This window comes from Trachemys scripta, chromosome 1 (genome assembly GCF_013100865.1).
Source record: "Trachemys scripta elegans isolate TJP31775 chromosome 1, CAS_Tse_1.0, whole genome shotgun sequence".
NCBI lineage: Eukaryota > Metazoa > Chordata > Testudines > Emydidae > Trachemys > Trachemys scripta.
Genome location: NC_048298.1, coordinates 163844284 through 163972595, shown reverse-complemented (window position 1 = coordinate 163972595; position 128312 = coordinate 163844284). Strand labels below are relative to the sequence as shown.

Genomic DNA, 128312 nt, shown 5'->3' with positions numbered 1-128312 from the left:
GCCGGGGCTCTGCGCTCCCCGGCGGCCAGAGCGCCGGGGGGAGGGCGGCGAGCCCTGCCAGGGCTCCGCTCTCCCCGGCAGCCAGAGTGCCAGGGGGAGGGCAGCGAGCCCGCCGTGGCTCCGCTCTCCCCGGCGGTGAGCCCACTGCAGCTCTGCTCTCCCCGGCGGCCGGAGTCGGAGCGCCATGCCACCCCCCTCCAGGTGCCACCTCAAGCACAAGCTTGGTGGGCTGGTGCCTGGAGCCGGCCCTGCTCCAAACTGCCTCTTATTCCTCTTGGAAAACTTGGGGAGGGGCGTGGGGGAGGAGGAAGAAGGGGTTAAACTTCCTCTCTGCTCTGAGAAAGATATTGCTTTTTGAAATGTCAGGATACATGCAGAGAACAACGTCTGATTTGTAATTAATAAGAACAAAGTATTATTGTTAATAAATGTGTGATCCTTGTATAGAAGTACAAAGCATTGGTGATAAATGGTTGAGACCTTTGGTGTGATATCCCAGATAAAATAAGCACAAAGGCTGGGATTTTCATTAGACACTAAGGGACTAGGGGCTCAAATCCCACTGAAATTCACTGGCACCTGAACACCTAACTCCTTTAGCCTCTTGAAAATCCAAGGCAAAGAGGTTCTTTGAGTCCCATAGCTCAGAAATGATTTTCCCTCTTCCACGCCACTCCCCCCCCCCAATGTGGACTATATATTGTCCCCTAGCAACAGCCAAACATGCTCCATTTGAAGTGGAAACAACATTGAGAATTGGAGGGGAGGTGTGCAAAACTAGCATTCCAACAGAAAACAAGTCTCATCTTTTTTAGCACACTGGACAGGCTACTGCATCTCCGTACTGATGGCTATCCAGTGCTAGCATCTTTGAATGGTATCTCACCCCAAGTGAAGAGTCTGCACGGGGTATGCCAAAAGGTCCCAGATTTACGGCCCAATCCTACTCTAAATCCTTGATAAAAATGCTGACTTCAGTAAAAGCAGGATCAGGCCCTTCTGCTGGATTGGATGCAGGTAAAATGGCAACCTGGGGTTTTGTCAAGAAACCTTGAACTTCAAGGAGTCAAATAAATGAAATGTTTAGCTAGATCTTTAGTAAAACTACACATCTGATTAGTGCTACCTTTACCCTGCAGTATGTATTCAGTGAGAAAACCACTGAATAATCTACTGCTTGCAGCTAATATGTTATAGTTAGAAAATGCAAATAACTGACACCTGCTACAGGGCAAGAGTGATGAAAACAAGTCTGGCATGTAACTTAAAAAAAAAAAAAGAGTTAAGCTAATGACTAAGACTTAATGTTCCCTGACAACATTTTTTGGGAGACATTTTTATTTTTCCAATTTAGAGATGAGCTTGAACCAAAAGCCTGTACCTGAATATCCAAGAACTCTGAATCCAAAATGAGATCTGGATCTGAATTTTGCAAATAACCCTCATTTTTACAATGGGCTGAACCAAAACCTTAGATCATCTGAACATGCCTGTACTTTGAAGGCTTTGAAATCCGGGTGTAAATCCCATTTCTACTTTAATTCATAATAGTCTAAACCTTTACCCTCTGAAATTAATTGCCTGAGCAGTAGTGTAATCTTTTACTACTTCTACTCTTGAAAAACCCCTCATCAGACTTTGGTGGTGCGTGGTTTTGCTGGAGAAAAAGGGGTACATTAAACACTTTGCAAATATTTTCAAATGGAGCTAATTTAAATCTGGTAATCACAAAAGATACTCAGTTCAATTAAACTTTTCATCAAACAGTCTAATGGGCAATGAGACGTGGTACTACTTTGAAAACATGAGGATTTTTCTTTTCAAGATAATGGAAGTCGAAGAAACAGACAAAAGTCAAAATTTCAAATCACAGTATTTTTAATTACCTATTAATTGTGTTCAGACTCTGCAGAAACTTTCTTCTTTGCCTTCAGAGTAAATGTGGCAGTTTTCAAGCCAAGATACTGAGGGGCTAAAGTGGTGCTTGGTTGTAAACTTACCCCTAGGAAGAGGTTAATGCAAAGGTCTATGAGAGCCACCAGATGGCGCTTCATCCCTATACTAGATTACAGAAACATGGGATGTTCAAGGTCACACAGAGAGAAAAGAAATTTCATGATCTCTTCTCCTATACCACATCTGGAAATGCTGTGACGCCACCTTGTGTGAAGCATATAAAGCAGAGTCAGGCAAACCTATTTAAATCAAGGAGAATCTTTGCCTAAATCATGAAAAACCTCAAACATTTTTTCACGTTTAAAAAATCCAGGCTTTTTTTTTTATTATTATTATTATTTTTTTGCTGATGCCTTTGTGCTTGCTGGGTTAGGCTGGGAATGGAAATAGGAGTGCTGAAAATCTCCAGGAGAAGGTCTGACCAACAATAGGAAGCAGAGTATAGCTCAGAAGGGTGAGCTTGTTCTCATGAGATTTCCACCCTATGTTTGTAGATCCAATAGACTCAAAGCATACAGATGGTCCCCAACCACAAAATCTGGATTTGGATACAACTTTTCTAAAGTTTAGAGCTGGCTTTTGGTTCAGCTCATGATGGAAAATGGGAACAGAAATGAAGTTTGGATCAAGATTTGACTTTCCCCAAAGTCCAAGAAAGACAAATCTGAGGTTTTGGTTTGGGCCCATCAGCACTTTACAAACATTATCTAAGCCTTACAATTTCCCTGTGGGACAGATCAGTATATACTATCCCCACCTTATCATTGGGAAAACAGAAACAGAGGGTATGTCTATACTACCCGCCGGATCGGCGGGTAGTGTTCGATGTATCAGGGATTGATTTATCGTGTCTCGTCTAGATGCGATAAATCGATCCCCGAATCGACGCCTGTACTCCACCTCGGCAGGAGAAGTAAGTGGAGTCGACGGGAGAGCCGCGGCGGTTGACTCGCCGCCATGAGGACGGCCAGGTAAGTTGAACTAAGATACTTCGACTTCAATTACGTGAATAGCGTAGCTGAAGTTGCGTATCTTAGTTTGACCCCCACTCCCCCGTGTAGCCCAGGCCAGAGAGATGATGTGACTTGTCCAAGGTCCCACAGCAAATGTATGGCAAAACTGTGAACTGAACACAGTTCTCTTGACTCCGGATCTAATCCATGGATAATGCTGCCTCTCAGTGGATATGCATCCACACATGAGCTGCTTGTCAAATCAAGTTCTGAACATTCTGTGGTTTCTGACCATTAATTTAAAACATGCAGCGGGGGATTAATACAATTGGTTATGAGAAAGAACAAATGAATCCAGACTGTTAGGGAGAAGGGAGGGTGCAAGAGACTCAAACAAGCAAAATAAAAGCATTTACACCGGGGCTGTCAAGCGATTAAAAAATGTAATCGCAATTAATCACGCGATTAAAAAAATTAATTGCGATTAATTGCACTGTTAAACAATAATAGAATACCATTTATTTAAATATTTTGTGATGTTTTCTACATTTTCAATATATTGATTTCAGTTACAACACAGAACACAAAGTGTACGGTGCTCACTTTTTATTTATTTTTGATTACAAGTATTTGCACTGCAAAAAAACAAAAGAAATAGTATTTTTCAATTCCCCGAATACAAGAACTGTAGTGCAATCTCTTTATCATGAAAGTTGAACTTACAAAAGTAGAATTATGTAAAAAACAACAACAAAAATGCATTAAAAAATAAAATAATGTAAAATTTTAACAGCTGCAAGTCCACTCAGTACTACTTCTTGTTCAGCCAATCGCTCAGACAAACAAGTTTGGTTACTTTTTGCAGGAGATAATGCTGCCCTCTGGAATGGTGACCAAAGCATGAAGGGGCATATGAGTGTTTAGCATATCTGGCACATAAATACCTTGCAACACCAACTACAAAAGTGCCAGGCAAATGCCAGTTCTCACTTTCTGGTGACATTGTAAATAAGAAGAGGGCAGCATTATCTCCTGTAAATGTAAACAAACTTGTTTGTCTTAGCAATTGGCTGAACAAGAAGTAGGACTGAGTGGACTTGTAGGCTCTAAGTTTTACATTTTGTTTTTTGAGTGCAGTTATGTAACAAAAAAAATCTACATTTGTAAGTTGCACTTTCACGACAAAGAGATTGCACTACAGTACTTGTATGAGGTGAATTGAAAAATACTGTTTCTTTTGTTTATCATTTTTACAGTGCAAATATTTGTAATCAAAAATAATATACACTTTGATTTCAATTACAACACAGAATACAATATATTTGAAAATGTAGAAAAACATCCAAAATATTTAATAATTTCAATTGATATTCTATTGTTTAACAGTACAATTAAAACTGTGATTAATCACCATACTTTTTTAATCGCAGTTAATTTTTTTTAACTAATCGCATGAGTTAACTGCGATTAATCGATAGCCCTAATTTGCACCCATAAAAGCAGTGCAAAAGAAGTCTGCAGGCCTACAGAAAATGAGCACATATGCCCTATGGGTAGACTAAAACAAAGTTACTTTGATTCTTGAGAGAAAGGGAACAAATTACTTACCTACAGGATAATCAGGGCAGATTGGCATTAGCTTTTCCTGCTTTAAAATTTTGACAAATGGATAACGTTGGATGAGAAGGGTGTATGAGAAAAAAACACCAGGTATTAAAAAAATAATAAACGTTCTGTTATTTTTCCCCATTATCCTTGGCATTATTATTTTTTTTTCTTTTGAAAATAACCTCAGTGTGCAGAGAAGAGCACAGGAGCAGTATCAAAAGCTGAGTGCAGTTAAACAGAACAACTCGCTCCTGGCATACTGGGAGAAAAAAGGATTGCCATGTACATGAGCAATGCATAACCCGTGAATACAACAACAAGGGGATTATGTACCATGACTGGATTTTCAAAAGGGCTTATGGGAATCAATGGCAGTTGGGCACGCAGGCTGCAATCCACAAAAGTACTTAGGCACCAAAGGCCTATTTTTAGGGATCACTGTGATCCACAGAACAGCAGCCTGGCTGCTGCCTAAGCCTGTAGGTGCCTAATCTTACTTGGTGCCTAATTTTTTTCCCTCTGGGGGTGTACACTGCAGCATCACTCCAGGCACCTATCTCCTGCCTCAGCATGTGCACTACTGCCTTGTGGTAGGCACCCAGACGCCATCTCCCGCCTAAGCCCCAGAGCGATTAACAAGCTGGGAAAGATGTTAAATAGGCATTCAACTGTGTAAGTCACAAGGGGGCAGATCCAGTAGGCAGCCGCTAAGTATGCCCTACTGGATTGACCCCTTCAGGCTAGTCCACACAAAACAGCCAGGGGAGGGCCTCACCCAGGGTGAGGAAGAGCCTGGTTCAAGTCCCTCCCTCTTCCTGAGGGGGAGAAGGGGTTTGAACAGGCCTCAGTCAATCCTGAGGTGAATGCTCCAATCACTAGACTGTAGACTATTCTAATAGGAGCTTCCTCAGCCTCTCTTATTGAGGTTGTTCCCTGTTCATTAAGCAAGAGAATACATAAATATTAACTGAGCCAAAAGTTAGAATAACTCTATAATCCTAGTGGTTAGGGTGCTGAGCTGAGAGGTGGCTGATCCCTATTCAAATCCCTTCTCCCCGTCAGGAGGAGGGGGGCCTTGAACTGGGTCTCTCCCACAGTGTGCGTGAGTATGTGAGGCTAAAGGTTATAAGGGAGCTCCTCCTCCTCCTTCTTTCTTTCCATCCCTAGCCATTTTGTTTCAAGCCCTGCATACACCTTAGGTGGCCAAATGTCTATCTTCTCCCCGTTGGTGGGTTTTTAGCAGACATGAGCATCACACTGCAGCCTGGACTTAGGTGCCTATCTTCAGGAGAAGGGTTGGGGCTTAGCACACACCTCTCTCATTGGCATCTCCATTAGCTAGCTTAGGGGGCTCCCCTCCTAGCAGGCTGGCTTTGTGGATTGCATTCACTGCACAGGGAACCTAGGTTCCTAACTCAGGCTTTATAGATCCTAGCATTGTTGCTGTGATTTTCTAGGAAACTAAAAGTTAGGCATCACGACACTCAGCACTGTCCATTTGTGAATCTCACCCTAACATCCCTTTAAAGCCCCAGCCCATATTCTGCATTCACTGTTACACTATAGTGGCTTGTTTGAAGTGTGAGTCCCTCCTAAGCACAATGCAGTTGTACAGGTGTAACTGAGGGCCCAATTTGAAGCCCGTTGGGCTATACAGGTGTGAGGGAGGAGATAATTTGGAGCTGATTGGATTGCACAGGTGTGACTAAGTGTATAAATGGGAGATAATGCACTAGCTTGACTGTTATTAAGGGCCTGATTTGGTCTGCAGGATCTTTATGATGGGGAAGGGGAGTGATGGTTGACTTTCAGAATGCATGAAGCGTTTGCAGATGTGGTAGATAGGGGGAAACAAATTTTTACTTATGAAGTGGGCAGATTTGACCTAAAATTGTTGAGAGACAATAAACATGAAGTCCCCTGCAGAGTTGCTTTTGTAGACCAGTACTGTACTTTTAAAAGGAACCTGTTAATTTAAAGTTCATCCTTTTAAACCCATTACCTTCTCTGTTACTAATAACATCTTAGACTCTAGTTGCTTTCCATAGCATATGTCATTGGGTTTCTTTTTAATATATCTCTGCCTGGGTGATGAAAATCTATGAAGTGAATTTCCTTTTTTGTGTTTAGTTATTTTCACTTCAAGGTTCTTAGTGCAACAAGACGGGTTGCAAATGGTGCTGGGGAATGCTTATGTTTCAAAACTATGTTCTGCATGGATTTTTAAAATATTAATGGAAAGTTTCCTATTTTGGTTGTTTTTTTAACTGTTTTGGGGCCAAATCTAAGCTGACAGTGTTCCCTTATGTGAAAGATTGAAGGTTTAACTAAGGATAGCAAAGAAAAGAGGGGAGTGGGAAGAGAGAAGACAGGAACCAAAGAAGAGCTTGAACAAAAAGCTAGAACAGTAGAGGAGTGATGTAGGTGAATGCCTCTCAACCTGTCAAGGCCCCAAAATGGGCCACTAAGCATAGCAAAGGCCTATAATGAGGGTCACACAAAATTATTTATGCAGGAAACTTGAAAGGATGTGGGATTGATTCATTTAGTGTCAGCAACACTTTCTATCACCTCAACTTCATGATCCTTTATTTCTGATGCCAGTAATTTTAAATAATAAAGGGGAAAGAATATAAGATGTGTGTGGAATGTAGGGAACTTTGAGCTGTCCTCCAGAATGAGGAACATTTGAGAGAAAGTGGTGCATGAGACTTACGGGCTCAGATCTTCCCCCCCCATTCTATTGTTTACTACAAGGTAAAAGAATCAGAACAGTGGTAAGGGGCCCTAAAAACCGTATATCCAGCTGAGAGAAGATTCTCCTGGCCCAGCCACTGCAGAAGTCAGCCATAAGTCTGTCCTTCAAAGCCCCATTCAGATGTCCTGGCCTACCAGGAGTGGGGATTCAGCACTGCAGAGATTCTGGGTCATGCTGTAGCCTGCTGGGATTGTTACCCAGGGTTTTCAGAACCCAAAGCAGTGGTAACTTAACTGTTTCACTCCAGGTGGTGTCAGGAATAAATCAATGGGAATGCAGCAATTCCGGGTGATGAAAGATTAACACAAGTAAGTGAGTTAAAACTACAATTTATTAGATTCAAGCACACACAGACATAAGTAATAGGTTTAAAACATCCCATATAATTACCTAGAATCTGAGATGATATTGAATAATTTACAGCAGGTTCATGATGGCCAGTTGCTTCCCCGCCGGGGAGTATGGTATCAGGAAAAAGTTTCTCAGGATAGCTTCAGAGAACTCCTCCAAAGTACACGCTATTACCTAGTCTTTTGTAACTAACGTTTATGAAACACATAGCTCATGGTGACCCCTACCGGGTCATCACTTCTCCTAACTTCAATAAACTACTTGGCAACAAACATTCCTAACAATCTTAGTCATAAATAAGCTTCTATATCAAAGGCACCCAAAACTCAAGGTTTCAATCCACCTATTTTCTTTCAGTCTCAATTTGTTGACTCTTTTCTCCCCTCCTCCTATTCTGATTAGCAGAAACAGCAGGCATGCAGCTAGCATTTGACCTTGCCTCCCAAAGCCCTGCTTGTTCAAATTAACCCTTAACTATGTGGTGTTCTATTTTATTAATTCATGGTGGCTGAATGTACATAATATGGTTGCAATTAGTTTAATTGAATTCTGGAGTTCATACACCTCTCAAATCTGGAGCAACAGGATGGCTGCTGTAATTTCCACAGACCCCCGGCTGTCTAAATTATGCCAGGGGCCTCTCTGACCCCGTGGAATAATCCAGAATTGGGAGGATTCAAAAGTGGCTTAAAATCACTTTAGCCCCCCACGTCCTCCTAAGCTATGAGTTCTGTGCTGCACCTCTTAGAGGCACAGAGCAGAATTTCTTGAAATCTTGTAGGCATTCCCAGGGGTAAAAGGAATATTCATCCAGGTGGTTGTTTCTCAGGAAGATAATCTTCATGCTATGTGTTTGGTTTTCCCCTTCATGAATTTTCAGCGTAACATATGTAGGGAAAATACACTTTATTGGTAGATTTAAAAATAGTATAACAAAATTGATAATATTTTGTTTTAAAATATCAATGGTCACCACTTGTCAGTTGGTTTGATTTTGATAGCCCAGAAACTATGCTGTGTCTCCTTGGAGAAAAAAGGTTTTAGAGTTCAAAGGGGTGCTAGAAAAATAATCACCACTGAGTTTGACACATAAAAAATTAATTTGTCTAGGACCAGCTGGAACTGCAGGAGCAAGCTAGAAAGGGAGAATTCCAGCTGCAGGGAAACTTCACCCAGCAAAACTCTCCAGCAGGATATCAAATATCGTACAAACTTTCATTGTCTGGTCACATACCCAGTGGGGAAAGCATGTGTGTGTTTGTAGCTAACTCCCCTAAACCTTAGTGACCAAAGGGCTTTTGCTCAACGTTCTTGAAAAAGGTCCCCTCAGAAGGGATGAGTTAAGTCCCGATCCCCATTGCAGTGACTGTAAACTTTTTGTGCTCCCGCCATCCCTCTATCATTCTATCTGTGACTTAGCAATCTGCTGATATCACCAGCTTCCCCCAGAAAGATCTTGAAACCAATTTTACTATTTCTTTTAGTAACAGGCTGGGTTAAATTTTCTTGTGGTGCTGGGTTTGACTTACTACTGATCAAGGGCTTGATCCTGTGAGCTACTGAGAGTACCCCAGACTCCAACTGACAAAAGTAGAAATTTTGAGCATGGAAGGCCAAATGGATGGGACAAAGTGCCAAATACTTTCAGCCTAATACTGAGTGACATCAACACCAATTGAAATCAGTGGGAATTGAGAGTGCTCAGCTCTAGCATGATTGGGCTCTTATTAGGGAAAATATTTGAAGAGGGGTAGAAAATAATAAAAGGAAGGGTCACACTACCCTCTCCATTGACTCAAGTAGTCCAGGACAAGCATTAATGGGCTAGTTCTTAAGTTCTAATACACCTCCATTAAGGAAAGAACCCCAGCCCATTGTGGTGTCTGGGAAACTCATAAAGCTGATGCAGCTTTTGAAAATGGAACAACTCAGCTCAACGTTGCTATTACCTGTCCTACAAGTTCAAGCAATGGGAAATTCCACTAGTTTAAATGTAACTGACTGTTGGTCTTGTGGTAGTGCCCTTGTCCAGCATGGGGCAGAAGTTGGATCCAGTCTCTATTTCTTCATTGCTTTAGGGGTGGGAATCAAGATTTTCTCAAATCTACAATATATTTGTTGGAAAAGGAAAGTGAAATGTAAACAAAATAGGCCTCTACAAAGCACCACCAGGGCTACGTGTGAACATTAAGTGGGGGCTGTGGACATATCCCATGCCAGCAAGTGTCCCCAGAGGCATTTGGCTGATTCACAGCCAGAATTCCTTGAGTCACTGGGAAAGCACAGGTCAGAGTGAGAGCTCTGATACCTTTTAAAAGGATGCGCCATGGTTCTGCTGACTGATACAGAAGGGGGAGTGAAGCTGTGGCACTGGATTGTCTGGCCCTTGCACTAAGGGCCATGATTGGCTTCTACACAGATGATCAAGGGACAGGAGGTTTATTTTAAAGTGCCAGTCCCTCTCCCTCAGTTACAATGTCAGCATAGGACCTGCCACAATCATAGATTATTAGGGTTGGAAGGGACCTCAGGAGATCATCTAGTCCAACCCCCTGCTCAAAGCAGGATCAATCCCCAACTAAATCCCCAGATGGCCCCTTCAAGGATTGAACTCACAACCCTGGGTTTAGCAGGCCAACGCTCAAACCACTGAGCTATCCCTCCCCCCATCTTTCAGGAGACACTTGCAACTGTTTCCCAAAGTTTGTAGATATTCAAATGCTTGATCTGTTAATTTTCAATTTCAGTTGTCTGGGAGGTTACTCATAAATCATCCCTGGACAGGTTTACAAAGTATTGCAGAGAAATGCTGATGATCACTGAGAAGTCATTTTCATTGCTAGCTAAAGTATATTTTCTCATTCCATTCCGTCAATCTCCCTCAGCAGCCCAGACCACATCTCTGTCAGAACGAGTGGATTGACTGCCTACAGTTGATCCAGCTGCTGCTCTAAAAGTTTAAACATTTTAAAAGTATTCTTTTATTGTGACTCTTATCTTAGCTAGTCAACATAGTGATGCTTCTGTAGAGGGGCCTCTGAGCTTAATTGGGAGTGTTCCAGTCAGGAAGGCCCTGAGTGGTGCAAGCCAGCCTTGGAGACTACAACTTCCATTGGGAAAAAAGAGAGAGACTTCCATTTCCAGGGGATGCAGAGGGAGCATGCGCTGGGCTCTATTTTGGTGAGGAGCTGGGCTGCTGGTCAGGGGAGCTGAGATTGCTTTGTGGAGCTCTGTCCAAACCAGGAGCTGCTGGCTCTTTGATCAAGCAGGGAGGCTCACAGAGGCAACTGCTGGGCTTCATAGCAACAGTCCAGTGCCCAGAACTGACTGAGGTTGTCCTTGAGTGAAGGCAGTATGAGTAACCACCACCTTTGTTGTTTGGGAAAGTGCTTGCAGGGGAAGGGGGATAGCAAAGAGACCTTAAGGGGTTTCCCTGAGTCTGAGAAGATATGAAGTGGTCGTATTGTCTAACCAGGATCTGGGGTTACTGACCTCTGGCTATAACAACTCCAATCTTCAGAGGGGTTGTGCAGCTTGAAATGATCCCAAGTTAGAATTGCTCTCCCCATGTTGCCGTAGCTGGACTGGTTTACTGGACCAACAGAGTGCTGTCCTCAGCTTCAACAGCAAGCACGCCCACGCAAGCATCTAGAACTCTGAAATTCAGAGGAGTGCACACTCAGGGGGTGGGGAAATGGTGGCAGTGTAAATGTAAATTGGTGAAGTTTCATTTACTGCTGTAAACTGCAGTTAACTGATTTATTGAAGTGCCCCCTGCTGATTTAAAGTGGTTGTGGCATTTTCATTCTCAGTGTGTTACATCACGTGTTTCTAAATTGTTGAGTAAAGGTTTGTTAACTCTAATCTAAGTGCATATTGGGTGTATATTATTTAAAATTGGTACTTTTGAGTTAGACTTTTTGCATAGATTAGCTCAGGGTTACTCCTGGAAGCTCCCAAGGCACACCTTTGAGTATGTACAGGGCCCCAGCCAGGTGGAGGCATCTCCAAGATTAATTTCCTTTACAAGTAAAAGGACTGCAGCAGAGGGGTGGATAGAGGATTCCCATCTGTCCAATATCACCACTGGGATACTCAAGATCTCCTTTACTGTTGACATCATCAGGCACCTGGGCACACAGGTGACTGTTGCCTGCTCCCAAATAATCTAGAAAGGAAGAGGGGGTACATTTCATGTTGTGATTATAAAATATCCGTGTCCTTGATGTGACTCAGATATCGACATCCTGCAGGGAAAGGATCTTAATTTTATGCTAGCTATAAAATTGATCAATAGAGAATTTAGAATTTTAGATCCTTGTCACTCCCAGATTAAGTGGAATACTTAGGTTGGTTTATTTTACAGTGCTGGTCACTCTGCAGATGTTCTGACAGATTAAGTGGATAAACACTTGCCATTTTTCCTCATCTGAACCAATGACAAGTGAATCTTCCCAGCACTGTATCAGCCCATGGGCTAGAATAGCACTGCTGATGCTGCTTTTCAGAGTTTATGGGACAATGGATCCTTGTAGCTATAGAAACCACAGTTCCCTTTCCCCCATCCATCCTATGAACTGTTCTATTTGGAGCTGGTGCAGAGATCCCCCTCCCTACTGGAGAAATAATCCAGTCTACAGCTTGTCTCAGTCACCAAGTGTATAGAACTTCATTTGCATACAGAAAATATTAAACAGCCAGGCGGGGTGTGTATGTGTGATTATAGATTAAGAGTGGAACAGCGTGGACTGTGCAGTGTCCTAATGTGGCTTTGGGGAGCGTGGTCCTTTTTTGAGACTGGAATGTTGTGTGTGTCACCCAGGAAAAAAATGTGCCTGGACTCTAGTCCTGGTGCATTTCCAGGTATAATTATCCTGATCAGAAACATCAACACTTTTTTTTTTTTTTTACTTTCAACTCTTTCCCAGTCATTAAAGTTTGAGTGTAATGTAAGACATGTGGAGAGTCAGACAGAGAGGATATAAGTATGTTACCAGGATATCCTAAATCAGGGGTAGGCAACCTATGGCACGCGTGCCGAAGGCGGCACGCAAGCTGATTTTCAGTGGCACTCACACTGCCCGTATCCTGGCCACCGGGTCCTGGCCACCAACTCTGCATTTTAATTTAATTTAAAATGAAGCTTCTTAAACATTTTAAAAACCTTATTGACTTTACATACAACAATAGTTTAGTTATATATTATAGACTTATAGAAAGAGACCTTCTAAAAATGTTAAAATGTATTACCGGCACATGAAACCTTAAATTAGAGTGAATAGATGAAGACTCGGCACACCACTTCTGAAAGGTTGCCGACCCCTGTCCTAAATCTAAGAAATGGTCTACAAATCTGCATTTATCCCATTCACAACTGTGACTTCATCCTCATTAACTAAATGGCAACCTTATACAGCCAGTATTCAAATGTCCTAAAGCATCAGCCTCAGATGAGTAAAAGGGAACCAAATACATGGTGAGAGGTGTGTTATTTTTAATATATAGGTTAGATTCCTGAGGGTTTGATCAAATGAACCAGTGACTGATTTAAGGAGGAGGCACAACTCTATTACAATTTCCAGAATGCTTTGGGAAATACAGATTTCCAAGACAACTTTAAATCCCTCTCTTTCCTCCCTCATGCTATGGTACTGGCTGACAGAGCTCTTTCAGATCTCCACATATAATGGTGTCTGGGGTTGTTGGATGCCACGTAGAAAGGACACAATGGGATGAGTTCCTTCAACCTCCTTAGCTCTTCTTTGGGAGGCTCTGGTGCTGGGACTTTCCAGGATCACACACTAATGAGGAGCAGAGTATAAATTTTTTCTGTCTGTCTAACAATAACACAGAACAAACCCAGAAGGATGGTGTGTGCTCACAAGGTGATCTCTCTCTCTCTCTCTTGGATTTACAAAGATACACTCACTAGAGTGGTGACGGAGAATGGGAATGGATCCTTCCTCTAACACAAGGATTCTCAACCTTTTTCTTTCTGAGCCCCCCCAACATGCCCTAAAAACTCCACAGCCCTGCCTGTGCCACAACTTTTTCTGCATATCCAGTAGATTAAAAGCCAGGGCCAGCATTAGGGGGTAGCAAGCAGGGCAACTGCCTGGGGCTCCATGCCACAGGGGGCCTCGCGAAGCTAAGTTACTCGGGCTTCGGCTTCAGCCCAGGGTGGTAGAGCTTGGGCTTCAGCCCCGGGCCCCAGTTAGTCTAATGCAGGCCCTCCTCTCTGGTTTACTTTGGTGGCCCCCCAGAGGGCCCCGGACTCCTGGTTGTGAACCACTGCTCTAACACATGGTCCGTAATCCCCATCTCCCACTATGACTTCAAGTGACATCAGATTCTTGGGGATTGTCCCCCACCATTCTGAAGCAAAAATAGGGTACTGAGTAATTCCAGGTATATGGCAAGGAAAGTGCCAAGTTCAATGCAAATCCAGAGAAGTTTGTAACAGTCATGGAGCACTGCAGCTATGTTAATAAATAGGGACAGAGAATCATACTGCTGCAAGGTCCAATCCTGCACTAGTGCCCAAAATAGCATTGTTAGAGCACTTAGCAACAGATTTAAGACCAGATACTTTACTAATTTTTGGAATGGAAAGAAAGGCTGTATGTCACAGGGGAATGCTGGCTATCCCACTGATATAAGGTGCCCATTAATTTCTAGCCCTGGCAGGTGGAAGTTAAAACCATGTTCTGATCACCATCTTACTTTTTTCCCCCTCCACATGAATTCCAACATGATTTTAGCAGCTAAAAATTAAATTAGAGTGAGAAATGACTATATTATACTCTTTGAAAGCAGAAATGTCATGCTTCCAGATGGTGTGAAGCACGCATTTCTAAATTCAGCTGTTCCTGAGACATCAGCCACTAAAATCACGTCAAGATGGAAGTGGGCGACCTGGAAGTAACTGGAATGAGGTGATTTTTAAGTGTGTGTTTCAGCCAAGATATTATTTTTGTTGTTGTTTCTCTATCGGATGTCCTGGATTGGTAACCAGAAAGGGATAATGCTGATCCTTGCAGAAGGAAGAGCCATGGCTTCTCTCTCACACCAAGATTTTCTCCTTCTTGTTTCTTTAGAACAAAAAGCCCACTGTTCAGAGCAGTGTGATGACACCACAAGCAGAACAGTGACAAGGTCGAGCTGTGTTTGTCATATGATCAAACAGATTACCCATCTGAAGCTTTATATGGTCATATCTCAGCCTCAAGGAAATGCACACATATCGAGACAAACAACAGTGAGAAGAACCATGTTATGTTCTCATTACAATAAAATCTACTTAGATCCACTTTTAAAACAGTACATAAAATCTCACTCGCAGTTCCCATCACTGAATGAACAGGACTAAAAATATCAAACAGACCAACCCACGCTTGTTTCTCTCCCTGCTCAGCCCTTAGCATAGTGACACGCTCAGCGGTTTTTTGTTAGAGATTTTCTTTCAGAACTTTCAGGGGATGGGGCCTTGCCATCTTGAGGAAACCTGCAGTTCTTAGAATGAGGCCTCCTCCCAGCATGGAAAAGATGGGACATGGAGACTCCTCGGTGTGATGAGTGTGAGAGGCAGTCCCCAGCTCCTAAGGCGCTGAGTGCGAGAGGCGTGAAGACAACTTCCTTCCAAGTCTAGGCCATGGGAAACAGTGAGAGCAAGCAGTATGGAGAAAGGTCTATCCTAATGTGGGATGAAGCATTCTGGGGTGAGAGGCAAGAAGCCAGCCTCTCTTACAGTTTGGGACCCTTGGGACACAGAATATGGTGACAGCTGCCTTGCAATGTGGAACAGAGTTCCAAAGAGAGCCCTATCATAGATTTTCCTGAAGGACTCTCCCACAGCAAGTGGGATGTGAGCTATTCGTTGGAGTCTGCCTCTACAGATGGCCTTCACTCCCATGGTGAAACAGACAGTTGAAAGAGAATGTCCATGGCTGGTGGCTGCAAAGGTTCATTGGGACTTGTTTGCTCAGGGCTCTGTATCTCAGCCTCACGGCCACCTCTTGGTACCCAGCCCATCAACACGACTCTTCTGTGACAACATCAAACCACAAGGGACATCCTGGTTGGGAAATCATTCTGAGGGAGAGAGAAGAAGAAATGTAAACATAAAATCACATGTGGAACCAGGAGAAAGAGGCAGCTTGGGCAGGGGCCGGGGCACTGGGCCTGCACAACAGAATGAATGGCATTAGCTTCACCAGAGTGTGCTGAATGCACCTGCTGCCAAGGGGGCAGCCTCCACCTCCACACTAAGCTGCAGGGCCCCCCGTTCTCTCACACACACACTAACTAAGCTCAGAGGGTATTGATCACACTACCCAAGTTGAGGGATGTATCCCACTAAGGGGACATGAAGGGACATTCAACACCCTGACCTACCAAGGCCTTTGAACAGATTCAGTGACCCCCACAAACCAAACTGGAGCAGGAATTTGCTCCTCCCCACTAACCAGTCTGAGGAGCAGCGCATTTGGCACATGCATGCACACACAGACACAGAGCAGTTCATCTCCACACAGACACACCTTTCCAAAACCATTCCTCTGAGAGCTGTTACACAAGCATTCGCCACTAAATACATCCCAGCCCACACAATGGATACCCCACTCCTCATCTAGCATGGTTGCCATGGATATGGCCCGCAATTCCTCTAAGACCCAGATAATGTCTCATCCCTACCATGTTTCCCCTGACCCTGATAACCTCCCCTCCCCATCGCTCCATCCTGATCCTCCTATGCCCCTAACCTTCCCTCTTCACCTACTCCATCTAATCCGCCTAGGCCCAAATATAACCTCCCCTCCCCAGTCACTCCACCCTGAATGCTCTATCCCAGATAACCTCCCCTTCCTGCCCCACCCACTCCAGGACTAAGAGGCAAGTTGGCTAAATGCGAAGATCACAACCCCTGCCTCTCCCCAACATGATCAGATCACAACCCCTGCCTCTCCCCATCATGATCCCCTAAAATTCCCCCTAGCTGCCTCACCCTCAGGATCTCCTAAATCTACATGTACCATCTCTGGCAAGGTCCCTCACACTCTATCCCTTGCCTGGGATTCCTCCACCAAGACCCTAAACTCCATCTCTTGTCTGGTGATCCCCCAGACCCTAGATAGCATCCCCTGCCTGGTGTTCCCCGCTCATCCCATTTGGATCAGGAGCGCCAGACACGGCCTCACTGTTTTCTTGGGCTCCTTTTTCCTCTTCTTGTCCGAGGCGTTGAGGTAAGCCTGCTCCCTGGTCCTGTACGAAGGGCCCCGGCTCAGCTCCCTCTCGCTGTATGGAGGCAGGGTGTCTTCTCCTTCCTCTTGCTTTGGCGGCTGTTGCTGCTGCTGCTGCTGCCCTGCTTTGTAGGTGGACGGCGGTGACCAGGCGTAATACGTTCCCCCTCGCTGGCTGGGCTGCGAGCTCAGCTTCGAGGGTGTCTCACTCCGTTCGCCACTCTCCTCATAGCTCCGGGACTTCCTCTCTAGAACGCTGCTGAGGTAGGAGTGGTCATACTTCTGACTCCCTCCAGGCGTCCGGCTCACCAGCCTGGGCAGGTGCTTCTCATCATGGGCCCGTCTCCTGGGTGGGCTGTATGACCAGCCCCGATCCGAGTCTGTCAGCGGCTCGCGGTTTCCCCTGCGCTTTCCATAGTACTCCTCCGAGGAACTGTCCTGGTGCTGTGCCACCCCGCCGCGTCCCCCTCGTGACTCCGACCTCTCAAAACGCCTGGGCTCCTGGCCAACATCTGTCCGGCGGGTGCGCTGGCTGTAGGACTCTGCGAAGGCCGCCAGCTCGTCCATGGAGACGGCCGGCACACCCACAGAGAAGTTCTTCCTTGACAGCATTTCCGACTTCGATCTCTGCTGGCTGCAGGAGAGAGGAGGGCAGAATTGTGAGATGCAGTGTGTGCCCCCCATCGGAGCTGGGAGGAGGAAGCAAGAGCTACTCCCTAGCACTGAAGCCTGTTGGCACACATATGCCCTGATGGGGAAACTAAGAATCAGCCTGCCATAGTGCAGTCACCAGCAAGCTTTGAGTGAACAATGTACATTGTACCAACAGACCATCTGGGGAAGGGAACACTTTAAGGGACTGAGCTGGACTTCCTACAGGCTGCTCCACCAGAGACACTAGGGTGAGATTCCCAGGCGATGAATGTGTGCATTAGTGTGCTCTAAGGAGTGGAGTGCCATTCCCTTGGGCCAGCACTGCAGACTGCATGGCACAGAGAGACTGGGGTGTGGTTCCTGCTAGAGTGCACTGTATCTCTTAATGCATCAGAGAGACTGGGGTGCCATTCCCAGGAGTCCCACTGAACACAGGGGAGGGGTGTGGGTTTCTTGGCCTTATAAATGACTATCAAATATTTCACATTATCAGACATGGAATAGGAGAGGCTCTGGCTTTGCCTGAGTGGATGGGCTAAGGAGAGCTGTGGGAATCAGATCAATTCTATTTTTGTCCAAGACAGGCCCCATTTCCATCTTCCCCCATTCTGCATCCCCTCTGCTCTGCCAGCCGGGAACAGATCAGCAGGAAAGTGAGGACAGCTGTGATGTATAAGACCTTTCTTCCTTCACCATTCCCTGGCCAGGTACAGCTGTCTCCTGAGCACTGCGCTCACCTGTGCTTAAAGTTGTCCCTCTCCTCCCTGTAATCAGAAACTGCCTGTGTCCTTGATGCACCACCTCCGCTGATCACCCCTGCCCAGTACTCCGCATCACCATCCAGGTCCCCCGCAGGAGGGAGGGGTTTCCTTCGCACCTGCCGGTAAGGCTGACGGAAGTTCGAGTCCTCGTGCAGGGAGCTGAGTTCAGAGATGGTGTTGTTATCTGCCAGGACACAGGGGAGAGAAACAGATACTGCAGAGGAGATGTGTGTGTGTGTGTGAGAAGGGACAGTGAGACCATGGTGGGACTAGTTCTGATACATTCAGACAGAAGCCAAGTCCCCCTCTATTAAAAATAATCAGAAACAGAATCCAAACCCCTTCTCAGAATGCTGGCCTTGGGCCCTTCTTACCCCAGGAGGGTGAATTTTAGATCTCAACTCTCAACAGATTTGGAGAATGCCTCTGGTGTGCAACCCTGTCCAATTTCAGCCTTATATGGGTGTTCTGTTTTGTATAAGTGTGGCATAACACATAGGCACACACGTACCTCCTCTGGTTTCAGACTGGCTGGCCGTGGGTTTGGCCTGACTAGCCAAGCTAAAACAAGATCAACCCCCTCAAAAAATGATCTGCACGCTCCCTGCCATCTCTCGTCTGCTGAATCGCTGTCAATCACTACCCCGTCAAGCACAATGACATCTGGATTCCAGACGCTGTAATCTGGAGAGAGTCTTTTTATAGTAGATCTGGTGGGTGTAAATGGCAATGCGTTCCGTGATGACTGTTTTAGAACTACATGTAATTTGTTAGTTTCTCCTAATCAGTACAGAGCTGTGATTAATGCCATTCCCTAAACCTTTATCGTCATTGATTGAGGGAGCTCGTACATCTGTGACTGCCAGGATCTAAAGCCATCTTTATACAGACACCTACTCGGACCTATTGGATGCACAGGCTAATGATAATGGGCACAAGTTTTTTTGGAAAATGACCTGTATCCACCACATATGAATGTCAAGACTCCTCATATCATTGGGTTGGATGAGTCAGTTACTAGGCTACCTCAGGCATTTGATCTCTCTTGTCTTCTTCACCAGCAACATTTTTAGGTCTGTTCGTCTACTTTGAAGTGTGCTGGCAGAAGGCATCAGCGATGTGAACCCTGGCTTGGTGGGTAGAGCCCAGCAAAACAATGAAAGGCCTGGCCCTTCAGATGAGGAAGGGGCCAGAGAACCCACAGATTATGGGGTACAAGGAATGAAAAAACAGGGATGGGTGTGCAGGTTTTAGGGTCAAAATGAGGAATCCGCATGGGCCCATGGAGAAGAGAACCCTGCACAGCCCTCACCACTTCGAGAAGGTGTCCTAGAAGTCAGTGGAGGCCACTCAGAGGAACTCTGCCTTGATGTTTGCCAGCCCCACAGACTGATATCCTCTATATATGTCAACCAGCCCCTTGACCCCCAGTCAGTGTACTGCCATGCCATGATACCTCTTCCACACTGCCTGTGTGAACTCTATCCCGCACCCCCTAGACTGTAAATACCAATCTACAATGTGCCTCTGACCCATCCCATATTGCCCAGTGTCACAAACCTTCCTCCACTGTAACTGCCCACACATTGACAGCTAGAATCCCTGACATCTCTTCTCCTGGTAAATGCAAGAAACAACCGTACTGTTTCAGATCCACCATTTCACTGAGGTGGCCAATACAAACTACCTCTCCATCCCCCAAAGCATATTGGGGCTGTTATACCAATAACATAACATATACCTTAAGAGACTTATTACAGACCCACATTTCCTCCTAAAACTATACAGACACCACACTGTCTCATACACCCACAGTTATATCATAGCTATATGACAGAGAAGGCAGGAATGTGGGCCTAGATTTTCAAACATGGGTGTCAAAAGTTAGGGTCCTAACTCCTTATTTACGTTTTTACATAAACAGGGCTGATTTTTAAAAGTGTTGAACATCGAACGGCTCCTACTGACTTAAGTGAGAGCTGCTAGATTAGCCACACCTTTGAAAATCATGCCACAGATTTTGGTGCCTATTTATGTTCTGAGCCTAACTCTAGGCATCATACATTCTTGAAAAGCTAGGCCAGGGGGTCTAAGTTCAATTTGTTTGTGGAACCTTCACTATGAATTTCCAGACTATTAATCATAGAATCATAGGACTGGAATAGACCTCGAGAGGTCATCTAGTCAAGGCCCCTCTGGGAAGGGTCATACAATGCCTGTTTCTCACATCGCTCTCGCATCCTCCTGGCTGGGTCAAACTGTGCCAGTTCTTTCTCGACGTAGTACAACACCTTCATGGAGTCCCTCTCCTTGTCGGCCTGGATCCTGTACCCCTTGCGCACTGCTGGGAGAAGAAAACATTCGGAGAACAGCACTTTCAAACCAAGCAGTGGCTTTTGGTGTACACAACTTCTGTAGCTAGTTGAGCCCACATCATCAGGCAGGTGGCCTACAATTCCCAAAGCCTGTGGATTGGTCATTTTGTCTTTGCTTCGGGTGAAATTCAAGAGCAACATGATATGAGGTTGAACAATTATGTTGTTTATAAAGTTTGCAGTAATAGCAAAATGGGTTTGGATGAGACCACTACATACAACAAAATATGCTGATGTAGTGTCATTGTGACAGGGTGAATCTACCCCACCCAGGGACTGGCAAAGGGTAAAGTAACACCCTTGTTGACCTCAGGAGAACACCCCCCCATTTCAAACCCTCAGGAAAGGATTTGTCAGGGCAGCAATGGGGTGAGTGGAGGCATGGCAGAGTGGAGTTCTGCTATGCCTGGCTCTCTACTAGCAGAAGGACCAGTGGCATAAGCTCCTGAACAGCACTATCTTGCACTGAAGCCAGGTGGCTGAGAATCAGGGAGCTGCAACTGGCCCGCTGCACTCTCCCACTCCCCCACTCAACCTGAGCTCTGCTCGGACGTGGTGAAGAGTATATTCCATGGGGTATCAGAAGTTCCAGGGAATACAGAGGGAAGCCCATTAAGTGTCTTCAGATTTAAGACCTTTAAGTGCCTTAAAAGTAAATAATAAAATTCTGACGTTTATACTGAAGGTACTGGTGAGCCAATGGCAGAATCTTAAAAGAGATCCCATCTGTTCTATTAGGTACCTGCAAAACTGCAGTCTGCTCATACCGTATTTTATACAAAATGTAGGGCTCAGTCATAACTAGTAAGTTACCTCACCTGCAAGGGGAGTGTTATACCCCTTCATGGCATATGGCATACTTCCCCACCTGTGTGCCTGGACAGCTCCATGCTTTTGCTTCCTCCCTGCTTGCTATATGTGCCTGGAGCCACAGGGACTTTAATTATGAGGGGCTCTTGCATAGGGTATATTGTGTGGAAGGCTCTTTGTGCATTTCCTCTCCCTACCCTCTAGCCCACAAAAGGGCCTATGCCAATGTGGCCCATACTCTGCAAACAGAGAATTACAGCACGTAGATCTTTGAAGAAACTAAAGCATTTACCAGAGATGGTTAAGCAAAGGTCCCAGTCTCATGCTATTCCAGAACTGGTCTGGTTGCAAAATGTGACTAACAATCTAACACCCAAACTCACCCCACTAGGAGAAAGGGGCTCAGGGAAACAAGCAAAGAAATCCAGCTGGGAACTCTTAAATCATCTAGAACTTGAAACCAACCAATCCATTTTGTTTGGATTTAATATGCTTGCTCATATTTGTGCATGCACCAGACATTGCTTGCACACTTATCTGATACTGTGGTTTTCAATAACGTTGGTTGGTGTTTTGTGGTGGAAGATTCTCGATTTATTCCACATCCTGATACAGTAGTGACTAACATATAGATTCCATGTTACGTTGCATGGTGTGCACTGGTTGGACTATAAGGGCTTGTCTACACAGGACATTACTGCGCAGCAAGCCAGGTTGTGAATCTACAGCGCACAAGCTTGCCATGCAGTAACCTGCCACATGGATATGGCTACAGCACACGAAAGTCCTGCAGTGCAGCGTAGCATACTGCTACTTGAAGATTTTCACTGCACTGTAGCCATGTCCACGTGGTGAGTTACTATGTGGCAGGCTGGTGCACTGCAGATTTATACCCTGGCTTGCTGCTCAGTAACTTGCTGTGTAGACAAGTCCTGAGTCACCTTCTGTCCTAAACTGCTGTGCAGTGCTGCTATGCTCCACTCCAAAGATGGCTGCATTTCAGCTATGGGTAAATCAATTCCTGTAATTAGTTTGTGAAGTACTTTGGTGTGAAAGGGCTTTATTGTATGTTGTTACTGTACATTTGTAAGGTAAATAACCCTATTAAACTATGACCTTGTATATGTGTACTCAGTAAAAACAATTAGATGCGTAAGATATAGTGTGGTGCTATTAGAATAGTGTCGGCAGTTTGTCTACCTTAAAAAAATCACTCTTAAATAGCTCAGCTGATGGAAGTCTAGAATTTTGTTCTTCCATTGTGCTTTGTTATTGTTAAAATTATGTGCATATAAGCCCTGCAAATGTGCAGATCACACAGAGCTACTATCCCTACCCTACAAAGCTTATTACATTATATCTCTATATGTGAATTTTGTGCCAGTGAAAGGTGCTGGATTGACAAATCTGGAAACTAAATTCTTCCACTGCACTGACAGAGCAAGTACAGCAGTGTGCACTTCCTGCTCTGCCTTGCCAGTGTGCCTGAACTCTAGCCTGGACGCTGCCAACAAAAGTGCCAATTATGGATATTTTTTCTGACATATCTACTTGGTAGTGCTGGAACTAGGGTTGTTGGGGATGCTGCTGCACCCCTGGCTTGCAGTAGTAATACCAAATACATGGTTTCCATCATCAGCAACCCCATTATACGCAAAAAGAACAGGAGTACTTGTGGCACCTTAGAGACTAACAAATTTAAGCTTATGCTCTAATAAATTTGTTAGTCTCTAAGGTGCCACAAGTACTCCTGTTCTTTTTGCGGATACAGACTAATACGGCTGCTACTCTGAAACCCCATTATAAAAATTGTTTCAGCACCCCGGTATCTACTAGGAATTGGATTAACCCCCATCACGCTGGCAGGCCAGATGCCACCCCTTGCCCAGGCTACAGGCATTAGCTCAGAATTGACAACCTCGTAACTGGAGACCTGACCAGGTCACCTGTATGTTAGTTTTGCTCAAAATAGGTATTAGTCTTATAGGAAGATATTTAGTGTTTAGACTCTATGAAATGCTTATATGTTGCTCCGTGCATTAATCTAATTGATAATAGCTATATCCCATGTTATAAGGTGATATTTACATGTTTGCTCTGTAACTGTAGAAGTGTTTGCTCTGAAACTTCAAGCCCCCAGAGTCAGGAGAGAAACATTACCAAGTGTGAAATACTAGTTTGCCACAGGAGGTGTTATCACCTGCTCAACAGAAGAAGGCCCATAGACACCAGACAAACCATTGTGGGACATCAGAGGACAAAATATTTTGTTGATTGCCCTCCACCCGCTCCTACCCCACCCATGAAGAGGAGATGTGCACTTTGACTCTGGGGGAAGGGAATAAAAATCACTGACAGGAAGAAATTGCACCTGCTGGCTGTTTGAACTCTGAAGGGCCAGAGATTCTAAGCTGCAGCCAGATATCCCCAGGGGTTGCCCCTTGGATCTGCCCTGAAAGACACTTCAGGCAGGCCCAGATCACTACAATTCTGTCACTCTTAGGATTTATATGGTAACTCATTGGTGTGTATATGTTTGCTTGCTTTAACCTGTAAATAACTCTCTTATTCCTTTGTTCTAGTTAATAAACCTTTTGATAGTTTATTAGAGGATTGACTACAGACGTTGTCTTTGGTGTAGGATCTAGAGTACCAATTGATCTGGTGTATGTGACTGGTCTCATGGGACTGGAAGCAACCTAAATGTGGTGTGACTTTTGGTGTAAGTGACCACTTATCACTAAGTCCAGTTTGTCTGAGTGGCAAGACAGACTGGAGAGTCTAAGGGGATTGTCTGTGACTCAATGGTGTAAGACTGTTAGAACAGCGTTTCCCAAACTTTTTTGGCCACGGAACACTTTTTAGCCTATTACGGAACACTTATAATATTATTTTGTAGTCGTTTGGTTTTCAAATAAAAAATTTGTTATTTGTGCTCAAATATATTTTATTTTATAAAACAAAGCAAAAATACAAATTTAAAATAACTCGAACTAACAATTTCTAATTGGAAAGCGCGTATAAAGTAGTACAAAAATCAAGTGCAAGAGTCAAAATTAAAAACAGTGTTCTACTTAAAAAAATTGTTTTTATATATACACAAACACCAAACAAATTAGATTTTTACTAGGAAAATCTATTTTATAAACAGAAATACAAATTTGGATTTAATGGGATTGGTGTTTCTGCGTTTTTCTATCACAAATTCGCTTAATATTAGGAATAATGCTGGAAAGTTGAATCCCCATGTTAGGTGCAGCATCAAGTCTATTCCTATATTTGGTTTTTGTTGCAGTATAATATGAAAATCCCATCTCACACAAATAAGTTGTAGCAAAAGGAAGGAGCACTCAAACTGCACGTTTAGCCACATTAGGGTACTCTTCTATTAGGCTGCTCCAAAAATTATTCAGCGGAAGATCCTTAAACTTTTGTTTCAAATCAGAGTCAGAATTTAAATCAATTAGCCTTTCATAATCGTGCGCAGTAAAGCCGACTGGTTTGGCTGTAATTACAAACGGATTTTGAACCCAAGCATTATCGTTAGTAGTTGTATGAAAATATTCTAATAAAGAGGCCTGCAAGTCATGTAAGTGCTGGAAAATGGTGCTGGAAAATTCTTCATGGACTGTAGAATTTATTTGTCAAAAATTCATGTACTGTAGGGAAGCAGTCGAAGTTATTCTGTTCAACAGAAGATGCCCAGAATTCCAGTTTCTTTTTTAACGACAAAATTTTATCCATTGTAGTAAAAATGGTCATATTCTTTCCTTGCAGCGAGATTAATTTCATTTAATTTTGCAAAAATATCTGCAAGATACGCAAGTCTCATTAGCCACGAGGAATTTGTCAGACAGTCATTAAATTTTCATCCTGAATTATCTGAAGTGAAGAATACCAGTAGTTCACTACAAAGCTCAAAAAGCCTCACAAGCACTTTTCCTCTGGATAGCCACCTCACTTCCGTATGTAAAAGAAGCATTTTGTGCTGACTACCCATTTCCTCGCACAAAATTTTAAATAACCTGGATTGAAGTGGTTGAGATTTGACAAAATTGATACTTTGTACTGCTTCATCGAGCACAATTTTCAGATATGCTGGTATTTTTTTAACTGCAAGTCCTTGTCTGTGTAGAACACAATGGCTCTCAGTGCTTTCTGGTGCCACACTTATGATTCGCGTTACAGCTCCCTTCATCTTCCCGATTATTGCCCGAGCACCGTCAGTACATACATCAATACATTTTCCCCAACTAATTTCATGCTTTCTGATAAAATTGTTGATGCAGTTGAATATTTCTTCTCCAGTCATGTTGCTTTGCAGAGATTCACATAAGAGCAGGTCCTCTTCAATAATATTATTAAATCTATATCGGACAAATACTAATAGCACAGCAAGACCTGAAATGTCAGTGGACTCATCTAGCTCCAATGAATACTCATGGCAAATTTTCAGTCGGCAAACTAGCTCTTTTTCTATGTTATCAGCAAGATCTTTAATACGGTGTGCCACAGTATTATTTGACAACTGTACAGCATCAATTTTTTTACCAGACTGCTCGCTCAATATGCACATTACAATATCTTTCGTGCAAGGCTTGATAAGAGTTTCTCCAATAGTGTGAGCTTCTCCGGCAAGCGCTATATGGTAACTTACTCGATAAGATGCCTCTATTGCACCTTCGTTGTCTGTTTTAGCAATTTTAATCATTGAAAGTTTACAATTTCCAAGTGAGTCACGCTGCGTCTCGAAAAAACTTGTATCTTTGTCTTTGTATTCAGCATGCTTGGTTTCCAAATGCCTACGAAGTTTAGCAGGAGCCAATGAACTGTTTGCTAGTATTTTGTTGCACACAACGCACTGCGCATGAGGAACATCTTTATTTCCCACACAAGTAAAACCGAAAGACAAATAATTTTCATCATACTTTCGTTTCGGTCTTTTAACACCTGCTTCTTCTTGTTTTCTGATATACTTTGGTGGAAATTCTTTCACCTTGGATAACTCACTAGTACTAACAGATTTTTCGGCAACAAAAGACTGTGATTGTTCATCCTCACTTTGAAGTGTCACAATATTTTGCTCGTTTATTTCGGCCACAGTTGGAGTACCAGAAGAACTTGCTTTTCATTTCAAAGTTCCTTCTTTTAGCCACAGATCTATTGTGATTAGGTTTAATAACAATATTTAGAAATACTGATTTTTGTCAAATTTTGTTTGTCACAAATATTTGTACTGTTTCGAGCGAAGCTAGTTTAGTTGTGCTTATCGCACACACGGTAAAGACCCACAGGTTTGAACGTGTTGCGTGAATATGTTATATTCAACATGGCGTAAAGAGAATGGTGTGTGCATACCACTGCAGTTGGCACAGCCTTGAGCGGAAGGGGTACGACGTCACTAACTGAAACGTTCCCCAAAGGGGTAAACGTCAACATGCTTGTGTGCCGCGTTCAATTTACGCCATGATATTCAATACGAGATCTATCAATAACCGGAAAAAGAGTTTTATGTTAAATTATAGTCATTCAAAAAGAGTTGTAAACTACGCTTCAAATATGCCAAATTTAAAATTTAAAAAAAATTTAAAGACCCTTTTTTTTTAATTATGATTCTTTTACGGAACACCTATTCACATCCTGTGGAACATCAGTGTTCCGCGGAACACAGTTTGGGAAACGCTGTGTTAGAGTGATCCAGAAGTTCACATTTGTTATTGGTTTGGTGAAATCTAATTGTAGCACTTACCACCAGTTTGGGATGTCTGCCCTCACGGAACCACTCACAGCTGTGAGCCATTCCAGACAGCGTGACACCCCCACACCGCGTTTTACATAGGCCACTGAACAACCATCAAGTGGAAATGACTTTGAGTCCATAGCGACCTTTGTGAAATTTGAACTGGTGATTTACAGGCTCCATCTCACATTCCAGTCCCTTGAGCCATTATTCATTTTGAGGTTGTGCCAGATATCTATTTGGGTTACATCTACAGCTCCTGGAACCGATAGAAAATTAGTTAGGCTTAATAAACTTCATGCTTGGCTTGCTATTGCTGCTGTGTATCAAAAGGAAAACTAATTTCCTGGTTAATTCTGGAAGCATCTAGGAACTAATACTGGCATTATAACTGTTAAGATGATTGTGGGAAGTGCATGGAAAATATTTTCTATTACAGGTGAAGCCTAGTGTCTGTGGTTTGACTCATCAGATCTTATTACAACAATGCAAAATGCTCCACTTACTGAAACTTTTTATTATGCCTCTGTATGGTGCCAAAATACTAGTACTTCACACTTGTTCTCTTCATCTGAAGATTGCCATGCCCTTTTTAACAGTGGAGTAAATATTTTTATTCCTGTTTTACAGATAGGGAAACTAAGGCACAGAGAAGTTTAAGTAACTTGTCCAAGATCACATGCCAAATCAGTGGAAACAGAGCCCTTCCTAATCATTAGACTGTACTCCATCCTCATGAACTGCTAATGTGTTCTTACGTGTTAACTGTGTCCCTTGGGGCACTGCTTTTTGAACCTTCTAAAAGACAATGTCCACACTGGCAACAGAACCATGCTAGCTACAAGTTTAGACTGTGTTCATAAAGAGCTTGCAGTGTTTCCCTCACCAGAATGGAGGATTGCTTTTTCTGAGCACTGTTTGCAAATGACATGACTGCCCATCGTCCCTCCCGCCATCCCAAACACCTCCCGCTCCACAAGGTCTGTAATACAAAAAAATCCTTGACCTCATTGGTCAGGAAAACCATGCCAGAGCCTCACTAGTAACAACTCAGTTTAAAATGGACACATTGCCTTAAAAATTACAACTACAAACGGAACAGCCGAAAGTCTATTTCTTGTTGACTTGCCTGTCAAGCCTTGAGTTTAGGGCTACCCTACTCAGAATGGCAAACTGGGGATCCTGACTTTGGTTCTATTCCTGGCTCTGTCACTGGCTCACTGTGTGATACTGGGTAAGTCACTGAATCTCTCTAGGCCTCAGCTTTCTCATCTATAAAATGGGGATAATCATATCAACTCACCTTGCAGGGATCTCATGATTAATGTTTTCTAAACATCTAGGCTGTTTGGGACAGGGACCGTCTTTTTGTCCTGAGTTTGTACATCACCTAGCACAATGGTGTCCTGGACTATGACTGGGGCTATGGTAATATAAATAAGAAAGCTTTTTAAGATCCTCAACTGTCTTTTTATTATTTTATAAGTGCAAAGTCTATATAAAGTGGGGTCTTGGCAAGTAAAGAGCCTTTCCATTCAGCTTTAAATTGTACCTGAGTCATAAATTTTAATTTACACTTGTATTGTGCTAATGAGCTGGGATCTCAAGCAGCATATCCCTAATTCTTTTGAAGAGCCTGGAACAAGGCCTGAAACCAGGTGCTCTGACACAGTGACGTGCAGTGAAATTTTTGAAAGCACGCATTGACTTTCTGGGGGGAGGCTATGCTCCCTAACTATTCAACAATCCCCTGATGTGCCCAAGTCCACAGCCTACGTCCAGTGCTGCATTCTATGTGAAGTGACATTTTACAAAAAAATAATATTAAGCACTGGGCTGGAGTCCAACATGTTCTGAAGATGATTTTTTCATTGGATATGTTTCTGCTTTGGGTCAATGGCTGATTTATTTCCTATTTCTGAACACTCTGTTCCAGATCTTTCTTTCGAAGATGAAAGTTTGTTCCACCAGCTCATTAGTTCACCCATTCTGATTTCAGTGGAAGAGCGAAGAAATATACAGATTGTTGAAGCTGAACATAAGAATGGGTCTGACCTATGGTCCATATCGTTCAGTCACAGCTTCTGGCTGTCAGAGATTTAGGGACACCTAGAGGATGGGGTTGTGTCCCTGACCATCTTGGCTAATAGCCGTTGATGGACCTATCCTCCATGAACCTATCTAATTATTTTTTGAACCCAGTTATACCTTTGGCCTTCACAACATCCCCTGGCAACAAGTTCCACACATTCACTGTGCGTTGCATGAAGAAGCACTTCCTTATGTTTGTTTTAAATGCACTGCCTATTAATTTCATTGGATGTCTCCTCGTTCTTATATTATGTGAAGGGGTCAATAGTACTTTTGTATTCACTTTCTCTACACCATTCATGATTGTATAGATTTCTGTCATAGCGCTCCCACCCCCACCCCCTTGGTTGTCTCTTTTTTTAAGCTGAACAGTCACAGTCTTTTAAATCTCTCTTCATATGGCAGCTGTTCCATACTCCTAATCATTTTTGTTGCCCTTCTTTGCATCTTTTCCAGTTCTAATGTATCTTTTTCAAAATGGAGTGACCCGAACTGCACACTGTATTCAGTGTGGCTGTAACATGGATTTATATAGTGGCAATATGATATTTTCTGTCTTATTATCTATCCCTTTCCTAATGGTTCCTAACATCCTGTTAGCTTTTTCGCTGCCGCTGCACATTAAACAGATGTTTTCAGAGAACTACCCACAATGACTCTAAGATCTCTTTCTTGAGTGGTAACAGTTAATTTGTATAGTTAGGATTATATTTTCCAATGTGCATTATATTGCATTTATCAACATTGAATTTCATCTGCCATTTTCTTGCCAAGTCATCCAATTTTGTGAAATTCCCTTTGTAACTCTTTGAGTCAACTTTGGACTTAACTAGCTTGAGTAATTTTGTATCATCTGCAAACTATGTAACCTGTTTACCCCTTTTTCCAGACCATTTATGAATATGTTTAATAGCACTGGTCCCAGTATTGATCATTGCAGGACCTTGCTATCTACCTTTCTCCACTGTGAAAATTTACCATTTATTCCTACTGTTTGCTTCCTATCTTTTAACCAGTTACTGATCCATGAGAGAACCTTCCCTCTTATCCCATGACTGATTATTTTGTTTAAGAACTTTTGGTGAGGGACCTTGTCACAGGCTTGTCTTCCTTGAGTGCTCCTTTAGCACCTTGATCATCGAGTGGCCCCACGACTGTTTGGCAGGCTTCCTCCTTCTGATGAATTTTTTGGTAGTTCAAAAAAAAAAAGCGAATATGCTGATAAGGGAGGTGGAAGATTATTTCAAAAGTCTGATTCCCTGCTTAAGTTATCTAATTGCCTTCTCAATGGTGTCATATCAATGTGGTGCTGTGATAAAATTCAACTTTTGATAATTAATGATTACATTCCTCCTCCCCAAATTCTCTGTGCAGTTTCATATGGCAATAGTGCTCTTCCCCACTTCTCACCCTAAATTGTTCTGTAATGTGGCTGTGTCCTGTTAAGTAAATGTTGTGTTCCTCCCCAGGGGTGGCTGTTTCTCAGTGGTGGCTGAAGTAGGCTGGGTAGACACATCACACAGATATTGTAAACTTGCTACCAGTCCACTCCCAGATCTAATTTCAAAGTTAAGTTCCACATCTTTAAAGCCCACAATGGTCTATGGCTTGGCTAAGTCAGAATGCCTGTCACTGTGCTCTCTTCCATGTCATTCTAGGAAGCTGTGGCTGACAGAGCCCAGGTTCTGATGTGTTGGGGCAAGGGACAGGTTCTGTATGTGTCTGTGTCCATCCAGGGGGAGGGACCCTAGCCACAGAACTCCCTACCACAGAAGATCATAATTACTCTCATTTTACAGATAGTGAAGCTGAGGTACAAAGTGACTTGCTTAAAATAATTAAAACTCATGATTAAAATTCAGGCTCTCAGTCCTGTGCTTAGCTCACACCATTCTCTCCATGGAGCTAACCCTCCTTCTCCCGCCCCACTCCCTTTGAGGATTCTGCTGACTCAGAATGCTCTGACAAGCTGACAGGAGAGACTGGGTGCAGATTACCATTTTGGCTTCCTCCACTGGAGTCACTTGGTGCTAGGGGAGGGGGATGCGACTTCTCCATCAGCACAACAGGAGATGGCACGCCAGCTCCCGGAACAGTGGGGATGTAGTAAGGACCTGGGATGGAGGTGACAGCAGATGGGTATCCAGCTTTTGCAGCCTTGCCCGCTTCATACACTGAAAAGAGAGCAATAATTAGCAACCAAGTGCCAGCCCTTCTCCTCCAAGGTGCTCCAAAACAGCACTCCTGCTGCTGCTCCTGCTTCGGATTTTGGTGACTGCCCAGCAGGAGACGTCTGGTGTGTTATGAATGGAACTCAAGAGCCAGTGGATTTCTCTGAGCTTAAAAGGAGTTCCAAAAATGGTAAGGGGCAGCTTATTCTCTGCTGAAGGCCCTCAAAAGCCTGGTTAGTCAAGGGCATTCAGCACATAAATCTAGGCTCCACTCAATTTCTTGTTTGGGTTTGTAGCAGTTCATCCTGAAAACCAGAATGGGACTCTCAAGAGGCAAGCTTACTCCAAAGGCTCATGAACCTCAGCAAACCTGGCCTGAGGTTTGGGTTTGCAATGGAACCTGGCCTTGTTGCAGGTGTTTTGCATGACTCTAGTAGGCAGCTGCTTTGCAACATGGGAAAGACACATACCAGAATGCTCTCTGCTCTGCAGCCACAGCACTTTCTATCAAACATACCTGACAGGACTGCAGCTTCGGGATGGGGAATGTGACACTAGAGGAGCAGGCACAGTTGCCAGCACCTCGCTGGCAGGAGACTTCTGGGAATTACATTCTTAATTAACTCAGAGCATTTGGCATTAAACTATAGGTTGGGTGCTTCATTCTTAGTAACAGGCAATCTTTAGTCAAGTGGGGCACTCAGGTTGGGGAAGGGTATGAGCAGATTTCCCTCACACGTAGCAAAAGGGATGTGGGAGGAAACTTCGCACTTTGGTCCCTGCTTCGCACTTTGGTCCCAAATCACTCACATGCCCGTGGACAGCAGCAGGAATCTGGACAGCAGGGACAGCGGACGTAGCAGCAGCAGCTATGTGGGCAGCACTGGCACCAGCAGATCCCAACCAGGAGAAAAAACAGGAAAGCCCCCAGGATCACCAGGCCCACAAACACCCACTCTGGAAACCAAATGAGAACAAATGGTCAAAGGACACAACACCTGTGAAAGACAATGGCAAGGACTCCAGCCGGAGGGGTAGGGAGAGAACAGGCATGAGGGCTAATAGAAGGAGCAGGATCTCTCCTGGTGAAAAGTAAGGAGACAATAGGTCCCTCCTACACTCTACATTGCAATCAGAGATGTGATTGCAACATGTGTAGATATACTCAAGTTGGTTGTCATCTAGCTAGCTCGAAGAACAGCAGCAGTGAAGCTGTGGCAGCACGGCTGTACAAGCCCAACCAGGACCCTGGGTACGTACTCGAGTGGCTAGCCCGTGCTACCACAGCTTCACTACTGCTGTTATTCAAGCTAGCTAGATCAAAGCTAGCTTGGGTACGTCTACATGTCCTGCAGTCACATCTCGGAGACAGAGGGTGAGAGGCATGGAGACAGGCTCCCTCTCACTGTGCTGGACAGAGGAGGTGCTGGGGGGTGAACAGTATGGAGGCACTAGCCCTACTCTGTTCTTGTGGGACAGAATCAATCCCCTTTGGAGGGTTAGAGGCAGAGCTAGACAAATATCATAAAACATGTTACACAAACATTTGTTTTCCCCAGCTGCGTTTGTGCCCTGTTTGTGCATGCTCTACCCCAGCATTCTAGTTTTAATTACACAAATGGTGGCAGAAAACACACCATAAATAGCCTGGTAAATGAACCAAACAAGGCTCTGCCTGCCCCTTCACTACTAGGCCCACACACACAATTATTATTGTGAATGTACTTGGAGAATATTACATTCAGTGCTGCATCCAGCCAGGAAATCTGACAGCAGCCACATTTTTCTACCATCGATGCCTCAGGAGAGCTTCATGTGGCCCAGAAAGTAAAAGGCTAAAAATGTGCTAACATTCCCTAATCTCCCTTATCCATCCCTCTCTAAGAAACTTAAAGGCACAGTGGGCTTTTTCAAGTCTTCATCCTTTTTAAAGGAATGACATTCATCCAGTCAAGGAAAAGAAACAATATTACATGACACAGGCAACCAATCGCAGCTCAGCAATACAGCTCAAATTTAACATCTCTAACAGCAGTTGCCCTCAGTGTTTCACAATCAATCCATAAAGAAAAAAAAAAGCCTGTGGGGAAAATACTCACCAAATCAATGTGAGAAGACTGGGATCTGCCTGCAGACATTCCAGGAGCAGGAAAAGAGGCTAATATTTTATTTAGGTTGCAACTCAGCCCTAGCAAGTGGGTGTCTGGAGTCAGTGCTCCTGTCACAGGGGCCTTGGAGTTATAGGGAGGTCTTTGCTGCGTACCAAGTTAGGGTCTTGCTTAAGTAATAAGTATAAGGAAATAGCAAAAGATGCTGCTGGATCCATTACAGACACAAATCAAGGCGTTTTTCCAGTGAAAAGTGTGATTCCATAATCCTTTTCCTGATACAGCCATTGTTATTTCCTCACACATCAGTTCTGAATATGATCAAATTCATATAAACATTAAGGTTACTGTGGTTACCATGTCTGAGTTGCTTAGTGTCCTCACAATCAGGAAACCTCTCCATAAGTTGTGTGTGTGTTTCTCCACTGCCTTCCAGCTGTTTTTGTCACTTAAACCTGTGCAAAGCAGGTATAAAAAGCTACCTGATGAATATGCTTGCATTTTACATCCACTTTGCACAGGTGTAAATGGTGACAAAAGGTGCAAGGAATTGGAGAATCAAGCCTTGTTGAGTATATTTGTTGAAAAGACTCCTTCTACTACACTGAATCCTCTGCTGGCTCTAATGTTATGGCTAACATTAGGGGTCTTTACCCTCCTTTCCATGTGTGTGTCTGGGACAGATTATTCCCCCTTCATGTGTACTTAGAGCTGCTCTTATGTACGAAAGTGGGTATGAGAAATCTATTTTGTGGGGAGAGACACACTTTGGTTTAGTGCCCTCAGGCTACAGTCATTTCACACATACCCAGAGCCGAATGCTTTCTCATCTCTTCCCTCTGAAAGACCATCTGATGTAGAATCTTGGACTACTAGAACCTCTATGGGGTTGGGAAATGCTTAAAAGTGGGATCCCATTAGTTTGGATAGTAAGGGATTTGTGCAGTCCAGAAAATCCTCAGGCCCCACCCCAACTATCTGGCTGTAGCTAGATCCCCCGATAATGTAGCGTTGCTGCACAGAACAGCTCCCACAGCCAGGTTTGGCTTAGTATCCCTCCTTTAGCAGGGGTGCCACATATGTGCAACCTTCGGTGGCTGATTTTCATAACAGTATCCCATAATATAAAGTTAGGCCTTTGAAGAATACTTCTTGAGGGCATACAGGGGTGCATCCACACAGTACTTTGTAGACATACAAGGGTGCCAAGATATTACAGTATGGTTAAAACGGAGTTGCCACAATCATGGTAGTGTGTGAGCACACAGGCATACAGCTTGATATAAAACCTCCTGTAAATAGATTTTTCCATTCTAGTGCTGGGCCTGTCTCTCTCCGCTATTTCAGTCTTTTGCATCCCTCTGTTACAGCCCCTCCCTATCCCCAGCATGAGGTTTAATATTTCTCAGTGCAATATGCACTTCCAACAAGCGACAGTTTATCACAGAATACAGGAGACGCACACAAGTAAGAAGGAAATTAATGTGCAGTGCAGCGGAGGGATGGACAAACAAGGTGAGAGAGAGAGTGGGTCAATAAAGGGTTAAATGACTGAATACCTGGCATAATCTCCGCAGCAAAACTGGGCAAGAGATCAGCAAGCAGCCCTGTCCTGCCTAGAAAAGACAGAAGGAGGAGAACAGGGAGAGAGGTTACTGCAGGAAAAACATACTCCCCAGCCCCTGCCTAAGCTTTCAGCCCCCTTCCTCAACATGGGATCGACCGACATATGCTCTGTGAAGTGAACTATATGGTTCAGGGATTCCGTCACCTCCATAGTAATTGGCCCTGCTCAATGCATGGTGGCTGTCTATATATCTGTCTGGCCTTGATTTAACCAACTGGGCTCGGGGGGAGGGAGAAAGTCAGGAATGGAGCCCCTCCAATCTAGGCAGAGGCTTGCAAGAAGGGGGTCCGTGCAGCATGATTACAAGGTGAGGCCTGCAGGGTATTGTTCTACACGCACGCACACTACACGCAGGCATGCACACTCACACTCACACACACTCATCTGGGGGCTTGAGTGATTCAATTTTTAAAGAATCATTTGACTGGCATAAAAAAGAGAGAGCGTGCAAAAGACTGCAGCTGTCTGGATTAGAAAAGTGTTGACCCCAATGACCCCTACAAGTAAGCCACATACATACAGCACATGTACGTGTGATGTTTTTCCATATGGGACACTGCAGCTGCACAGACAGGTTCACAACAGATGCCATAATGACTATAGGGGGTGGGGGTATGACGGGATGTCGCTATAACCGGAAGATGCTTTGAGATATGGAGCCGATATCCAAGTGAAGCAAACCAACCAGAAAAGGATTACTGTAAAACCTCACTGCACCTCTTGCTTTTTCCATTTGAATTTACAGTGAATGAGACAAACAAAATCCAAGCCCTAAGGGCAACTTGGTACCTATTTGTTTTGGAACTGCATGTATGAAATGTTGCTAATGCACAGCATATGTCCTGAATGTAGGTAAAGTATACTATAGGCATATATATATATATGCCAGAACATATACAGAATGCCCCTGAGTGCATCTGTGCTGTGTGTATTTTTATATAGCAACAACAGTTTGCTAGGTTATTTACAGATATGCAGGAAGGAGAAGAGCTCACAATCTGAACAGACACACATGGGGGATGGAAAGTAAGGCAGGCAACCAAGTGTAAGTCAGTGAAAGGTGGTATAAAGTCACCTTTAATACCCCTGCCCCCGGGTTTTGCACTGAGCAGAGCTCAAACACAGTGATTAACTGGACCCAAAATCTTTGGTTTCTAGTAGAGTTACCATACGTCCGGATTTTCCTGGACATGTCCGGCTTTTTGGGCTCCAAATCCCCGTCCGGGGGGAAATCCCAAAAAGCCGGACATGTCTGGGAAAATCGGGACATGCGGGGCCGGCAGCGCCGGGGGCGCTGAGCGTCGCGGGCCGGCGGGGCCGTGCGGGCCGGGGGTGCTCGGCCGGGGGCCGGGCCCGGGGCCGGCACCCCAGGGCCCGAGCCGACCCAGGCTGGAGATGCCGGGGGTGGGTGGGTGGGGGGGAGCCAGACTGGGCCGCGCCTCCTCCCCCCACACCCTCCTTACCTGCTTCAGGCTTCCCGCGAATCAAATGTTCGCGGGAAGCAGGGGAGGGGGCAGAGTTGGGACGGGGACTTTGGGGAAGGGGCGGAGTTGGGTGGGGGCGTGGGCGGGGCTGGTGGCGGGGCCCCGTGGAGTGTCCTCCTTTTGGAGGCTCAAAATATGGTAACCCTAGTTTCTAGTCTCTCCCTGAAGCATGTTAAAATCAACCAGAATCTCACTCTCCACTTTCTCATTGCTTCAGCAGAGTGTCTAGAGAGATCAAAATCTACATAAATGGTTGCTGAAGCCACAAGTAACATTCTAAATTCAGGCAGTGCTTTGCAACCTGTTGCAACTCATCAAAGCTGTTCTGGTACTCACTGTAAAACCATCAGACCCAATGAGCTGTCAGAGACTTAGCGGAAGATGTAAAACTGATCCTTCAGATGAAGTGTTCTTTATTTATTACTTTAAAATAGGGTTCTATCCATCAGTTTATGGCAACATTTTCATCAGTGTTTCCAAAGAATTTCATGGAATCCAGGTAGTCCATTCCCTGGAAGTACTAAATGTCCAGACTACTCTCAGCCAGCATACACATATATCTGTGTCATGTACACAAGACATAGGCCATGCATCGTATGTGTCAGATGCCTGCCAGGTAACTCTTGCATATCACAGGCATGCTCTACACATACATACCGGATGCATGGCTCCCATCACAAGAATGCTATACTCATACTTGCTCCACATGCACATCAAATATATGCCTTATTTACACACAAGAATCACATGCATGCAAAATGTATTTGCAGGTACAAACACACATTAACATTGCACGGCTGCAGAAAGTGTGTCTGCCTCCTGTTTGTTTACTCTGCATGCAGGCAGACTGTGTCCCTTGCAGAGACATCAGAGGTTTGAGGATGGTAAAATATGAAGAGATAAGAGGGCGATACACCAGTTGGGAGCAGGCACTGGCCTGGGTAACCCCATCTCCCAATGTAGTGCCTCTCATTTCAAGCCCACCCTAAAACCTGAGCTCCCTGCAGTAGTGCTGGGTTTTATAGATAGGTGCTTCATGGTTCCAAGAATGTCCTGGTAAAACCACAGCTGTAAGATGTGATATGTGGGGGGAGGCAAATGTCAGAAACCATGGTGCTGTTGGAAATCCTAAATTGTTGTGAGGACAAGCAGGACAACCATTCCATGCAATCTGTACAACAGTTTACTCAGTTAGGCCCCTTCAATAAGCACAATGTGATGTGTCTGGATTTAGGAGGAGAGTGGATCTCTTCACCATGCCAGAAGGGCAAATAAAGCTGGAATCTTGAGAATTCAGCAAAATTCCCACCTTCGCATCAGCAGATTCTGCATTGTCTCTGCACTCAAGGCTTTCTCCCCACTCCTCCCTGTCCGTGTAAGGGATTCAGTCTGTGAAGGAATTCACAAAGCCCTCTCAGGAGAGGCCAATTCAGTAAAACCCAGGGCAGAGGCCACATCTGAACCTAAACATGTTGACGTGAAGAGCCCAGCCAGCTACCAGAAAACAATACACTGAGTGACTGTGCCTCATCTAGCTTTCAGCACTTTGATTCTTTCCCCGGGCTGAGTTAATTCACTGATAACCCGTCCCCTCCGTGCCATGTAACTTCCCCCCTTCACAGACCCTCCCCCTGCTCCTCATTTTTAATAAGGACTGTTAAGTAGGCTAGGCTGCAGAGAAACACTTCAGCTGACCCAGCCGCTCTTGTTCATACCAGCGGTTACCACAGCAACGGCTGGGGGAGGTAGCACACAGGCTTGTCATGAATGCTCGCTAATTGAAGGCCGACTTTCCTCCCACAGTGATGAGCAACAAGTGAAGCAAAAATATACAGCAAGAGGGAGAGATTAGATGGCTCAAGGGGGAAGGGAGTGAGGTATAAGATTCTTTCACCTCTAGGTTTAGCTTGATTCAGGCCCAGAATGGTACTGACAAAAAGTGTCGTGCATGAAATGGAATGGGGGGCATCAGCCTAGTTCCTAGGGAACAGGCCCCCTAGCAGGCCACCCCAATTGGGATTAGCTGCCTGCCACTCCCCCCATGCTCTGAAGTCTCAATAGAAAAGCCAAGGACTGAATAGGCCACAGAGCTGTACTCCCTCCTGCCCCACTAGACTAGGTGATCAGTCTGGCCCAGGTCAATGAGGAGAAAGCTCACTGTCCCTGTCCTGTCCCGTGAATAAACGCCAGCGCTCCATATCACTCTAGCTCCTTCCTTTGGCACCAAACTCATTTTTTTAAAAGTAAGCTTGGAAGAGGGAGAGTGTGGGCTAGAAAAGAGCTGTCAAGGAGAAACAGTTTATTCAAATACCCTGATAAGAGGTCATCCTATTTTGTTGCCTATTTATTATTGCTTGGCCTGTCTCGGAAAGCGGACTGTGGACATTTTGATAAATGGATTGAAATGGCTGTCTAGTTTCAATGTCTCTTCTGTAAATGCCTCTATATCCACAAGGACTGTAACTTCTTATGCTAACACCCCTCAGTGAATCCCAGCAGACACCTCTATGTCTAGATGGCCCAATTTTCCAGGATTGTCCCGGATGGTTTTATTCAAAATAGGAGTTTGTCCTTGTGTCAATAAAAATCTGGGACGTGTTGGCACTGTCTCTATTCCTGCCGCACTGCTGATTATGCTTTCCACACAAGCAACTCCAGCAGCTGCCTCTCAGTTGTTCCCCTAACATGCACCTGCTGCCTCTCAGGCACAAGCGGAAGTTATGGCCACTCAACTGCAGCTGAGAGGCACAAAGACTAGAGTGGCAGCACAAGCACAGCAAGGCCCATCACCAAGTGGGAGGAGGATCTTTAGCCCTATAGACAGGCTCTGATGTAGAAGGTCTGGGGAGGGAGAGGAAAATTGGAAATGGGGATAAACCAAAAGAAAGCAGAGCAGACCTGGAAGATGGAGAAATAAAAGGGAAGGAAAGAGGAGTCTTAAAACCAGAGCGAGGAGGGAGAGAGAAAACAAAAGAACCTAACTTAATATGCAGGGTAGACGATACACCCAGAAGGAAAGGAGCAAAAAGTTAGGTCTGACTTGGAGCCAGAGGAGACAAATAGCTGAATGGAATGGGGTCTATAGAGAAGAGGGTAAAAAAAAAATGGAGTTGGAAAAAATAATGAGGGAACACAGGGGTAAGTACACTGAAGAGCAGGAGGAGTCAGCGATGGAAGTGAGTGGCAATATGTTCCCTTTGGGGGGACTGATGCTCTGGTCCCCCCCAGCAGTGGAGGGCAGTAGGGGCCCAGACAGCTATTTCCTTCCCAATAGTGGATGAACATGCTATTGTCGTCAACCTGTGTTACACTCAAGGGGCCCTGGCACTTGGAGACTGACCCAGTAGGAGCATCAGGAAGCAGAGTGGAGAAAGCGTGGCTCTCATAAATTGGAGGCTCTTCCAAGGCTGCTGCTGGGAGATTTATTGGGAGAGTGTGGCCTTGTAATGAGTTCCTCCTTGCTCCCTCTGCGAGCAGTAAACTTTTCTTTTTTCCCGTCCCTCTTTTCTCTGTTTGTCAGTCGGAGGGAGAAACAGAGGCAGCCGTTCTTGGAGATCAAAGCTTTAGCAGGCAACAAAGACCTCCAAGGAGGCTGTTGTCATGGAAACCTTAGTAGCTGAGGCCTTTTAATCGTGCCATTCTCCTTTGTTAGCAGCGTGTGGCTGGGGCTGGCAAATAAGAAGGAAGGGGGGGGGGAATCCTTGGCAACAAGTAGCATTTCTAAATGGCATGAAATAAGTAACTGGGAGGTGAAGGGGGTGTTGGACAAGATCTCAAGAGAGAGGTATGGGTGCACAGCAGAAGGATCTATGGAAAAGCTACATCACACAGGAGTTTAGCAGGAGAGGACACCCTTGGTGCCCTCCTGGCACCACAGCACTCACAGATGCGAGTACAAACTGGTCTTGTTTGTCTTGTCCTTTGTAAAATAATTTCTCCTTGCTCCTGCCCACTTTATGGTTCTCTGGCCCAGGCAGAGCTGTGGGTAAGAAAGTCTTGGTTATAAAGCTGTTTGTGGGCCTTCCTGGGCTGAATTCTGGGCCTCTAGCCCCCTGTGTATGCCAGTGACACTAATACATCTGCCAACTACTGTGGATAAGTAGGCTGGGATGTTATTGGCAGCTCTTCAATGGAATAAAATGAAATGCTACAGCTGTCATCCTGTCAGGGCAATTTCCCGCCATGAACTCTCCCATCTCTGGATTATAGAAGCTGATGTGGGCTCAATCTCTCTTGGGGCAGAGGAGACTAAAGCTGGCACTGCTTATATCAAGTAAAATAAGTTACCTTATTGACTGAGAACATAGCACAAAGGTCCAGCCACACACACACAGCAGCATGCACTGATTTATATAACAAATACATTAGACAGGTAGGTAGCTATTATTACAATGTATGTAAGTATACAAGTAAGTATATATATCTACAACTATGCCTCTCTGCGTGTATTAGGCTAGGAAGAATTTGATTTTTATGCTTTATGAATTTTGACAGGTAACGTAAATTAACAAATTTTCATTTATCAACTTTAAATGTTTGCTTACTAACATGGGATTAAGAAAACCTCAGATGCTAATTGTTTAATTTAAAAAGTAATGATTGGAGAAGTCTAGGCTTCTAGGAGATTCATTAATAAAATACTATCTGATAATTGTGTAATTCATGTTGTGTTAATTGACCCGCCAAATGGAACAGAGAATAAAAGATGTCAACGGTTGTCTAGCAAAGCAGTGTGGTCCATTAGCTAGCGCACCAGACTGGTAGTTAGGATTCCTGGGCTCTACTCCTGTCTCTTCCAGAAATTCACTGTATGTCTGAGAGCTAGTCAACTTAACTTAATCTTTGCCTAAATTTCCCCAGCTGTAAAATGGGGATCATATTTAATAACCTGGATAAAGAGCTTTGAGGTCCTCAGATGAAAAGGGCTATAAATAATAATTTTATTACAAGTGTAGTACATTCTGTATGTTTAATAGAGACAGTGAGCTTGAGTTACAGAAGTCACTTAGCCTAGCTAAAGGGTCCTGATCTCCAAGGAAAGAACATCAATTAAGCTAGCATCACCAAAACCCCAAGATGTCATTGCGAGGCACTATATTAGCCCTGACACTGCAGTTTGTACAGTGCCTAGATCATTGGGACTCTGATCTCTGGTTGGGGATTCTAGGCGCTATCATAATACAAATATTTAATAATAATTTGTATTAATACTCTTTGAATAGCATCCTGTCCTTATTCTAGAGTGGGTTCACTTGCTCCCAATCTCATTCTTGCCCCTATAGCAAAACACTTTTTCCCCACTGATCCCCTAAGATGGGGTAGATAAAGGCCCTGATTCAGCAGTCCATGCCCATAAGTGCTTTGCTGAACTTTAGGCACATACTTAAATCCCACTGGCTTTGCTGAACAGGGGATGGATTTAAGCACATGCTTAAATGCTTTGCTGAATTGGGATCAAAGTGAGAACAGCTAGTGGAATTCTACAGTGCAACGAGAAACTACCCTTATCTTTGATATGGAAGTGTGATCCAGGGACACTAAAAGTCCCAGCCGGGCTGCTCAGATCAAGATGGAAGATTGCTGATGCAACCTGCAGTCTCCATGGGCTGTATGTCCATATAAAGACATGCGCAGCTGCAATCTACTCCATTTTATTCAAATGATAGTACAGGTCTGTCTCATTTTACGCTGGGGTTACGTTCCGCAGTCAGCGCCTAAAGCAAAACTCGTGTAAAGTCAAAATTACATTGAGTGTAATGGCGGGTGGAATTGCCCGCACTACAGAAACAGTATTTAAATTGTTATTTTTCTCTTTTGTTGTTGTTGTTGTTTTTGCCAACCGTTAAAGCAAATCACACATGTTAAATGCGCCTAAGATGTGACAGACCTGTAGAAGCAGCTCCTGAGCTCCTGAGGTTGCTAATGAAGCCCTTGGTTGGGCAAAGTTTGGGACCCTCTGCCCTTAACTATGTAAATAACACTGTATTTTTGCTCCCTCCCAAATCTTCCACATGTTGTTATTGATGTCAAATTATCTTGCCAAGCAGCATCCTCCCTTTAACCTGCATAATTCCTATGCTTCTGAGGTTCAAATCTGAAAAATGTTTCCTATTTCCTCTTAAGCACTCATTGGTCTCCTCTCTTATTCTGCCCTCCCCAATTTCCATTTTCATCGATTGATATGATAAAGAGGTAGAACTCCTGCTCCCCTCACAACCTCCAACCAACATTTTAAAAGATGCAGTGACCCCCAAAATAAGCAATGTACACTGTATTTTAAAAGGACATGTCAATAGGGAGTTGACACTGTGCATGATGGGAAACTCAAACTCTCTCAGACATCATCCCTTTACTGTTTCAGCTGCTCCCAATAGGGAGTCAGCTTTTCATCTGATAAGCAAACAGCAAACAAAAATGTCTCATTGAGCATCCCCTAGGATTGCAGAAGTTCTCAAACCTACATTTATATTCAATCTGTCCTTGCAATTCACTAATATCCAGAAGAGAAGTGGGATGGAATCAGAATATCCCAGGAAGTTCCAGAATATTAAAAAATGATATTTCTTTATTGCTGGCTGCCTATCTCCTGCATCAAAGGGCACTGTCTTGCTTTCAGTCATCACCACATTGAGAGAGAGAGAGAGAGAGAGAGAGAGAGGCAGGAAAAAGAATAAGAAGTGTCGGAAGGACAAGGAGACAGGGAGAAGGGAAGGTAATTGGGATGTCACTGATACTCATAACTAATGGGCTTGATCATTCTGTCTGATGACCAACACCCAGGAGAGGAAGCGAATGTAAGCTGCTCCAACCAGCCTATGAAGCAGAGCAAAGTACACCCAGAACAAGACTGCTCTCATGCTCTTGGAGAACCCATTGAAGTGCACTCTCCTGATGTGCAAGAGCCGCAAACAGTCAAAGTGCAACGACAGAAAACGAGCTGCCCGAGCTGCAGGTTCCCTCCCAGTAAAAGCACAAAGGACTAGGGCAGTGTGATGGGATGTATCAACTCCGCACTGGTGAGCTGAGGGTTAAGCAGCTAGTCTGGACACAGGAAGTCAGGCCCCCTGGCCTTTTGTGGGCATGCTCCCAGTGACAGGAGCATTCAAAAGGGAGCAGCTCAGCCCAGTCTGGGCTGACCAAGGAGGAGAGCAGTTGGATGCAGTAGCATTCTGCCAAAAAGCTGCCAGGACTGGGCCTCCTAGCCAAGCCACGGAAGCCCATTGACCGCAGGAACTGAGGACAACGACTTGCTGCCAACAGGGGAAGGAGCCCCAGAGATGAACCTGGGAGAAAGCCACTGACGGAGGTTCAGGAAACAGTGGTAGGAAATGACCCAGGGAGCACATAATAATACCAGACCCTAGGCCATATATATGGCCTATGGCTTTGAAAGACACTGGGTCAGAACCCAGTGGACTAGGGTGGGCCAAGGTTCCGCTACCCGCCCTTGGGAATTATAGCCACTAGGCAGAGGAGCTCTTGACTCTCACTGTGGGACACTACTGCCAGCCTGGGGCACACAGGCATCCCCCGACAGCCAGTACAGCAGGACAAGGCTCTCTTCTCCATATAATCTTTTATACACCGGTCCCAAGATTTGAAACAACATCCATTTATTTAGGCTTCTCCTGTCTCCATGGTAGCACATTGCTTCACCATGGTATCTGAGAAGCAGTGCAACCAAGTGGATAGACCACTGGACTTGGGCTCAGGAGACTGGTTTTTATTCTAGACTCTGCCACAGTCCTGCTGTGTGACCTTGGGCAAGTCACTTCCCTTCTCTGTGCCTCAGTTTCCTCATTTGTAAAATGGGACTAATGATACTGACCTTCTTGTCAAAGTGCTTTGAGAGCTACTGATGAAAAGTGCTATATCAGAGCTAGATATTCTTAATTATATTATTATTATTTATTATGATACTGAGATTTGGTGGCCAGCTAGGTGCCTTTGGGGTGTGAGGATGAGGCACAGTTAAATAGCCCATTACCCCGTAGCAATATCCGTGTTGGCATCACATAATAAGACCCGTGGCTAGTATCTGGCAGAGATGGCCCTAAACTGAAAAGTGTGGATCCAGACCTGGATTTAGAGCAAACCAAAGTTCAGAGGGGTTCAGGCTTGTGTCAAGTACATGGTGCACGATAGTGCCATGGGACTGGACGTGGATGTGCCAGTGGTTAATGCTGATTTCCCTTGTCCAAGGGCCCACTGTCCACCTCCTGTCTGTAGATGGGCTTTGGCAGTGCATTAAAATACATCACTGTGCTTATCTTCCATATTGGTTAAGTGGTTTTCCTCCAGCACTATCACTTGCTGCACTGTTCTCCTCTGTTCAGATGCCATCTAAGTACTCCTCTGACCTAGCAGGCCAACATATATGTTCCAGTGTGTGCATGTACAGCCTCTACACAAGTTATCTATCCATGTGTTTTAACATGACCTTCACCACAGCAGCAATATATCAATATACAACATACAACATTAAGGAAGGTAATATTTCTCCAGAGGGACTATGCCCTCATCACCTGCCACTTCTCTGATTTCAGGTTTTAACTTCTGATTTCTAGGGGATTAATTTAAGGCAAACTATGGCTCACACTTTAAGAGAAAAAAGTTGGTTCTGGCTAATGTTTAAAATATTGTTTTCCTTGATTATACTGATATAAACCCCCATGATTATACTGATATAAACCCCCATGATTATACTGATATAAATCCCCATGTGGACATTCTTATTAAGGTACAAGAGTGGCTATGCTGGAGTTTACTAAACCAGGGGAAGGGATAGGACAGTACTGGGCTAGAGAGGCCCCACCCCTCAGCAGCTGTAGGGCATGCTCCAGGTGGACGGATAGTTTAAAAGGACATGGGTGGGCCAGAGAAAGGAGATACAGGCGATATCAGGAAGTGAGGCTGATGCCTGGAGCTATGAGAAGAATGGCTCCGGCACTGTTAAGGCCACTCTGGAAGCAGTGATCCAGATCCCCCTTCTCTTTGGGAGTTGAAAACTCACAAGAGACTGTGAAGAACTGGGCAATATTCCATTGGCAGACTAAGCAGAAGTGACCTGTGGGGAGTATATCTGGACATGGATCAAACAGTGGTCTGGACACTGTAATGCCCTCTTGAGTCAGGACCTGGTGGAGTGGATGGGCTGGGTCTCCTTACCTGGCTCCTCTGCACCTCTCAGATGACAAAACCCTAATGGGAGTGGAAGGGACATTCTGGAGAGAGATTGAGACCTGCCACATATGACCCAACTGGGGCTAACGTGGCCACTCACACATAGGTGCTGACTCTGTGGGTGCTCCGGGGCTGGAGCACCCCTGGGGAAAAATTAGCGGGTGCTCCGTACCCACCGGCAGCCAAGCTCCCCTTCCTCGCCTACTTCTCCCCAGCGTGACGCGTCCACGCTCCTCTCCCTCCCTCCCAGCGCTTCCTGCCCCCCCGCCGCCTAACAGCTGTTTGGCAGCACTTAGGACTTTCCGGGAGGGAGGGGGAGGAGTGGGAACGCCGTGCGCTCAGGGGAGGAGGCAGAGAAGAGGCAGGGCAGGGGCAGGCACTTGGGGGAGGAAGGTGGAATGGGGGCAAGAAGGGGGCGGGACTGGGGTTGGAAAAGTCAGGGTGGGGCGGGGACTTTGGGGAAGGGGTGGAATGGGGGTGGGGCGAGGGCGGTGCAGGGGTGGAAAGAAGCGGGGCAGGGTCGGGGCCAAGAGCAAGAGGGGTCAAGCACCCACCGGGCAGACGGGAAGTCAGCGCCTATGCACTCACATGTTCCTGGAATACCGGACATTCTGGCGCTTCTGGGAATGGTGTGGGTCCACCCTTGCTTGTGTGACCTTGTACACATGGTGCGTGAGAGGTCACACTGCACAGGGGATGCCATTTTCAAGAGCACCCTATGCTGCTGCGGGCGGAGTGGCACGCACTTCAAAATAGAGTCCCCTGTCCAATACCAGACAAAAACAACTCCGGTATTGTCCCAGTACTGAACAGGGGACAAACCAGCCAAAAAGAGGACTGTCCAGTATAAAACCAGACGAGTGGCCTTCCTAGCTGGGGCCTGCTGTAGAATGATCAGGCCAGAAAGAACCACAGAGCCATTGCCTGATCACTAGGCTGGCTGGCTATCAGACTGACAAGCTACAGGGGCCTTTTCCCAGTTTAGTTTATGTTGCTTTGGAAGCAGTTTCAGTTAAACCAGAAAAGGCCATTCTTATTCCAGAATAAGTGTGTCCACAAGAGGAAGTGTACCAAGTATAACTATAGAAGTTGAGCTATAGTGATATAATTATATCGGCATAACTGGAAAAATTTCCCATATAGACAAGCCCTTATAGCAAAAACTGGTGCCCTCTCAATTCTTTTTCAGGGATGAGCCTTCAGACAATCTGGGAGAACGTTAGGGGCTGCCTGCCCCCATTACAGATCTCAATGCAGCAAAAAACAGTGCATTTGGGATCTATTTAGTGTATATTTTTAAAAGACACAATTTCAGATTTTTTATTTGCTGGCACTTTATCACTTTAAATCTTAAATAGGGGGCTAGATTCTCCACTGCCCTGCCCCTTAGGTAGCCACCTGCCCATGTGCCAAGTGAGGCTATGTGGATGTGAAACATTCCTGTTCTGGTTTGGCAGTGTTTGATACCCACTTTCCCCAGACACAAATCACCACCCAAGGTGGGGGGCAGGGGAGAATCAGACCCAGGAAATGTAATATATGTATGTACTACCCTCACAATATACTGCATAAACATACTCAGAGGGAGACAAAGCATGAGAGCTTTCCACTGGGGAAGAAGCAAATTGTGAAACATGGCTCACCCAGAACCAGCAGCTCCACTGACTCCTCATTCTTGCCCTCCAAGTCGTCAGGGGTGATGATGAGACAGTAATAGAGCCCACTGTCTCCCCACATCAGCTTCCCAATATGGAGGTCTGCATCTGAAAAACAAAAAATGCAGAGGGTGGGGCCATCCCCCAGCCCCCTCAAGAAGTGAAGGGTTGAAAACACTGGCTCCAACTCCAAGTGCAACCCCCTGGGAGCTGTCACTGACGGGAGTAGATTTTTGTTCCCTGGTGGTTTGCGGGGATTACATCCCTAGCTAGTGCTGTGTGACAGGTCAAGCCTCTAGGAACCGATCCAGCTCCCCATTAATTCCAGAGGGAGGTGGGATTGGACCCTAAGAGAGTAACACAAGCCCATTACTCTGAAAACAGATGTAGCTCGGTAAGCTGTGGTGTTGAATGGGGAATTGGAGAAACACAGGCAAGGCCCACAAAGAGATTGCAAGGCAGAGGATGGAGCCCTTGGACAAACCACTAACTCCCCTTCCTTTTGCCCTCCCTACTGGCAATGGCCCAGTGTCTTGACAGTACTCCTGCTGGGCAAACGGGGTTTAGATGCTACTTCCTCTGGAACACATCAACCATCTCCCAAAGGCATCACTAGAAAACAAAGGAAAATATTCCCTCCCCTCCAAGAGGTGAGTGTGTTTCCGCCACACCAGGAAGCAAGAGGCTAGTAATCCCTATCAGCTAGCTGGCTTGTTGAATTAGAGAGGATGACATGTATTAAGGAGTCCTAGTCTCATATGGCCTCTTCCCGCAAAAGACTGAGGGAAGTCTTAGCTCCCCCCAGTTGACTTCACACAGCTTAAATCTCTTCCTTTTCTCCCTCCTGAAGTGGGAATGGGTTAGGTCCCTATTGGAGTAGGTGATGAAGCCCAGAGTTGAATAAACATGAGATGCAGAATTACTCCTTCGTGTTGGCAGGACAGGAGGAGAGGAGGTCTGTTCAAAAGGATTGGAAGAGTTGTGAGCGGGAAAGCCCAGCCATGGAGACTGCATTCCCTATTCTCTACCAATTCTCTATCACAGGAGAAGCTGGCACCTCCAAGTCAGCATTTGGGCCCATCGGTGGGAGCAGTGTGGAGAATCCCAGAACTAAATGAACATGAAAACAGAACACCCCTGTTGACCCAGGAGAGAGTAACCCCTCAGTCAGGATTGGAGCCCCTTTGTGGAGCAGGTTAAAAGTCCAGGAGGAATGAGTTTAAACTCCCCTCTATGGGTCAGATTTAGTTGGTAGAGTCCATTGTCTAAGAATAAACTTGTACCATTGGGTCCTGGTACATGACTGGGGGTCCCTCGGCACTAGGATTATGCAAAAAATAATAATTAATACCCCTGCCCCAGGTGGAGTTAACTAAACAATTTCCAACAGCCTTCAGTATTCATAATTGCCAAGGAATGATTCTAAACAATTACTAAAGCAGCTAGGGGGGCATTACCATGGACAATGGTGACATCTCTTTCCTTATAGAAGTCCCCTATTGTGACCGCGGATCCCTGCTTGGAGGCTACGACACGGACCGTCCTTCTGCTGTCCACGCAGTCCAGGTAGGGATCCCACTCCAGGTTCCTTTTGCTCACCGCTTGTATCCCTGAGGTGGCCAGACCCAAAGCTTCTCCCGTGCGGTCTTGGCAGTAGGATTTAAACCTCCATTGCACCACAGCCGGCTGCGTGGAGGAAGTAGAAAAGTGGCAGCGAAGCAGGGCAGGCTGAAACAGCATAGCAACCTTCTTCTTTTCAGGCACCGTGACCTGCAGTCCCTCAGCAAGTGCTACAAAACAAAAACATTGGTGTCATCCCCCAGCGTGGTACGGACAATATGCTCTGGGCACAGATGGGATTAGATGTTTTACAATGGTGTCATTCTCACATAGACTTATAATGACCATCAGATTTTAGGTACTGGGGTGGAATTTCCCTCAAGGTATGTTAACAAGGATATTTGGGGAGTAGGAATAAGACCCCCCAGAGTTTGGCTCAAGGGTCAAATGTAACATCTTTGGAGAGGAACCACATTTTTTTCTGTATTTGTACACTGCCTAGTACAATGGGGTCCTCGCCCACGACTGGGGTCCCTAGGCACTACAGCTTATACAAATAATAACAACGGCCGCACTGGGATGAGAACAGAACTGGACAACTGCCTTTATTATTTTAGGTGAACTTAAAAGCAGTTTCTGTCCACCCATTGAGGAAGATCCAAGTACAAGAGAACAATAGGATTATGTGAGTTTAGTTTTAATAGTAAAAAAGAAAGTGGATGAGAGGGGAGGGCATATTAGGCACTTCTAAAGGACTAGGCACTTTATGGATAAGTATACTCCATGCACTAAAGATATTCAGTAAGTGGGCCAGATTCTGATCTCACTCGTATCAGTGCAAATCCAGAGTAACTCCATTGATTTCAATGGAATTACCCAAATTTAACTCCAGCATAATTCAAGGCAGAATCTGGCTCCTTGTAATGTGCATTAACACAGTCCCACACCCATATTGAGACACAATAGGTATGAATCCAGATCACACAACTCTTGCGGCAACTGGAGTGCAGTCTGGGCACTAAGCAAATTCTCTCTATGTGAGAGGAGCAAAGGATAGTGGCCAGAATTCTTAGGCTTTTGCATTTCATGGAAATTTGCATTTCATGCATTTAATTTCATTCGATTTATCTGCCAGCTGACAGGAGAGCTGCGTCCCCGCCTGACATATTGGACCTCACAGCAGACACATGGGAGTGAATTACATGTGTGACTGCTGATGCACCCTTCTTGTTTGGTAGTTTAAAACAGTGGTCCCCAACCTTTTCGTCTGGCGGGCACCAGACGATGAGCCACAGAGGACCGTCGCAGCGGATGAACAGCCACCAAAATGCCGCCGACAAGCGGCAACGTCAATAGGCGTCACCACTGAAATGCCGCATCATCCAGAGGCGTTGCTGCCGAAATGCCGCCAAAAATCGCTGCTTGTCGGCGGCATTTCGGCGGATGCTCGTCCGCCGGCCAGTACGCCGGCACACTTAGATGCCCCAGTGGGCGCCGCGTTGGGGACCCCTGGTTTAAAGTGAGAATGGCAGAAGGGGAGGGGCTGGGGGCTAGCCTCTCGCAATGACTGGTTCACCTGCCGCCCATGATTGTGGGGGGAAAGGAGGCAAAGGGAGGAGAAACATTGGGATGAACACAGGAAGTGTAAGGGTGAGTAGGAGGAAATGAGATCTAAGGTACAGAATGGTTAAATGTAGCTGGAAGGTAGTCTTTAGTGACCCCAATTAAGGTATGTTTAGCAGTGTGAAGAGAGTAGAAACCAGACTGTAAGAAATCAAGGAGAGATATGGAGGAGAATGAAGTCAGCAAGGGTACTTAAAGATCTTGGAGGTGGGAGCTAAGGTAGTAGTTATAGACTGAAATTAGCATGAAGGAAGGTTTTTTTAAAATGGAGAAACAAGAGTGTGCTTGAAGGGAGAGGACAATGAAGCAGAGGAAAGACCAATTAAAGATAAAGGAGAGTCAGCCAGGACATAGTAGGTGTGAAGGTATGCGGCCACAGGAGGCGGTTTGAAAGATTAGAAGCAGAAAATAAGCAGAGATCTCTGAATTTGGAGCAGAAGCAGAGGGATTGGGGAATGGAGAGTCTTGGACTAATGTTGTGACTTTTCTTTTTGAAGAAGTTAGCAAGGCACAGTGTACAGAACCAATTCAATCACTGGATTGTGAAGAGATTGCAACAAAGAAGCCTATTAATGCCAGTTTTGAGGGATAGAGATACTTGTCTACTAGGAGCTGGGACTGAGACCCACAATTTATTTCACTTGGACACCAAAACCCATGAGATCTGGTAACAAATATCAACTACTTCTGCTTTGGGCTGGATTTGAACTGGTCAACTACTGAGTAAAGGCACCATTTCCCATTCTCAATACCTTCCCTCATCCCAGCAGGGCCGGCTCCAGGGTTTTTTCCACCCCAAGTAGCCACCGCCCCCCACACCCCAAAACAAAAAACAAACGAACAAAAAAGCCGCGATCGCGATCTGTGGCACTTCGGCAGGAGGTCCTTCGCTCCGAGCTGGAGTGAGGAACCCACTGCCGAATTGCCGCCGAAGAGCCGGACGTGCCACCCCTCTCTGGTGTGGCCGCCCCAAGCACCTGCTTGGTAAGCTGGTGCCTGGAGCCGGCCCTGCATCCCAGTGCTCTGTAACAAAACTGCCGTGGGAAGTAATATGCATGACTCCACACTATCTGCACCCAGCACAGTGTGTGAAATTAGCTGACCAGATGACCCATCATGTTGCTGCAGCTTAGCTGATAAAACAGTGACTCTGCAGACATGGTGGGTATTTAAATCTTTCCCCTGTGAACTAAGTATTTGCTTAGCAAACACAATTACTTTCAGTGAATTCTACAGGATAAAGTCCCTTCCCTGCATAGCCCACTTTCCTGTTAATGAGATTAAGGGCTTGGGCAAGCCAGGGACTGCTTTAATAAATGATTAGCAGAGCTTTAGCAAACTCTTATCTGACCAACCACCCGCATGCCCTTCTGGAGGTCCACATAGGGGAAAACAGAGTGGGAATGTGTGGGACAATACAGTATAGGGGTTCTGTTTCCATCAGACAGTGTATGGGAAGCATATGATGAGCAACTTGGCATCTTCCATGCAACATCCCAACTCTTCTCTTATCCACTTGCTTTTTGATATTCTTTAATATTAAGTGTCCAGGGATGCCCTAACACACACACACACACACACACACACACACACACAGAGTAACTGGGAATTATAAACCTGTTATTTCTTCTGCTAAAAAATCTGAATCTGTTAACTCATTATGCTGCTTCTGCTTCAGCAGTAGCCATCAAAAAAAAGATATCTGATTGCTAGGTTCCATTAAAACACAGTGAAAATATGATGGTGACTTCATATAAATCAATGGTGCAGCAATAATCTAGATGCAGCTACCAGTTTAAGATTCCTCACCTGCAAGAAATGTGGCTGAACTTGAAAGAATCATGAGGACAGAAAGGACGTTATGTGTATATGAGGGTGAAGCACAGAAACCTGGGATGTTTAGAGAGAAGAGCAACAAGAAACATGATGGAGGTTTTAAAAATGATGAAAGGTTTAATCATGAGCGACTGTGTGTGTCCCCTTCATCTAGTTTAATACAACTAAGACTAGAGAGGGACTGAATTTTTCTATGTTTGGGGCTTGCAATACTGTGTATTCCTCTTTTCTTGCTGATTCCTTTCTAAGCTCCCTCTAGGGTTCTAAATTATGCACTGCATTTACTCACTCCTGTACTATGCAATCTGCATTAGACACAAGTAATGACCAGTAAATTTAGTAGTGATTAAAGAAAATTTACGGGAAATGATTACATAATGTAAAGGTAATCTGGGACACTTACATTTGCAAGCAATGAGTGAATCAAATACATCAGTAGAATTCAAGAGGGTCCTGGCTGCGTCCGTTTAGCAGTCATTTATTGTAAGAGAGGAGCTTAGTCCAAACTGAATAAAGAATAAAATGAACTTTATTCTTAAGGTCACCAGATGATTGTGCACAGAGGTCTGTCTAGGTACTTATAGGGCCCATACCACCAATTGTCTGATCTAGTATGGCTAATGCTATAAAACCATAGAACCAGCATTCCTTGGTTTTACATAACTTTGTGCATATGAGAGAAAGATGATTATGTATGTATGAAATCAGGAGTCCTTGGACTCTGAACTACATGGCTTAGGAAAATCTCTGTAAAAATTTAAATCAGGAGGCCCAGGAACCTGAGTTTTGAGAGAAGGAAAGTGGAGTAGATGAAAGTTTACGATGATTAACAGATGGTTCAGGCAATGGTGCTATAAGGAAGGCTATGGGATGTTCGACCACTGGGTGGCATTCACAGACACAGGGCTGTTTCTCATGGGATGGACTCTGCTTGAGTGGGGGGAAACAGACTTCTGGGAGGTTAGCACAACTGATTAAAAGAGCTTTAAACTAGTAATTTGGGGGAGACGCTCAAGTAATCTCCATGCCTGATTCTAATATTGAACAGGAGGAAAATCAATTAAGAGAGGATACAACAATGGAGAAAAGAACAACAGAGGATAGGGGATTGGACATCAAGAGGAAAGATAGTGACAATACCACTGACCGCAATTGTCAGGTAGGTGACACTGGTAGTAAAATGACTGTTCCTGGGCAAGGAATCTGAGTGAAGCCAAGCAGAAACTGCTAAGATAACTTCACACCAATGCAAGAAGCCTGGATAACAAAATGGAGGAACTGGAAGTCATAGGGATAATAGAAACATGGTGGAACAGTAGGCATAACTGCAATACAGGTATTGAAGTGTATGTGTGTTTAGGAAAGATAGAAATAAAGCCAACAGTGGTGAAGTAGCCTTGTATATTAATGACAAGGTAGATCATACAGAAATTAGAAGTGATGGAATCTGTTTGGGTCAAAATCACTTTGGGGAAAAAAGAAAACAGATGCTCCACTAGGATAGTCCTTGGGGTCTGCTACAAATCCCAAGGATCTGATCTGGATATAGATAGAAATCTCTTTAATATTTTTAATGAAATAAATACTACTGGGGATTGTGTGATTATGGGAGACTTTAATTTCCCAGTACGATTTTGGAAGACAACTGCTACTAATAATGGTAAGGCCCCGGTATTCCTGTATGTTAAAACCGTTAGATTTCTTCACCAAACCAACAAAAGGTGATGTCATTTTAGATTTGGTGTTGATAAGTAGCGAGGACTTCACAGAAGAACTAGTCGTAGAGGACAGCCTTGGTTTGAGTGATCATGAGTTAATTCAGTTTAAACTAAATGGAAGGATAAACAGAAGTAAGTCTGCAACTAGGGTCCTTGATTTCAAAGGGCAAACTTTACAAAATTAAGGGAATGAATTAGGGAAGTGGACTGGACTGAAGAATTTAAGGATCAGAATGCAAAGGAGGCAGAGGCTTGGAATTATTTAAAGTCAAAATTGTAGAAACTATCTGGAGCCTGCATTCCCAAGCAAAAGGAAACAATTCGTAGGGAAGGAATGCAGACCAAACGGGATAAAACAAGCATCTCAAAGAAGTTATGAGAGAGCCTACAAGGAATGAAAGAAGGGATGGATCAGCAAGGAAAGCTACCTCTTGGAGGTCAGAAAGTATAGAGAAAATGTGAGAATTGCCAAAAGCCAAGCAGAGTGGGACCTTGCAAAGGAAAATCAAACCAATAGTAAATGGTAAATCCAAATCCAAAGTAAATGGTTCTTTAGACATATAAATAAAAATAAAACAAGGAAAAAGGAAGCAGGATGCTAAGCACTGAGGATGACGTGGACATTAAAGACAATCTAGGTATGTCCTAACACCTAAACAAATACTTTTCCTTCATTTTTAATAATGGTAATGAGGAGCTTGTGGACAGTGGCAGGGTGGTTAATGGGAAAAAGGGTATGGAAGTATAAATTACCACATTTAAGGTGGAAGCCAAACTCAGACTGCTTAATGAGACCAAACTGGGGGCCTGGATAATCTCCATCCAACAATATTAAAGGAATTGGCACATGAAATTGCGAGCTCAATAGCAAGGATTTTTAAGGAATTTGTCATACCCTATGACTGGAGGTTTGCAAATATAATTCCTATATTTAAGAAAGGGGAAAAAAGTGAACTGGGAAATTATAGGCCAGTTAGTTTGATCTCAACTGTGTGCAAGGTTTTAGAACAGCGGTCGGCAACGTTCGGCACGCGGCTTGCTAGCGTAAGCACCCTAGCGGGCTGGGCCAGTTTATTTACCTGCTGACGCGGCAGGTTCGGCCGATCGCGGCCCCCACTGGCCGCAGTTCACCGTCCCGGGCCAATGGGGGCGGCGGGAAGCGGCGCGGGCCGAGAGATGTGCTGGCCGCGGCTTCCCGCCTCCCCCATTGACCCGGGACGGCGAACCGCGGCCAGTGGGGGCCGCGATTGGCCGAACCTGCCGCGTCAGCAGGTAAATAAACTGGCCTGGCCCGCTAGGGTGCTTATCCTGGTGAGCTGCATGCCGAACGTTGCCGACCCCTGTTTTAGAACAAATTTTGAAAGAGAATGGTTAAGGACATAGAGGTAAACGTTAATTGGGATCATATACAACATGGTGTTACAAAAGGCAAATAGTGCCAGACAACCTGAGCTCTTTCTTTGAGAAGATAACCTGAATTTTAATAAAGCATTTGATACAGCTCCACACTGGAAATATTAGTTACATTGGAGAAGATGTAGATGAATATGAGAATCAAAAGGTGGTTAAGGAACTGGTTGAAGGGGAGACTACAATGGGTCATGCCGAAAGGTGAACTGTCAGGCTGAAGGGAGGTTACTAGTGGAGTTCCTCAAAGATTGGTCTTGGGACCAATTTTATTTAACATTGTCATTGCTGACCTTGGCACAAAAAATGGAAGTGTGCAAATAAAATTTGCAGATAGCAGAAAGTTGGGAGGTATTGCCAACACGAGAAGGAACAGAATATCATGCAAGAAGATTTGAACAACCTTGAAAACTCGAGTAATAGAAATGGGATGAAATTTAATAGTGCAAAGTGCAAGATCGTGCACTTAGGGACCAACCACAAGAATTTCTGCTATAAGTAGAGGACGATTCATTTTGAACCACAAGAATTTCTGCTATAAGTAGAGGACGATTCATTTTGAAGCGACAGATGATGAGAAAGACCTTGGTGTACTGGTTGATCACAAAATAACTCTGACTTGTGAAAAAGGCTAATGTAAGCCTAAAATGCATTAGGGTGTATTTCCAGTAGAAACAGAGGAGCATTATTACCATTATTCAAGGCACTGATAAGACCTCATCTGGAATAATGTTTAAGGAAGATGAATTCAAACTGGAACTGGTACAGAGAAGAGCTACTAGGATGTTCAGAGGAATGGAAAACCTACCTTATGAGGGGAGACTTAAGGAGCTTGGCTTATTTAGCCTAACAGAACGAAGGCTGAGGGGAGATATAATTGCTCTCTACAAATACATCAGAGGGATAAACACCAGGGAGGAAGAGGAATTATTTAAGTTAAGAGCCAATGTTGGCACAAGAACAAATGGCTATAAACTGGCCATTAATAAGTTTATTTCTGAAATTAGATAAGAGTTTCTAATCATCAGAGGAGTGAAGTTCTAGAACAGCCTTGCAAGGAGAGCAGTGGGGATAAAAAACTTAACTGGTTTCAAGACTGAGCTTGATAGGTTAATGGAGGGGATATTATAATGAGATTACTTACAATGGCATATGGCCTGCAACTGCTATTAGCAAATATCTTCAATGGCCGAAGAGGGGACACTAGATGGGAAGGGCTGTGAGTTACTACAGAGAATTTTTTTCCAGGTATCTGGCTGGTGGGTCTCACCCACACGTTCAGGGTCAAACTGCGGCCATATTTGAGTTAGGAAGAATTTTTCCCCAAGTCAGATTGACAAAGACCCTGGGGTTTTTTTCACCTTCCTCTGCAGCCTGGGGCATGGGTCACCTACTGGTTTGTACTAGTATAAATGGTGAACTCTCTGTAACTTGACGTCTTTAAATCATGATTTGAGGCCTTCAGTAACTCAGCCAGAGGCTAGGTGTGTGTTACATGAGTGGGTGGGTGGGTGAGTTTCTGTGGCCTGCAATGTGCAGGAGATCAGACTAGATGAGCACAATGGTCCCTTCTGGCCTTAAAATTCTATGAGTAAAGAAGATGAGAGCCAGTGAGTACATAACTAAAGGGATTTGGAATGTTATATAGAGACTTTCACCTCTTGATTGCTGGTTTGAATCCAGTCCAATTAAGTACCTTCCAAAAGTCATTACTATCTGATTGATGGCTGGTAAGAGACTGGAAAGGAAAATTGAGTAGGCCTAAACTCTGGTCAAGAAAACTGTGTACGTGCTAAAGTCTGGTCAGGCTGTGTGTACATGGTCAAAGGGCAGCAGGAGAAAGAAAAAAAAATTACAAGTGTCACAATTGCAACAGCAAATTTTAAGAAATATAAGCTTCAAAAAAACAACCTGTGAGTAACAGGAAAAGCTTGTTTCCTAATAAAGAAAAAGTATTAATGACGAAGTGTGCTTGACTAAATGTGGTTTTAATCTATATAAGCTTCTGTGTTCCTGTATTAGGGCAGAGCAGCTAGATTGTAAAGGAGCCTCAGGCCGTTCTGATCCAAACACAATGTGTGGTAATTTTTCCACAACAGTGACTTATGGGAAATGAACTGTGGCCTCAGTCCTCTCCCCAGTGGACTGGTGTTGTCAACCTTGTTAGTTGGCAAGAGACCAAAGTTTGAATAGGCCTTAGAGACTGAACAATACTTTTAGCTCTAGAGATGACCCTCTAGGCCAGATCTGAGGTACATTGGTGGAGTAGTGTGGGGAAGCATGTATTGCTGTTGTACCTATTCCATGGACAAAGCGAGAGCCACAGCCAAATCACCACTAAACTCACAGGACAAAGAAGGAAAGGTGGGCAGAAGAAGGCACAAACTGTGTAAATCATGAGTCCCAGGCCATGGAACCCCACTATGAAAACATTCGGCCTAGAATCTAATCTGGATTCTTCAACCTAACAAATGGCAGTAGACACTGGCCTTTCCTTGACTTTCCCCATTCACTTCGATGTGGCTCCATAGATACTCCATGCTCCTGACTTCACTGGAGGGTTGCACTGCAGAACGAGCTTGAACAATCTCTGCAATGCTCACGATTATCCCAGACCTTTTACAAGAGTCAGGGATCCACCAGGGGTCACCCTCTCATCAATAATCTACCCACCTCATTAAACTCTCCGAATCATGTGACATTCACTCCTGACAACTTCACACTGCTGCCCCTTTGTTATATTCCTCAAACCCATGGGTATATGTTCAAGTAAAATATTAATACAGGTCTACTCACGGGATCAAATACCACCCATCCCATTACTGACTGAAAGTCACTACCATCTTATAGTAGTTTCATGGCATCTGCTATGTGGTCTCGGCTCACGATCACAGTACGGTTCCCAACAGTCCCTTATTACAACGGATGTCCTTTATTTTTTCATCTCTGTGCAGCAAGATTGGGAGTTTTTGAGTGCTGCAAAAAGCAACAAGAAATACCCTTAGTGAATGTAGGTGAGTGGTGCTTATTATTATTAATAATGATAATAATAATAATTAAGGGTGATGAAAATAATGATAATAATATTGGGAAGAGGGGGGGTGAGGGTGCTAAGAAAACAGTCCCTTGTTTTTGAAATACAATGTTGGCAACCCTACATCACAGAAACCACTTTCGGAATTGCCAATAAATGTTAGTCCCAACCAGGAGCCTGAGAACTGAATAGGCCATCCATGACTGCTATTCTGACGGAGCACTTGAGTACACTAGTATTTTCCACCAGTGCTAGCACCACTCACGTGCAACCCGTTGGGTATAATAGGTAAGAAATGCACACAGGTCAGTACCCAGCTGCACCTAGCTCATGCTTGGCACAGCTGAGTGAGGGAAGGCAAAGCTGGTTAGAGTGCTGTTCTAACTTACAGCAGCTAGAGCAGTTCCCTTGGGGCCAATCCAGCATTGCCCCCATCCAGCCCTAGCACACCCACCCAGCTGGGGTTGGAGAAGCAGAGAGAGTAAAGCCAGCTAATGGTGGCTTTATACCATCCAAGGATTCCTCCATGTTAGGGGAATCCTCCACTGTCCTTGTAGGGTAACATTAAGGGATAGCAATGCAGTGATCTTACAGGGAGCTGAAGATCAAGTACTTAGTTTGGACGCTCTCCTAGACGTAGTCCCTTTGCTCTGTTGCTGCCCATGTCGTGCCTGTTCTATAGATAAATGGAGGACCTCAGTCTCAAAGGCTGCACCTTTCACCAGCACCAAATTCACTTAAAATAATAAAAGAAACAAATCTGACGGCAGGATGCTAACTCCATAACCCAGTGACAGCCAGCAGGTTTACAGTACCTGGGCCAAACTTGCTAATGAGCTCAAAGGTGTTCAACAAATTGTACCTGTCCTTCCAGAATGTGGGGAGAATATCCTCACTACCACCTTCAGGCAAAGAATAAACAAGAAACGACCCTTTATTCTTTCAATGCTGTCACTAAAACACCAGCTGTCAGGCACTTGGGGGCAGGAAAAAAACAACCAAACCCACTGGAATTGACACAGGATTTTTTGAAATTGCAGTAAGAAATCACAATGCACAGAACCAAACAAAAGATAAATGCAGGGGCCGAAAATGAAAGGCAGACAAAGGACAGAGAGGAATTAGCTGCTGGGAGGAAAGGAACTGTGAGTACTGATTTGAAATTTCTCAGCCCACCTAAAGGAAGGAGGTGGGGAGTAGAGGGGGCGAGAATCTGTTTCTCTCTTATGTTTGTCTCTCTGCATCCTCTCTGTCTCACCCGCTCTTTCTTTTGCCCTTCCCTCTCCTTCTCCCACTCCCACTCTCTTTTTCCAGAGAATGAATTTGCTGATTTGGCTGAATTAGAATTCCTTACCTTGATACAGACCTTTAATTCCTCTGCTTGGCCAGTGGGGAGAACTAAAGCCTGCATCCGTGTTTGTCAATCAGTCTCTCTCCCCCCCACACTCTCACACACATCCCTTTGCTTTCTCCCCACTGAGAGGAGACTCACAGGACCTGCACAAGCACTGGGAGACAGTGGATGGAGGGCAGGAGGGAAGAAAGCTGATATTGAACTCATTCACAGAGTCCAGCTCAGCAACAAAGGATGCCCTCAATCCATCAGCGCACCAGCAACTGCTAACCTGTTGCCTGTTTTAAGGCCTTTATCTACTGTCAGTCAGCGCCAATCAGTAACATCCTAAAAATCAAGCACCAGACAAGCTTGGAAGGCCGCCTTACTGCAGTAGTAACTCTTGTTCCATACCAGTCTCACTTGCTCCAAACTGCAGTCAGTGCCCTTTAAAAGCTCCTTTAAAAAAGGGAACTTTGTCAATTGCCCAGTGTTAGATCATTGGGAATGTCCTGATCTGGAGCTCCTTGAGAAGGAAGAAATATCAGCCAACTCTTATGGTAGCAGCTGGAATATCCTGATCTGCAGGTCCTTTAGAAAGGGGAAATCTATTCCATGGTGTTAGCCAGCAGATCATGCCCAGATAGGAAGCTCTTTTAGAAGGGAGGAAATTTAATACCTTGTTGTTAACTACCAGGCCGGGACTCCTTTAGACAGGCATGGGGGGAGGGGGGCAGATATCAGTATCCCACTGTAAGCAGGCAGGCACTAGTGTAGTGGTAATTTGGAAGTGCAAGAGCTCTAAACCCACATATTGAAATGTTAAACTACGGCACCAGCTGAGAGGAGGAGGTGGAGGATTGGAAGCTGCCTAAGCCCCAACTGATGCAATGAAGACGTGGTAGGGAGCTGTAGGAAGCACTGGCACTGAAGTGACTCAGAATGAAAAAGGAGGGGGAAGGGAGGGAAGGTGGGTGGGTGAGGGAGAGAGAGGTGCTGTAAGGAGAGGCTGATTTTGCTGTCTGAATCCTGAATCTGGGTAGGAGTGGGAAGTCTGAGGGCCCTTTCATGGGAAAACTTCGGAAAACCAGATACCACCTAGAAGCATTTTAAATTAAAAAAATGTGACTCCTTTCTCTCTGACCTCATTTTCTTTTCTTTCTTTTTACTTCAGTTTCCCTGATTAGGTCAGGCAACAGTGGCCTTTCCCTACTACTCCTGCAGTTGCCTTTGCCTGCATTGGCTCCTTGAGAGGCAGCACCTCCTACCTGTGACTGACAAGGGGCTGCTATTCCTCCATGGCTTGTTATGTGACTATTCGGTTAGACTCATCCTGCTGTTTCTCCCTTCTCCTTTCCTTCCCTAACTTGCCTTTGCTCCTAGCCCCATTTTCAGTCTGTTCTTTGTTGTCTCTTTCTCCCCTTGCCCATTCTGCCCCTTCTCGAGCCCCACTCCCCCTTTGCTCTCAGGTTCTGTTTCCCATTGGCTCTATGTAGGCTAGACTATGCCAACTAAGTACTGCCCTGAAGAGGACAAGCAAGAGCCACCCATCCCACGTGAAGTTGGGAGAGGGCTTGTGCAGTCATAGTCCCTCCCCAGTTCATAAGGGAAGCATGCAGGCTGCCCTGTCTTTGGTTGCTCCCTACAGCAGGCCTGGGTGCTCCCTACAGCAGGCTCCCTGCGAGAGCCAATAAGAGGGTGGACATGGCCTTGCCTCCTTCACACCCCTTTGGACTGGTGTGTGTGCTGCCAGGAGCGCCGGAAGGGAGCAGTTCCTACAATTGTTCCTGGCCCTAGCGTGGGCGTGTCCACTGGGGAGCAAAGGCTCCCTGTGCTATCCCTCTGGCACAGCAGCCAAGGACAATCTGTTCCTCTGAGTTCACACTGTCTCCTCCCCAAAGCCCAATACCTCCCTTACATACTCCCACACACCAACCCACTGAAGCAATCCTCCGCCACCAAACACCCCAATTCCTGCTCACCCCAGTTAACAGTCATCCATAGTGGCACCGTCGTCAGCATCCTAGGACAGAAGCGCCTAAGCGTCGCTCTGGTCCCAGCCACACACATCAGACCCAAAGTTATCACACAGGGAACGTCAGAGGGAATTTCTCAATCTAACACTCTCTGGTAGGGAGCAATCTCCCTCTGAGTCTCTCAGCTCAAAGTGAGGTGGGGAGAGGGATGCAGCAAAAGCAATACCAACCTGAGAGGAGGGTGATGCCACCCTGGGAGGAAGGAGGAAGTTGGGAGCAACGGATGTCCCCTAGCCAGGAGGAAGCAGAAAGAGAGCAATACCTCCCTGGCCCACTCACCTGGAAAGCAGAGAGCTGCCACCCTGACCCATTAGCCATGCACCATTTCAGTGTTAGGACCACAGTCTAACCCTTAAGCCCCAAATCTCTGTGACCACTATCTTTTGGGGGCATGCAGTGAGGCTTTCAGGATATCAGAAGCCTTCTCCCCATAGATATTGCTGATCACTCTCACCTCTATCTGTCCTCCTGTAGGCCCCCAAGGGACTTCTCAAACCTTGGATTTTGGCCAAAGAATACAAACCACTGCAAAAATATCAGAGAGGACTCCCCCAGGTTTCTCCTTCCTCCCAGTGGGAGGTGATCACCCCAGTTCTCCTGAATCGTTCTCCAACACCCTACACCCAAAGCCCAGCTGCATTCGAATTTCATGTTGAAGTTGGGAGGGAGAAGGCTGGGGGTGGGAGGGAATGTGTAAAAGAGAAAACGCTGGCAGGGAGCAGCACTGACTGTGACCTAACAATGCATTCCTGCCTCTAACTTCCATGACCCTGATAAACAACACACCAGACTTTGCTAACTGAGACAAACACACATTCACCCTGCATTTCTCTGCATGTCTCTTACTCACATCATCACCAGATGTAATCCTCCCCCCACCACTGCTCCGCGTCGCCAAGGACTTTCACACACAGGCTCCAGGAAAAGACACAAGCGGCACCCCATGGAATCCAAAAAGTTATTCATCTTTGTGGTAGGCAAACCCTTACCTGTTACCCACAGCAGAACGATCCATCCTACCAAGAATCCATCCATCGTCCTTGTCTTTCCATGCAGGAAAGAAAGACAGACGGGGAGGAAAAACACTGGAACCACAAAGAAAAATAAAGAGCCCTCCTGGTATGAATCAACTGGCACCTAAGTATTCCCTTCACCGTTATCTGCGGGGCTCAGCAGCCACCCAGTGTGTGAATCGTAGAGACTTCTGAATGGAAGCTACCACTGTGTTGGGGACGAAAGGAAAGGTACTTTTAGGTCCCAGGTTTCCACTCCCCCAGTGGCCTCCAGATCAATCTCAGATGAGATTGGAAACCTCTACTTAGCAAGCTATATTTCCACAGACTGAGCCCAAACAGCAGGAAAGCTCTTTTTTTAATTTTTGCTCCACTCCTCCTCCTTTTACCCCCCCGTACTGCAGGCTGCTGTGGTAACTGGAGTTTCTAAATCACATGGCTGTCCATTGAAGCTGTCCAGGAGCAAAAAAGAGTTCATCGCTGAGCAATCCAGTGTCTAGTGGCAGGGAGCGAGACAGTGGGTGAGAGACAGAGAAGAGCAAGCTGAGGAGAGAGGCTGTGTGTATGTGCGACAAACTAGATCTAAGGTGCAGAGAATGCATGCATGAAAATAGAACTGCGGTGCATAGAATGCATGTGTATATAACAGGAATCAAGGAGCACTGTGCCTGCCTACACACCATGGAGGGGCACAGCATTGTGTATATATGAACAGAGCTAGAACAGAGGAGCATGCAAACAGCATTGTGTGTTTATGACTAGAACTGAGGAGTGCACACACACAGTGTTGTATGGTGTGTATGTGTGTAATTGAAATGTACTAACTTCCAAACTTAAGTAGACCCTAAAATAAATAAAATTCAGTAACATGCCAGCTGCACATCGTTAAGAAAGCTCTTGTTTTATTCAACTATCTTCCTGTACACAGAGACAGATGTAAGTTGGCTGCCACCAATTGAAGGTAGATTTTTAAGGTAGACTCTGGTTTGATTTGCAAAAAAGGTCAGCAAACAATCAATCATTTAATGTGTGTGTGCAATTGCTGCAGTTCAGCATCATGTGCAACGGGCCTACTATGCACCCAACTGGCTGCTTATATGCTTAATCGTGTTACATTCACAGTTGTGAGAATTGTGCACACAAAATTAAATGTGCTTGCATTTGCTACGTGCACAACTTTGAAAATCTGCCCGTTAAATTGCACACCTTATGCTATACCAAGCCACACAAAATACCAACCCTACACATATTTCTCCCCTTAATTAACGAAATTTATAAACTAGAAAATAAGTGTAGATTACTGTACTAAAATCCTCTAAATTCTGACCCAAAACATGGTGGGGTGACTAACAACTATAATTTCAAGTATCAAAGGGGTAGCTGTGTTAGTCTGTATCCACAAAAACAACCAGGAGTCCGGTGGCACCTTAAAGGCTAACAGATTTGAAGAAGTGCATCTGAAGAAGTGGGTTTTTTAACCCACGAAAGCTTCTGCCCAAATAAATCTGTTAGTCTTTGAGGTGCCACCAAACTATAATTTCAGATGATCGGGATGCCTTCTAGCTCTCACTGCATGATATCTGGGTTGTGGGGTTCTGGGTTTTCATTACAACATGATATAGTATAGAAAAAGAATTCTGAGTGGAATCATTACTGGCGTGGAAGCAGAAGCTGACAGAAGATCATTTACTAACATTGAAGATGAAAGTGGCTCTGAAATAGAAGAGTTATAGCACACACAAAAAAGTGCCCCATTCACACGTTTAGTACCTAAGGCTCTTGAACTTTCTGTGACAGCTGAAGAGGGTGGTATAGTCAGTGGGGCCATTCATATGTTTGAAGTAAAGCGTGGGCTTAAGTGCTTTGCTGCATCAGTGCTCAGCACCTTGCAGTTTACAGACTACTGTTTGCAGCTGAGTCAGCACAGTTTCAATTTGCACTTTGCTGACATTTGGAAGTTTTTCTTCATAATCATAAGGGCTAGATTTTTTTTATTACGACTTTGAGTCTGTAGATGCTGATGAACCACATCGGAGAAGGGAGTGGCCTTCAACTTTGTCCTCTTCTGGATCTTCAGATATAAAATATTCTGATTTTCCTATGCCACATCAGGTCCAAAACTTGGGACATACTGGACTGTACACTGTACTATAGGCAGAGTGCATTGTAATGCCAATAGTTAGGATTGCATTAGCATTTCCATTCTAAAGGGTATTTTCCAATTGCCTATAAACTCCACCTACGTTTGCCTTTCAGAGTGAAATGTTCTACCTTTGTTCTTAGCAAGAGGGCCCTTTTAAAAAAAAATAGTTTGAACAAAAATAGTTCAGTCAGTTTTCAGTATGGAAAAAATACACATTTGCCATGATGAAAAATGTTTTGTAACATTTATTTGAACAGCTCTAGTGCCTCAGTTAAGGTGGTAGGAATGTGAAATTAGGCTGGGAGATAATCTCTAGGCAGCAGGTGTGTCTTTTGATGGTCCATTAGAAATCCATTTAGAGTTAGTCGAATTATAGGGATTTTAAAAATGTATTTTGCACGTGTATGCTTGTTTTTATCCTGTGATTAATTAATTACATGGTCTTATTATTATTTAATTAATTATCATAATAGCACCTAGAATCCCCCATTAAGGGACTCTCTTTCTGCCCTGCCACCCCCACGAACATGATACAGTTCTGCGGTGATCTGGAAGCCTACTTTCGCCGTCTCCGATTCAAAGAATACTTTCAAGATAACACTGAACAGCACACTGATACACAGATACCCTCCCACCAACAGCACAAGAAGAAGAACTCCACATGGACTCCTCCAGAGGGTCGAAATGACAGTCTGGACCTATACACAGAATGCTTCCGCCGACGTGCACAGGCAGAAATTGTGGAAAAACAACATCACTTGCCTCATAACCTAAGTCGTGCAGAACGCAATGCCATCCACAGCCTTAGAAACCACCCTGACATCATCATCAAAGAGGCTGATACAGGAGGTGCTATTGTCATCATGAACAGGTCTGATTACCAAAAGGAGGCTGCCAGACAACTCTCCAATACCAAATTCTACAGGCCACTTCCCTCAGATCCCACTGAGGAATACACTAAGATACTGCACCATCTACTCAGGACACTCCCTACACTAACACAGGAACAAATCAAAATACCCTTAGAGCCCCGACCGGGGTTATTCTATCTACTACCCAAGATCCACAAACCCGGAAATCCTGGATGCCCCATCATCTCGGGCATTGGCACCCTCACTGAAGGACTGTCTGGATATGTGGACTCCCTACTCAGACCCTATGCCACCAGCACGCCCAGCTATCTCCATGACACCACTGATTTCCTGAGAAAACTACAATGCATTGGTGACCTTCCAGAAAACACCATCCTAGCCACCATGGATGTAGAGGCTCTCTACACAAACATCCCACACACAGATGGAATACAAGCTGTCAGGAACAGTATACCTGATGATGCCACAGTGCAACTGGTTGCTGAGCTCTGTGACTTTATCCTCACACACAACTATTTCAAATTTGATGACAATATATACCTCCAGACCAGTGGCACCGCTATGGACACCCCATGGCCCCACAATATGCCAACATTTTTATGGCTGACCTGGAACAACGCTTCCTCAGCTCTCGTCCACTCATGCCCCTTCTCTACCTACGCTACATTGATGACATCTTCATCATCTGGACTCATGGGAAGGAGACTCTGGAAAAATTTCACCACGATTTCAACAGCTTCCACCCCACAATCAACCTCAGCCTGGACCAATCTACACGGGAGGTCCACTTCTTAGACACCACGGTGCAAATAAGTGACATTCATGTTAACATCACCCTATACTGAAAACCCACCGACCGCTATGCCTATCTTCATGCCTCCAGCTTCCATCCCGGACATACCACACGATCCATTGTCTACAGCCAAGCACTGAGATACAACCGTATCTGCTCCAACCGCTCAGACAGAGACCAACACCTACAAAATCTTCACCAAGCATTCTCAAAACTATGATACCCGCATGAGGAAATAAGGAAACAGATCAACAGAGCCAGACGTGTACCCAGAAGCCTCCTACTGCAAGACAAGCCCAAGGAAGAAACCAACAGAACTCCACTGGCCATCACATACAGTCGCCAGCTAAAACCTCTCCAGCGTATCATCAGTGATCTACAACCCATCCTGGACAACGATCCCTCACTTTCACAGGCCTTGGGTGGCAGGCCAGTCCTCGCCCACAGACAACCCGCCAACCTGAAGCATATTCTCACTAGTAACTACACACCGCACCATAGTAACTCTAGCTCAGGAACCAATCCATGCAACAAACCTCGATGCCAACTCTGCCCACATATCTACACCAGCGACACCATCACAGGACCTAACCAGATCAGCCACACCATCACCAGTTCATTCACCTGCATGTCCACCAATGTAATATACGTCATTATATGCCAGCAATGCCCCTCTGATATGTACATCGGCCAAACTGGACAGTCCCTACGTAAAAGGATAAATGGACACAAATCAGATATTAGGAATGGCAATATACAAAAACCTGTAGGAGAACCCTTCAATCTCCCTGGACACACAATAGCAGATTGAAAGGTAGCCATCCTGCAGCAAAAAAACTTCAGGACCAGACTTCAAAGAGAAACTGCTGAGCTTCAGTTCATCTGCAAATTTGACACCATCAGCTCAGGATTAAACAAAGACTGTGAATGGCTATCCAACTACAGAAGCAGTTTCTCCTCCCTTGGTGTTCATACCTCAACTGCTAGAAGAGGGCCTCACCCTCCCTGATTGAACTAACCTCATTATCTCTAACCTGACTCACTCTTGCTTGCATATTTATACCTGCCTCTGGAAATTTCCACTACATGCATCCGAAGAAGTGGGTATTCACCCACGAAAGCTCATGCTCCTATACGTCTGTTAGTCTATAAAGTGCCATAGGACTCTTTGCTGCTTTTACAGATCCAGACTAACACGGCTACCCCTTTGATACTTGACACCATTAAGTATCATTTAAGGCCCATTGTGCTAAGCCCTATATATATATATATAACAAAAAGTCTCTGCCCCAGAGTTTAAAATTTTATGTACTTTGAATAGAATTTCTGATTAAGTATACTATCTCTCAGAGTTCTGTTGCCTCTGTACATGCACACAGAAGGAAATGGAGTGGAATTTTTCATTCAGGGCCAGACCCCGTCTAGTGTAAATTAGAGTAGTTCCACTTAAGTAAATGGAGCTATGTTGACTGACATCAGCTTTTTTCCACCCACTTTCCATTCACTGTACTCCTGACAGTCCTCTCAAAATCTGTGGTAAAATTCTGGCCCCATTGAATTAAATGGCAAAGCTCCCATTGACTTCATGAGATCAAGATTTCATCCCCGATCCATAGCCCCTTGTAACAAGGCTGTTGTTGATGATCTCTCTGATGATAAACACTGGGATCAGTACAACCTCTTATGCGTCACTGGTGTTAGTCACTCCTGAATTTTTTTTCCTTCACCAGTATTTTCAAGTAAGCTTGGCATAAGTCAGTTTAAATAAACTTTTGACTCTGACTAAGGAAGGAAAGAGATTTTCAATACAAGGAAGTGTTATTGTTCTGGATGCAACATTGGATTTATAATCACTTTGAAATGTTCACATATTTGGATGGTACAATCCTTTTTCACTAGACAGGAAATGCTAATTCATTATGCATGACAGATGACAATACCACTGCTTCAGCTAATGTTCCAGATCTGCTTAGACCTTTGGTCTGCATGTCTATGGTATTATCTTCCCCTTGCAACTTTTAGGCTAGCTGCCTGGCTTAATAGTTAACTTTTTAGTGATGACTTTAATTTTGTCCAGTTCTTGAAAACAGAATAGGGTTGCCAACTTTCTAATTGCACAAAATCAAACACCCTTGCTCCGCCCCCTGCCTCACCCCTTTCCCTGAGGCCCTGCCCCTTCTCCAAGGCTCTGCCCCCACTTACTTCATCCCTCCTCCCTCCGTTGCTCGCTCTCCCCCACCCTCACTCACTTTCATTGGGCTAGGGCAGGGGGCTGGGATGCGGGAGGGGGTGCAGGCCCCAGGATGGGGCTGAAAATGAGGGGTTCAGGGTGCGGGAGGGGGCTCAGGGCTGGGGCAGGGGGTTGGGATGCAGGAGGGGGTGTGGGGTGAGGACTCCGGGAGGGAGTTAGGGTGTGGGAGGGGGTTCTGACTGGGGCAGGGGATTGGGGTGTGGAAGGGAGTTCGGGGTGCGGGCTCTGGCTGGGTGGTGCTTACTTCAGGTGGTTCTCAGAAGCTGCCAGCATGTCCGGCTCCTAGGTGCAAGGACAGCCAGGGGCCTCTGCGCGCTGCCCGCACCCGCAGGTGCTGCCTCTCCCCCGCCTCCCGTAACTCCCATTGGCTGCGGTTCCTGACCAATAGTAGTTGTGGAGCTGGCGCTTGGGGTGAGAGCAGCACGCAGAGCCCCTGTGGCTGCCTGCACCTAGGAGCCAGACATGCCAGCTGCTTCCGGGAGCTGTGTGGAGCCAGGGCAGGCAGGGAGCCTGCCTTAGCCCCGCTGACTGGACTTTTAGCGACCCAGTCAGCAGTGCTGACTGGAGCCACCAGGGTCCCTTTTTGACTGGGCATTCTGGTCAAAAACCGGACACCTGGCAACTCCAAAACAGAAGCATGTTTCTGCCACATTGCAGTTAGGCCTGTTTCACTTTTCATCATTATATGAGTTTCTGAACAATTAGCAGGACCTTTTCAAGCCCAGCCCAGCACGTACGGTTTCTCACTATTCATTACAAACAGTGGCAATTTAAGCCATAGAATTCTACCGTGCTTGCTCTAGTCCCCCATACCGACGACTAATTAATTCCCCTGTGCCTGTCTCCAGCACAGTTCCGATAAACTTAGGTGGAAGAATGCCACGCTATGATACACCATATCTGCTACAAAAATATACTGCAACTCTATCTGAAATGGCTATCCTTTCAGTAATGGAGTCACCCAAAGTCATGTGAACATTAATGACTATATACAAGCTAATTTATTTTCTGAGTCCCATGGTGTACTAGTGTACTAACACTCATTAGCCATTCCCCCCCCCCCTTCCTCATTTTCCAATACCAGTCTTTCTAGCAGTCATTTCTTCTGGTTACAGACATATTCTACATAGCTCTTTTTAACAAATTGCTGGCATCTGACATCTTTACACCAGCACTTCACTTCTGAATGATCCACTTTGGTAACATTCCTGAAAACTTGACATTTTTCTTGGAAATTCCAGTTTTCTTATGCCCTTCTGCACATCTGTTCAACCCTTTGGATTCTCCTTGCAGCAATTTCCATAGAAACTGATATTTCAACAGTCTTCTGGATGTGAGGTCAGATTCTGCCAATAGACAATGCTATATTGCTTCAGTACATAGACTAGAGACTGGCATGTCATGAAATGTGTTATTTAATACATCATCAGAGTCACCCTGTTCAGACACTGTTCAGCCAGCCATAAACTGTGAAACTTTCTCCCTTTTCTTGGTTTCTTCTATTAAATTGGAATCTCTCCTTGATCATTGGTAGCTTCACAGCAAACGTTACTCAAGTACATGCACCATCTTTGTATACGTTTTTGTTCCTGGGCTGTCTGGCTGCACCTGATGGCATAATAGTGTTAAGTTTTTACTTCTCATCCAACTCAGGAGAGAGGGTGCTGTGGATACACTAAATCTGTTTCCCAAGTATGCCATTTGCAGTAACAAAGCATTCAATATATTCAGTGGAAAACCACTACATTCTCAGCACAATAGACCGTAGATTTTATAATATGATTTTTTTTAATTCACTCTCGTTGGTGGGTAGTTGAAAATCACTCCGTTACCTTTCTGTATAAACTTCCCCATCCCACCCTTCCTGTAGTTCTTTCCCAGATGCCTCAATCATAGTGATTCTTTGCTGCTGTTCAGGTGGGAATTTAAGATTATCACCTAAAATAACATGCCAGCTGCAGATCAGCAATACAGCTGTGAGTTGTTTTTCTCCACAGACATACGGACATAAGATGGCTGCTCCCAGTACAATATTTTTTTAAATTATTTTTCATTGTACTCAAGCCACAAAGAATATCAATACAGGACATAAAAACCCTGATGTATGTGTAATTGCAACAGAGGAGCAGAAAGAGTTTTATGAAAGTGTGTGGGTATAGTAAGAACTGCAGGCAGTGCAGGTTCATATCTATGTATAGTTGAAATTAACAGGCAAAGAAGTGAATTGTTAAACAGTGTGAACTCCTGCAGACAGCTATACAGGACACTGGGGAAGATGTCTGATGATCAGGCACCCTGAAGATGATCCACTGCCTCCAATTTTTCTCCAGGAACACCCTTTTTCCTGAGCTACTTGTGAATTTTATTTTCCAGTCACACCTCCATCCTAAAGAGTGTCATTTCTGGAGCCCTGTCTTTTTAAATTATCCACGTCATATTATTTTTAATTTGTCCCTAGGAAGAAGGTTCGTCCATGAGTGGCTAGCACTCCCTGACGTGAGATTTCTGACAGGCGTCGTCCTCTTATAAACAAGGTTGTCAAGGTAAGGTTGCACACAGGAGAATAGTATGTACTCAGAGAGGAAGTGAATTGAACATGCAAAAATGCACTAGTTGCAACAACACTTAAAATAATATAGCAGACTCATGAAAGACATAGTCAGGTTGGCAGGGCCGGCTCCAGGCACCAGCCGACCAAGCACGTGCTTGGGGCGGCACCTTCTAAGGAGTGGCCAATCTTGGGGTGGTGGGGCAGCGCTCTGGGTTTTTTGTTTTGTTTTGTTTTGGCGGGGCAGCGCTCAGGGTTTGTTTGTTTGGTTCGGCGGGGCAGCGCTGAGGGGTTTTTGGTTTTGGTTCGGCGGGGTGGTGCTTGGGTGGGGTTGTTTCGGCGGGGCGGCGCTCAGGTTTTTTGTTTTTGTTTTTTTTCTTGGTGGGGCGGCGCTGGGGGAGATTGTTTCAGCGGAGCAGCGCTCAGGGTTTTTTTGTTTGTTTGTTTGGGCGAGGCGGCACTCGGGGTTGTTAGGGCGGAGCGGCATCATTTTTGTTTGTTTTTTTGCTTGGGGCGGCAAAAAAGTTAGAGCCGGCCTTGTTGTCAGATGAAAAAATGTGCTCTGTGCACAGGTCTCTTTCCTTTACTCCCTCTCTAGCTATTTAGTGTTGATGTACAAGGGACTAAACCAGAATATAGGTAGTTTTCCACAGCAGTTAAAGGGTTAAAAAAAGATACAAAATTAAGCCTTTTTTTATTTAATTTACATAATGATTTTGAGGTGCACAAACACTGCTCATCACAAAAATACCTGGGTCCCTGACATAAAATAAAAACAAGCAATACATTAAAAAAGGCCCACAGCAACATAGAATAGCCCCTAATGCTCTAGCTGCCAAGTACAGATCCAGGCCTCAAGGAGGCTCTAAATTGTGCCATCTGCAATGGCCCCCAAAAGGAAATCAGCCACATATCACTGGGCAAGGACACACTGATCACACCCCCTATGCCACTGGCTGCAGGAGGGCAAAGCATACTTAACCGGGACAAAGATCTGGTCCTACGTGGTAGCCTCCACCTTCAGCCTCAAAATATAGCAAGCTGCAATAATTCAGTCTGAAGGTGATGAATGAATGGATCATTGTGATTAGATAGATCCTCCACTGAGATGAAGAGGCACAGCGTCCTAGTGAGCTGGAAGTGGAAGAAAGGATTTATCTTTAGAGAGACAAGGTGGGTGAGGTAATGTCTTTTATTGTTGTTACATACATGGCTAGGATTAGCAATGAGTCTGCTAGGGCTTTGAGATTTCATTCTAATTTGGCAAATGGAGTACACAAGCTTTTGACAGAGGAAGAAATTAGTAGCACAATGTGGGAGCAGCTCACTCTGCCCTCCAACGTGAGAGAAAACTGATCAAAACAATATTGATTGCATTGTTTCTGTATTTTAATCTGAGTTAAAATGTGAATGTGGGAGTATAGAGACTTTCAAGAGAAGAGTATGTGTGTTGTGTTGAGGGAGAAGGAGAAAACAAAATTCTGAAAGAGCTGTCATCTTTGGGCGAGAGCCCAGAGCCTCATTGTCTGAGTGCTCCCTAGAGTCAATTGGAATTGCACCTGTGGGGGGGGGAGGAGGGGAGGGCTTACAGGGTCATGTATCTCACTTCCACCATGACTATTAATATTATACACTGGGTACAGTGCAAACCCTACGTTCTTGCTTGTGTGAGAGAAAGAAAGAGTGTGGGACAGAGAGAGACAAACAGAAATTCCATTTGGTTCTTAATGAGGTTCTTCAAATATGCCTATATCAATTAGTGTCCCCTTGCAGCCAACAATTTGTATAGTGGGGGTGCTGAGAGCCATTGAACCAAACTGTAACCCCCCTGCACCCTAAGTTCCAGCACCTATGGCCAACTATAGCTAATACACAGTATTTATATATATTTTTAGGTTGGCAACTGAGGTATTAGGCACCTTTCAGAATTTTGTCCGGAGAGGCTGTGTGACTGGCCTACACTCTCACTGGAAGTCTGTGGCAGAGCTGTTTCCAACCGCAGCAGCCTAGAACCTCCTGTGTTCTCACTGATGTCCTGACTCCTGTAGGTGACAGTCAAGTAAGCAGCATTCAGTTAAACTAGTGGTAAGCACAGGAGGCCTGTCAGGTTCTAATGCAGCCTGCAGTTGCCCTCATCCTCATTACTGAGCTGGGGCCTGTAGGCCGACTAGGAAAGCACTTGTGCTGGTACTCGGACTAATGTCCTGTTGCCCCTTACAGGAGTTAACTCCCCACTGAGAAAATAGAGCTGTTGACTCCTCTCAGAGCTACTGTCTCAGGCAGCCATTGCTGCATCAGTGACACCCCACTCACTGCTAGCTCCCTTTGCAATGACACAGGGCTAGAGGCACAGGCTGTTCACGGAGGGCAGCTCAGGCTCCAGTATATAAGGCGTACACCTGCGTTGGTGTGGGTAGTCTGGTCCCCCTATGCCCAGTAGCGGATTACCATGGAGCCAGGCCCACACTCCAGGGGGGTCCCGACCAGGCCCACTCTTCTCTGCCCCCCGCTCTCTCCTGCGGGAGCAGAAGCTTGGTGCTCCTGGCACTGAGGCTTCTGCTGCAGTAGGGCAGCCAAGCTCCCCCTCCCCTGCCTCTTCTCACAGCTTGCTCCCTTCCCGCCCTCCCCCTCACTGCCGCTGATCAGCTGTTTGCCAGCAGGAGGGTGGGGGAGGAGTACAGCCACAGCATGGTCACCTGGGGAGAGGAGGCAGAGAAGAGGTGGGGAGGGGAATGGAACGGGCATACCTACTCTGACTGCAGAGCTGCACAGCCAGGTTGAAAAAAGAAGGTGCTGCTCAGCTCCCCAGACGTTGCAGCTGGACACCACCTTCTGGGTCCTAGTGCTGGTTGAGCTCCCTTCTGTGTGCTGGGAGCCATCCTTCATCTTGTAGAACAGTGAGTGCCATGGTGGGGCAAGCAGGGCAGGGGGACAGAGGCAGTGGGGAAGGAAGGGGCATGGGATGGAGAGGGAGATAGGGCAGGGATCGGCAACCTTTGGCACACGTCCCGCCAGGGTAAGCCCGCTGGTGGCCCAGGCCAGTTTGTTTACCTGCCACATCCGCAGGTTCGGCTGATCGCGGCTCCAGGCAAATGGGGGGCTGCAGGACGAGGGATGTACTGGCCGTGGCTTCTCGCAGCCCCCATTGGCGTGGAGTGGCAAACCACGGCCAGTGGGAGCCGCAATCGGCCGAACCTGTGGACGCGGCAAGTAAAGGGACTTACCCTGGTGGGCCACGTGCCAAAGGTCACCGATCCCTGGGATAGGGGAAACGGGGGCACAGCATGCAGATCCCCTTGGCAGCAGCTGGGGCTCCCCTGTTAAGCAGGCCCATCAAACCCTCACCCTGACAAGCCCCACCTCCCCTGCATCTGTACCACCCCAATGAGCCCCCCAGACACCATCCCCACTGAGCCCCAACCACCTACACCTAGACCACCACCCAAATGAACCCTGTAGATAACTCTGTATTAAGCATCTTCACATAACTTTCATATGACTTTGTATTATGCCTCTCTATATAACCTTATATTAAGCCTAGCCATATATAACCTCTAACTTTCATATGACTAAAAAGCAACAGAGGGTCCTGTGGCACCTTTAAGACTAACAGATGTATTGGAGCATAAGCTTTCGTGGGTGAATGCCCACTTCATCAGACGCGTGTGACGAAGTGGGCATTCACCCACGAAAGCTTATGCTCCAATACATCTGTTAGTCTTAAAGGTGCCACAGGACCCTCTGTTGCTTTTTACAGATCCAGACTAACACGGCTACCCCTCTGATACTAGACTTTCATATAACTTTGTATTATGCCTCTTCATATAACCCTGTATTAAACTATTTTCATACAACTTTGTATCAAGTCCTTTGATACAGGAACTTTGTATCAGGTCCCTATGTAGAAAAACTTAGAAAACCTTGTGTTAAGCCTTGGTATAATGTTATAGCCCCTAAGGATAGTTAAAGTAGAAGAAAAATGTCTTTTTGCTAGGAGTAGAATAAGATTCCCCCTCCCCGCACTCCCTTAATCAATTGGCATGTTGAATGAATGAGGTGTGAATGACCAAGGCATGGAAGGCAAGCACCTCCAGACAGCTAGTTGGAGAGGGGATGGAAGCCAGACCCAAGGACAATCAAACTTGTCAAGTGGGCTCACTAAAGAAGAGCAGACATATTGAGCCTTGGGGGGGCGGGGGAGGTTTAGAATCAAGCTCCTTCTTGTGCGGTTAAAGGAAATATCCCATCTCCTAGAACTGGAAGGGACCTTGAAAGGTCATCGAGTCCAGCCCCCTGCCTTCACTAGCAGGACCAAGTACTGATTTTGCCCCAGATTCCCAAGTGGCCCCCTCAAGGATTGAACTCACAACCCTGGGTTTAGCAGGCCAATGCTCAAACCACTGAGGGATAGCTCAGTAGTCTTGTGAGGTTTTTACTCACGAAAGCTTATGCCCAAATAAATCTGTTAGTCTTTAAGGTGCCACCAGACTCCTTGTTGTTTTTGTAGATACAGACTAACACGGCTACCCCCTGATACTTGACACCTCTTTGAACAGTATTGGGACAACACCCAGAAGGAAGCAGCACAAAGGACCAACGGACACAGATTTTGAATCTGGGATAGATTTGCATGAGAGGGAAGCTGCTATAAATGTGAGGTGTCTTGCAGAGGACCCTGGGTTCTGTCAACATCGGAGCATTGATCCAGATCGGCAGAAGCCCGGCTCCACCCTTCCCCTATCTAACTCACCTGGCCAGTGAAGTTAAGGGGAGCAACTAGTTGGTAACAACAAGACGGAGTGTGTTTGTGTGTATGTATGTGAGTGCATGAGATCATATGCATATGATACAGTGTTGATTGATGCATGTATTACCAATGAATGTGGCGTTTGCCTTATTCCCCCTGAAAAGATCCTGTGCAGTACTTTAAGTACAACAACCCCACCTCCCCTGCACCCAGACTCCCTCCCCCCCGCCCCGGTGAGCTCCAACCACTTTCACTTGGTCCCCCCTGCAGATTCCCATTGCCCCTGCACCTGGCACCTCTCTATGCATCCAGATCCCCCACTGAGCTGCCTGCACCCAGACTGCCCCCCACAGAACCCTCGTACCCCCATCTGGATCCCCCCACACTAAGTCCCTCTGCACTTGGATCCTGCTGCCGGGCTGAGCCTCCCTGCCCACATCTGGTGTGCCTGGCACAAAAGGGGCAGGGCCCCAGGGTGTTTCTGTGGCAGGCCTGGCCCTTGTGCTGTGTCAGGGTCAGGTTCAGTCTCACTGCCAAGTCCCTGTCCTAGGGGAGGGGGAAGGCTGCAGGGTGATCTCCCACCTCCATGTAGCCAGTGGTCTGTGCTCCCCACTGCCATGGTGGAGCTTCCACATTTATTTATTATTAAAAAAAAAATCAGAATTTTAAAATATTATGCACAGAATTTGATGCAGAATTCCTTCAGGAATATGGGGCGCTGTACAGCTGTGATGGTGGGACTGTGAAGGGGGTGCTGGACAGTAGGGGATCTGTGGGTGGGGGAGCTGGGCAGGGGATATGGTGTGCAGGGTGCTGTGCAGTTGTGGAGGGAGGTGTCTCTAGGCAGGGGGTGCTGGGCGTAGGGATCTGTGGGGGAAGTCTCTGGGTCAGGGGACACTGGCATAAGGGCAGGGCACTGAGCAGGGGGCAGTGTGGAAGGGGCATGATGGCAGCGCAAGGTTGGGCAGGCCAGTGTGTGTCTAGCAGTTTGGGGTTTGTAAACAGTACCCTTGTGCGGGCTGAGTGGGGCCACTCCTGCTGTGCTGCTTCTCATTGCCCCCAGCTGGCCCCTTGCTCTGCGGACTGCCCCCCATCACATGCCCTATTTCCCCAATGAGGGCCCACAACTATGTTAGGCGCCGGGCCCATAAAAAGTTAATCCGACCCTGCCTGTCCCAACCAAGCCCCTTATCCCCCCATACTGCATGTCCCTGCGTGCCCGCCCCACGGCAGCTGGCACCAGCAGCCCCTGCTGGCACGTGTCCTCGCTGGGTGTGGGCGAGCCAAGCAGAACTACCGCTCCCAGCATGCCCTGGCCCCATGGTTCGGAACCGCACATCGAGACTACAAGTCCCAGCGTGCCCCGGGGCGAGAAGGCGTGTCCCCTGCTGGCGCCGCACTTGACTCGCTCTCTCGGAAGGCCGCGGAGCGCGCACCGCCGGGGTCCTCTCTCACCGCTCAATAGGAGATTGGCGCACGTGCCGCCTCGTGGCTCCGTCGGGCCCATGCGCGCGCGGGCTGCTAAGTGATATGATTGGTTCTTTCTTCGCGGAGGGGGCGGGGCTGAGGGGATTCGGTGAGGCCGCTGCCGCAAAGGCGATAAAGCAGCGGCCTCCGGCCCGGGCTCGGAGGCCTAGTCGGTGTGCTCGGCCCCCCCCGCCCCCCCGAGCCATGCCGAACCGCAAGGGCGCGCGCAACGCCTATTACTTCTTCGTGCGCGAGAAGCTGCCCGAGCTGCAGCGGCGCGGCCTGCCCGTGGCCCGCGTGCCCGACGCCATCCCGCTCTGCTCGCGGGACTGGGCGGTGAGCGGGGCCTGGCCAACACCGCGGGACCCCCCACATACTCTCACCTCGGGATGTCCATTGCACCCTCCCCTCCCCCGTCAGCCCCGGGCGTGCAACCCCTCCCCCCGCCAACACACATCCTCCAACCCCAGGCGTGAATCTCCTCCCCCTCCAACCCTGGGCTTGCATCTCCCCGCCCCCAACAGACATCCCCCAATCCTGGGTGTGCATCCGCCCATTACCCTCCCCCAATCCTGGGTGTGCATCCCCCCAAAACATCCTCCTATGGGCATGCATCCCCCAGCCCTGGGTATGTATCCCACCCTAATACATTCTCCAACCCCAGGCATGCATCCCCTTATTACCACCCCCCAACTCTGGGCATGCATCCCTTCCCTCCAACCCCAGCTGTGCATCACCCCCATACACACACATACCCTCAATTCTGGGCATGCATCCCCTCTGCACATCCTCCTCCAATCTTGGGCGTGCATCCCTCCATACACACCCCAGCCCTGGGGTGTGCATCTCCCCCATACACACACATACCCACAACTGTGAATGTGCATCATCCCCATACACACACCGAACCCTGGGTGTGCATTCCCCCATACACACACACCCAACCCCAGGTGTGGATCCCCAACCCTGGGTGTGCATATTTCCCCTACACACACGTCCTCCAACTCTGGGCATGCATCCCCCTTACCAATGCACACCCTGCCCCGGATGTGTATTCCCCTATTACCTTTTCCCTACACCTACCGCTGGGCATGCACCCCATCTACAAGTCCTCCCCCTCCCTCCCCACGTACACACCCACCCCATCACTTTTCATGCTGCACAGAGATCCTCTCTGGGGTGAAGTGCCTTCCTCTTTAGCTAGAGAAAGGCAGTAGGAAATGCTTTTTCTCTTTTCTGTTTATGGTGTTTGCATGTTTCCTGACTTAACTCAGTTTTAAAGGGACTCTCTTGCAGGGAGAGGGTAACTGGTTTGAACTGCCCAATGTAGATGTGACACTGTTAAGATGTAAATAGTAGACAGTTCTTTGATCTGTTAAGTAGAAACATCTTTAACTATTAAAGGGATTTAAAATCCAATTTTCTTCACTATTTATACTATATTTTAATTTTTTCCATGTTATTGGTGAATCAGTGAGGTTTGTCTCTCTTTTAGGTTTTCAATGTTGAAGTTTCTAAATTATAAATAGTACAGGATAATGAAAGATTATTTCAGTTAGAATTTTTTAAAAAGGACACTTTAAACAAAAGTTTAAAAATGCTTATTACCAAATCTAAAATTTGGGACAAATATACCATTCTTTAAAGGGGAACAAATACAAGTCTGAATATAGAAATGTAATTTTGCATTTTTAAAAATTAAATCTTTTTTAAAAAAAAATTAAATTTACAAATTTAAGATCTTGATCCTTAATTTTAAGCATGTGCATCAGTATTTGCTGGATTTGATCTGTGGGAACAAAACATTTTGCCAATACCTAAAAACCAGTAAATGAAACTTCAACCAGTCTGGTGGCATAGTCCAAGTGGAAGAAAAGGCAAAATGTTAACAAATATCATTAGTAAAAGAGTGAATTAGATTGCTAAAATTCTTATATTTATTTATGCTAGGGCAGTGTCTCTCAAACTTATTTAATCGGGGCCCCCTTTTTTGTGTCTGTAGTCCTTTAGGCCCCTGCTCCTGCCACACTGGTACATATACTGCCGCCCAGCTCTGAAGGCAGAGTGGATGCCACCCTTACTTCTCTGCTGCTGCTGACAATGGTGCTGCCTTCAGAGCTGGGTGTCTGGCCAGCAGCTGCCACTCTCCAGCTTCCCAACTCTGAAGGCAGAGCGGCTTCTCAGCCCCCACCCTCAAATACATTCTGTTCCTCTTGACCCCCAATTTGAGAACCTCTGTGCTAGGGTGTGGCTAATAGCACAAGATCAGTCTGTTAAAATGTTCATTAACCTGATTTTGGCTCTTAGTCTTGCAATTTTATTAATACTGCATAATCTCTCCCCCAGTGCCCACTTTAATATTAAAAAACCCCAACAATCTCTTTCTACTAAGAAATTCACTTGCCAACTTGCCCTTATAGTGTTTAATATGGTGTATCAGCCAATACTGGCTCAATCCAGCTCCATTGCTGCTTTATCTCACCTTCTCTCAGCCGAAGACTACTTATTCTCCTAAGAGCTTGCTGGATTCTGGAGCAAGTTTGTCTTATTAGAATGAAATGGTCAGACAATAATTTATGTAACAATTTTATTCCCAGTTGCTGACTGAGGATGAAAAGGAGAAATACGCAGAGATGGCTCGTAAATGGAGAGCAAAGAACTCCACCCAGGCATCAATGAAACAGGTAAATGGGAAGTAGAAGAAGAAACCTGGAATTTGGAGTGGGCTGAATAAGAGGAGTAACACAGTTGCAGGGGTTGGTCAAAAATTGTGACACACAGGGCCACCCTAAGAACTTACGAGAAGCCTACCTTCTGTCCCTTTTCCTTTGTTAGTGTAGAAATACGCATGGCTATAATATTAGTTTGTAATTGTATCTGAGAGTGCCTACCTCAGGGCAGACACCCCAAACTGGTGGTGTGTTCTAGAATTAGATGTCATCAAGCCAGTATTAAATGTGAACTCCTGGATCACTATAACAGTCTTATCATGGAGTCACAGACAGTCTCTCACACTCTCAAGCCTGTCTTGCCACCCAGACAAAGACACAATTAGTGATAAATGGTCACTTATATCAAGAATCACTGCACATTCAGGTTGCTTCCAGTCCCAAGAGACCAGTCATTTACCCTTAGGTCAGTTGGTACCCTAGATCTTACACCAGAGACAGCCGCTGTAGCCAATCCTGTAATAAACTGTCTAAGGTTCTGTCTACTCTAGCACTTTTATCGGTATAACTTATGTCGCTCAGGGGTGTGAAAAAACACCCCTCTGAGTGACATAAGTAACACCGACAGAAGCGCCGGTGTGGACGGCTCGTTGAAGGTGGTTTAATTATGTCGATGGGAGAGCTCTCTCCCGTCAGCTTAGAGTGGCTACATGAGTGATCTTACAGCGGTGCAGCTGCATCGGTACAGCTGCGTCGGTGTAAGCTCAGTAGAGTAGACATGGCCTATAGGTTTGTTAGCTAGGAAAAGGCAATATAAGAGTTGTTTGCAGATTAAAGCAAGCAAACACACACCAATGAGTTACCACTTAAATCCTAAGAGTGACAGTTGTAGTGATCTGTCAATTCAAAGGGTCTTTCAGGGCGGACTCAGGGGTAACCCCTGGGGATCTCTGCCTCAGTGTAGGACATCTGGCCCTGTCAGAGTTCAAACAGCAAAGAGAGAGATTGAAATTTTTCTGTGACTTTGTTTTATTTCTTCATTCAGCTTCCAAGTCAACAGGAGGAGCTTCCTTGCACATAGCATTTCCCAGAGAGAGCCATTAACCAGTCCTTTGTATTGTGATGGGCTTTGATGACCCATCTGATTTTGGTAGCCCTTCTGAATGGGTGGGGGGTGATTCCCGGGACTGAGTTTGCAAGTTCAGAGCAAACTTTTTTAAAGTTATTCGGCAAAACTTACATAGTTTCTTATTGCGTGGAATACAGACATTGCAAATGAGATTAATGCATGCAGCATCTTACAAGTATTTCATAGAGTTTTAACGCTAAATACATTCTTATAAGACTAATACCTGTTTTGAGCAAAACTAACCTACAGGTGACCTGGTCTGGTCTCCAGCTACAAGACTGTCAGTTCTTATCTAATGCCTGCAGCCTGGATAAGAGCTGGCATCTGGCCTGCCAGTGTCAGACCCTGTTAAAAAGCTTTGGTGTCACATAACAAATATGATCCTGAGAAAGCTAAAGAAAAGTTCCTTTTGAGCCTTTCAGTACTTGGGGACAGAAGTTTTGTGATAACCATCACCAAGAAGTGTACTATCTCTACTCCTAGGATGCATTCAGGTTTTAATGACTAATCCACCTTATATTAAGTTTTACAAAGTTATAGTGGTGGTATAGAATCTTCTGACAATATTTCTGCCCAAGAAGCCTACTTCCACTTTCGTCCTGCCTACATTCTTCCCATGCATGCAACCCCGTCCCAGCGAGGCCCTTCTCTGCATGCTTGACTTTCACGATCCTGGGCAACTTTACTTGGGGGGAATTGAAACCCTTAGGTGAACTTAACTCTTTTTGTTCTACTAATTACACATCTCAGAGGTGTGTGTGTGTGGGGGGGGGGATCTCTCTTCAGTCATACTGAACTCTTTCCTAAAGTAAGGAGAATCCAAACAATTCCATTGCTTATAATTTCTCTTTTAGGATGTTTTTACTGAAGTTGAACAATTTTTGGAGGAGTTCTTCACTGATATACGTTCTGGTCATGTTCATTGTTAAACTTACTATTTCAGGACATCCCTTGAACGTACCTCCTCTCCGGGGTTGGGAATCTGTATTAAATAATATCTTTAAGGAAGGGAAAACTGCTTACCTTGTAATTCTGCTTCTCCAGCAATGTTGTCATGGTTGTACACCTCAGAGTTTGAGGGGTTCAGATGATAATGTAACATGTCCTTTGTTCACACAGTGAGCACTCACTTCTACATTGTTGATTACATGTTCTCAAAAGGTTGACTTCCTCTGTACTGTTTTTTTTTGTTGCTGTTGTTTTAAGAAAAGATTATGGGTGTAAGGGAGAAGTGTGTAGGTCTCTTACATATAATTGAAGTTTGGGGAGCCCTTGCTTCCACATTTTAAAGGGAGCTAGTTTAAATGTTCTGGGCCCTCTGATGTTCCTGAAGTTAGAACATACTCTGGGGGCCAGAGCTCTGAGGCCAGCCTAGAGGTGTATCCGAAGGTAAAAAACCCTAAGAGTAATGAGAATTTTTTCGTGACTTGTACTGGAGACGCAAGACCCAAGATTGCGAATCCTGCATGATGATACCTTCAGAGAAGCAATAAATGGACATTACTTACCCTGTAATTCTAACTTCTGAAATATTGTGTAATAATGACTAATAAAGTAGATGTGAAAGAAATTGTATTTAGCCTGCTCTTTATAGGCTTTTCAGTTAGGGGGGAAACTGTGTTAGTGACATCCTAGGGGAAGGGACGAAAGTCTGTAGGCTTGGAACATATGTGACAAACCTAAACATGGATGAAGTGTCCTTCTGTGGATGTTCATTTTTTTAATTCAGAGGCTTGGCTCTAGTTCTTTCCATGTGTTGGTAAATTGGTGTGGGCACCGCTAATATCCTTTGTGTCAGAACATGCCTGCTCGTAATCGGCAGGTTCTGCCTGCATACTGCAAACTGTGGTTAGGTGGGTTTAGAAGGAGCGGTGCTGCCATCCATTTATAGAGAACAAAGGAGGAGCTATCTTATGGTTCTTCTCTGACTTTGGAGGAGCAGACTATAGATTTAACTCTATTTTGTCTTCTGCAGCCTCCCAGTCAGCTTTCTCCGGTTCCTGCACCACTGCCCATGCAGATACAGAGACACGCTTCTCTTCCAGATGCCATCAGTCTTTCTTGGAAGAACGATCAGGGTAGAGTAAACATAAAGAAGCTCAATCCTAAGGATCTTGTAGTGTTGGATGACTTCCATAAGGAGCAGAATTGCTACATCTGGCTTATAGGCCTTAGCTGGGCAAAGTAGGAAATTCATGTTTAATTTAAATCTGAATATATTTAATATGTCAGACAAAAACTAACTTAGTTAAAATTACTGTTGTAAGTTGTCCTACAGTAACAAAGGATTTCATAATAGAAATGTAGTTCATAATGTTCTGGGGGCAGTTTCTGCCCACAGATGTGTGGCTGTACCTCCATTTAAACTTAATGGGAGTTGCATGTACATATTTGAGGACAGAATAAGGCCCTTAATGTCTGTAAATGATTGGAGATAACCCGAAGTGAACTGCTGCAGGAATGCATTTCTATTGTAACTTCCATTTCATTAGGGATATACAAGACCTAGTCCAGTGCTTATGTCAAGTATAACAGGGTGGGGAGTTTTTAGATGTCAGAGTGCAAGCTCAGAACAACAGTATAGACACTGGGTAACAGGAGAGCCTAGCAGGGGAGAAAGCTATTGTGTCAGTCAGTGCTGTACTTGCACATTGGCTGGCTAGTGTCTTACTAAATAGAACCCTGAAAAGCCAATCTGTTCCCATCTGCATTTCCGTGTAAAACGGATACTTTGATCAGCATTGACTAGCAGCAAAGGAAACACTCAGAGCACTGCCACAGTGCACTTCACCCTGCCTCTGAGAAGCACTAGTATAATATACAGTAGCACTTACAAAATGCTATAAACAGTCAAGCCACCAGCCAAGATACATACAACCAGTGCAAGCACTAAATAAAATATTATTGAAGAGAGAATGGGCTAGGCTGGGGGTGAAGGAATACCCTTAGTTGTCACTGAAACACAGATGATTTGTACAGTGTTTACTGACAGAAGTCAGTATTTTAGTAGTTTGGACCTGTTGCTATGCTAAGTCTGAGCATTGTTTCTTGTTTGTATCATACATAACCTGTCACATGTTCTTGCTCTGTTATTTTAGAGGTGAGCTCTCTTAAAGGGCTCTTTGATTCTTTTCAGCCCTCCAGTGTAAAAGCACTATATCCTTAGTTCAGTCTGCCTCCCACTGGATTTGGTTGAAGCTTAATGTGCTGTTTAGAGTTCCTGATATCAGTGACATTTCCCATCCCTACTTAGAGACAAAATCTTGGAGAGCTTTATTGGAGGGAGGCATGAGTGGTGGTAGTTGATGGACCCCTGACATTTTTATTAACCTGTGCTGTGATATTTACAAAACAGTATAATCTGAATTAAGCTGGAGGGGAACTGTGACTGCAGAATCTCCTGATTTATGCAAGTGTCCTTTTAACGGTTACCTTGTCCTCCCACATGCCACTCCTTATTTGTTTCATCCAATTGTTATCCTGTGTCTTTACTCAGTTGTGTGGCCTAACATAGTGGGGCCTTGATCTTTGACCGGGGCCTATAAATACTGCTGCAATATAAATAATAATGTTCACTGGATGGAAAAAAACATGCTTGCTCTCTCCTCTAGTGACCCCTGCAAATTTATCCTTCCAGCTGTGCTTGGGAACATCTTCTGCTTCCTGAACATTTACAGTCATGGAGAGCTGCCCTCTCCCTGTGAGCAGCGCTTCCTCCCTTGTGAGATTGGCTGTGTCAAATATTCATTACAGGATGGCATAACAGCAGATTTCCACCGCTTTGTAGATCCCGGTGAGCCTTAAGGGACGGACGGAGGGGAGGAAACTCATCATTTCAGTTGTGTGGAAGGATGAAGACTTTCTAATCTCACTTCTCCCAACCCAGTTCAAGTTTCTAGCATAAGACACGCTCCTGTTGAGAATTTTAGGTAGATAGCAGCAGCATAAATGCCTGTGGTTAATGCTGCCTTCTACTAAAGTCTGCAGAAAGGTGGCCTTTGGCATCCAACTGAGTGAGAACTTGGAAGGTAAAAGAAATCTTGTGAGAAAGTAGTTGAAATAAAATCTTTTACGAAGCTGTCTAGCCATCAGCTGGAAGAAAAACTACTACTGTGTAGGTGGGATGCTGCACGCTTGTGTGCGTTGGATTTAATAGTAAAATGCATTTGCCTAGATAGTGGTCAAAACAGAGGTATGCAACAGGTTGTAAAATGTGTGTATTGTGCAGAGTTTGTGCAAATGAATACAGCTAAGAAAATAAGTTTTAAATAAGTGAACATTCATGGCAGTTATGGAAGGACACACGATGGTAGATAAAGCTGTTAACTAAACTGTTAGGGGATAAGAGGGAAGGTCCTCTCATGGATTGGTAACTGGTTAAAAGATAGGAAACAAAGGGTAGGAATAAATGGTCAGTTTTCAGGATGGAGAGAGGTAAATAGTGGTGTCCCCCAGGGGTCTGTTCTTGGACCAGTCCTATTCAACATAATTTATGAATATCTGGAAAGAGGGGTAAACAGTGAGGTGGCAAAATTTGCAGATGATACAAAATTACTCAAGACAGTTAAGTCCCAGGAAGACTGCAAAGAGCTACAAAAGGATCTCAACAAAACTGGGTGACTGGGCAAAAAAAATGGCAGATGAAATTCAGTGTTGATAATTGGAAAACATAATCCTAACTATACATATACAGTGATGGGGTCTAAATTAGCTGTTACCTCTCAAGAAAGAGATCTTGGAGTCATTTTGGATAGTTCTCTGAAAACATCCACTCAATGTGCAGCAGCGGTCAAAAAAGCGAATAGAAAGTTGGGAATCATTAAGAGAGGGATAGATAATAAGACAGAAAATATCATATTGCCTCTATAAATCTATGGTACACCCACATCTTGAATACTGTGTGCAGATGTGGTCACTCCATCTCAAAAAAGATATATTGGAATTGGAAAAGGTTCAGAAAAGGGCAACAAAAATGATTAGGAGTATGGAACGGCTTCCATATGAGAAGAGATTAATAAGACTGGGACCTTTCAGCTTGGAAAAGAGATAACTAAGGGGAGATATAATAGAGGTCTATAAAATCATACTGGTGTGGAGAAAGTAAATAAGGAAGTGTTATTTACTCCTTCTCATGACATAAAAACTAGGGGTCACCAAATGAAATTAATAGGCAGCAGGTTTAAAACAAAAGGAAGTATTTTTTTCACACAACACACAGTGAACCTGTGGAACTCTTTGCCAGAGGATGTTGTGAAGGCCAAGACTATAACAGGTTTCAAAAAAGAACTAGATACATTCATGGAGGATAGGTCCATCAATGGCTATTAGCCAGGATGGGCAGGGATGGTGTCCCTAGCCTCTGCCTGAAGCTGGGAATGGGTGGCAGGGGATGGATCTCTTGATGATTCCCTGTTCTGTCCATTCCCTGTGGGCACTGGCCACTGTTGGGAGACAGGATATTGGGCTAGATGGACCTTTAGTCTGACCCAGTATGGCCGTTCTTCTAGCATGACGAGATATTGTTCATTATTTAGTGTTCATGTATCTGTTTCTTGCTTGATAAAATGTGTATTCTCTCTGCCCTCCTGCAGGAGAGGTGCCACGTGGCTTTCGGTTTCATTGTCAAGCAGCAAGTGAGTATCAGAGAAGGAAAGGGATGGGATGCAGGGTTTGGCAGTTTCACTGGCTTATGTACACCAGTCCTTCAAACATTTTCCTTGCTTGTGAGAAGTGATGCTTCTCTAAGAACTGTGCATCTCGCGTCCAAGAGAGAGATGGGCACTAGAGCAAACTTCCTGAGGGATTTCATAATGCTGTGTCTTCTGTAGACCAAGAGCTCTTCTTTCTGAATAACTAGTCATTAAAGAACCTCTTACACTTTTCACTAATGATGGTGTCTTGCCCAAACGTCCATTGTGGGTAATCATGTCCTGTTGGCTATGATCTACCTTCCCACGTGGAATTCCAATTAGCTTCAGTATTTCTGTCCTAAACGTCTGTGTAACTTCAGTGTGTGATGTTTCGTAGCTGTCATTTCCATCTCTGAGGTGGCTGCCTTTCAGTGGTGGGTAAAGCATCTCCCCCGTGTGTGCGCGCGTAGCTTGTAAAAAATAAATAAATGGGTAAAAAAATACACTGGAATCTTGTTTTTTCCCAAACTGGAAGATGCTAATATAAAGTATCATTATTAAAGAGGAATCTCTAGAAATACAAACCTAATACTTCTCCATGCAGTATTGACATTAAGCAAGTTAAAGTATTCCTACAACCCTGTCGGTTGGCCCTCTCTGCTATTTTGACTTGCACTGCTTTGTTTTTACCTTTTCCCTGTATCGCCATTTGAGCAGTGTTTATAGATTCCAGTTAGTGGACTTCCTGTCCCTACACACACTGCTAACTGACACAGCTGCTGCTTCCCTTTATCAAAATGTTTGGGTAACTCTCTCTTTAAAGCAATGTAGGGCTCTCACCTGAGATCATCCCAGATCTTTGGGGAAAATAAGTAGGTACATGTTAAAGATGAGGTTCTGGTGTGTGCATGAATCTTGCAGATTTTACTTGTGGATGGTAGGTGGGCCTAGGAGTAGAGAAAGGAGTGCGTGTTTCTTTAAAAAAAAAAAAAAAATGGACTGCTCATATCCCATTTTTCTCTTTCCTCATTAACCTCCATTAGGCGATGCCACTCACAAGATCCCCATATCTGGTTTTGAGCTCTCGAATGCTGGTCACCCTGTTGTGTTACGTGAACTTTACTCGTTTGTTCGGCCAAACCGCGGCAGGTGGCCACCTGTGTACTGCAAGGTACAATCCAGCCCCCTCCAAGTTAGAGCAGCTCTTCAAAATACACAGTCCTATTGTAGTTGCCCAAAGAAGCCTTTATAGCAAGGGTGGGGAACCTTCGGCCAGCTGCTTAATTTCATCCGGCCTGCAGCAAGCCCCGAGCCTCAGCCCCCACCCTCTCCACCCGTGGGGGGAAGCTAGGGTTGCTAGGCCATTAAAAGTCTGGTTGGCTCCACGCAGCTCCCAGAAGCGGCTGGCATGTGCTTGCGGCCCCTAGGCGCAGGGGTGATCAGGGAAGCTCCGCATGCTGCCCCCGCAGTGATGGTTCCACAGCTCCCCTTGGCTGGGAACTGCGGCCAATGGGAGCTGCGGGGGCGGTGCTTACTGGGGCGGGCCTCATGCACAGCGCAAAGCCTCCTGGCCATGCCTCCACCTAGGGGCTGGACAACATGCCAGCCACTTCCGGGAGCAGCGTGAAGCCACGGCAGGCAGGGAGCCTGCCTTAGACCCGCTGCGCCACCGACCAGGAGCCACCTGAGGTAAGCGCTGCCCGGCTGGAGCTCACACCCTGAACCCCTTGCCCCAGATCGGAACTCCCTCCCGCACCCTAATTGCCTCCAAGAGTCCGCACCCCCTCCCACACCCTATCCACAGCCCTAAGCCCCCTCCTGCACCCAAACTCCCTCCTGGAGCCTGCACCCCAAACCTCCTCCCACACCCCAACCCCCCGTCCCAGCCCTGAGCCTCCTTCTGGACTCCAAACCCCTTGGCCCCAGACCAGAGCCCCCTCCTGCACCCCAAACCTCTCATCCCCAGCCCCACCCGAGAGCCTGCACCCTGAGCCAGAGCCCTCTTTAGGACACATGGAGAACTTTCAGGAAGAGTGAAAATGGCTTTGTGCAAGAATTAAAGTAGCTGGAGAAGATGGTTTAGGAGTGGTGGGGGAGGGGAGGCGGAGAAAACTAAACTCCACTCCATAGCTGTAGTTGTGTTCTGGAGCATGTGACAGTGAAACCTTTTTCTCTGTAGTCTGATGACTGGTACAGAGTCAACTGGTGTCTGAAATGGATGGCTAAGGAAGCAGGTGAGAAATTAATTTTTTAAGATTGTAAGGAGTCTTAGTATCTCAGCAGCATCTCCTCTGTCCCACCTATATTTGTCAAAGTTTCTGCCCTTTCTTCTCCTCTTCTTGACTCGGTCTTCTCTGAATAACAGGCATTGAGAACCAGCTGGAGCTTCTCAGTGTGGAAAACCTGGTGGTGGAACTGTACCAGCGGAAACTTCAAAAGGAGCCTTCCAAGACCTGGGTGCGCAACCTGCTAGATGTCTTCATGTGGGATTACTCCAGTAACACTAGGTATGCTGTCATTGGCTCTTCCCTATTTCCTGAACAGGAAGATGTTATAGTGGTAACTATCTGTTAGCCAGGTGCTTTAAACAGGCTGCACACATACACCTTTCTTACTTCAGTGTTAAGTTAGCTGAAGACTCTAGTCTCATCATTAAGGCTGGTCCTCCTTGGATCATGGCTCAGATGTGGCTGGAGGAAATGCGCTCTTGGACAGTATGTCTCTGTTTTTTCAAGCATAAGCATAGGTTTGAAGGCTGTGAAGCAGAGGCTTGTGGGTTTGACTTGAGAGTGGAAAGGGATGGGGTGAGATAATACTTCCATGTGCTTGTGTTCGGGAGGTATCTCAAAATATGAACGTCTTTGCTGCTTTGAATTTCATAAACCCATTAAAATTGCATTAAGAAAAGGTTTGGAAGAATGTTTGCTTCATTAATAATCCACTGAATTATAGTAGTCAGATGTTCTTATTTGTACCCCATAAATTAAAATACAGGTAAGTTGTCAGAATTATCCTGCTGGACTATATATCCATTTCTGTCTGCCAAAATAGATTTATTTATTTATTTTAATAGAGGTGCTTAGATTAGAAATCAGAGCAAGTTCTTTTGTTTCATCCATGAAAATCCATTGATTTAACTGGGTTTTCATGGATATGTCTGAGAGCAAAACACCTTATATTTGAATAAGATTCAGTCTGAATATATTTCTCGCCTTACGTTCACTTTTTGAATGTGTATCATGGACAGCAAAGATAGACTTCTTGGTTTCACTTTCAGGTTCTCATGCACTAGCACAGTGCTGCAACATCTGGGCTGCAAGTGCTGCAGGAGAAGTTTAAAGTGACACTGTTCATTTACTTCTGACATTTTACCTACTATTGTTATAAGTAACAACTAAGACTGTAAACTTTTTGTAACTCTAAGATTATAGGAGAGAAATATCTGTCTAGTTTTGAGTTTTTGACAGCACTCTGTATAGTCAGTGTCACCATTTCCTTTGTATAGTCATTTCGCTCTGTTTGTATGGGTCATTCACACACCAACAGGGAAAAGAAAACTGTCCTTTTAATAATAATAATTAAAAAAAGGGGAACCTTGTGACTACAAAATCACAAACTCCCAGGGCGAATCTGGGGCAGGTATAGTACCAAAAACTACTTTTAAGTCTTTGAAATTAAAAAGACTTCAAGTGGATGGTTTTCCTTAAATTCACTTTTCTTTTCTTTTTTTAAGAAAAAGAGAATTTCTATTAGGTTTTATAAAATTACAACCTCTTAACTAAATGTAAACTTAGGGGCCCAAGCTATGTTACTTTTTGGCACCAAGACTGTGCCAGGAGTTTTCTAGATCTGGGTGTAATTACATTGAAAGTGACTAGGAGAACAGGAGGTTAGCATCAGCCAAGGGGTTTCTAATCCAACTAGATTAATTATATCCATCTCAATTAAGAGTGTAGTTTTGTTTTCATTATGAACTCAGAAGAATTTCAATCTGCACTTAGGTGCAAGTGGCATGAAGAGAATGACATCCTGTTCTGCGCTTTAGCATCCTGCAAGAAAACTGCGTGAGTACCATGAAGGAGATGTGTCTATGTTGCAGACAATTCTTAGGGCTGGTTTACACTGGGGGGGGTGGGGAGGGATCGATCTGAGATATGCAACTTCAGCTATGCTATTCATGTAGCTGAAGTCAAAGTATCTTAGTTCAACTTCCCTGGCCATCCTCACGGCGGCAAGTCAACCGCCGCGGCTCCCCTGTCGACTCCGCTTACTCCTCCTGCCGAGGTGGAGTACAGGGCGTCAATTCGGGGATTGATTTATTGCATTTAGACAAGACATGATAAATCGATCCCCAATAGATCAATTACTACCCGCCAATCGGGAGCTGCTCTCCTGCCCTTCCCTTACACAGCTCACATAGGGAAACTGACCTGGACACACACAGGGCCTAGTGTCACCACTTGCGCCCTTCCCCGCCCAGCTCTCCCCCTCCCCGAACATTTCTCCGCAGGGAGGAAGCAGGGCCAAATAGAAGGGAGAAATCTGGGCCACCCCCCCATGCATTACCTCTGCAATATATCCTGTTTGGGTGGGGCAGTGCTTCCCCCCACCCTCCCCAATCTCTGCCCATGAGTACCTGTGCTTTGGTGGATGTCTGGTGACTCTGATTGCTCTAATGTATTAGAATTATATTGAGGATTGTGCCATCTGCATGAGAGTTCACTGTGCTTTATTAATAGCAGCTTAGAGTTCCTGTGTTGAAATGAAATATAGTGAAGATTTTCTACCAATTTCTATCCTAGAAATTCACGTATGACCCTGTGCACTCTGCTTTTTGGAAGTAAAAGTAGGGGTAATTTAGGCAAATATCCATTTAAATAATTGCATTATCTCCCCAACAGTTTGATATAGTAGCAGTCTTCCTGTTCAAACTGATTTAATAATGCTGTGTGCCATTAAACAATTGTCATGTTTCACCCTGGGTGATGGGGGCAAGTGATTCTTGTAGCTACATGGATAATTTTTAAAGAAGGTTGGCCTTTTTCTGGATGAAAGGATGTTATTAGGGTGTAGTCCTCCTATCTCACCTTCCCTCCCTCCCCCCCAATCTCAAAGTACTGTATTGGTGATAGCAGCTATTCCTTCTGTATGTCTTTCATTGTAAAAGAGGCTTGGGGCTATGTTGCCTTTGTATATAAGAAATACAGTACAGAATTCTTATCAGAACTTTTTTTTTTCCTTTGCTCAATGTAGTTATTGCATCAGTAACACTCTGGCAAGCGTGTATGGAGTCTCGCTCACAACAGCTCACCTACCTCTGCAAGACTATGGTTCCAGCAACAATATAAACCCCAAGGTGGTGGTACTGGATGCTGGACGTTTCCAGGTCATCTTCTTTGAATTTGTGCTGAATTATTTCAGGCTGCTATGACTACTCTTTTCCTGAAGGTGGCCTCGTTTCTTTCTGGGGCAATGGAGTTGACCTTCCAGTGTCAGATTGGCTATATTCACTTGTACAGCAGGTGACATTCTTGTTCATAATGCACAACGGGTATTGGGAAAGCCAACCAGGAAAGTTCTCCACTAGCTGACTAGACATCTTTCTGAAGTTTGTCCCAACCATTTGCTACATAAGCTCTGATCTGACCATCAGGTCCTCCAAAATATACCTGCAAAAATGCTTCTTTTAGAATAAGAGGCAGGGAGAATTAACTTGTTTAAATCCTATGCAGATAAAGCAGCCAGATATTCTGTCTTGCCTAAATCTTTACCCAGCACTCTTGGGTATCTTGAGTAGGTGTGGTGGATGCTACGTGAAAGAGAACACTTGTCTGTTCTGAGAAGGGGGCTTGATTTTTTTCTGCTACAGAAGCTGAGGACTCAGAATCCTGGTTGTAGTGGATACTTCAGTTCTCCAGTTGAGAAACAAGGTGCTGCCTCTTCTGCTGGTGAGTTTGAGACTTTCAGATTTGGGAAAGGAAAGAATGAGAATTAAGTCTTTATCAGATGACTGTGGCACTGTCCTTCTTTGCCCCCCCCCCCGTCTCTGGATACAGTAAATGGCCCAATGATCATCACAATACCTCCCATGGTTGGTACAGCTTCAGCTCGTTCATGTATACAGTTGTAGATTTGGTTGAACTCTTAATGTCTGACCTTAACCAGATGGGCCAGTGCCAGTTTTACTGGAAAGAATTCCCAGAGCCAAAAAGGACTCCTCCAATTCACTGTGTTCAGCACTCCTTGTGTGCTGTTACCTCCAGCTTCCTTCAGCTCTCCTTTCTCTCAGCATACACCAGGGTTGAGAGAGGACTTCCTGGTGGGTATTTGGGGTAGGGTTGTCTTCCCAACACGTTGTCTTGTATAAAAAGTACAGTACATACAAACTCAAAGAATACTCGTTGCAGTGTGACTTCCATTATAAACTTGACTCCTTGAAAATCTGCCTTTTTGGAGCTAAAATATTCTTTAGTTGGTCAGAGACTCTGTTCACACTTTTAAGACTGGTTTCCTTTACGTCCATAAGGGCTAGAGAATTAGGCTTTGTGTACCTCATTTGCCCTGTTTCCAGCCAGTGATGTAGCTGCAAACCCCTAGTGTAGATAGGGTAAACTGGAACATGCTGTGTTGCAATTTACCACTGATTGAAACTAGAGTAGACTAATACCCATTAGGGTTTGAGTAAGGGCAGTCAAAACAGCGACTAGAATTGGTTCAATCCTTCCATGTAGACCAGGCTGGGGCGGGGAGGGATTTTAAATGAAAATTTAGATTCTGGAGCACAAGATGGCAAACAGGGAAAAATACCAGTTCTCTGACCTGCCTAATCCAACCCCTGCACTAAGACTACAAACTACAAGTCATGAGCCTTTGCCAGAAGGACGTCATTGATGGACTTGGTGTACTTTGAGGACAGCATTTCAAAGTCCAAGACTCTGCCTCTTGGTTAGGTCAGTCAAAAGGTGCAGTCCCACTAGTTTTCAGCTGGAGCAAGGGGAGATAGGACAGCTGATCTCTTGAATTATGAATGTTTTAAATGCTGATTGACTTGCAAAATGTACTGGTTAATTTTATAGGTGAACATCCCTCTGGAGTGACATCGTCATGTAGCACAAGCATCATGCGAGGAAGAGGAATCACTCGCTTGCTGGAGAGTGTCTCCAGACTTTCCAAATCCTCCAGCAACTGAAAGCCCACCTGCCCCCCTAACCTTACCAGGAGAACTGCACATCCCGCTCTTCCTTATCCCCATTATAGTCTGGGACTTTACCAGATTGCAGTTGCTTTGTCTGTCCCTGTATGCAAAACCCTAAAATACATTCCCCTTCCCTTGACCAAATGTAACAGTTCCCTTAGAATGATGACAGACTCGTTGATTGGAGGGGAATTTTCTTTCAATTAGAAGGAAATCCTGGTTTTATCTATAGAACTACTTATTTTGAAGGGAACTGGCAACTTCTTGCTCTCTTGACTAAATGCAGTCTTTGGACTTTTCTTTTGTTAGCTAACAGGAGGAGAAATGCAGGAAAGAGAGGCTGGTGGTCAGTAACTGCATGTTAAACGTTCTTCTCGTGGTTAATATAGCATTAAACATGTTGTTTGAATGGTTTAGTTCTTTAATTTCCCTATCACCGTGGTCTCTTCCCCACCTCCATCCCTCTGTTAGATGTTGGAAGACAGTTGTCTCCGCATATAGCCATATAAAATAACACGTGGCTGGGAGGCATTCTAGTGCTGAAAGACAGGGTGGTGGGAGTGTCTCAAAGGGGTACTTCAGTATATTCTTCATGAGTGGAGGGATGGATTGAATAGTTGAGTTGGGGAAGTAAATAGACTAAAATACTTGTTAGTAGAAAATCTTCCTTTTGTCTTATACTTACTGTGAAAATATGGTAGGAGTCTTGTCCAGCTGTTCATGTTCTGTTGGGCATTGACAATATACCAGGGTGACAGGGGTCTTGCCTTTTCTGTGTTGCTGTGCTGGCGAATACTGGTGTTACAAACTATCATCAGCTCCTCAAATCTTGAGGTTCATAACAATATATTATAACCTCTCTTTTTTCAAAGGAATCCCCAAACCATTAGTCTGTTGTACACGTCTGCAGGCACGATTTCAGACACCTACCAGGCCTGAAGTGACTGTCGACTATTAGTATTTTGGAGTACCTGTAAGAATGAGAGTAAATGTGGAAACTGGGACACTTTATCACATTTTATTAGAAAATTGGATGCCAGACCTCTGGGAAAAGAGATGTCTTACCAGTTTCCTGAAAAGTTGTCTGTCTTCTGTAAATTACTTTTTTTAATCTTACATTTTGAAGCAGTTGCCTGTAGAAATAAACAAGCTCTTTTTTTCCCTTTAAGTTTCTCTGAGCTGCTCCACAGTTTACTCCAACTGAAGTTGCCGTTATGGGCTAATTCCACAGCAATTAATGGTGATGTTACAAAATGGATTGCATCCCTGGTAGGAAGCAAAATGCTGATGAATTAGCTCATTCCATCAGGCACTTAAGAAATGTTTAATGTGTTTACGCTTATAATTATAAGGAGCTCAGATACCACGGTGATAAGTTAGGGATAAGTGCCTGGATAGGTATTGTTTCATCTGGAAATTAGCTTCAGTTGTACGGCGACTATCCCTCCAATACACAAGATCACTGAACTGCCTTAATACCTCCTACCCGGCAGACCAGCCTATATGCCCATGAAGCTTCCTTGGATGATTCCAAAGTCCCATGACTCCTTCCATAGAGGCCACCCCTCCACTTGAAAAGTCTCCCGGTTTCCAGTATTAGTGATGAATTTTCACCAGGCAGGAGATCAGAAAGCCTTTGAAACTGAGTTTTTGGCAGTGAAATATCTGGAAATATTTGATGTGATCATTGTGAAGAAGAAACAAGACACCAGTCATCTTTGGGTGACACTAAAGGTTTGTCTCTATTCAGAAAACTTGAAGTGGTGATTACATCACTGTAGTTACTGGCCCAGATGTTTTTTTAATGAAGACAAACCTTTAGGCCAAGATCATACTTATGAACACCACTGCTCCTCCCCTTCTCCCTCAATTCACTCAAAAATTTAGATAATCATTTGGTTATTTTGAGAATTGAAAGTTGTAATAAAAATGTGTTTTGGTTATGTTGCTCATGCAGAAGACAGTGTATTTCTCTTTATTTAAAAAAAAAATAAACTTTCTTGGTTCGTAGCGTCTGTTATAGCAAGCCCACAAATTAAAGCAATGAGTAACACTAATGTGCTTATTGGCATGACTTCTAGATGCTGTGACAGCTGAGATGTGGCTGCCCAAAAAAACAAAAATTCAGAGTTAAGATTCTTCCAAGTGTGCTTCTCTGCATCTTTGTATTACAATAGTATGCAAATTATACAATGGACATTTATACACCATAGGTAGTGGACTGTAAAGTCAAGACAGTGACTGTTTTATTGTAGTGTCCAGCAAAATGAGCTGCTACTGAAATACAAATATTAAAATGCATCTTAAACAGTATTTTACACTTAAGATGGATATAGTACACTTTGCCTTACTAGTGTACATGTGTTGTGTAAAGGAGGATCCTGTTAAGAGATGTGAGAGCATGTAGTGAAGGGTCCCATTGCAGCTGGAGCTTGAAATTTCAGCTTTTCAAATTTGACTTTTGCAGTTATGGGAGGGGGGAAGGTAGTTGTGTCAACTAAATCACAATCATTATGCTTTTTATTTAAAAAATTATGCTGAAGGTCACCATTACCTATAGTCTGCTAATGCACAGACTATTGTAAGCAGCAGCCGGTCCATGTGAACTTACAGTCATCTTGCCATGGAAATGTCCTGGGGAAATAAAGAACAAGGCAAAGGGAATATAACATCTGGGAAAAGTTTGAGTGATAAAACCTGACTTTTAAATGTTGTTCTTCACCATGTGTAAAGTACATGCTTAATATTGTGTGGGCGTGTGGACGTTCAGCCTCTCTACAAATTAAACTGTCTTTAAGTGTCTCCCCTCCAAAAGCCACCTTTAATTAACTACTTTAGACAGACCTGACTCATTGCCTTCCTGCTAATGTGGGTTGTCACTTGGCTCAGTCCAGTGACACTGATGGGGTAAAAATCACCCTCTTTTAAGCTAAGGCTGTATCAAAGAATTCACTCTACCACGATAAGTTGCTTAGTCAAGTATAACATTGCTCTCTGCTTTCCCATACAGCAGTATTGGCCAGAGAAACTTCTACTGTCTGAGGGTTATGAAAATGGAGTGAAGTAAGACAAGCTGGTGCTTAGTTAGAGTAATTACAGTGGTTGATCTGATGGGCACTTATATAGCAATCAAGGCATCTTTGAAAGAATTTGAAAGGAAAAATAAAAATGGCTGCTGTTTTAAAAGAAAGCATGTTCTTGTGGGAAATGGGAGAAATTGCCCTTGTACAGGGGAAATTGTCAATGCTCTCGTAACATCTGAATGTTGCTCAGACACATTTTTAACTAGCTTACCAATGTTGTGGGGAAATTACCACGCATTGTGTTTGGATCAGAACAGCCTGAGGCTCCTTTATTACAAGCAATGCAGGGAGAGACAACCAGCCTGGCTGCTCTCCCTAACACAGGAACACAGAAGCTTATCTAGCTTAAAACCACAATTAGTCAAGCACACTTCTTCATTCATAATTTTCCCAAATACAGAAAATTCCCACCTTATTAGGAATACAAAATCCTAATTTCTTTTCCTGTATGTTAGCGTAGATCCCGCTGTAAGTGCACATGGGCCTCGTGTACATGAGCAAAAGAATATTTTGAACAGTAGGGTCCACTGGGGCTGCATAAGCACCCTATGCCGCCACATGCTCCCATGCCAGTGCATGAAGAGTGGAACAGCTGCGACCCTCCCTCAGTTCCCTCTTACCACCCACGGCAGCAAGGTAGAATGTAGCAAGTGCCATCTACTCTCAGCCACTACTCTCCTGAAGGCTTCAAAACCTGTCTCAAAAAATTGTGAAGAACTTTATCTTTTCCACTCCTTTAAATTGGATGTGTCTGTAAAAAAGAACTACTACGCTTAGACAACCCCTCCCCCACACACACTCCTCCACACAGTGGGGTAACGAACTTTGTGCCAGCTACCAGACTTCATGGTGGACTCTAAGCTGTCAGGGTTCAAACTCTGCCTATCCTGTGATGGGTTCATCTCCCCTATGGATAGGAATAGTTGATGCCTGTTTTGCTTGGGGGAGAGAGACATCCCAGACAAATGCTCTGTGTGCCAGACTTTCTCCTTGAGAACTTGCAAGTCTGGGGATGCTCAGATGACATCTGCTAGAGCAGGGGTAGGCAACCTATGGCATGCATGCCAAAGGCGGCACGCAAGCTGATTTTCAGCGGCAGTCATGCTGCCTGGGTCCTGGCCACTGGTCCGGGGGGGGGGGTGGGGCTCTACATTTTAATTCAATTTTAAATGAAGCTTTTTAAACATTTTAAAAACCTTGTTTATTTTACATACAATAGTTTAACTATATATTATAGACTTATAGAAAGAGACCTAAAAACATTAAAATGATTACTGGCATGCAAAACCTTAAATTAGAGTGAATAAATGAAAATTCAGCACACCACTTCTGAAAGGTTGCTGACCCCTGTGCTAGACATGAGACTTCCTATAAATGTCCTGGACCTCAGAGACATCAGGCTAGCCCATATGGTGTTCCTAACGTCCTCCAAAATTCCACAGTGCAGATGACGATAGACCACATATCCATGATGCACAACAAACAACGAATCGTCAGCTCAGCACTCCTGTCTTTGGAAGCCATCAAGCTCTGGACATGGGGCTGCCAACACAGAGTAACCCCCGTGGCTCCTGGGAGTCAGCAGTGACTTGGCAGACTTCCTGAACAATCAATGACCAATCATGAGTGCTCCCTGCTGAGATCCATCATAGACCCAATGCTCCTTCTATGGAGGATTGCTGTGACAGACCTGTTTGCCACCAAAAACAAGACCAAGTGTTTAGTTTTGAGCCCAAGATCATTACTAGATGCCTTCCTTCTGCCTCCTCTGTGGTAGAATAGACGCCTCCTTTATGGCTTTTTGCTGACTCATCTAGGGTGATCTCCAAAGTCAAACGAGACAGAGCCATCCGTGATCATTGTCATAGCTTCCTCCTGGCCGAGGCAGTTTTAGACTTGTTACTGATGTCCATTCACCTATTCAGGTCCCACCCTACTGAAACCTGATTTCAAAGCACCGTGGTCAGATACTTCATCCAAACCCACAGTCTCTACATCCGACAGCCTGGATGTTGGCTAGTTGAGTACCTCAGACAGGGACTGTTCTTGACAAGTCCAGGAAGACCTTGCCCAGAAAGACTTACTTGACAAAATGGAAGAGATTCTCAATATTGATGACCCAACATAGCTTGGATCCTTGGCAGGCTGTGATGCTAAAGATCCTCAATTATTTGCTGTGCCCTGGCTTTTCATTCAGCTCCATTAAGGTCCCCGTCACAGTGATCTCAGCTTGCTGTCTGCTTGTGCTGTCGTGCTTGGTCTCTTACCCAAAAATATTGAAGTTCCTCAAGGCTCTTGATATACTTATCCACCAGTCAGAGAACCTACTCTTGCCTGGGACCTCAACATTGTCCTCTTGACACTCACCCTTCCAGCCTCTGTTAGAATGGTCCTTATTTTGTTTTATTCTGAAGATGGTCTTCCTGGTTACTATTGCTTCAGCTAGGACAGTGGATGATCTCCACGCATTTATGGCTGATCCTCTCTGCACCATATGTCACAGGGACAAAGTGTTACTGAAACCTCTCCCTAAGTTCATCCCCAGTGTGATCTCAGAGTTTTTTCTGAATCAGTCAGTTTACCTGCTTGTTTTCTTCTCAGAACCCCACTCAACACCAGGAGAGAAGTTATACAAGCTGGAGGTTTCCAGAGTCTTACTGTATTATATTGACAGAACCAAACTGTTCAGGCTGTCTACCCATTTGTTTCTCCCCCCTTCCGAAGGCCAAGCCCTCTTATCACAAAGGACATCGAAGTGGATACTGCAGTGTAGCTCAGAGTGTTACCACTTGGTTGGTGTACTCCTTTTATGTTAAGGCTTAAGTAACATCCTCCCCCTGCTTCAGAAACATGCCAGTTTTTTAAATCTGCCAACATAGAATAGTAACCCATTGAATTTTGTCAAACATTATGCAATGGACTTAACTACCAGGGCAGGTGCCAAGTTTAGAAAAGCAGTATTACAATCAAATTACTGCTCAACGGATAAAGCTGAAACACTTTGTTCTTCCCTTCCAGAGGGGATACAGCTGCTGGTTGTATTTGGTGGGATCCACACTGGCATATACTTGAAGAAAAAAGAACTGTTACTTTCCCTATAGTAACTATGAGGCATCCAGGTATTTGTAGTCAGCGTGGATCCCACAACCTGTATTCCATCGCTGCTTTTCATAGTCTGCTGTCATGGACTTCTGTGAGGGAACTGAGGGAGGGTTGTGGCCACTTTGCCTTTTGTGTCCTCACACCGGAGCACAAGGAAGCATGTGTGTTTGGGTAGCATGGATGGACATGGCTATTCAAAAGATTCCAGACTTGTGCATGTGAAAAACCTGTGCTCCTAGAGCAGAGGATACACACTCACAGCAACCTCTCAAAAAAAAACCACAATTACTGTAGGGTGACATCTTTACTGCCCCCACTTCCAGAATCAAACCAAAAGTGAAACGCTTCATCTCCCATGGTGACTAATCCCCTGCCCTATCCCAAAGTGTGACCTTTTCACAAAAATAAGGAGTTTGGAGTAGTTAGATTACAGTATGTGCATGAAATTGAGCTTTTTTAATTTTTAGTCAAGGTACATAACTGACAGGCATAGAAATGGTTTTGTCAGTTGAATAAAAGTTTTCCATCCTATATGTGCTAGCTGAAGGTGCAGTGTAGTGGGGCTGAGAGGATGAAAGAGGAATGAAGATATTATCTAGACTTGGATCCCTGCATAGTATCCTCCCTTACCCCTCAAACCCATCCTGAAGTAGGGTGCTAATTTTTAATAAAGTAGCTTAATATAACTAAAAAAAGAGCAGTGAATGCTATTATTAGTCTAACCCTGTATTATCTCTGTTCCCTCACTTTTCCTTGATTCTATCTTTGAAACTCTGGCAAGCTGCTGTAATTACCGCTTTCAAATGATTCTCCAGCCCCCAATAGAACAGGTGAAAAGTTGTCTGGGAGATTTCTTCCGAATTCCCTTATGTGGGGACACGCACATGTGGTGTTAGTCCTGATGCACCCTGAATTAGCTTTGGTGGTTTGCTCACCATACTGTGAGCTTCCTCAGATGATAGTGCAGCAATGTCTCTTTCCTAGAACAGATGTCTGAGTAAATAGAAAAGTACTGCTGTAACTATAGCAACCAGCATTGTGAAATAATAATGCTAACCCTTCTGTAGCTGGCCAGTTCTGAAGAGACGACCACCCACCCTGGACTTGGTCATTCAGGGCTCCCTCCATTCCACCCCCCGAAACAGATCTGGGGTGTTGTGCTGGATCTCAGGGAGGGTCTCCAGCAGCAGGACAGGACTTCTGCCAGGAACAAGTCCTGTTCCTACCGCTGGAAAGCCCTTTTTGATTCCTGGCATGTACTCCTAATATGACTCAACTTCCTGTTGATGATCTTCAGTCTGAGTCTTGGACCCAAGTGGGGAGGGCACATCTGGGGAGAGACATACAGAGCTGAGTAGGGGAAAGGAGGGAAGCTCTGAAGGAGAGGGCTGGACAGGAGAGAGAGGGGTTAATATGCCAAAGGGGAGAAGGCTGCAGTAAGAACTGCAGTAGTTGGTAGGAGACGGTGATTTTTCCAGTGGGTACAGCAAAGGATGGAGAGTCAGGACTCCTGCCTGGACTGTGTTGATGACTGTGCTTCTAAATTGCCTGTGATCTTAGTCAATCACTAAACCTCTGTGTCTTGGCTTTGCCATCTGTAAAATGGCTACAATGCTCCCCTGTTGTGAAGCTTTTTCCTTGGGTGAAAGTTATTAAGGGCAAAGTTATTAAGGGTATGTCTACACTGCAATTAGACACCCGCAGCTGGCCCATGCCAGCTGGCTCGCAGGGCTCGGGTTGTGGGGCGGTTTCATTGCAGTGTGGATGTCTGTGCTCGGGCTGGGTGATGTGGGAGGGTCCCAGTGATGTTTACACTGCAATGAAACAGCCCCGCGGCCCGAGCCCTGGGAGCCTGAGTCAGCTGGCACGGGCCAGCCGCAGATTTTTAATTGCAGTGTAGACGTAACCTCAGGGAGCTATCCAAAACTTAAACACTGTAGCAGTTAACTTTACTTGTTTACCCAGGTCTGATTGCTAGTGTGTGTTTAGCAGATAGCCATGCTGTGGTGTGCAGCCCAGGCTCCCTTCACAGGCTAACAAAGAAGTAAGGATTCTGATGTATTTGCATGAAGCAACAGGGATGGGAAGGGAGAGAGCAGGTCTGTCAAGCTGCACAAGCTTGAATGAGGGACACTTTTTCGTTTTAAATGTCACAGGGAAACATGCAGTAAAATCCCTGTCTTGTCTAAGTCCTTTTTAAAACTGCCTTACTTTTAAGTCCCCATGAGAGTTTCTCTGCCCCCCACACCATCGCTCCCATACAAGTGAGACTGGTGGGCAGGACTGTGGGAGGGAGGCCCAAACTCCTCTAACATGGATATAATTTACTTGGGTGACACAAGAAATGGCCTCACAGCTGAAAGTGGGGGTATTGTTAGGAGAAGGTTGTTAGCGTTATGTTATTTTTAGTGTGCTTGCTGAAGGAACGTGCACATAGTAATGAAGCATTGATGTCTCTGTTCCGCTTCTTCCCATTTGAGTAGCAGATTGTAGCAATGCTGCAGATGGGGAAACAGTTTGGCGGGGGCTTGAGTATTTGTCATCTGGCTCTTCCTATACCTTGCACAGAAAAATCGTGTATGTATCTTCCGGTGTGTGTGAGTCATGTATAGCGGAGGGTCCTGAATATGATGTACCATACACCCTATGGGGTGAAAGGGGAGTCTAGACTCTGGCCCATTCATTCATTACCTACCTCATTGAGAGGCTCACCAAGGGAGACAATGGCTATGTCTATGCATGGAGCTAGGGGTGTGATTCCTAGTTCGTATAGACATACTTCAGCCAACTCTCATTGAGTTAGAGTGCTAAAAAGAGGAGTGCAGCCCCACTAGCACTGGCAGGGGCAGCAATGGCACCGGCTAGCCATCCTGGACCCTATTGGTATGTACTTGGGGCGGCTAGCCCATGCTGCCACTCGCGGTTGTTCAGGCTACTGCAGACACACTACTACTTTTAGCACTAGTTTGAGGAGAGCTAGCGAGAGTATGTCTGGGCAAACTTGGAATAACTTTTCTAGCTTCAAGTGTGGGTGTAGCCAATGAGTACTAAGTAAGATAGTGAGTTTACTGATGTGGATATACCACCATTAAGAAGTGAACCATGTCTCTTTCTCCTCCCCCTCCCAAAATACTATTACTTTTTTAAAAATGATGTGCTTATGCTGTATGTTGGGGGCATAGTACGGTTCCCAGGGCTCTGTGTTTCTTAGCCAAAAAGCCCCCGTGAGTATGAGTAGTTAGGAGCTTGACTTATGTCAAGAGTAGGATGTTTAGTCACAGAGCAGCTGGGGAGGAAGCTATGGATTTGAATTGAAGGTATTTCTGGCTGGTTGAGCTTTGGCTTGCTTGAAACAAATCAGTTGAGAAAATATATACCGCCGCTCTCTAAAAACAAGTATGTAATTCCAAAATCCTAGTTCTATAAATAAACTTATTGTGAGGAATAATAAACCTAGATTATCTGAACCTGCAGTGTGCTATCACTTGGTTTATTTCCTAGTGTAAAACTGAGATTACAATATCACTGAATGTAAACAGACACAGTCCTAAATTCAGTCATGTTACAGTTGCTCACGATTCAGGCTATGATTTTGGCGCCGGTATTGTTTTTCTGTTAAAAGTCCTGGACAGGACATGGGCAATAAACAATAAATCATGGAAGCCCAGAGTCCCGCCACCTGGGACTGGAGCCCAAAGCCCTGCTGCCCAGGGCTAGAGCTGAAGTGCTGCACAGTCCCTGACCAAGGTCAAGTTGCGGAAGTCTAATAAAATCATGGAAACTGTGACCTCCATGACTGACTCGTAACCTTATTCATGATTCATTTTTTGCTTAGTCATCTGGTAACTATATGGAACTTATTTTCAGCATCTTGAACAAGTATTGCTGCTTCTGTGAAATCTTACTTAACAATATGATCTCAGAACTGTGACCTTAGTTTCTTGTGTGTCTGGTTTCTGCTCACTTCAGGCAAAGCATTGTTAGTGCAGAGCAGAAGCTAAGAGCATGGGAGAAGAAATACAGTAAAGTTAAACTATTTTAAAGGCCAAAGCTATGTCATGTGTCCAAGCAGCCACAAATATACTGCTGGCAACTGTCTTGCTCTTCCATTGATTTCTCCAGTTCAGAACCTGTATGAGTGAGTCCACACTAGGAGTCGAAGGGCCCTCTTCAGCTCAGGGAGAGCAATGGACTTATGTGATAGGTTGGCTGGACTTTAAAGGGAGTCAGACTCAGCCTTGCTTGTGATAATCAGCTACCCTACCAGCTGATCCTCCTCAGCTGGGGATCAGCTGGACTTTCATAATCATTGGCCCCAACCGAGAGAGCGCCGGGGGTTGCACAAACAGCTGAGAGAGCGCTCAGTTGGTGAAAAGAGTTTTGGGAGGGAGTTTACACCTTGGGATGGTCCCTAATGATAGAGGGCAGCAGGGCTGAAGGAGACTCCTAAAAGTGGGACTGAGAGAGGGCCAACTCCCAGGCAGATAGCTTTGGAGTTGAGGATCCAGACTAGGGGTAAGACGCCAGGGAGACACCCTCTGAGTCAGTGTTCTGCAAAAGAACAGAGAAGTGGGGAGGACCCAGGATGGATTAAAAGTTCAAGTTTCGGGGGTAGAGAGGAGAAGTTGTTGTTGTTGTGTTGTGATTTGTTTCACCTTTGAGTTGGTTAATATGTCTACACCAGAGGTGGGCAAACTACGGCCCGCAGGCCACATCCGGCCCGCAGGACCGTTCTCCCCGGCCCCTGAGCTCCTGGCCGGGGAGGCTAGCCCTGGCCCCTCCCCTGCTGTTCCCCCTCCCCCACAGCCTCAGTTCACTGTGCCACCTGCACAATGCTCTGGGTGGCAGGGCAGCGAGCTCCTGGGGCAGCGCAGCTGCAGAGCCCAGCCTGACCCAGTGCTCTGTGCTGCGTGGTGGCGTGGCTGGCTCCAGCTGGGCAGCGCAGCTGCCTGTCATGGTACTCCAGGCAGCGCGGTGAGGGGGCAGAGAGTGAGGAAGGGGAGTTGGATAGAGGGCAGGGAAGTTCGGGGGGTGGTCAGGGGCCGGGGGTGTAGATAGGGGTCGGGGCAGTCAAAGGGCGGAGAACAGGAGGGTTGAATGGGGGCAGGGGTTCCGGGGCGGTCAGGGAGAAGGGGTGGTTGGATGGGGCAGAGGTCCCGGGGGGGCAGTCAGGAAGGAGAGGAGGGGTTGGATGGGGCGACGGGAGGCAGTCAGGGGTGGGGGTTCTGGGGACGGTCAGGGAGCAGGGGGGTGGATGGGGCAGGGGTCCCCAGGGGGCAGTCAGGAATGAGAGGAAGGGTTGGATGGGGCAGCTGGGGGCAGTCAGTAGTGGGGATTCCGGGGGCGATCAGGGGACAGGGAGAAGGGGGGGTTGGATGGGGCAGGGGTCCCGGGTGGCAGTCAGGAAGGAGAGGGGATGTTGGATGTGGTGGGGGGGCAGTTAGGGGCGGGGGGAAGTTAGGGATGGGAGGTCTGGGGGCGGTCAGGGAGAAGGGGTGGTTGGATGGGGCAGAGGTCCTGGGGGGGCAGTCAGGAATGAGAGGGGGGATTGGATGGGGCGGTGGGGGGCAGTTAGGGGCAGGGGATCCGGGGGTGGTCAGGGGACAGGGAGCAGGGGGGGTGGATGGGGCAGGGGTCCAGGGGGGCCATCAGGGAACAGGGGGGTTGGATGGGGCAGGAGTCCCAGGGGGCCATCAGGGGCGAGAAGCAGTTGGGGGTCGGATACGGGGCTGGGGCCAGGCCACGCCTGCCTGTTTGGGGAGGCACAGCCTCCCCTAACCGGCCCTCCATACTATTTCTGAAACCCGATGCGGCCCTCAGGCCAAAAAGTTTGCCCACCCCTGGTTTACACAGCAACTAGACACCTGCAGCTGGCCCGTGCCAGCCGACTTGGGTTCGTGGGGCTCGGGCTGTGTAGACTTCCAGGCTTGAGCTGGCACTTGCGCTCCAGGACCCTGTGGAGTGGGAGATTCCCAGAGCTTGGGCTCCAGCCTGAGCCTGTAACTCTACACAGCAATGAAACAGCCCCACAGCCTGAGCCCAAGTTGGCTGGCACAGGCCAGCGGTGGGTTTTGCTTTGCTGTGTAAACATATCCTAAGAGACTCCAGGGAGAAGCAGTAGGGCCACTGCTCTGACAGGAGAGTGGAGTGGAAGAGGATCCCTGAAGGGGCAGAAGACATCATATGGCTGTCTAGTATCACTTGGGACACTGTCCATTTGGGACATTGATACCCTGGAAGGTGGGGGAAATGTAACTGACTTTGCCAGAGGGCCAAGTTACAAGAAGAAGTGGACCACCAATAGGCATGAACGGCTGTTGGCAGGGGACACTAGACAGGGAGAGCCTGTGATGCCATGCCCAGCCATGAAGGGGTGCACCAATGGTGAGTGCACTTTCCTACAATCTGTCTGAGGGAAAATAGAGTGGTGATGTAGGTCTGTAGCAGCAGTGGGATAGATAGCTTTTCTTCCACAGGAGGCAATGCCAAAGTACATAGGTAGCTTGTTATATAATTTGCAGCATTCTTTCCTGTTGAAAAGGCAGTTGTAAACGGTTATTGCCCATGAACAGAAACAACATTACAATGGCAAATTCACTTAAAAGAAAAATGCAGTTTAATATAACAATTCAAACCACTACAGCCAGTCCGTCAGCCTCACAGCATTGCCTTTGACTCCTCTTCCCCCCGCCCCGTGTTTGTGCCTTGCTCCAGCCAGACTCACTAGATCCTGTTGCTCCCCCCCCCCCCCCCCCCCCCCCCCCCCCCAATATCCCTAAAATCTGGCCTTCACATTCTGCCCTCTACTGCTAAATAAGTGCTGTGAGCTTTGGTCATTGTTTGACTACTGTAACTGTATGCGAAATGCTACTGCTGTAGTTTTCCTTCTTTAGTTCCTTCATTGGCTTCCTGTCTCAGTGCATCAAATTCAGATACTTTCTCTTCACCTTGTAGGTTCTTTGTAACTCTGCCTCACCTACAGTTCTGCTCCTGTTTCTTCTTAAGCCCCCTCTTCTTTCTACATGCCTCTGTATCCTAAAACACCTTTGGCGTCTCTTCTGAGCTTCATGTCTTTTTATGCACCTTGTGCTTGAAATGGTTTCCCAGTTCCTGTGTGCAACACCCTCTCTGCAGTTCTCTCCTTTAAAACCCACTTTTAAATGAAGCCTTCCTATGTTATGCCCATGTCTTATGTCGCTGGCTGTCATGCATCTGAACTGTACATTTCTGAGTTAGACGTTTACTTCTTCAGTGCAAGGAGATGGTTTTGTACATATTTTGAAAACAGATGTGGTAGGTACACTTATGATCTAATAATTGCAAAGAGTACGTTGTAAATTTCTGCCAAGTATCAGATATAAAATAAATGCCAAAAGAAAGGTGCTGTCTTGGTAGTCTGATTACATAATTTAGGACCCAGGAAATGCTGTACAATATTCAAATGTTAGAAAAAAATGGGAGACTTTCAGTGTTATTCTGATATGCCTTCTTTTACTTTTTAGATTTTGTTGTTGTTTTAACAGTGGCTAAGTTTCCCTGAGCAGCTGTTGTGAGTTCTGCAAAGTCACTGAAGGCAGAGGAACAATACAATATTAAAGGGATAACACTGAATCAATAAAAAACGTTTATTATCATATTTTTTAAAAACAGAATTTAACTAGCTCAATACAAAATTAATATTGTAAAAGCCTCTTGGAAAATATGAGACTGTCCCTTCTGTCATAAGCAGGAGATAGGAGAATGGTAATGGGGAAATGAAGAGCTATCTTTTGGGGACTTGCAAATGCCAGTCCCTAAACTGCTGGTGGGAGAGGGAATGTGTGACAGTTTTGAATATAGTGTGGAACACGGATACTCTGTGCTGAGTGCATTGATCTGTACTTTACTTCCTTCAGGCAGCACTAGAAGAAAAATTAGGATATTTTTCTTCTAGCCTTCTCTGTGAAAAGATCCAACTGCCATGTTAATAACGAGAAGTCTGGTGGCACCTTAAAGACTAACAGATTTATTTGGGCATACCCTTTTGTGAGTAAAAAACCCAGGTGCATCTGAAGAAGTGGGCTTTTTACCTATGAAAGCTTATGCCCAAATAAATCTGTTAGTCTTTAAGGTGCCACAGGACTCCTCATTGTTTTTGTGGACACAGACTAAGACGGCTACCACTCTGATACTAACTGCCATGTTTTCTCCCTTCTCCTAACCACTACATGTGTGAAGGGCAGATGGTCCACTATCTGCCCCTTCTGTTTCTGAGTTAAGGAGTAAGCAGAGGATAGAGGACTCTGGGATGGGACATGAAAATGCACATTTAGAATCCCTTTGGGAGGGAACAGGTCTATTCTGTGCAGAGGCAAATGGAGTGAGGTGGTGAAGGATTGGCTGTTAGACCTTCCAGCTGCCAATTATGGATTAGAGTCCAGCTGCTGCAGACAATGTCTATACAGTACAAAAAAGCTTTGCAAGTACAAAAAATAAGATCAAATGGTCAGTTCTGCTGTTTTTAGACATCCCATTAGTACCAATGCAATAGCTGTTCCCAGCGGAGTCTCCTGGCAATCAACTGCAATCATGTTCTATATTTTTGTTATATATTTTTGATTATATACAAAAGCCCCATTTAGTGAAAGCTTAAGAAGAAACCTGACATTTTCTAAACTAGCCTGCTTCCCAAAATCAAATTAAAGTTAAAACGATCCGATACTGGGTAATGCCACTGTGCTTGTGCCCGGTGGGTTTATACAGTGCATGCTATTGCCTGAAACCTGTGGCATTTACCAAACTACCTAAGTTAACCAGTCTGCCCTTTCCCAGTGACCCTCAATTAATGAATCTGAAATCTTCCATGGATCTAATGATACAGACTAATTGGCATTGAGGGATTTGCCCCTTGCTCCCCAAATAAACCTGACACGGACCCTTCTGCGGAAAGGTGGGTGACTGTGGGTGAAGCAAGGGTTCTAGTGCTGGGAAACAAGTTTTGGTTCCACATTGTGTCTTATTTACTTATTTATTTATAGTGGTACCTACTGTGCATTAGGCACCTCCCAGGAGGATTTAAAGAAATGGACCCCAGTCCCTGGAAGCTTGCAGTCTAAGCCACAGCTGAGATCAGACCACTCGGGAGTAAACAGTATTACTTAAATCAGTCAGCTCTTCCTTGCCTTTTCTACTCTGGTGGTGACTATGCCTCAGCATATGAAATCTCTAGTCGTGGTTTGTTGGTGGGTGGCATCTGTGGCCTGCCACTCGTCCGATATTCCCCCTCCTCGTCATCCTCTATCTCTTCTTCAGCTGGTCCCCGAATCCTGACGGGCTCCTTCTCACCATCTCCTGGCTCACTAAAACATTATCCAGGGATAGATAGAGATGTTAGCTGGTTTTAATTAACTTTCATTCTGAATATTTTTCACCGCTGTGACAGAGGTGGCTCCACAGGCCACCTGGGAATGTTCTCTGGACTTCAGTTTGAGAACCACTGGCCCACACTGCTTCTTGTTGGGGCTGGAGTAGCTGTGAACTGCCTTCTCCCATTTCCTACAGCACTTGTGTGGAGAGGCAAAGACTGGAGTATCTGTGAGCTCTCCACAGCACTCCCTACAGGGGCAGTGACCCTTTCCTCATTTTTGGATTGAAGAGTATGAGCGGCTAGGGTCACTCAGACCCCCAAGAACAGAAATTGCAGAGGCTGGGGAGAAATGAGGTGAATTTCAGATACCCACAGGTGGTTCCTGATTGGTTCCTTGGGCTTGTTAGCTCAGTCCTGCACCCTGCATGGTGCTTAAGAGACATCATGCACCAGCAATCACAAAGGGGCCCATAAGAGCAGAACCAGTCTGGTAAAGGAGAACTGAGAGGCAAACTGCAGTGGCAAAGATGGGACTGCACAATGCCGTCTCCTCTCCCGCGTTAAGTTGTTCACCTTTGCAATAGATAAAACCTATGCATCATCAGCTAATTTTCCACATCATTGTCCCTCTCCACCAGCATCTATGCTGCAGAGAGAAGATGAGAGCTCATTCTCCCTCTCACAGAATCCCTCACATATTCCACCTACTCTTCTGGGGAAAGGCACTCACGTCATCTCGTAGTCCTTGTCCTTGCTGCCCCGGCAGCAGCAGCAGTAGGCCAAAATCCCGATGACAATGATTGCAGCAACTACACCACCAATGACTCCAGCGTAGAGGGCAATGTTCATGGATGCTATGGAGGGAAAGACCAAACACAGTCACAGCAGAGTTGACAAAACAAACCAGCATGCATTGAGAATGACTTCAAATCAGGTCAGATTCACACCTATCAGAGACCAAACCTCACCACCCTTCTGGGGGTGCCAGACATGTAATGATGGATCTGGACATTCTTTTAGTTGTAGCAACTGTTCTTGATTCTGCACTGAACCAATGGGTAGCAGGGACAGGTCCACAGGAGTGATTGATTCAATAGAGATGGAGACAGACCCATGGGATCTGAACACCCCCATACTCTGATCAAGTTCAGATCTTAACTTTCTGGCTCAGGTCCATATCTAATTAGATACAACCTTAGTATTATTCACTATTACAGACAGGTCTAAATGTGAGCACTTCAAGCAGGGCAGTGGAATTCGTTTTGGAGATATGAAATGGGGCTGTTCTTGCAGGGTGGTGGTACGCTCATCTGCACTCCAGTGGCTCTCCCATTTAGTCCCTTGCCTATATTTAGTCTGTGAATACATTTCCCCCCTCTATTGCCCCACCCACCAAGCAGCCAGTAGCATCTTACGAGGTACAATGGAGACTGTCATGTTGCAGAACTCCTGTCCAACGCTGTTGGTGGCAGTGCAAATGTAAAAGCCGGAGGTGTCTGCAGAGACATTCTTCAGAGTTATCTGTTGTCCTGGTGCAAAATACAAACCCAAAATATAAAAGAATTGTAGAGAATTAGGTCAACGAAGAGATTGGGGAAAGGAGCCCTTCACATCTAAATTGCCCCTTCAAAGCCATCCCAAGTTGGGAATGACCAAAAGTTGTTACAGTTTTTGGCTAGTTTTGTGACTTTAGGGAGAAAGAAAATATTGGGACACATGGGGCGGGGGGTCGCCGGTGGAGCAAAAAAACCGAGTGCTGCGAAATATCGGGACAAATTGTGTCCCGACCAAACATCAGTTGGGACGCGGGGCAAACGCCTAAATTATCGGGATGTCTGGTCACCCTATGTGATTTGTGTGAGATTAGTTTGGCCTCCATCTGGTTCTTAGTGGGAGACATAAGGAAGGCTAAATAGAAACGTGCATTTGGCTACTGGCAATACATTTAATTTTCAGCTGTTTGCCATTGTGGGTGGGGCTGTGGGCGAGTGAATGTTCAGAAAAGGTTTGTCTTGCACTTTTATACATGGCCAGGAGCCTTGTGTGCTTTGTCACAGATTATATCACTGTCAGGAGAGCAGCTGGCTCAGAGAAACGGCCGTTTGAAGAGCTAACACACTAGTCTTGTAACAGTTTTTCAACCCACCAGCTTTCAGGATGTCACAATGCCATAATTATTTGCCAGTAGAGGGAACTAGTGGGAAACTATGGTCTGGTAGAGTAAGGCAAAGGCAGATCAGACTGTATAAACAATCCAGGGGGAGAAATCATATTTGGCAGGGAGTGCTATGAGGCTGCACATTCCCTACCCTGAGCAAGTGGAGCTCAGTACTATAAATTAGAGCTTATCATTTCCTCTGTATAAACTTAGTTTTATTCAGGTTGTTTCCATTTTTACCCCTAAGTGGCAATTCCGTTTTTTTCCTCTGATGGCCCCTGTCAACCATCTATTGGAAAAGGGCCAGCTCCCTGTTTTTAAAGTGGGCTTGGTAACTATATTTAAGCACATCATCTGGCACCACAGTTCTCTCACATACATGGTCTTTTCACAGAGCCATAGATTCTAGGGCCAAAAGGGACCATTTACTCTGACCTCCTACGTAACACAGGCCAGAGAACTTCCCCAACATAATTCCTAGAGCAGATCTTACAGAAAAACATCCAGTCTTAATTTAAAAATTGTCAGTGATGAAGAATCCATCGCATTACGACCCTTGGTAAATTATTCCAATGGTTAATTATTCTAAGCTTTAAGTTCACACTGGAAATAAGATATATTTTTGTCTAGGTTCAACTTCCAGCCATTGGATCGTGTTATACCTTTCTCTGCTAGATTGAAGAGCCCATCATTAAATATTTTTTCCCCATGTAGGTACTTACAAACTGTAATCAAGTCACCTCTTAACCTTCTCTTTTTTAAGCTAAATAGATAGACTCAAAGAGCTCAAGCACTATAAGGCATGTTTTCTAATCCTTTAATCATTCTCGTGGTTCTTCTCTGAACCCTCTCCAACTTATCAACATCCTTCTTGAACTGTGAGCGCCAGAACTGGACACAGTATTCCAGAGCAGTCGCACCAGTGGGAAATAGAGGTAAAATAACCTCTCCACTCCTACTTGAGATTTGCTGTTTATGCATTCAAGGATCGCATTAGCCCTTTTGGCCCTAGCAGCATACTGGGAGCTCATGTTTAGCTGATTATCCACTGCGAACTTTTGAGTCCCTGCTTCCCAGGATAGAGTCCTTCATCCTGCAAGTATGGCTTACATTCTTTGTTCCTAAATGTATACGTTTACAGTTAGCTATATTAAAATTCATAAATGTTTGCTTGCACCCAGTTTACCAAGTGATCCAGATCACTCTGAATTAGTGACCTGTCCTCTTCATTATTTACCTCTCCTGTCCAACTTTTGTGTCATCTGCAATTTTTGTCAGTGATGACTTTGTTCTCTCCTGGACCTTTTTCTGAGGCTAGGTCTACACTACAGCGGGGGGTCGACCTAAGATACGCAACTTCAGCTACGTGAATAGCGTAGCTGAAGTTGCATATTTTAGGTCGACTTACCTGGCTGTGAGGACGGCGGCAAGTCGACCACTGCCGCGCCGCCGTCGACTCCGGTGCCGCCTCTTGCCGCGGTGGATTTCCAGAGTCGACGGCAGAGTGATCAGGGATCAATTTTATCGCGTCTAGTGAAGACGCGATAAGTTGATCCCCAATAGACCGATTGCTACCCGCCGATCCAGCGGGTAGTGAAGACGTGCCCTCAGTGTCCCTGTCTAGGCTGTCATTTTTTTGGCATCACAATGTTTACAGCTTTCAACACTATAGTGCAGTGCTGGGTTGTAACCCCCAAAATGAACAGAGTAGAGAATAAATGTCCTATGAGTAAGGCTCTTCGTTTCCAGTTTTTATCAATTTTTTGTAACCTAAAAATGTGTGGGTTTTACAAAAGCCATTATTTGTTTTTTACCCATTTTTTTTCACCCAATTTTGGAAGTGCCAGAACTCCCTGGACTCAGCTTTCTGCTCTAAAAAGCGAGATCATGGCTTGGTTACCTGCCATTTCTCCTTCCAGAGAAGAACCAAGATCCAAGCGCTGGTGTCAGAGCAGATGAAAATCTATGTTTTTTTAACTTTTTTAAAAATGTATTTTTTAATTTAAATTGGATTTTGTTTTTGTTTAAAAAGTTTTTTTTAAATAAACCTGTTTAAAAAGAAATCTGAATTTAATACAAAATATGTTAGTCCCTAAACTTATCATACTCTCTTAAAAAATTTAAATAACAAATAAATATATTGAATATATGAGCCTCTATCTAAAACTTTGAGTTAAAGGCTACTTTTCTATTTAAAGAAAAAATTGTAGGCAAACACCTTAGCTTTTGAGGTCAAGCTTTATAAATGTGGCACAGTAGATCATGCACTTTATTAAGGACGTGTTTTGTTTAATAAAAATACATTTTATATGCAGTTGTGCATTTAAATAAATTCCAGTTACTATCCTAATGCAGCTTGACACAAATCATGAACAAAAAGTTAATTATCTAATAAATTACAGTAGAATATATCAGTCACCATTTTCTAACATACTAAAATGTACAATTAATAAGAATCTAACATATTAAACTATATATTTGCTTAAGTAAATGTATAGTAGTTATAGTGTTGTACCCTCCAAAGTAGCAAAAAAATCTACCTAATCCTGTGTAATGGCTCAACATGATTTAATGGTTAGATCAGCCAATGAGAATGCACCTTTCTTTGGACCATAACTAAAGTACAAGTGGAAAAGTTGAATAAAATAAATTATTTAAATTGAGGCTCTCCATGTGGTGGCTTAAATCATGATTTAAATTACTTTGATTTTAAATCAGTCCAACCTGGCTGGTCTGCGTACTATTGTCAATCCCATTCCCAGCACATATAAGTCACCAACTTTACAGACAAATAGCTATCAGCATTCAAAGCAAATAAGTTAGTGAACTACTTTACATGTTAACATGGGTCAAAAACAAACAAAAAAACTATCTGGGTTTTAGAATGTAATGGTTTCTTGAAAGTTTCAGACATACAAACCAGGAACAGAGAGTCAGGTTTACCCCAATATTTACCCAGAAAACTGAACTTAATTTTACTGCACTGATTTTATCTGTTTTTAATTTTTTTGTAATAAACACTGATAAATTCCTAGGAAAATTTAAACATCTGTAAATAAATAGCCTGCCCTATGAGCCAAGTTGGAAAGATGTAGGGCAGATGAGAAAAACAGGAATTGTCCCACCATTGTCAGAATGGATGGATTCCAAGGAAATTCCACGTACACCGCAGCATTACCCCAACACACACATTCCAGCAGCTCATGGATACGGCTACCCTGACAGTCCTACTCCTTTTATAGCCTCCCACTGTCAGCCCTAAATCCCAGAGGGAGAAATTCCATCTGCACCCTTAATGGACAGCATTTCCCTGAAAATCAGTATCAAATACAAGGAGACTAGAAGAAACTCCTGCCCCGGGGGGAGGAGAATAATGAAGGCAGAAGTGGTCTGTTCTCTTTAGGAAAATACATTGTAGTAGCTAAGACGAAAGCTACCATGTCTGAGGCAGGGGCACCGCCCAGTGGCCAGTCAAGTGAATAAGAGATTCCATGTGGATTTTTTCCTTGGCATTAACTCAAGCAATTTTCAGAGAGTAAAATGTGAGTGCCCCACCTAGCTAGGATCATATTCAGCTCATCTGTGCACCCACACCACGGCACTGGATCTGAAACCACAACTGGCAGGTTGAAACACAGAACCACTCTCCATTGTGGAGCTGGTCAAGAAACACACGGCAGTTTCTGGCAATAATGCCTAAGAGCCTGTTATATGCTACTATCGTTTGCTGACTGACTGCATGTGAGAGACTGCGGCACCCCCATCTCCTTTAGAGACATCCCTCCCTGCTCCCACTTCTCAGGAGCTTAACCACTCCTTTTGTTCTGACATTATTTTAAAATAAAGTGACTATCGTGCTAGTGACAGATACTGTCCTGACAGCCTCCATCCCACCTGCTCTCAGCCCAGAGCTGGGCGGTTACATCTCAGAGTGGAAAAGTTCGGCCTCCATGGCCGGTTTGTTCCTTGGCCTCGCTCCTGTAAGTGTCAATAAGTGTCAATTGTGGCAGGGTATAGACAGGTCCACTAAGAGGAATTGCCTTGGGCGGGGGAAGGGGGGGGGGAACTGTGTGAAATACTTTGCTGGTTACAAATGGTCACTAGGAAGTAATTACTTTGGTTGGCTCTTGGTTGGGCTTGAATCAGTGACCTAGAGGTGAAAGCATCACTGCCCATTGCTGCTCCAGACAGCCACCCAGGTACTCACAGGTGTTTCTCACCCTAGGAGGATAACCTTTTAAAGTCCTGTTTTGTTAAAGGACCTTCTCAGAAGGCCTAAATGCACTGTTAGTCCTCAATCCAAAATGTTTCAACTCCCAGTCTGCAGCGAATACCATTGCCTGACCTCCTTGCATCTCACATACCTGATGCTGACACCAGTGGTCGGGGCTGGTTCAGTACGCTGAAGCTTTGCCAGGTATACTCAGGTTTTGGAGACCCCTGCTGAGAGTTGCAGGTCAGGTTGATGGTCTGTCCATATTCTGGTGTCCCTATGACTTTACATTCTGGCTTGGATGGAGCCACTAGAGGCAAAGAAGGGAGAATGGCCTAAGCAGATGCAGTGTGGCACAGTTATACAGAGAGGTCTGCTGAGATTTCTTTCTATACATCCCTGCAATCCATCTTCTGCAGCTGTGTGTTTTCCTTCCAGCCAGGAACTTGTCTCTCTCATGCCATTTTCCTGCAAGAATTAGAATGAATTCTGGCCTCTCCCACTGCTTTGTTACCCTTTGCCCTTCCCTCCCACATCCACCCAAGTTCAGGAGTTAATCATAAGATATTTGGACATATACGTTACTTCCCCTCCACCATCATCAAAGGATAACCTACCCAGGGCTGGCTCCAGCGTTTTTGCGACCCCAAGCGGCGGAAAAAAAAAAAAAGCTCTACCACTGCCACTTCATTCTTCGGCGGCAGGTCCTTCGCTCCGAGAGGGACTGAGGGACCCACTGCTGAATTGCCGCCGAAGAGCCAGACATGCCGCCCCTTTCCGTTGGCCGCCCCAAGCACCTGCTTCCTGCGCTGGTGCCTGGAGCCAGCCCTGAATCTGCCCTTGGGGTACAGCATAGTATAGTTATGTGCATGATGGGGATGGCTTATGCTTTCTTCTGAAATATCTGGCATTGTCTCTCTCTCTTATTGCTGTGCTAACTGAGAAGGTAGAGTACTCCCACCAACATCACTTCCTGCTTGTTGCATAGTGCTGTCTGTCACTGAGCTGGGGCATTGAATCTGTACTAACTCAGGGGGTAGAGTGGCTTACCAAGGACCAAAAGATCTATGTTTGCAGAGGCAGTTGGGAAATCTTCACGCAGTTGGACAGTGCATCTGTAAGTTCCGTTGTCTGCCATGGTCACCCCACGGAGGGTGATGCTGACATCTGTGCCTGGAGTGCTAGGGAATTGCAGACGATCTTTATAACCCTGCCCATAGCGCTCAAGGCCATCAAAATACCTTGTGACAACATCTTCCTGTAATAGAGAAGAGGACACCAAACAGCAAGCTTATTTTCTGGTATGTGTGTCCTCAAGCTAACACCATAGACTGGCACATTTTAAGAGGAGCAGGAACTGGAAAAAAGCAGAGGGCCTACCCTTCCCTAGTCTCCTAGAGATACCCTCATAAACTGTTCCCTAGAGGTCAAGGAGAATGCCTGGAGACTTTCATCTCCATATCCTGCAGGGGCCTCTTCATCCTCCCTCCCCCCCCCCCACCTCCCACATACTAGGGCAAAGAAGAGTCTCATAGTTCCCTGAAGGCCACTTAAATCCCCCCGAGGCTACAAAGATCCCTTCATGCTCCTTCCCCACAATCCTTCAGTGGGCCAGGAGAACCATGGAGGCCCATTTGCTTGCCTGTGGTCACACAATGAGTGTCTGTGGCAGAGTCAGGATGACAACCAAGACCTCAACCCCTGGTCTCTTGAGTCCAAAGAGAGCCCAGAAGGCTTCTTCACCCTCCACCACAGAGCGGCCTGAGGCCCCTTGATATCCACATCTCCATCATCCCCAATACGCTCTCATGCATCTCGTGATTTACCTCTGGAGATGTTTTGCTCCAGGTAACGAAGTCTGCACTGCTGGTGGCAGCAGTGGTCTGGAATTCACATGGGAGGGTGGCGTTAGTCCCTTGTGCTACCTTTACTTCCTTGACGCGTGTATTCACAGTGAGGGCCTGGGCAGTCACCAGAACTAGAGAGAGAGAGACAAAAAACAAACAAATACGGTCAATCTCCCCATCAGAGAAATGCTTCTCTTGGTACTAAGGAGGGACCTGCACTCAACCAGGGTAGATTGGGCCCTACCCCTGGGTATCATATGAGTCTGCACTGTACCATCTCTGTCTGCTTGAGACTGGGTGGAGAGTGTGTCTTCCTCTCTGTCTGCACACCACTGAGCACACGGGCAACTCCCAATCAATATAATGAATCATGCTCCAGAGGCTGGGTCTTATTTCTACACCTTCTCTTCTGAAGAGTCCTTCTGTGGACTAGGTCTTCTCCCAAGCAGCAGTCCTCAATGACCTGACCCAAGCCCAAGTCTCCAAAGCTAGTACTACTGCAAAAACACATCCCAAACCCACACGTGGCTGTGCCATGGGGAAACTATCAGACAAGGGGGGAGTGGCTGGCTGGTATTCTGGAGGGGCTGGTCCAGAGTTGCTGTTGTTTGGCTGCCTTACCTGTGCATCTCTGGACCTTGTCGTATTTGCATTCCTTGTAAACTGAACCTAAGCAGTGAATTTGGGGGGTCTGTATGTTAGCTTTGGGGACAAAGACCATGTTCTTGTGATATTTCCCCCTCTGAAGTTACTGATTGCAACCTTAACGCCCCTTTAACCCAGCTTTGTGTCTGGGTTAATTCCCAGAGTGGGTTCCCCATCATCAGTTTATCAGACCTCAGGCTCTCATTCCCCGGTGGTTGGTTTAGATAATCCCACAGGATTTCCTTGGAAATCCCAGGGGGAAGATCCCAAGCATACTATTTCCCCAGGGGTTAGTTAAGTTAGCTGCAGTATGGATATCCCATGGTATAAGCAACTGGATGCGCATTCCTGGGAGTTATCCAGTATGGGGAATCTGTGATAGATGGTAGGTAAAGTGAGCAGATTGAGGCTAGAGAATCTGCTCCAGGATATCAGAGCAGGAGCTTGATTTGCAATCAGAGCTGTTTCCCCATGTCCCCCCTTCCCCTCAGTCCCCCATCAGACTCGATTTTCCCTGTTAGTGCAATGCTTAAACAAGCAGCAGTATTGTTCAATTGTGCTTATTATAGGGAGGGGAGAGCAGATTTGGGTAAATGAGAGCTAGTCCAAGCCCTGACATGGAAACCCCTTTTCCAGGTGCAAAAAAAAAAAAAAAGTCCTTATTCACATCCACCCACCACCACCTCCCCAGTCAGTACAATCATGAACCTTCGCTCCCTTCCTGAAGCACCAGCAGATCCTACATGGGATGTGGTGGTCGGGCTCAGCATCATCTTGGCTGGGTCACACAGCTACTCCCTTTTACCCTGGGGCTGCTCTGGAGTGACTCCATGCCATGCTTACAGGGGAAGCCTCAGTGCATATCAGATCATTCCTACCTCTTCTGCAAGAACCACAGGGAGAGATCTCATGTCCCAGACTTGTAACATGCACTATGATGCCCCGCATAGGGGAAACCCTGGAATAGTAGTGAGGCTCAGACATGAGAGGGGGAGTGCAGACCCAACAGCAGGCCAACTGCCTGAGGAGATGGGTAGGGAAACACTGGCCATGCTCCTGTACTGAAGTACTTGCTTCACACTTTAAGGAGGGCGGTGAGGGGGTGGAGGAGAAGGGTAGCTGAATGTTGCAGAAGGGAGGGGCCTTTCCTGTGAAGCAGCAACATTATGGATTTTTTGTAATGCTGTGGTCTGCTGAGCACAAAACCATGCCACTCTGGTCAAAACTGAACTCTCTCCAGAGCACAATGCAGGGGTCTTGGATATGGAGGCCTCATTCTGTTTTACACTCAGTTCTCCATAACCTTTGTGTCCCCAGGAAGCTGTGTTTTAAAGACCTGCTTTGTTCTGCATAGTTCCGGGTTGTTATTTTTTTATGACACTGCTGAGTCATCAGAGGAGAGAAGGAATGAGATCGAAACCAGAATCTGACTACCTCACCTTAGCATGCGGGAGGGGCAGAGGCACTCCCAGTGTAGAGGCAGGCTCCCTTCAGGAACAGGGTGAAAAGGGACAGTGACATAGGCTAGTGAAGGGCTATACTGTCGCAGAGCATAGGGGGGGATAGTGAAGAGCTGTGCCTTCCCAGAGTGCCAGGATGGTCACTTGGTGGTTGAGATGCAGTGCAGGAGAGCCAGCTCTGTGTCCTGTCTCAGACCATGCCTACGCTATGGGCTCTGCAATGGCACAGCTGCAATGCTACAGTTGTGCCACTGTAGCACCATAGTGTAGATGCTTCCTACAGTGACAGAAGGGGTTTTTGCATCAATGTAGTTAATCTACCTCGCCGAGTGGCAATAAAATAGGACTTTCATCAATTTAGCTGCATCCTCACTGGGGATTAGGTCAGATTAACTACAGCACTCGGGGGTGTGAATTTTTCATACCCCTCAGTGACATAGATAGGTCGATCTGTATTTTAAGTGCAGATTAGGGCTGAGTCACATCCCTGCTACTTATGTCAGACCTTCAGATTATTCCCACGAGTGAATTTAATGCGTGGGATAGAGAGATGGCAAAGCAAATTTCTCCTTGTGATGAGCTGTATAGGCTCCATCCCGGGGTTGGTGGGTGGAGGGTTAACGTGCTCCCGAAGGTGAAGAAAGACCACACTGCCTGCCCTAAGTGCAGGGATGTCACGAGGAAAGTGAGGCCGGGATCCGTTATGATGAGTTAGGTAAAGGCCTGCAGTATACTAGGGACATGCTGTGGGTAGACAGGAATAGCTAGTTCTGGGAGATATTTCCTCTCTGAGAGGCAGCAGCAATGGCAAAGTCTGGGAAAGCCCTGTCTAATGGACTCTGCCTTTGACTGTATGTAGCTCTCCTCTCTGGTTCAGCTCACACCCTCCTCTCTGTCACTCACTCCTGATAGACCTTCTTCAGAAGAACCCACCCCTCTCGACTCGCACCTTCCCTATGAAATGACCTGTGTGACTGGAGTTCCAGTGTGTCCTCTCTCCCTTAGGGTCACTGCAATGGAGAGTTTGACTCTGGGTCACTCCTGCTTTGCAAGCACCTTCTCCTGCTGCCTGGCAGGCACCCCCCTACCCAGCACCTTCCGAACCAGCCTGACATATATTCACAAGAAGTGTAAGAAGTTGCCAGTTACTTGGCTTTTCCCTCCTCTTTCCTACTGCTGCTCCTGCTCTTCTCACCCCTTCCATCACCTCCCTAATAAAAGCAGAATAAATAGTAAGGAAAAGAAGGCTGATGGCTAGAGTAGAGAACAATCAGGGCTCCCGGGCTCCATTCCCAGCTGTGTCACTGACTTCTTGTGTGAATTTGGGTAAGTCACTTAGCATTTCTATGCCTGTGTCGGCATCTGTAAAATGAGGCTGATGCTCCTTCCCACACAGGGGGATTCATTCATTCATAGCTATGAAGTGCTCTGAGAGCCTCAGAAGGAAGGTGATCAAGTAGGGCAAAGTATTTTTATTATTACTTTATTGCAGCTTCTATGGGGGACCTCGTACAACAGCACTGTGTACATGACACCAGAGCTGGCTCTGCCCATCCTTTCAACCTTTCACCCCTCGCAGGTACACACACACAAAGCCATTGGCTTGCTTTGTGTTGGTAGGCAGAGTCCCTCCCTCCTCTCCAGAAGCATGAGCAGTATCTTGACTCTCCCAGGAAGCACCTGCAGTGCCCCCAATGGTAGAACAGGTAGAACAGGTTATTTTTACTCCATTGTCACTCCTCAGAAACTGGTTCCACCCGGCTAGGGTTCACCAACAGGTCATTCACCCAACCCCCAGAGAGAGAAAGAGAGATGGCCCAACCCCAGGCACTCACAGCTATTCCTCACCTTCCAGCCCATGCCAAAGTTCTCATTTACTGCAGGTTTTTATTCTTTTCAAAAACACTATCAGTTCAGAGTTGCAAAGGTGCCAAGCCAAACCCCACCCATAGCGGAAGCAGCCAGTAATAGGAGAGCTGTACGTCACTGTGAAGGATTGTTCTAATTTGCCTGGCACCACCATGCAAAGGGTTGATCTCTTTGGTGCCCTCTCACTTATTTCCTACAGCTTTAGTCTGATTGTTTGACTGGCTCGTAATCCAGTTTTTCAATGGAGATTAAAGACTGCCCACTACATATCCTTCTGGTTCTCTGAATCTCTGTTTAATTACATCCGGTCCCGGTGATACCACTAAAGGTGTTTCCTTCCCCCTCGAGTCACCAGCACTTTCAATGGGGTAGTCCGTTCAGCAATGGGGTGCAGGGCTGGGAGATGCTTTCTGTCACCAAACAGCTTAGCTAGTTAAAAACAGGTGGCATGTCCAAAATCAGTTTTTTTGGATGGGAAATTGAACCCGTTTTAAATCCAACTGAAGGGAGAGGGGCCTTAAAATCCAATCAAACTCAGAGGGGAAATAGCCTATAATATTGATAAAGAGACATTGTCAACAGGCTTTAAACCCTAGATTTAGATTTTGTTCTGACATGGAAATGCTGTTTATCAATTTTTTAAATAAATCACTGAAAAGACCTCTCCTCCCCCTCACCCCCCTTCAAGATAACTCCCCCCCTCCTTGCAGTACTGGAAATGCAGCAGAGAAACCAGAAAGTCTCAGTGACTTGTTTACTTCCACTGGCAATATTGAATGAATGGTAAATGGCATAGAAACAGAATAAAGGGCGAAAAGCTAATTAGATTGTAAAAGTTCTTTCTGTTTTAATCATCTCAGGTGTCATTAGTGATAGGGTTAAGAACATTTCTGCAAAGAAAATCTGAGTAGGAAGGTGACAATGTTTCTTTGGGCTGGTCCACACTAACCCCCCACTTCGAACTAAGATACGCAACTTCAGCTACGTGAATAACGTAGCTGAAGTCAAAGTATCTTAGTTCGAACTTACCGTGGTCCACACGTGGCAGGCAGGCTCCTCCGTCGACTCCGCGTACTCCTCTCGCAGAGCAGGGGTACCGGCGTCGACAGCGAGCACTTCCGGAATCGATCCCAGAATATCGATTGCTTACCGCCGGACCCGGAGGTAAGTATAGACGTATCCTTTGTTTCCTTACTGAGCACTTGTCTAGCACTCCAGCCATTGTACATTTTTTTTTCAAACAACCCTTGGAAACATTCAGGTAGAACCATCTACAAAAGAAACTACCAGCCCAGCAGAAACAAAATTCCATCCCTCCCCGCAACCATCCATGCCCTGTGTAATGATCTCTTTAAAACATCTCGCATCAAATGGAACTGACAAATAGGACAAAATGTGGAGCGACTCTAGCTGCATAAATCCAACCAAAGCTTACATAATTGCAAAGAAAACACTGCTCATATCACCTTGAAATAGAATGAGCTGGCAGACTCTTCTAAGAAACACTCCTGTATCTCAGAACTCCATTCCGTGTAACCACTATTTTCATATATGACAATTTTCTTTCCTACCCCTCACCCTTATCTGTCTGCAGTATCCACCCATTATCTTTACTTAGATTGTCTATTATCTTTATTCAGATTGTAAGCTCCATGGGGCAGGAATTGTCTCTTTGTTATATGTTTGTAAAGTGGAGAGAGATGGAGGCATAGTGGAGTCTTGGCCTCTAAGTGCTGCTGCAGTACAAATAAATAATAATAATGCTAGAGATGAGCCCATCTTGCAAAATTTGAATCTGAACTTTCCCAAAGTTTGGACCTAGCGTTTTCTTTAGAGACTGTCTATACTACTGTGTATGGGCCTGAGTTCTCTCTTGGTTATGCTGCACCATTCTTGGCTGCAACAACCTCTTCCAAAATCTCTCCCACTCCACTGTTTTAATAATGGCGTTAAAAGGCCTGGCCTATACTCAGCCCAAATGGCCTTGTTTATTATTAGAGAGACAAGGTGGGTGAAGCAATATCTTTATTGGACCAACTTCTCTTGGTGAAAGAAACAAGTTTTTGAGCTTACACAGAGCTCTTCTTTGGGTCTGGCCTGAAGAAGACCCGAAGAAGAGTTCTGTGTAATTTCAAAAACCTGTCTCTTTCACCAACAGAAGTTGGCCCAGTAGAAGATATTACCTCATCCACATTGTCTCTCTAATTTCCCGGGACCAACAGGTCTACACCTACACTGCGAACAACCTGTTCACCATTCCAGCCCCTGGCAAAGGGTGCAAGGTATGTCACTAAAAAGAGAGACAAAGTTCCTGCTGTGACGTTGCAGTCTATATGATTTTATAAAAATATGCTAATGAGTTAATATAATGTAACTGGAATATGCTTCATGCAAAAGGTCTCTTGTAAGGTATAATTATAAAGCTTATAATCTACTGAGTGTGGTCATCCTATTTCAATAAATGTATCACTCTTGTATCTAAAACTAGAAATATGAAATATAATTCTGAGGGCCTATTGTAATTATGCAAAATGTGGGCTATTAATGGTGGTTTTGAATCTTGATGGCTCCCATCAACCAGGACAGTTGATTGTGGATTGCTCTGTTTTCAGGCAAGCCTTCCTGTGAGTCAGGCTGGGAGAAATGAAGGCTTGGGATCTTACAGTGACATGTGATCATGTCACCTGAACTGGAATCCATCTTTAATCTGGTGCTTTTCCAGTGAGGAGGAGTTGGGAACCTGAGGGACAAAGAATTCCTGCCTTATGCAAAAGATATATAAATGGAACAGAGCAAAGAAGAAGCCATCATGAGGAATCCCCTAGCTACCACCTGAGCTGGCACAAGGGCTGTACCAGGGGAAAGGATTGTGCCCAGACTAGGAAGGCATCTAGTCTGTGAAAGAAACATATTGAAACATCTTTCAGGGTGAGATATTATCTGTACTCAATTGTATTACTGTATTAGACTTAGATTTGCATGTTTGTTTTATTTTGCTTGGTAACTTACTTTGTTCTGTCTATTATTTCTTGGAAACACTTAAATCCTACTTTCTGTATTTAATAAAATTACTTTTTACTTATTAATTAACCCAGAGTATGTATTAATACCTGGGGAGGTGTGGGGGGGCAAACAGCTGTGCATATCTCTCTATCAGTGTTATAAAGGGCAAACAATTCATGAGTTTACCCTGTATAAGCTTTATACAGGGTAAAACGGATTTATTTGGGTTTTAGACCCCATTGGGAGTTGGGCATCTCAGTGTTAAAGACAAGAACACTTCTGTAAGCTGCTTTCAGCTAAGTCTGCAGCTTTGGGGCGAGTAATTCAGACCCTGGGTCTGTGTTGGAGCAGACGGGCATGTCTGGCTCAACAAGACAGGGTGCTGGGGTCCCGAGCTGGCAGGGAAAGCAGGGGCAGAAGTAGTCTTGACACATCAGGTGGCAGCTCCCAAGGGGGATTCTGAGATCCAACCCGTCACATCTGCTCCAAACAGCTTTAGGTCTAGAATCACCCATGGCATAAGAGGTGAGGGTGAGAACAAATAGAAGGGGAATGGTCTGGGATGGGGTAAAACAGGTTATATCAATAAGATCTGCTAGTTAGTCTGTGCCCACTTCTTGAGGAATACAATTTTTGTAATTCCATTGTATTAAATACAAATTCCCGTCTCTCAGGCTTCACAGAAGAAGTGAGATTTTTCAGAGGGGTTTGAGTAAGGCAGGGGTGGCATCTAGGTGAGTGGCAGAGAGTGTTCTATGCCTACGCTGGCATGGAAAAAAGGCACATAAATATTTGTGTGAGGAAACAAAGGCAGATCAAGGCTCGTGTCACTGGCAGAGTGGGCTGTACAGGGGGAAATGAGAAGGCAGAGGATCAGAGAAGTGGGCAGAGGCTCTTGGCTATAAAAGCAAACACAAGCAATTTGATTTATAGATGTTGGCAGGTCTGTAACTTGGGTTCGAAATGGCTACATACAGTGTAGAGAGTAGAAGCTAAGGACTTTCCCCCTTTGGATTCTAGGGACAAAGGATATACAATATCTATGGAAACCGTTTTAAATTGGTTTTAAAAATGTTTGCCACCATGATACAAAACTCCATTCCCTTTCTGTCCCTGGAATTGCAGAGACTTCTGGAATTGCCTGTGAGTCCCGACACTGTAGTATGGAGGCATTATCACTGTACCTGCCAGATCATAAACAGGCTAAGATTTGTACTAAACAAAGGACATTGACACATCGGAACGGCTGGGATATTTGCCTGTGTAACATTCACCTCCCTCCAGTCTCCACCCATCCCCTGTAGGACACAACCAAAACAGTACTCACCCACACTCAACATTAACAGCTGAGATCCCTTCGTAGCTCTCATGGTTTCTCCTTATCCTCCGTACAGAGTATTTCCCTGTAGGATTGCTTGGTAGCTGAATTATTTTAGTTAATGGGCTAACAGTGCAGCCTCACGGTTGTAGCTTGGATTCACTTCCCCGATCCTTTTTCACTTGCTCTTTCGACTCTGCTCATCTTCCCCACCCCCTTCAGCTAGATTGACAAACTGGTTCACTACTAGAGATAGAAATCTCTTGCTGTTCTGTACCTGAGGGAATGTATGTTATGAACTTGTCCTGCCCTCTCAGGCAAATAAACCACCTTTCCTGGTCTCTGCTGATTGATAGGTACACAAAGGAAATGACGAGTTAATCCAAAGGGCCAGGTAAAAGTGCACACAAGAGAGCACTTAGAGCGATCTGTACAGTGACAAATAACCATGGCAGATAAAAACGGATTAATTTAAAAATAAAACCCTTTTTATTGTATTACTTTTTAATTTACAGTAGACTTTTATTTAAATCAAATATTTTTCATTTAAATTAAATACATTTTTATTTTAAAAATTAATTATTTAAATTTAAAATTATGGCAGATATGTTCTGGCCTAAATTTACTATAATCTATTGATTTCAATTATGTAAAAAATTATATTCAAGTAGTACATACTTGTTGCTGAAATTTTAAAGAAAGTCAAACCATTGAACCATTGTAAATCACTGGCTCAGCACCTGGAACTAGACTTCGTTGAAGTGCTACGCCAGCTTTTGACAGCAGTAGCCTCTTCTGCAGGTGCAGAGAGAATGTTTGTTTTCTTCATTTCAGTTTATTCAGCTAGTTCAGTTCAGTTATTAGTCCATTCAAAGTTAAGCTACCAGTTGGAAGTTGAACAAGCTGAGAAGTTTTTTTACTCTTCTAATTGATTCATAAAATTGAGGTATGAGAGGATGAGATCTACTACCTCCAAAATCTAGAAGGACATCATGACCAGAAACAGAAACAATCAGTTTAATTCACTAACTACAAATAATACTTCCCTTGTTTAATAAATCAGTTAGTTTTAAATGCAAAACTGGTTTTGATTAACTTACTTTTTTCCTATATATCCTAGTTTTATTTAACTAATAAAAAGTTTAAAATGCTGTTTTTGTGCATTTTTAATTGAATTCCATTTTCCAGCCAAATGCAGCTTAACACAAAGCACAAGCAAAAAATTAATCATCATACAGTAAATAAGAAACATATTCATCATTTTCTAACATCATAAAAAGATAAAAATTAAGAATCTGAATAAACGTATGTTGAGCTCTATAACTGCTTAAATACATGTGTATAGAGTGTCATCCTGGTTATCCAGAAAGAAGTACCAAATTTAGTGTAAAGACTATATTTACTTGCAAATCAACCTACTACTGGGGATGTAGAGGTTCCATTGGGTACAGAGCTGGTTTGTGTGCTTCTAGGCAGTGTTTCTCAAATGCAGCTACCATGGCCGCATACAGCCCCCAGGGGCTTTTCTTGTGGCCACAGCTTCCTGGGCTGTGATTGACGGGGAAAGGGGGGCAGCAAAGCAGTGGCTTCTTCCCCAGGGCTGCTTGCAGGGGTTGGTCCCTCCGGAGCCACAAACACTGTAGGAGCAGGCAACCAGTGTGAATTCCCCACCTTCACAGGTGCAGTGGGGCTTGGGCTTCAGGCTTCTGCGTCAGGCTTCTGGGATGGTGGGTGGCAGGC

The 128312-nt window shown here is 45.2% G+C and overlaps 3 protein-coding genes and 2 long non-coding RNA genes across 13 annotated transcripts; 2 read left to right on the top strand and 3 right to left on the bottom strand.

Moving 5' to 3' along the window:
* Nucleotides 1–7588: 7588 nt before the first annotated feature.
* LOC117888442 lies at nucleotides 7589–12703 on the bottom strand. The gene is made up of 2 exons (XR_004648333.1): nucleotides 11119–12703; nucleotides 7589–9730 (listed from the first exon to the last, which is right to left on the bottom strand). It is a non-coding gene; the product is annotated as an uncharacterized LOC117888442 (long non-coding RNA).
* A 2177-nt stretch (nucleotides 12704–14880) lies between these two features.
* On the bottom strand, nucleotides 14881–63620 carry ILDR2 (immunoglobulin like domain containing receptor 2). Of its 7 annotated transcripts, none has more exons than XM_034791754.1 (10): nucleotides 63061–63620; nucleotides 48982–49314; nucleotides 47513–47632; nucleotides 35135–35191; nucleotides 32278–32424; nucleotides 31294–31470; nucleotides 20508–20624; nucleotides 18257–18494; nucleotides 16771–17499; nucleotides 14881–15717 (listed from the first exon to the last, which is right to left on the bottom strand). In XM_034791754.1, the coding sequence occupies exons 1-9, from the start codon at nucleotides 63104–63106 to the stop codon at nucleotides 16785–16787; spliced, it is 1950 nt and encodes a 649-aa protein (XP_034647645.1). In that variant the 5' UTR covers nucleotides 63107–63620; the 3' UTR covers nucleotides 14881–15717; nucleotides 16771–16784. The 7 variants fall into 7 exon arrangements, with proteins under 7 accessions (XP_034647645.1, XP_034647655.1, XP_034647665.1 ...); XM_034791764.1 differs by having other exon boundaries at nucleotides 16824–17499; nucleotides 63061–63614; XM_034791774.1 differs by having other exon boundaries at nucleotides 18257–18464; nucleotides 63061–63614.
* LOC117888441 lies at nucleotides 58326–63069 on the top strand. Its single transcript, XR_004648332.1, has 3 exons — nucleotides 58326–58682; nucleotides 59743–59847; nucleotides 61210–63069. It is a non-coding gene; the product is annotated as an uncharacterized LOC117888441 (long non-coding RNA).
* Nucleotides 63621–77822: 14202 nt separating the features above from the next.
* Nucleotides 77823–96473, top strand: MAEL (maelstrom spermatogenic transposon silencer). 3 transcript variants are annotated; one of them, XM_034791726.1, is made up of 12 exons: nucleotides 77824–78241; nucleotides 80503–80589; nucleotides 83679–83781; nucleotides 85341–85496; nucleotides 87295–87336; nucleotides 88377–88504; nucleotides 89513–89567; nucleotides 89699–89840; nucleotides 91335–91397; nucleotides 92587–92719; nucleotides 93203–93281; nucleotides 94410–96473. In XM_034791726.1, exons 1-12 carry the CDS (start codon nucleotides 77969–77971, stop codon nucleotides 94520–94522), a joined length of 1374 nt encoding a protein of 457 aa, XP_034647617.1. In that variant the 5' UTR covers nucleotides 77824–77968; the 3' UTR covers nucleotides 94523–96473. The 3 variants fall into 3 exon arrangements, with proteins under 3 accessions (XP_034647636.1, XP_034647617.1, XP_034647627.1); XM_034791736.1 differs by lacking the exon at nucleotides 85341–85496; XM_034791745.1 differs by lacking the exons at nucleotides 88377–88504; nucleotides 89513–89567 and having other exon boundaries at nucleotides 77823–78241.
* Nucleotides 96474–108822: 12349 nt separating this feature from the next.
* Nucleotides 108823–126876, bottom strand: GPA33 (glycoprotein A33). The gene is made up of 7 exons (XM_034791716.1): nucleotides 126582–126876; nucleotides 118257–118408; nucleotides 117481–117688; nucleotides 116582–116740; nucleotides 111475–111588; nucleotides 110790–110913; nucleotides 108823–110051 (listed from the first exon to the last, which is right to left on the bottom strand). Exons 1-7 carry the CDS (start codon nucleotides 126622–126624, stop codon nucleotides 109895–109897), a joined length of 957 nt encoding a protein of 318 aa, XP_034647607.1. The 5' UTR covers nucleotides 126625–126876; the 3' UTR covers nucleotides 108823–109894.
* Nucleotides 126877–128312: the final 1436 nt, after the last annotated feature.

Coding starts and splice junctions, on each gene's coding strand:
- ILDR2 (XM_034791754.1), bottom strand. CDS start 63,106: ATGGATGGATTCTTGGTAGGATGGATCGTTCTGCTGTGGGTAACAG. Junction 18,495..20,507: donor CAGGAGGATGCGAGAGCGAT/GTGAGAAACAGG, acceptor TCTCCTCTGCAG/TATCTGTTTCTCTCCCCTGT. Junction 17,500..18,256: donor AGGGACAACTTTAAGCACAG/GTGAGCGCAGTG, acceptor TCTCTCCTGCAG/CCAGCAGAGATCGAAGTCGG.
- MAEL (XM_034791726.1), top strand. CDS start 77,969: ATGATTGGTTCTTTCTTCGCGGAGGGGGCGGGGCTGAGGGGATTCGGT. Junction 89,841..91,334: donor GATTACTCCAGTAACACTAG/GTATGCTGTCAT, acceptor ATCTGCACTTAG/GTGCAAGTGGCATGAAGAGA. Junction 91,398..92,586: donor GCATCCTGCAAGAAAACTGC/GTGAGTACCATG, acceptor TGCTCAATGTAG/TTATTGCATCAGTAACACTC.
- GPA33 (XM_034791716.1), bottom strand. CDS start 126,624: ATGAGAGCTACGAAGGGATCTCAGCTGTTAATGTTGAGTGTGG. Junction 116,741..117,480: donor CATAGATCTTTTGGTCCTTG/GTAAGCCACTCT, acceptor CTTTGCCTCTAG/TGGCTCCATCCAAGCCAGAA. Junction 110,914..111,474: donor GACAGTCTCCATTGTACCTC/GTAAGATGCTAC, acceptor TTCCCTCCATAG/CATCCATGAACATTGCCCTC.